At 44.2% G+C, this 144,179-nt stretch overlaps 2 protein-coding genes across 3 annotated transcripts in view; both read right to left on the bottom strand.

Moving 5' to 3' along the window:
- The window catches only part of lamb1a (laminin, beta 1a), a 59,830-nt gene extending 37,871 nt beyond the window's left edge, over positions 1-21,959 (bottom strand). Inside the window, exons 1-9 of one of the 2 annotated variants that reach the window (XM_056281218.1) lie at positions 21,879-21,959; positions 20,873-21,072; positions 15,267-15,405; positions 12,462-12,535; positions 10,541-10,729; positions 10,153-10,216; positions 9,248-9,453; positions 1,334-1,454; positions 466-654 (exon numbers count right to left, since the gene is read on the bottom strand). In XM_056281218.1, the coding sequence (XP_056137193.1) occupies positions 466-654; positions 1,334-1,454; positions 9,248-9,453; positions 10,153-10,216; positions 10,541-10,729; positions 12,462-12,535; positions 15,267-15,405; positions 20,873-21,072; positions 21,879-21,909 (1,213 nt within the window). In that variant the 5' untranslated portion in view covers positions 21,910-21,959. Of the gene's footprint in view, positions 1-465; positions 655-1,333; positions 1,455-6,922; positions 6,986-9,247; positions 9,454-10,152; positions 10,217-10,540; positions 10,730-12,461; positions 12,536-15,266; positions 15,406-20,872; positions 21,073-21,878 lie in introns of those variants that run through there. The other variant, XM_056281219.1, reaches the window with a different exon arrangement.
- Positions 21,960-26,575: 4,616 nt separating this feature from the next.
- On the bottom strand, positions 26,576-123,773 carry lamb4 (laminin, beta 4). The gene is made up of 35 exons (XM_056282362.1): positions 123,749-123,773; positions 121,685-121,842; positions 107,167-107,302; positions 106,896-106,969; positions 105,213-105,401; positions 104,519-104,582; positions 103,380-103,594; positions 73,948-74,068; positions 73,093-73,281; positions 72,050-72,205; positions 70,645-70,757; positions 69,616-69,695; positions 69,123-69,279; positions 68,899-68,907; positions 68,527-68,658; positions 67,622-67,810; positions 67,296-67,408; positions 52,958-53,078; positions 52,593-52,773; positions 49,195-49,338; positions 48,551-48,782; positions 47,039-47,196; positions 44,171-44,395; positions 43,286-43,503; positions 41,144-41,240; positions 35,602-35,971; positions 34,545-34,705; positions 33,411-33,613; positions 31,922-32,125; positions 31,274-31,418; positions 29,982-30,180; positions 29,416-29,551; positions 28,482-28,652; positions 27,957-28,110; positions 26,576-26,715 (listed from the first exon to the last, which is right to left on the bottom strand). Exons 1-35 carry the CDS (start codon positions 123,771-123,773, stop codon positions 26,576-26,578), a joined length of 5,379 nt encoding a protein of 1,792 aa, XP_056138337.1.
- Positions 123,774-144,179: the final 20,406 nt, after the last annotated feature.

The following is a 144,179-nucleotide window of genomic DNA, read 5'->3' as shown; positions in this document are numbered from 1 at the left end:
GTGCAGCGACCAGGACACATACCCACATCCGGCTTCCCACCTGCAGACATGGCCACTTGTGTCTGTAGGGACTCCCGACCGAGCTGGAGGTAACACGGGGATTCGAACCGGCAATCCCTGTGTTAGTAGGCAATGGAATAGACTGCTATGCTACCTGGATGCCCCGTCAATGCATTTTTTAATATACTTTCAAATAATGCTCATATTCAAAGTGGAATTCACTGACTTCGTGGGTCTTGAGAGGTTTAACAAAACACATGGATATTAATGGGCAGACACTGAGGACAGGGTCTGGGAACTCGTGAGGAATTATGGGGGATAGGTGACCACGTGACCCCCCGCCCTGGTTTCATGCCAAAATTGAACCAAGCACCACCCACTGCTTCACCTACGCTGCCTGCAAACCACAACCAAACAATTAAGGGCAAAGCATCAACACTGCACCAACCAAGGCACCCCACTCACGTTCGCAGATGTGGGGGTCTCTGATGTCTCTCTCAGAGTGCTGGTAAAAGAAAGGCTTGCACTGCTCGCAGTTTTGACCCATGGTGTTGTGCCGGCAGTCGTCGCACACACCGCCGCTGACGTTACCGCTGGATATGTACATCGCCATGTCGAAGTGGCAGGCATCCGCGTGGAGGTTACAGTTGCATTCTGGGGAGGGAGAGGGAAGTTGTGGAATAAAAAAATAGAGTGAGTGAGAGAGAGGGAGAGGGAGGACATTTATTCCGTGTTTACAGCAGACAGATGCTCTGTTGTAAACTCGGTGAGCAGATGGTGTGATTACTCCTGCCTGCAGACCAAATACGTCTACACTGATGCTGCACAGAGACACTGGACAGGATCATTTCTCCAACCAAAGAGACATACGTACAGTTTGAGCTACATGTCTGCTACTCTTTTGACAACCATTACAGGGTAACTTTAGAAATAGTATGGTAATTACTATGTTATGACTATTATATCTCACAGCATGGTCACTATTTTATCAAAGACAGTTAAATCAAGATATCACAATGGATATTCAGTATGCAGGATAAGAGTATAGTCATACATTGATATATATCACTTTCTACTTGCACCCCGTATTTAAGAAATACAAGAATACAAAGGTAATAACAATACAGGTAAGCCATGAGAGGTTTCTGGTAGCCTAGCATCATTTTTATGTAACTGGAGCGGCCAAAACCATGTGATTGTACTGGGCAGTTCCCTGGTGTGACCACATGTAAGTGTGTCGATGTGGGTCAGGTAGGTGTTAACAAAGCCCTCGCGTGCTGGCTCGTTTTTCCTCATGCAAATCAACAATGGCAGAGACGGCCATTCCTCTCACTTTTGCAGGCATTGGTGTTGCGGCCCTCGGCGGGCCTCCAGGGCAGGTCATGGTAGAAGTCCTGACATTTCTCGCAGTTCAGACCCATGGTGTTGTGGTTGCACATACAGTGACCGTGGACCTGGGTTAGGAGAACACGGTTACAACCGGGAAACAGGAGCCATCAGCAAACTTCCAGGAGCAAAGTCAGAACTGCAGACTGAAAGTCTGCTTGCACACAAAGAATTTGCCTCGGTGTGATGCTCACTGACAATGGGACATGAAAAAATTAGGAAGCTTTTAAGGAAATCTTACCTATATATTCTTAGCACAAAAAAAACTCAGCCACTGAGGATGCACAAGCCAGTGCATCCTTAGTGGCGGTCCCAAGCCCGGACAAATGGGGAGGGTTGCGTCAGGAAGGGCATCCGGCGTAAAATCTTTGCCAAATCAAATATGCGGACCATAAATAAGACTTACATACCGGATCGGTCGAGGCCCGGGTTACCAACGACCACCACCGGTACTGTTAACCAGCAGGGTGTCGGTGGAAACTATGCTACTGTTGGGCGAAGGAGAAGGAGAGGGGGAAAGCATGTCCAGAGGCAGCTAGAGAGGAGGAAGGGTAGGCATGTGGAGGTGAGAGTTGGAACTTTGAATGTTGGCACTATGACTGGTAAAGGGAGAGAGCTGGCTGACATGATGGAAAGAAGAAAGGTAGGCATACTGTGTGTGCAAGAGACCAGGTGGAAGGGGAGTAAGGCCAGGAGTATCGGAGGTGGGTTCAAACTCTTCTACCATGGTGTGAATGGGAGGAGTAATGGGGTAGGGGTAATTCTGAAGGAAGAGTATGTCAAGAGCGTGCTGGAGGTGAAGAGAGTGTTAGACAGAGTGATGAGTATGAAGCTGGAAATTGAAGGTTTATTGCTGAATGTTATCAGCGCATATGCCCCGCAAGTTGGGTGTGAGATGGATGAAAAAGAAGAATTCTGGAGTGAGTTGGACGACATGGTGGAGAGGGTACCCAAGGAGGAGAGAGTGGTGATTGGAGCGGACTTCAATGGACATGTTGGTGAAGGGAACAGAGGTGATGAGGAGGTGATGGGAAGGTATGGAGTCAAGAAGAGAAATGTGGAAGGACAGATGGTGGTCGATTTTGCGAAAAGGATGGAAATGGCTGTGGTGAATACATATTTCAAGAAGAGGGAGGAACACAGGGTGACGTACAAGAGTGGAGGAAAGTGCACACAGGTGGACTATATCTTATGTAGAAGGCGCCATCTAAAAGGGATTGGAGACTGCAAGGTGGTGACAGGGGAGAACGTAGCTAGGCAGCATCGGATGGTGGTCTGTAGGATGACTTTGGAGACCAAGAAGAGGAAGCGAGTGAAGACACAGCCGAAGATCAAATGGTGGAAGTTGAAGAAGGAAGACTGTTGTGTGGAGTTCAGGCAGGAGTTAAGACAGGCACTGGGTGGTAGTGAAGAGTTGCCAGATGGCTGGAAAACCACTGCAGAAATAGTGAGGGAGACAGCTAGGAAGGTACTTGGTGTGTCATCAGGACAGAGGAAGGAAGACAAGGAGACTTGGTGGTGGAATGAGGTAGTACAGCAAATTATACAGAGGAAAAGGTTGGCAAAGAAGAAGTGGGATAGTAAGAGAGATGAAGAAAGTAGACAGGAGTACAAGGAGATGCAGCGTAAAGCAAAGAGAGAGGTGGCAAAGGCAAAGGAAAAGGCGTATGGTGAGTTGTATGACAGATTAGACACTAAGGAAGGAGAAAAGGACTTGTACCGATTGGCTAGACAGAGGGACCAAGCTGCAAAGGATGTGCAGCAAGTTAGGGCGATCAAGGATAGAGATGGAAATGTGCTGACAAGCGAGGAGAGTGTGCTAAGAAGGTGGAAGGAATACTTTGAGGGGCTGATGAATGAAGAAAATGAGAGAGAGAGAAGGTTGGATGATGTAGGGATAGTGAATCAGGAAGTTCAGCGGATTAGCAAGGAGGAAGTGAGGGCAGCTATGAAGAGGATGAAGAGTGGAAAGGCAGTTGGTCCTGATGACATACCTGTGGAGGCATGGAGATGTTTAGGAGAGATGGCAGTGGAGTTTTTAACTAGATTGTTTAACACAATCCTGGAAAGTGAGAGGATTCCTGAGGAGTGGAGAAGAAGCATACTGGTACCGATTTTCAAGAACAAGGGCGATGTGCAGAACTGTAACAACTACAGAGGTATAAAGTTGATCAGCCACAGCATGAAGATTTGGGAAAGAGTAATAGAAGCTAGGTTAAGAGGAGAGATGACGATCAGCGAGCAGCAGTATGGTTTCATGCCACGAAAGAGCACCACAGATGCGATGTTTGCTTTGAGAATGTTGATTGAGAAGTATAGAGAAGGCCAGAAAGAGTTGCATTGTGTCTTTGTAGATTTAGAGAAAGCTTATGACAGAGTGCTGAGAGAGGAGGTGTGGTATTGTATGAGGAAGTCAGGAGTTGCAGAGAAGTATGTAGGAGTGGTGCAGGATACGTATGAGGGAAGTGTGACAATGGTGAGGTGTGTGGTTGGAATGACAGATGGGTTCAAGGTGGAGGTGGGATTACATCAAGGATCGGCTCTTAGCCCTTTCTTGTTTGCAATGGTGATGGACAGGTTGACGGACAAGATCAGGCAGGAGTCTCCATGGATGATGATGTTCGCGGATGACATTGTGATCTGTAGCGAGAGTAGGGTGTAGGTTGAGGAGAGCCTGGAGAGGTGGAGGTATGCACTGGAGAGAAGAGGAATGAAAGTCAGTAGGAGCAAGACGGAATACCTATGCGTGAATGAGAGAGAGGACAGTGGAATGGTCAGGATGCAAGGAGTGGAGGTGACAAAGGCATTTGAGTTTAAATACTTGGGGTCAACTGTCCAAAGTAACGGGGAGTGCAGTAGAGAGGTGAAAAAGAGAGTGCAGGCAGGTTGGAGTGGGTGGAGAAGTGTGTCAGGAGTGATTTGCAACAGAAGGGTATCAACAAGAGTTAAAGGGAAAGTTTACAAGATGGTTGTGAGACCAGCTATGTTATATGGTTTTGAGACAGTGGCACTGACGAAATGACAGGAGGCGGAGCTGGAGGTGGCAGAGTTGAAGATGCTAAGATTTTCACTGGGAGTAACGAAGAAGGACAGGATTAGGAACGATTATATTAGAGGGACCGCTCAGGTTGGACGGTTTGGAGACAAAGCAAGAGAGGCAAGATTGAGATGGCTTGGACATGTGTGGAGGAGAAATGCTGAGTATATTGGGAGAAGGATCCTGAATATGGAGCTGCCAGGGAAGAGGAGAAGAGGAAGGCCAAAGAGGAGGTTTATGGATGTGGCGAGGGAAGACATGCAGGTGGCTGGTGTGACAGAGGAAGACGCAGAAGACAGGGAGAAATGGAAACGGATGATCCGCTGTGGCGACCCCTAACGGGAGCAGCCGAAAGTAGTAGTAGATATTCTTAGCACAAAAAGTAAGGAATGTGTGTTTGGTAGATTATTTCTTTGTTGTAACAATGCTTCTTGGCAATAAATCTTATACCGTTGGAAAGCCTGTTTATTTCCCTTTTAAATGGTGCCACATTTGTAAGGAACATGCATTTGTGGGATGAGCTGCAGAGCTGAGTATGTGGGTTGCGCCCATGAAAAATTTGCCAAATCTCTGCCAATGCCAAACAGTTTATTTTGCTGTTGCTATATTGGCTCTTGTTTTGAGCCCCAGGTGCTGACCATCAGGTGCCTGATATAAGATTTATTGCCAAGAAGCATTGTTACGACAAAGAAATAATCTACGAAACACACATTTCCTTACTTTTTGTGCTAAGTTTAGATGACTTTAATGCCATTTGCTTATAGAATAAGTGATGTGGAATTTAAAGGGTATCATACTGCTGAATTCCTTGTAAGCTGCAATGCATAAGAGTTTCAGCTATGAATGTTTAGAAACCAGGTTCTGCTCATTTAATTCCTGCATCAGTGCTGCACAATATATCACGTTGGTAGTTTAACATTAAGCAGTCGAATGTAGTCCAAATTGCAATTGCCATATTTGTTGAAGATTTTCATCAGCAGAACTGTGCATGTACTCTTCTAGTTCATGTGACTTGTCCTCCTGGTACCCACAGTATGGCAGGTTTGCATCAGATTAATAATGAAACACCATCCAGTAGTCCTGCTGTCACGCTACACTGGAGACATCCCCATCAGAAGGACGAAGAAGAAGAAGGAGGAGGAGAAGGAGATTGTCATTGCAGTGGGCAGCTGCAGCACCCAGGGACCAACTCCAGTTCTTCTTTCCACTGCCTTGCTCAGGGGCACAGACAGGAGTATTAACCCCAACATGTATGTCAAACCTGGGCTCTAATTAAAACAACATGAAAAATTACAAAGATAAATCCCTGAAAAATAAAGCCTCAGCATATTGTGTCTCTGAAAAAGATGAGCTGATTGAAACAGGAGAAAAGCAACAGCAGCCACATGAGACACTTCTTCCTCCCTTCCGGCATTATTGGTGCCCTCTCCATCCAGATGGGACCAGGAAGTGTTTACATGGGGCTGCAGGTCTCATCTGGTGTGTGTCAGAAGTAGAGACTCACAGACACTGCACAAACAGACAGAAGTATTTATTTACCAAAACACAGAAGAACCTCACGTTGCTGCTCCTCGTGCTATTTGAGGAAAGCCTTGTTTGGAAAAAAGAGGAAAACTAGACTGGATTTTAAAAAGTGTACTTGTGAGAGGGCATGTTCATAGAAGGGTAGTGAATACACTACAGACCATTGTTCTTCAATTCATTATAATGAAGGTAATCACATGCAGTGGAAGTGTGATGTTTCGAGGTCACATGTCACTTCCCACAGTAAACTATTAAAAACACAGAGGTCTGGGGCATCCGGGTGGTGTGGCGGTCTATTCCGTTGCCTACCAACACAGGGATCGCCGGTTTGAATCCCCGTATTACCTCCGGCTTGGTCGGGCGTCCCTACAGACACAATTGGCTGAGTCTGCGGGTGAGAAGCCGGATGTGGGTATGTGTCCTGGTCACTGCACTAGCGCCTCCTCTGGTCGGCGGGGGAGCCTGTTCAGGAGGTAGGGGGAACTGGGGGGAATAGCGTGATCCTTCCATGCGCTACGTCCCCCCAGTGAAACTCCTCACTGTCAGGTGAAAAGAAGCGGCTGGTGACTCCACATGTATCGGAGGAAGCATGTGGTAGTCTGCAGCCCTCCCTGGATCGGCAGAGGGGGTGGAGCAGCGACTGGGATGGCTCGGAAGAGTGGGGTAGTACAATTGGGGAGAGAGGGGAGGGAAAAATCCACAAAAAAAAAAATCACTGAGGGCTGTTGATGCCAGACAACGCTACCATTAGACAATGATCGACACCCCCTGTAGTTTGAAATGACAAATGGTTCTGAGGTTGTGCCAAAGTGGAACATTAAAAATGTTATTTGGCCGCTCTGATGGCCGAGCGGAATAAACCGCCGTTCTTGCAGTCCGCTTGTCATGTGGCTGGGAGGTTCGTATCCCAGACTCGCCGTAACAGGTCACGGCCAGAGCGTACACGGGGTAAGGCATTCATTAGGCCACCCTTACCCGAGGGATAGTGGGTGTAGATCGGTGTAGTGTTCAGGGACTCGTCGTTCTCCAGGTGACTCCTCCGCCCCATCCAGGCACCTGCAGCAAAGCAACCGAAAGCATTCTCCCTACGCCTCCTTCGCGGCCTGAAGGTGATGCAATCCATGCGAGGCTTCAGAGTGTAAAACAGCGAGAGCAGCCGACACGCATTTGAAGGAAGCTGGTGTTACGACTATCTCCTTCCTGTGGAAACGTGAGCCAGGGGAGGAATTCGACAAGAGTTCTGGCCATATGCTATTGGGTTAATCGGGTGGGATAAGGGGAAAAACTAGAAATCATTTTTTTAAAAATTAAACGTTTTTGACGGCGAAATCGTCCTTATACTAGAGTTCATGACGGACAGAAAGTTTTACATGGAAACCTGTTTTGAAAGGGCCTTATATTATCCACCAACCAATGGCGGTACTTTAATCACTTTGTAAATTCAGTTTATAAAGTAGCGATTTAAATTGAATCCAAAGTGACTAACTGGACGGAAAGAGAAGACTGTAGTGATCTTTTTCCAAACTTTCTGTTTTTGTTTTGTTTTTCTGGGCAAAAAAAGAAAGACAATAAATAATCACTGCAAGCGCAGGCCCAGAGGCGACGTGTGAACAACGGAATGAAAGACTAAACAGGAAAAGCTTTGCCTTGGGGTTTTCTCTACTTGGTAGAACTCACACACAAATACACACAACACACACATGCAAACAGAGTAATGTGCACACAAACAAACACAATCCCAGCTGCCGCCAAACACACAGACACACTTAGGCCCGCTACAGAGCTGCTAGTACTAGCCAAACAGGATGAAGACGTGTGAGGACACACACACACAAACACACACAACAAACAGGGGAGCCTCGTGCTGTAGAAAGACCTTTGTACTAATTATCAAGACAACTATTGCACAGACAAGTAAATTCAGATGAGGACATGTTCTCTCCTTTGCTAAAACCATCTTCATGTAGTCTTTAGTCTTAACCAACACACAACAAGCAGTGATGTACTCAACATCACATCAAAAACCTAAAATGTGTCTGTACGTCTGACCCAGGATCAGAGTTTGGATGGGACCTCATCAACAATGAGGATAAGCCATTGAAGGTGTACAAATCCAATTATTTCCCATGAGAAATTAACTTAGCCTATTGACAAGGATCTCATCTCATCTCATCAGCTGCTTCTCCGGGATCGGGACGCAGTGGCAGGAAGCTAAGTAGGGCACTCCAGACGTCCCTACTCCAGATGTCCCTCCAGCTCCTCCTGGGGGATGCCAGGGCATTCCCAGGCCAGATTGGACATGTAGTCCCTCCAGCGAGTTCTGGGTCTACCCCGGGGTCTCCTCCCAGTTGGACGTGCCTGGAAAACCTCCAAAGGAAGGCGCCCAGGAGGCATCCTAATCAGATGCCCGAACCACTTCAACTGGCTCCTTTCGACGTGAAGGAGCAGTGGCTATACTTTGAGCTCCCTCTGGATGTCCGAGCTCCTCATCCTATCTCTAAGGCTGAGCCCAGACACCCTACGGAGGAAACTCATTTAAGCCACTTGTATCTGCGATCTCACCCTTTCAACATCAGAATCAGAATACTTGATTCATCCCGAGGGGAAATTACTTTCGGTCACTACCCAAAGCTCATGACCATAGGTGAGGGTTGGAATGAAGACTGAATGGTAAATTGAGAGCTTTGCCTTCCAGCTCAGCTCCCTCTTCACCACAATGGTTCAGTACAAAGTTCGCATTACTGCTGATGCTGCACCAATCTGTCTGTTTATCTCCCGCTCCATCCTACCCTCACTCGTGAACAAGACCCTGAGATACTTGAACTCCTTTACTTGAGGCAACAACTCATCCCCAACCCGGAGGGAGTAATCCACCATTTTCCGGTAGAGAACCATGGCCTCAGACTCGGAGGTGCTGACTCTCATCCCAGCCATTTCACACTCAGCTGCAAACCACCCCAGTGTGCGCTAGAGGTCATGTTCGGATGAAGCCAACAAAACCACATAATCTGCAAAGAGCAATTTTGAGGTTCCCAAAACAGACACTTTCCTCACCTTGGCTGCTTCTTGAGATCCTGTCCATGAATATCACAAACAGAATCGGAGACAAGGGGCAGCCTTGGCGGACAAGGATCGACAAGGATCAAAGATGTAATTAGTCTGATATTAGCATCCTATTTGGTGCTTCTATATCGACAAACCCCACCTTCTCCCTTCTTTTCCTTAGCAACATGGACCTTGGATTGCTCTGACTGCAATCTAAGCACGGACCACTGGAAACCAGAAGAAAAGCAAACTCACCATTCCCTCCACGACGTCGGCAACAGCGCCCTCTATGGGGGCGCACTCCGAGGCATGGCCGTAGCAGAAGCAGTTTCCTCGGACCACCATGTCATAGATGGCGTAGTAGTACTTCTCCTTGATCTCCATGCGGGAGTCCAGCAGGTTGTCACCCAGTGTGTGGAGCTTGGTGAACTTCACCCGCAGGTTGGTGATTTTCAACATGTCTGTTTAGACAGAGAATGATGCATTTATTAGCTGTTTGCATTTTTTTTTGGAACTCCCCCCCTTTCTCCCCAGTTGTATCCGGCTAATTACCCCACTCTTCCGAGCTGTCCCGGTCGCTGCTCCACCCCCTCTGTCAATCCAGGGAGGGCTGCAGACTACCACATGCCTCCTCCGATACATGTGGAGTCCCTAGCCGCTTCTTTTCACCTGACAGTGAGGAGTTTCGCCAGGGACGTAACGCGTGAGAGGATCACGCTATTCTCCCCAGTTCCCCCTATCCCCTGAGCAGGTGCCCCGACCGACCAGACGAGGCGCTAGTGCAGCGACCAGGACACATACCCACATCCGGCTTCCCACCTGCAGACACAGCCAATTGTGTCTGTAGGGACGCCCGACCAAGCCGGAGGTAACACGGGGATTCGAACCGGCAATCCCTGTGTTGGTAGGCTACAGAATAGCCTGCCACGCTACCCGGACACCCCCGTTTATTTTTTGTAACTGTTATGGTATCTGTAATACTATAATACATGGGCTGGTGAAATGTAATATCTCATATTGTTTGGTGGGTGCCTCCATCTTTAAGTGTCTGATATTACCCAGATAACATGTGCTTTTTAGCCTTGTTCAAGTATATCTCGCTGATCACACTGCACAAAAAGAGATGATATACGGATATCTAAAATATCACAATGTCTTACTTTGAATTCTGGGGCTGTAGGGGTCATCGATGTGGAAAGCAGGATCCAAAACTCTGAAAATCACCTGCAAAACATGGCAACAGTTTCACAGGTGGCTCATTGCTTATACATCTGACAGAAACTTCACCACACAACCATATCTACAATACAGATGTTCTAGTCTGCTATTAACCAGTAATTCAATGACTTAAGTATTTACTATCCTAGCAAAAAACTTTAAAAAAACATTTTTTTAGTGTTGGATTGTGTGAATTCAATTTGTGACAGTGGCTGTAAGGGGATACTGAATTTTCGAGCAAATCTACTGAGTCATACATCTTGCATGACTCTTAAAAACATTTTTGGCTTCAAACAACACCACAAGGAAAACATCACAGCGCAGTGGTACCTCTCCCTCTGTGGATGGCTCGATGTCGGAGTAACGCGAGTCGCAGATGATGTCATCCACCTTCTTCATGGGACCCAGGGATATGGTCCGGAACGAGGACTCGCAGTCGTAGGCGAAGTAACGGTAAACCTGCCAGGTTTTCCCAAAGTCGGCTGACCGCTCAATTATCATGGCAGCGGGCCGGAAGGTCTGTGGCGAGGAGGTATACGGTATGTGAACATACAAGGACACCCTCGATGAATCATGGTCATGGTCACTACAGACCTGCTTTCTGAAGTATGATGGAGACGTGATAACAGCTGATGTGTGTACCGGTGCAACTACAGACTATACATGTAGACATGATCTAGGTTTCATATTCTGTTCCCTGGTTCATCACTCTCACAGGAACACTGCCTCTGACCCCTGACCTTTCCGGTCTTCTTCCCCCCCTTTTCTCCCCAATTGTATCAATTACCCCACTCTTCTGACCCCCTCTGCCGATCCGGGGTGGGCTGCAGACTACCACACGCCTCCTCCGACACATGGGGAGTCACCAGCCGCTTCTTTCACCTGACAGTGAGGAGTTTCACCAGGGGGGCGTAGCACATGGGAGGATCCCGCTATCCCCCCCCCCCCAGACAGGCGCCCCGACCGACCAGAGGAGGTGCTAGTGCAGCAACCAGGACACCATACCCACATCCAGCCTCCCACCCGCAGACACGGCCAATTGTGTCTGTAGGGACATCCGATCAAGCTGGAGGTTAACACGGGGATTTGAACTAGCGATCCCCGTGTTGGTAGGCAACGGAATAGACCGCCATGCTACCCGGACACCCTGACCTTTACATTCTTGGTAAAGTGTAATGTTAGTGATAAGGTAATTGAAACTTACTCTGCTGTTACACTCACTGGAAGTCAAAGGACTAAAATGTTCGTACACAATGACGCTCTTAGAAGAAACCCTCTGAGTTTTCTCCAAATTGAGCTAAAGTGATGCACAAATGAGCCGAGGTTACAGGCCGCAACTAGTCGGCAAGCAAACCCAGAGAGTGACCCCCTCTTCTTCTCTGACATAACCGGGTGTAATCTGAGCTCCTAGTGTGTGTTTGAGGAGATACAGCTTTTCTGTGCCACTACCGCAATGTAGTGATTTACAGCCGCTGCTATGGGCATGAAAGATTTATGGTGTGCAACCGAATCCAACAGCAACATTCTCTGAAACACCATCTCCTCTTAAATATTACCATATCCTTTTATGCCTCCTTGTATTCTTTTCTCTTTTGTCCTATTCTATGCTAATAACACTTTATTATATCTACTATACCTCGCAGACCCGTTATTGCCCCTATGGGAACAACAACGTGTAACCTCCTCTGAATGAATTACAGTACTGTCTTTGCGGATGAGCCAGCTGTGGACATCCGGCAGTGTGGGAATCATGCTGCACAGGTGTTATTTTAATAACATAAGCTCGTGGGTGAATTTTCTTGTCAGTCGGTTTAGTGTCTGCAAATATTACCCAGGATTTGCTGTAGCAGCCAGTGAAGTGATATGACCCAGACCTGAGGCGAGCTCTACTCCCTAGATGGGTGGGCGGTTGTTTCGACATTCCATAGGCCTACACACAGCTGTATGCTAGTGTCTGTGTGTGTGTGTGTGTGTGTGTGTGTGAGAGAGAGAGAGAGAGAGAGAGAGAGAGAGAGAGAGAGAGAGAGAGAGAGAGAGAGAGAGAGAGAGAGAGAGAGAGAGAGAGAGAGAGAGAGAGAGAGAGAGAGAGAGAGAGAAGAGGGGGAGGGGATTTCAGGAATTGAGCGAAATGAGACAAGAATGACACAGAGACCCAGGTAGAACTTGGCTTGCCGCTAATCTGCAAGTGGCCCAAGCCTCCCCTACCACCAGCAACACACTGCTGCCCTGCAGCCCCCTCCCCATTAGTTACCTTGAAGGTCATGATGAGGTGGGTGAAGTGGAACTCCGCCTCCAAGTTCAACTGGATGGTCACATTCTCAAGACCTGGCAGGAAATGGAACGAAAAAGATAAGAACGATCGGTTGGTTCGGCCTGACCTCCCGCTGTCAGAAGATATTTTCCACTGAAGACAAATGAACCTTGTCGAAGTTCTCTCACTGCTGCTTTTGTCTTTCACCATGCAGACTCTCACCCCCCCCCGTCATGTCTCCGTCATGTCTCCGTCATACGTGACCCTTCTTCCAGGAACACTGGTGTATTAACATCTACCATCAAGACGCCGTGGCTCTGACCTTTCACCGTCTTTCTTTTAGTTGCGTATGATGTTGACGATAGCCACAGCGCATATGCTACAGATTAAAACACAGACTCGTGGTTTGTTTGCAAAGTGGTCCAACTTTGGAGAGCATGTTTTCATACTGCAGAATGGATTGGAGGGCATTATTCACACTTTTACCTCTGGCATTACATGATTTAGAGGAATTATTTGCCAAGCGGTAATGCCAAATGAATCGTTAAAACTGCTTCATTTGATGGTAGACATTATGTGTGGTTCAAACTTTGTATGATGAGTCACTGAGCCAGCCTCAACAGGAGACGAGGAGGAAGAGGGTGGAAGATAAAAAAAAACAACAACAACAAAGACAACCGATTGGAGTAAAGGTAGAGAAGGAGATTGAAGGAGGATGAGAAGGAGCAGGAGGGGGAGAGATTGAATTACAAACTCCCCCCCAAATACTCAGAGAGGGTCAAACAGAAGAGGCAAGAGGAAGAGATCAGAGAGAGAGGATGAGAGAGGGAGGGTGAGCTAGGCCAAGAAAAATAAGCAAGACCCAGCAATGATCCACTTCCTCCTTCGCTCCCTCTGAACAGCATTTCACTTTTCCAGCCCTGCTCCACACAGGTACACCGTTTAAATCTCATCCACATTCATGCTCCAAGTATTTTACTCTGCAATCTTATCCAGAGGGACTCAGATTGTGCGAGCAGAGGGACTCAGATTGTGCAAGCAGAGGGACTCAGATTGTGCGAGCAGAGGGACTCAGATTGTGCGAGCAGGTAAGGTTTGTTATACCAGGGATCTGAGTGATCTTCAGGTTACGGCACGGTCTCTTTTGAGCCTTGGCCATACTGCTGCCCTGGTGTGTCTCTGTCACTGCTGGTCACATGTGCAGGCCTTGAAACAGTCAGTCAGATGCTAGACTGTAAACAGTCCTGCAGTTGAAACAGGCCAACAGTCTTACAGTCACTTATAACATTAAAACATCACTGAAAACATTCTGACAGTTAAAACAATCGTTTTGGCGAGAGCGAATCATTGTGTCTAATTTCCGAAATGAAACGTCTTCCGATTCGTCAAAATGCAGTTGTGATCCTCATAAAAACCTCTTTGACAAGTTATGAAAGGCAGTTCTGTTTGAGTTGTTACTGTTTGGGTCACCACCGGAGCGGGTCTACATTAAGTCTGGATTCTGTATGTATGAATCAAACATTCCTTTCTCTGGTCGGTATTCTCAAGTCCGTCTGTTTGGCAGCCGGTCCACTGCTGACTGCTAGCTTCCGTTCATCTCTTCTGGATAAATATTCCCATAACTACTTCCCACAGCCTTGGTGCCAAAGCCTTCCCAAAGTCCTCTGCTAGAATTTACTGTAAGCCAAATGTTTATGGTGTATTTTTTTCACTAAATGGTTCTGGGTATGGGGAAAGCTCTTAGAGACCCTCTCGCATGTGACTTCTCTCCGTGTTTTGGGTGGCTGGTGTGTATTTAGGCACCTGTTCACCCACTACTACACACAGATCCGAAGGCTGATTTGCAATCCCACTATGCTAATTTGCATGTTAAGTCATATATAGTAATGAAAAATGAAAGCCACTTTATTTGACATTGTAGTTACAAGGAAATTAGTCTTTAACCCATCCTATTGTGTAGGAGCAGTGGGCAGCTGCAGCACCCGGGGACCAACTCCAGTTCTTATTTCCACTGCCTTGCTCAGGGGCACAGGCAGGAGTATTAACCCTAACATGCATGTCGTTTGGATGGTGGGACGAAACCGGAGCACCCGCAGGAAACCCACTCAGACACGGGGAGAAAATGCAAACTCCACACAGAAAGGACCTGGGACAGCCTGGGGTTCAAACCCAGGACCTTCTTGCTGTGAGGCAACAGCGTTAACCACTGGGCCACCATGCCGCCCTGCATGTAGGTTGTTTTGATCTTACAGAACCATGAGCCCATTTATTTTCAATACGGTTGGCACCGCTGGGAACGGAGAACATAATGGTGACAGTGTCGAAGTTGGTCCCACGCTCTACGTACTTGAGCTACACGGGCCCCCTAATAGGAGAAAAAAGTCTCACCTTGTTAACGCCTGCCTCTTAGCATTAATAACACGCTGCATGCTCTTTTACAAGCACAGCCACTTCCTGCTGCCATAAAGCTAATCATTCTCAAGGATCAGTCCTGTAATTCCAAAGTTTACAGACAGGTCATGGTGTGGAAGTGGTCAGCCATTGCCGGCCTGGTTCTTTGAAGCCCGCCTTCCTCCTCTACAGCTTGATAGGGGTGGGGGCATAACGCCCACAAAAAAAAAAAAAAAGCTAATTATAGTGTTTTTGATGGCAAACTAGGGGATGAGAAAGCAAGTAGGTATGGAGGGAAGAAAGAGAGAGAGAACCAGAAGGGAATGAAGACTGAGTCAACTTTAACTGACCCCAGCAGACCTACACATGGTTTGTTTTTGTTTTTCTTTTCTTCGGTTTCCCACGAGAACTCACCGTTCTCTGACTGCCACCAGGTCTTGAGGCGGTTGGGGGCAAACGTGGTGACGACGTTCTCGATGCGGTGGTTGCTCGTGTGGTCGGTGTGCTCGTCGTAAGCGTTGGCAGAGTCGCACACAAAACACTTCTTCTCCTCCTGGGGAGTGGTCGAAGGCCAGGAGAGAGAGAGAGAGAGAGAGAGAGAGAGAGAGAGAGAGAGAGAGAGAGAGAGAGAGAGAGAGAGAGAGTCAAGTCAAGTCAATTTTATTTGTATAGCCCAATATCACAAATTTGCCTCAGGGGGCTTTACAGCAACACGACATCTTGTCCTTAGACCCTCGTATCGGATAAGGAACAACTCCCTAAAAAAAAGCCTTAAACAGGGAGAAAAAGTAGGAAGAAACCTCAGGGAGAGCAACAGAGGAGGGATCTCTCTGCCAAGATGGACAACGTGCAATGGATGTTGTGTTTACACAATTTACACAATACAGCATTGAAACAGGATAACAGAATTATAATGGAATTATAAAATATATGAAGAATATGATGAGGAGGATGCCAAGCAGTGTCCTGACGCCACCGGAACAGCCCAGGACCCAGGAGAGAGAGCCAGCAAGAGAGAGAGACAGCAAGACAGAGAGCGAGAGAGTGAGAGAGAGCAAGAGAGTGAGAGAGAGAGAGCGAGACAGACGGCAAGAGAGAGAGAGAGAGAGAGAGCGAGCGCGTGAGAGAGAGAGACAGACAGCAAGACAGAGAGGGAGAGAGAGAGAGACAGCATTAGATAAAGATAAGGAGGATTGTCTGAAAGAAATTCCTCACATGCCGAGCTGATTTCTTCCAATAGAGTGAATAGATAAAGACAGCCTTTGAACAGCCCATTCATTCATTCAGTCATTCATTCAGTGAGTAGTCGTTGAAGTGCGGGTCTTTTCTTTTGTCACAAGTGTGTACTGTCTGCACCCGAATGACTGATCGAGGCAAAATAGGAGCTTAAGGACTTTTAAACAGGACGCCTTTCTCCCCCGCTTTCATCCAGGCAGACTAATCTCTAAAAGCACTGTGAAGAATTCATTTGGCCACCAGATGGGTGTCTGTTTGTGTGTGTGTGTGTGTGTGTGTGTGTGTGTGTGTGTGTGTGTGTGTGTGTGTGTGTGTGTGTGTGTGTGTGTGTGCGTGTGTATGTGTGTGTGTGTGTGTGCGTGTGTATGTGTGTGCGTGCATGTGAATGTGACTACACATTTCAGATGAGAAACATCTGGATAATCATGCCAGATTTCTGAACACTATTAAAAGAAAAAAAACGTTTGATTTTCATCCATTCATGTGTCCACTTCGGGAAAACAAGCAATTGTGTCACTTATACAGCATTTGTTTTCCTTCGCAGAAAATGAAACCCCTTTTAAAAGTGAACGAATGTCACAGCTCTCACATTAGGCCTCTTTCTTTTGGCGACTTTATGGGATATGAAAAGTTTAACAGCCTCGCCACACCGAGTCCACATTAAAGTTAATTTAATACGGACAGAAACCACAACATTAAGTTAACTAGCGACAGGACTGTGAGATTAAAGATAGGTCAGTGATTGTGTAAATTTTTGCCTGTTTGGGACATTTTTGTGATAAAAGTGTCTGCAGTTCAGCCCCTAAAGCCCTTTTTTAAAGCGTTTGCACCCCCCCCCCCGAAAGGGACTGTTTCAACACATCACCGTGCACCGCGTCTGTCTGCATCAGAACAATAAGCCCTCATACACACAGGCCTGCGAGCTGCAGGCGGCTTACTGCCGCCATTCATCTCCAGACCTCCCAAAGCTGCAAGACGACGACGTTGGCCTAAAAAAACCTCAACAATTCTTAACCGGGAGGGAGGTGTCTTGAAACAGAGGAAGCGATCCAGACAACCCAGGAGGCCCGGTGACTCTGCAGCCATCTCTCCCACTGTAGTCTTCCGGCCCTGTCCCACACTCCTACGCTCCACCAGCGAGGGTTTGAGAAAACACATCTCAAAGGATCGCCTTCTGCTGAGGAGTAAGGGGTTAAGGGAAAGGTTGGAATATGTCCCAGTCTGAATCCCACCCCCAACAGACAAGAAATTACCCGCAAACCTGTTGCTGCCAGCAATTAAAAAGTGAATGCCAAAATGCCCACATCAACAGCCAGATTAAACAAGTGGAAGATTGCAAAGGCGGATATTAAAGCTGTTATCACAAGATGCTTACAGATAAGTGATGTTTATTTGGGAGTCAGCTTAATTGGCATTCCTAAACTTATTAAATTTGATCAGGGCAATCTTACAGTACCAGTTGATTTTCTTTAATGCAAGAAGTAGGCAGTGGCTGTTAAAGGACTTCCTCTATTATTTGATACAGAGCAGCTGTTTGGATTCAGTAGACGACTACTGCAAACCTGACAGGGCTACTTTAACCTCAGGGCAGTGCTGCAATTGAAATAAACCATCTTTTATCAGCTCCCATTGTTCTAACATTTCACCCTACATACTGAGTGGTCTGACCAAGGGGTACTGCACATGTTCAGTACACTCCAGTCTGCAACTTAAGGTCTGGTCCACAAAGTCCTTTAGGTGGTTAGGCACTTGCAAAGAGAAGCAAGGGAACTTTCATCCAGGCGCTACTGGCACTGTTGAGCATGTGCAAGGCAGAATGACCAGGGGCCTCATGTATCAATCGTTACTATGGGCGAATTTGTGCATACACACCCATGGGATTTTTGAGCCCTGAAGTTTGTCTCAGAGACCAATGTAGAATCTGGATAACCCCTGAATTTAGACACCGATTGGCTAACACTGATGTCTTTGCAGGTCTGGGTGATTGCTCGTTGCAAGAAGTAGACAATAGATGTTAGGAGGAAGGAATTACAAATAACCATCATGCTTTCCTGTTGACTGTCAGACAATCTTGAGGGTTAAAAAATTCCATGGGTGTGTACGCACAAATTTGCCCATAGTAATGATTGATACATGAGGCCCCTGGACTCTATTGAGAGTAACCCCCTTCTTATTATCATCCACACATTTGTGAATTAATATTATAGATTATTTAAAGTTGCAGCACCACTCAGAGGCAGACATCCCTCCTAAATTGTGCAAAAAAACCCAAAAACTGCCATTTCGATGTTTTCGCTGATTAATATTCATGAATTTGAGGGCATCAACATATGGAGTCACGTAATGTATTGTCATGTGATGCATTGTCTGTTCACACAAGGCAGTTACTGATCAAGCTGATGAAAAAACTAGTATTGGCTAGCAGCTAGTATATGATCTGATAAATAAACTGAAATTTGTGTAGTAATATTTTACTTCTTTGTAATAAACAATCTTAGCATTTCAGTCCTATAGACACCCAATCATTTGACTGAATCTGCACTCCAAGACTCCCCGACACCTGTTGAGCATACAGCTAATATACTGCAGACTCAATGTAAACCTATGGGAGATACCTGGCTAGCTCCTAGAGAGGCTGTGGTTTTAAGTTATGCAGATCTGCTGTGTCAATCAATCACATGAGTATCTATGCAATTCTGCAGACACGGGTGCCTTCTTTTTATTCCACTGAGAAACAAACTTCTTGCGACAAAACCACAGCAGTTACCAAAATGAGGAACTTCTTACAACAAGCAAGCATGAACAAGGAGCATTTGGGACCAAGAGTTAATCGCAGAGTTTGAGAAAGCTTGTGAAGTTTATGCCACTTCCACAGTGTGAGACTGCCTAGCCATTGAATGACAAGATTAGTTTTACGTGCGTCTTTTTTTCTAGTGGCAGCTTTCAGACTTGATCAAAGCTGTCTGGAATCTCCCTCATTCACTTTCACTCATTCGCTAATCCTTAGCAATGAAACAGTCACTAGGGGACTCTATAGGCAGTAATTGGAGGAATTTTTGGAAACTACTAAAACATTATTATCTTGTCCTGTCACATGGTAAAAAGAATGCACGAGCAGAGTGGAGAGGAGGATAAGCATTGCATTGTGATATTTTTAGTGGTTACATGTTAGACACTGTATTTTGAATGAATGAATGAATGAATGAATTATTTCGGTCATACATTTGTGCTCACATGCGACAGACAGAAAAAAAAATCATCGTCCATATCAGTGCATTTTACACAACAAAACTCAATCAATCAATGACCGAAAAAGGAATAGGCTGAAGCCCAAGGCTTACTGTTGCCTATCCTAATATCAAAGTTACAAAAAGAAAAAAAAAGAACAATTTTCAGTTGCATTGTGGAAATTGTTGAGGGCATTATATAGAGGCTATGTCCAAAATCGCATACCAGCATACTGTAGTAAATTAGGGGGGGGGGCAGCCCGGGAACCGCCACAGCCAGGACGCGAACCCGTATATCCAGCACCACGGGCGACAACGTTAACTAGTCGACTAAAGGGTCAGACGCGTTAACCAAGGGCCAACGTATCTACTTATCCATGCACGTTACAATACTATTTAGCACATTATTTAGCAAAAAATAGTAGGTGTTTTAGTATGTCCAAAACTAGCATACAAAATAGTATGCTAGTGTTTTTAATATGTCTGAAACCATAGTATGCATCAAATAGTATAGTAAAGTATCGTAGTATGTAAACACGGGATACTACCCTGGCATGAGTATCCTACAATGCATTGCGATACTACATGCCAACGATCACCAGTGGTGACGGGCGTTATAAAACCCAACCGGCAGAACGGTGGAATGGTTATAATATTGCCATGGAAATATGTACGGTTCTCGTCAATGCGGAGTATTATTTACAGTGATGACGCAGTTTTCATTTGGGCAGGGCTAGGCGTGTCGTCATGCTGATTTGATCACGTTCGACCTCTATTAACCAATCAGATTGCTCGATCGGATCTACTTGTATATAGCTTATTATACTGTAACGATCACGGATGAATAGGCTCGGTAGCCCTTGGCTGACGGATCCGACACTTAAGTCGAGCGGTTAGCGAGGTCTCCCGCGACGCGGGAGATACGGGTTCGCGTCCCGGGCGCGGCAGTTCTGGTGGTTGCCCCCCGAATTCGCTACATTGGTGTCAGAAGTGGGATGGTGAGATCGGAAGCGTGAAGGAGTTGATATGCTGATGCGCGGGGACGCACTTCCCGAAGGAGAGGGGTAGTGCAACGTGCATGGATGACTAAACCCGTTGGTGTTTAACTAACCGGTAGGACCCTTTATTCGACTGGTTAACGTTGTCGCTTGCGGAGTGGGAGATACGGGTTCGCGTCCCGGCTGTGGCGACGGCTCCCGGGCTATCCCCCTAATTCGCTACAATACTTCTTACACTTATGTTACGCTTGAAGATAGTACACATGTGGAGCACGTAGTATGTGATATCAGATTTCACAGTTAGAATTCGGGCACCCAAACAAAATGGAGGAAAGGGGATATAGTGCACTATAACGCCAAAAAAAAAAAAAAATCCGAGTGATTTCGGTCCCGAATCGAGCGCTCCTAAACGTCGCGCCAGATCAACGGTGTGGTTGGTCGTTTTGAATGTCAGTCAAAGTAGGCGGCACTGGAACTCCCGAAACAGTCTGGACCGGCCCGAATATGTCATATTAAAAAAGTAATAATAATAATTAAAAAAACAACTGTCCGCTGTTACCTGTAGATGGCTGACAATACAGAAGGGTTCTGGTCGGTGTATTCCGCAGGTGGAGGTGCTGTGGAGTTGGTGGGCTCTGCCGATGAGGAGGTCTCCGGTGGCAGGGTAGCAGCTGCCCTCCGTGCACATGTCGCCATACTCCGGCAGACCCACCTCCACCTGGCCTTGCTCCTGCTGGCCGAGGACACATGCCCACGCAGCTAGACAAAAGAAGTAAGGCTGTAGTCAAACTAACAACAGTTTCTTCTTCTTCTTTTTTTAGAAAAAATAACATTTTCACCCGAGCACAGCTGGATACTTTATGCAAGCCACCTCTAATTAATTTGGTACATGGAGAAATAGTGGATGTTTCAGCCTTAAAACTAACATATGGTTACGACCTTGAGCTTATTGTGTTCCTTAAGGCAAGCTGGTTTCAGTGAATTCACTCTATTTGGATTTTCATTTTCTTTCTTTCTTTTTGTTTTGCATCTCTTGTTTTTTAAGGTGGGGTGAAGGAACCATCCGACCCCTAGAGGAGGTAACGCCTCAGCAGCTGTAACGCAGCGTCGTGCCCCTGTAATAAATACGGACCGTTTGGAGAAGCATCGCTCCTTCTGTCAGGGGAAGTAGTCACTAAATCAACACAGATGGCGGCGGTCAAACTTATTTTCCAGCCGATTCGGTGTTGTAGTTAAAATAAACTGCTATTAAAAAAACCCAAACAAAACGTATAAAGTCACATGTTGGAGCTGAACAAGTTGTCACGGCGCTGGGCTTTGGGGTCCGACGGGTGTCCCATGCGGACGTCTCCTGGTGATCGCAAATCGGAACAAACTGTTGCGTTGCAGACATAGAGACTGCAGCGGCAACCCACCGGGGTCTCCAATAAGCTCAGCAGAAATACTTTTCACGCAGTGAAAAGACAAAAAAAAATCATAACTTTCCTTTAATATGTCGTACTGTGTGTACTCCACCCAGGCTAAGATACAATAAGAGAGGAAATGCAACCGGACCGTTTACTCACCCAGCAGCGCTGTTAACCGCGATATCACCATGTTTGCTGAGCCGCGTCCCGTCCAGCTGTGCGTCCCGTTACCTCTGTGCGCTCCCAACACAGGACTGACACCCCCCTCCTCCTCCTCCTCTTCCCTCCTCCTCTGTTTTAAGCATGCGTACACGCTCCCCTCCCCCCAACGCCTAACTTTTAATTCCTGAGCTGACCACTGCGTCTATCTCTCTGCATTTGACCGTCATGTTGGCAGGAAGGACACGGATCGCCAAGCTGATCAGTCCCCACTCACATAACGTCCCCACTCACGTAACGTGGTCTCCACGTATTTGAGAGAAGGCTCCACACTGCTGATGGGATTTCAAAAGGTAGCTCTGTGTGTAAACCCCCCCCCCCATATACACACACACCCACCTCCCCTGGAGACAAAGAAAATTCCTCTATAGAATCAGCAGGGAGAACCCCACCCCCACCACGCCGTGTCCCACAGCTCAGGTAGTAGTGGCTCTGTATATTACAGCCTATTAGCTTTACTCTGCCTGGGCTTGGGCTACAAGACCGTGCCAGTGGATGTTGCACAGCGAATTTTCCCTTCACTGGCAGGGATTTCAACGGCTGTGTGTGACTCCACATTTTGCTGCCCTGTTATTGAAGGCAAGTCAAGTCTCAAATTGCAGTGCTGCGTCCATGTGTTGGTAATGAGAGATCAGCGTCACACACTCCACTTACACCTATAAAACACAATTCTCTCTCTCTCTCTGTGCGTGTGTGTCTGTATGTACAATAAGGGCGGAGGTCCACCCTCATTCAGTGTGTGCGAGGGGAGAGAGGTGGTCTCCGGGAAAAGATCCAGTGGGCTTTTGTGTTCCAAGAATCCAGACAGCGTTACGTGTACCACGAGGAGTAAACACTCCTGTTTTGCTTGTCCTGGATAGGGTCTGTACCCAGTCTCACGTGACCTCTACTGTCCTGACACTGTGGGTTTGACCTCTGCACTCAGTTTCCTGTAATAACGGTGATCTAGATAATGGGGTTTATTATCGAATCAGCTGAGAGGAGCAGTAGCTAAAGTGAAATTATGCCACCTGCATGTCTTTCGGCATGCTCAGTAATGCAGGTAGGAAAATCAAGGAAAGTGGAATCAGTTCATCTGGATACAATGACACAGGCGTGTCGTTGTATCCAGATGAACTGATTCCATCTTCTTTGATGTTTCAGCGATGTAAAATCACACTTTATTAAACAACCTTTTCATTCAGTAAAAGACAGACTGTTACGATCCACACTGACACCAAATTCAGCGTTACAAGGTACAGCAGACCTACCAGAGTTTAGACGTAGCATTTCTTAATAAAACCTTAGCACACGTCTACAGGTCTCTTACAGAAGCCGCTTGCTCGCCGTGCAGAAGAGGGATTCATTTCCCGTTTCCCTTATTTGAGTTTTACAGCTGAGATACACTACATTATAATAATTATTACCTTTCATCTGAATGAGCAAGCCCCCGTGGCAAAATGTTTGGCGTGTGCAGTCACACCTGGCTGATGAAAGCGGTTGTGATGCTGATGTGGAAGACTTTTGGGGCCAATGGGTTCTTGAACGTACGTAGCTTTTTGAGCTCTAGACGACTAAACCTGCAGACGCAGAAAATATAAAGACGGTCCGGGGCCGTACATGACAGGATTCCTCTCTTTGTGTGTGTTACCTCCCCCACAGGTGAGGCTTTAACTCCCCCAGCTGAAGTCACATTCTCAGGGGCTTTAGTTGCCTAAATGTGCCCTCAGGTCACACTGATTGAAATCACCGCTAGGGCTGCTTTGCAGACGGAGCCCCTCTGGATCTAACCCGAAAGATGGTGTTTAAAAATGAGTCATGAGAGTAAATGCTGTGGGGTGGCACATGGCACCGGCACTGTCGGGGTCAGCGGTTACGGTTTCCGTGGAGACCGTAACCACTCCGAGCCCTGTCTGCGCTCGTGACTCCTGCGGCCGTGTTGGAATAAAAGTGCCCAACAAATGGCACATAAAAGCACGGGTCAATAAACCACCACACCGGGATGCCGTGCATGGATGAGTAAGATCTACTGACCGTCTTTACTCTGTGGGAGGACTCGACTATATGCAAGGGCCTGTTGCACACAAAATAAAAATCACCACAAAACAATCTAAAAAAAAAAACCAAAAACAAAAACAAAGGGCCCCAAGTACAAGCAGAACACAGGTAACATGTATGTTAGCTATCCATTAACAACTTAATGGAAAATCCATTAAGCCGTGGGTGTTTGCACAGCCTGCCGAGGTCAGTGGACTGGAAAAGCATATTAATATATATATACTTAGCACAAAAAGTAAGGAAATGTGTGTTTGGTAGATTATTTCTTGGTTGTAACAATGCTTCTTGGCAATAAATCTTATATCAGGCACCTGATTGTCAGCACCTGGGGTACCAGAAGCTCAAAACAAGAGTCAATAGCAATGGCAAAATAAGCTGTTTGGCATTGGCAGAGAAGATTTGGCAAATTTTTCATGGCCGCAACCCACATACTCAGCTCTGCTGCTCATCCCACAAATGCATGTTCCTTACAAATGTGGCACCATTTAAAAGGGAAATAAACAGGCTTTCCAACGGTATATGATTTATTGCCAAGAAGCATTGTTACAACAAAGAAATAATCTACCAAGTATATATAGTATACATATATATACACATATATACACACACACATATATATATATACACACACACACACACACACACACACACACATACATATATATATATATATATATATATATGATGGATGCAGCTGTGAGATTAGATAGGCTGTTTTACTGAAAAGCAAAATAGTTTGGAGATGGATTTTGAACATACATTTGAAACAGCTCATGCAGTTTGCTTTTACTATGCAAGCACTCAGTGACATTCAGTCCCAAAGAATTTCACAGGCTGCCTGCCTTATGGTGTCATGCAACTTGTTTACTACAGAGTTTTTGTGTGTATTATGGATTAAGATAGTTACACATCTGGGTTGTTAGTCAACACGTCACACTGTGGCAGCGCATCTGCTGTTTTAAATGGCTGCAAAGCAAATGAACAAATGGACACATTCCACACACAGCAGGAAGACAAAGTGACAGTCACCGTTTAATCTTCTTACATCCATTCTGCTGGGCTGGCTGAGGCTTCCTGTGCTTAAATGTGAAAATGTAGCGTAGCTTTGTTACAAGTTATACAGGAGGCAGGAGAGGAAGTGTCATGTTACAAACAGAAGGACAGTGAGGCAGCAACTTGGAAAACGACTCTCAACCCACCTGGATGTTACAGTGGATAGCGGGGGGGGGGTGGAACGGAAAGAGAAACGGAAGGAGATAGAGACAGAGAGGGAGAGAGACAAAGGGAATGAGACAGCGAGACAGAGCGAGAGAGAGAGGTGGGAGAGGGAAGTGGAAAGAGAAACGGAAGGCGAAGGCGATAGAGACAGAGAGGGACAGAGAAAAAAGGAATGAGAGAGAGACAGAGAGTGAGAGAGAGAGACAGAGACAGATAGAGAGACGGAAAGAGGAAGAGAGAACTGGAAAGAAAGAGAGAAACAAGGAGAAGGAGATAGAGACACACAGAGAGAGAGATAGACAAAGGGAATGAGAGAGAAAGAGAGAGGGGGGAGAAAGAGGGAAATGGAAAGAGAGAAATGGGAGGAGATAAGAGACAGACAGAGAGGGAGAGAGACAAAGGGAATGAGAGAGAGAGCGAGAGAGACAGAGAGGGCGAGATGGAAAAAGGGAGAGAGAGAAACGGAAAGAAAGAAACCGAAGGAGGAGACAGCAACAGAGAGGGTGAGAGACACAAAGGGAATGAGAGAGAGAGAGAGAGAGAGAGAGAGAGAGAGAGAGAGAGAGAGAGAGAGAGAGAGAGATGGAAAGGAGGAGAGAGAAACAGAAAGAAAGAGAAATAGAAGGAGGAGATTGAGACAGACAGAGAGGGGGAGAGAGAGAGGGGGAGAGAGAGAGAGAGCGCCTTGTTACAGCTGAAGGTGTATGGTCACAGAGCGCTCTCTAGTGGGAAAATGAGAATTACATTTTGGATGTTAAGTCTCCCTAAGTTGTGACTTAAAGATGAAAATAAACATTTCACTCCAAAACCAAATGAAGACTTCCAGCTGGTGTAGATGCAAGTTTAGAAGACATTCACCAGAACCTGCTTCTATATGCATATCCAACTGAGCACAATTACAATAGATATTTGATGAATGTAAAATGTTTGTTTTTGATTTCAAAGATTGAAAAAAAGAGTCCTCCGGAAATCATTGGACAAGGGAAATGTGTCTTAGGATCCATCTAATTCTTCTACGCCTTGTGTTTGGTCTGGGGACATTCAGCACTATCTGATCATACTGACGGAGGCTACTCCAGAGTCGATGTTATAAGGCCACAGGGGGTTTACTGCTTAAGGAAGCTGTCCTGTAGAGCCATGTTAAAGCATCTTTACACAAAACTCCAAGACCTGCCTACCATTAAACTGTCTCTCTGTGTAAGAGCATCAGATTACTGCCAAAAATCTAATCAGGTTTTCTTATGACATTTTCAGCTGTTCACGTTATGAACTTTCCCCTCCCGTACTACAGCTCAAGTCAGCAGAACTGGGGTAAGAACGAAGGGTCACTCATCCTGCATTCTGTCTTCTCACTCATCTTATCTACAGGTGTTTACTGAGGGTTACAGCGTGCAGCTAATGTAGTCCTCAGCACGCTGGGCGATCTCCTTCCGCAGGACCTCCACCGCCTGCAGCAGCTCAGCCACCTTTCTGGCCTTGTCCTCTTTGTTCTGGATCAAGTCCTGGGTCCTTTTCTCCAAGTCTGACCACCAAGGCAAGGAGAGAAATTCAGAGGCTTTCCATAAGAAATAACTACAGCTACTGCTTCTGCTTATATATACTTCTCCTACCGCTGTTACTGTTACTGTAACTGTTACTGTAACTATTGTTGTTACTGTAACTTTTACTGTAACCATTGCTGTTACTGTAACTATTGCTGTTACTGTTATAGTTATTGTAATTGTTACTGTAACTATTGTTGTTACTGTAACTGTTATAGTTATTGTAATTGTTACTGTAACTATTGCTGTTACTGTAACTGTTACTGTTAGTTACTGTAATTATTAAATTTACTTCTACCACCTCTACCACTACAAGGACTGGGAATCAGCAGGTACCTCCCAATTCAAGATTACAGTGTTTCAGTGCTGATTTGATACACAGCGATTTTCCAAATATCACAATACTGTAAATATTGTGATTCAATATTATGACTTTGTAGAGGCTCCATCCCCTTATCTATGGCAAAATGCAAAAACTGCAATAATCTAGAGAAAATGCGCAACAAAACACATCTACTTTTAAACCCCATGTGATGATAAAAAAGCTTAAAACATGAGTATGCTTCCCTGACTAAACATTCAAACAATTCAAATTTAAACATTTAGAAAGCTAGAACTCATGACATCAAACCTCTCTTCATCAAATCTGCTTCAACACTGTGATTCAGGGGAAATGCTGTGATCTTAAAATCACCATGGCTTAGTATCATGATATTGCACTGAACTGGGTTTCTCCCCTCCGTAATGACTACTACTACCAATAAACTAACATTAAATCAATAATAACAATAATAATAATAGTAATAATAATAATGATAATAATAACAATAACTATTATTATCATAGTAGTGGTAGTAATAGTAGTAGCAATACTATTACACATACTAGTAATGAGAATAGTAACGATAACAATATGCCAATACTACTAATATTACTACTACTATTACTACTACCACTACTGCTACTACTAATATTACCGCTACTACCACTACAAACATCACTACTATTACTACTACTACTACTAATGAAAATGACATAATGAGTATAGTAATAGTCGTGATACTGCATGGTATTTGAACATCAATAAATGGTTTAAACTTAGTACAAAAGTACTCACAGACAATACCATAATCAAAGGGACAATAAATTGAAGGGAAAATAAGATATTTCAAGAGAACGCAACAAGCCCAATGAATGAAGGTTTCTGATCTGAGATGTTTACCTTCAATTTCTTTCAGCTTGTCCTCAAAAGCTTTCTTTATTTTCTCCGCCTCCGTGATTATATTCTTAAGCTGTTCTCTGGCCTCATCCTGCAGGGTCTGGTTTGAGTTTCTCTCCTTTAAAAGGTCAACCAGGTTCTTGACGTCCTCAAGCTCCTGTTGGACCGACAGTTCAGAGAAAAGAGAGACTCAAGTCGTCCTCAGCGATGACTACAGGTACTCTGAAAGTTGTTCAACTCATGAATGTAATTTCATATGCTTAGCAGCTTGCTAACCTTACTCAACTTTACCATCCTGAAATTCAAATTTGAATGTTGTCAACTTGTGAATGTGCTGCGTGTCAGCCATGTTTTGAATGATGCACACTGATTCCTACGCCAGCCTTGGAAAATAGATTTCCCACAGACAATAAATGGTCATGTATCTTGCAACTCCAACATCCCAACAACCAACATTTAGCATTATTTGATAAAGACTCATTGGTGTCTACGCCTGGATGACAACGGAGCCATGTAGATGTTCCTTACAGTTTGGGCATCTGTGGCATCTTCTAAGGCTGCATCTGCTGTCTCCTTGGCCTGCTTGGCTTGATCTCGATTCATCTCTGTTTTGTTCTTCAGGGCCTTGATCTCATCCAGCATGTCATCAGGACGACTGCTGCCCACATTCTTGTCAATTTTGTCTAGCTTCTCTGTAATCTGTGGACCAAATGGACGGACAGAATTCAAGTCCAACATCAGAGCATTCGGATGGATGGATAGGTAAATGGGCTGATTTTTTTATTTTATTTTGAGATACTTTATTGATCCCCATGGAGAAATTATGCTCTGCATTTAACCCATCCTAGCTGTGTAGCTAGGAGCAGTGGGCAGCCACCGTGCAGCACCCGGGGACCAACTCCAGTTCTTCTTTCCATTGCCTTGGTCAGGGGCATAGAGAGGAGTATTAACCCTAACATGCATGTCTTTTTGATGGTGGGGGAAGCAGGAGCACCCGGAGAAAACCCACCGCAGACAACGGGAGAACATGCAAACTCCACACAGAGGATGACCTGGGATGACCCCCAAGGTTAGACTACCCTGGGGTTCGAACCCAGGACCTTCTTGCTGTGAGGCGACAGCGTTAGCCACTGCGTCACCGTGCCGCCCAATAGTAACTATGATAATAATAATGATAATAATAATAATAATGATAATACATAAATAATAAAATAATGATAATTTTGATAAGTGATAGTTTTATGAATGGCTGGACAGATGTATGTATGTATGAATGTGTGGCTGCATGAATGGTTGTATGACTGTATGATTGTATGACTATATGGATGGATGAACAGACGTGACACAAATGAAAAGTGAGGGATTGGCCTTGAAAGAAACAAGCATATAAACACAAACCAAAACACTTGTGTCTGGCTGTATATGGACAACGAGAGAGAAAATGACACATTTCTATATTTACATTTTTGATTTGTTCCTTAGCCATGTCCTTGTTTCTGTTGGCGTCCTCCAGGTCATCATTGGCCTTGTCTTGAGCTTTCTCTGCATCATAAACATCTTTGGAAATGCTGCTCACATCAATGTCCTTGGTCCTTTCCCTAAAAATATAGCAGAAATATAGGAAATCCTTTAAGAAATGTTTTTTCCCCCCATCAAGGGGAAAATACCACCTCAGCTGTGTTTAAACCTGTCATTCTGTAAAAGTAGACATTTTCATGAACCTTCATAAATCTTGAGTGATAGGATGTTAAAATCAAGTTCAATAAAAATCACAATTATCTCAATTAAATCAAAATATCGTAAGTAGGTAAAATCAGATGCATTTTGCACCTGGATAACCAGACAAAAAAAATCTGGGATCTTGAGGGATAACTAAAAATCACTTGGCCCCGCCAGGTAATTTGTCAGTAACACTGGTCAAGAGGGCTTAACAGTCAATTTCAGTGGAATTATACTTAAAAAAAAAAAACAAAAAAAAACAAAAAACAGCCTTGAGGCTTTGAGAGCGGGCATGTATCATATGCTAACTTGAGATCCGTGGCTTTCTTCAGCAACTCCTTGGCTTGCTCCTTGAGCTTGGCCAGATCCTCATTGAAGGTGGTGGTGTTGGACAGCAGGTCTTTAATGTTTTTGATAAAAGTGCGGATCTCGTCTGGGGAGCCCGGCAGTTGGATGGCCAAGACATATCGGGCCACCTTCTCGATGTCCTCCGGTGGAACCATCTCATCTGTTGGGAAAGGTAACATGCTCATTCATCACTGGATTGCGTAATGTTTCTTTTTCTATTTCTTTTGGATTTCCCCCCTTTATCTCCCCAACTGTATCCGGCCAATTATCCCACTCTTCCAAGCCGTCCCGGTCACTGCTCCACCCCCTCTGCCGATCTGGGGAGGGCTGCAGACTACCAGATGCTTCCTCCAATACATGTGGAGTTGCCAGCCGCTTCTTTTCACCTGACAGTGAGGAGTTTCACCAGGGGGGACGTAGTGCATGGGAAGATCACGTCACTCCCCCCAGTTCCCCCTTCCCACATGAACAGGTGCCCCGATCGACCAGAGGAGGCACTAGTGCAGTGACCAGGACACATACCCACATCCGGCTTCCCACCCGCAGACACGGCCAATTGTGTCTGTAGGGACGCCTGGCCAAGCCGGAGGTAACACGGGGGATTTGAACTGGCGATCCCCGTGTTGGTAGGCAATGGAATAGACTGCTACACTACCTGGACACCCTAACGTTTCTTTTTCATTGCAAGAATCCAGTACTGCACCCATATGAGGCTTGCTATGGTGACAGTATGGCATCGGTACTGTGCTGTAACCTGTTATGTCAGCAGTACAGTATCAGCGTCCACAGATTTTCTGTTGAAACACAAAGTAATGGATAGGAGCACTGATATTGTTTGTCATGGTTAAGATTAAGACTGATGCACTGATGCCAGCACAAAGTAAGCTGTCCTCCAACACTATGTCCTGACAAGGTGTGTATACTTTTGCATACTTGCATACTTTGTGGACAAATCAATATGATAATGACATAATTTCCAGTGCCCCTCTATTCCTAGCACCCCTTTGATTGACAAAGCCCTTTCATTAAACATTTGACTTTGCAGTTTCCCAGAGAGTAAAGACCTCGCTGCAATAAGAGGATACACACAACATCACTTGTGTGGTTGCACAAAATACTAACAGCACCACTATAAATACTTTATTGGTCTTGCTGAAACTTTCTTTTCTCCCATATAGGAAAGTCAATATCCTCCGTAAACTACTGCCACCCCCCCTAGATTTGCAGCATGTATTTCAGAATGTCATACGAACCCATCAGGTAGTCCTTGACACGTCTGATGAGCTCCTTTGTTTCATTCTTCTCTTTCTCAAACTTCTCCTTGCTGTCATTGAGCTTGTCCTGAAGTTCTGCAGTGATGTCTTTGGTGTCCAGGGCCACCAGTTTGGCATCACCGATCTGACAGAGGGGGCAGTAGAGTGAGATTGTGAAACAGTAATTGTTGAGGCTGCCAAGTGTCTGACTGGCTCCAGAAAAAGGGGAATCCGTGACCTTATTTCTGGCTGTCAGTGTGCTGTAGAATTGCGTTTAAGATTTAAAGCCTTAAACGGTCTGGTCCCTGACTACATTTCAGAGTTCCTCCCCCTCCAGCTGGCTTCACGACCCGTAGCAGGCTCACGTTCTCTGACCATGGACTCTTGGTTGTCCCCTGTTCCAGTCTAAACATCTCTGGAACAGTCTTTCTGAACCACTCTGCTCATTTAGACTGACATGTCCATTGACATACTGCTGTGGTTTTGATCCCTTCACACCTTACCACTGATAGCTTGTGAGGCTGCTGATCACAGACTTTCTGGCATGGATGGTAAGTCACTCTAGAATACCAGAGCTGAAAAAAAACCTGAAGTCGATATAAAAAAACAACGCAGCAGTGCATCTCCCAGCTCTGTAAAGCCCATTACCTTGTTCTCCGAGTCCCGTAGTTTGCTCAGGAGGTCGATGATGTCATCTTCCACTTGGTTTGCTGTTTCTGTGGCGTTGAAGCTCATGGGGACGCTTCCTTTGCAGGTGGGACCGCCGCATATTCTCTTTCCCAGGAAGTCTTGACAAAGGCCCCCCCCACACTTTGATTTGGAACATTCCTCGTGGCCTGGTGCCCCGCAGATCTGTGTATGAACCCCACATTAAAAACTGAGTTTCTACACTGTATAAAAAAAATTTCAGGAATATACACATTCATACATAAGTATTATGGCAGGCTGTTTTACCATTAACTCATTTTAAGGTACGAAAAATCATACACTAGTACTTACTATTTTTTTGGGGGGGGGGGTTTGCCCCCTTTTCTCCCCAATTGTATCCGGCCAATTACCCCACTCTTCTGAGAGATTCCCGGTCGCTGCTCCACCCCCTCTGCCAATCCGGGGAGGGCTGCAGACTACCACGTGCCTCCTCCAATACATGTGGAGTCACCAGCTGCTCCTTTTCACCTGACAGTGAGGAGTTTAGCCAGGGGGACGTAGCACGTGGGAGGATCATGCTATTCCCCCCGACCAGGCACCCTGACCGACCAGAGGAGGCGCTAGTGTAGCGACCGGGACACATACCCACATCCGGATTCTCACCCACAGACACGACCAATTGTGTCTGTAGGGATGCCTGACCAAGCTGGAGGTAACACGGGGATTCGAACTGGCAAACTCCTGTGTTGGTAGGCAACGGAATAGACCGCTACGCTACCCGGACGCCCTCTAGTGCTTACTATTTGAACACTAGTTACTGTTGTGAAGTTATTAGTTGCTAAAAAGGATACTATTAGAAGAGTGGCAAGTGCTTTTTTAAGTTAGTTACTACTTACTAAAATAAAAGCTAGTGTTCGTTACATTGTAACTCGTAAAAGAGTGAAAAGTGACTGGTTGTAATCAAATTAGTGACTAGTGCTCATTCTACTATACCCAGTATCTAATTTTTAGCAGCTCGTGGCAGTCAGAATAGTGACTAGTGTCTCAAACATAAGGACTAAGTAACTTATGTGACCACCGCATTACAATGAACAAGTCATAAAGCAGCCTGCCATCGATGTTTGTCCCTGTCTGATCCCAGTAAAGCTTCTTCTTTCCTCAGAATAAAAACCACATCAAAACCACTTTTCCCATCAAGCTAAAGCGTTAAGTTTTTATGGAAATTTGAAAAATGTCCACAAGAAAGGCTGAACAGAAAATGTCAAGTTATTTATCAAAAGAAGCGTTGACACAACAAGAGATTTTACACTTTTACACTTCTTCTTCTAAGTATTCATCATTTTGCTTCATCCTTGCTTTAACATTCAGATGGAAGATGGCTCTTTTCATACCTAAGTTTCTCACTGCAGTATCGAACACTGATCAGGGCAACACAAAACAACCGACTCCAGCAGGACTCGACTGTTGGCGAGCACAGATTCCTGCTCACCTTTTCATTGAGGTTCAACGCGGTGAGCGCTTTGACCTTCTTCTCCAGCGAATCCATGTCTCCCTTGCTGCTGCAGCACGCCAGCTTTTTTTTGACCTCCTGACGCATGTCCATCGAATCCTCCAGGGCCTTGTTGGCCTTCCTCACCCTTTTGTCGTCTGCCATGAACTCCTTATGGAGCTTCTTAATCTCATCCGCCAGTTCTGAAGAAGGGACAATAAATCGGTGGGTCAAGGGTCATGGGCTGTGATGCGTTAGACTAGCTGTACTTACATCTAGTCATGGAATGACTGTAGTTTGGAAGTACTATTAGGGCTTTATACAGAGAAAAATGCAAAACAAGCAATCCCCCCCCCCCACCTTTTTCTCCCCAATCGAATTTTGGCCAATTACCCCACTCTTCCGAGCCATCCTGGTTGCTGCTCCACCTCCTCTGCTGATCCGGGGAGGGCTGCAGACTACCACATGTCTCCTCTGATATGTGGAGTCGCCAGCCGCTTCTTTTCACCTGACAGTGAGGAGTTTCACCAGGGGGACGTAGCGCATGGGAGGATCACGCTGTTCCCCCTCCCCCCTGAACAGGTGCCGCAACTGACCAGAGGAAGCGCTAGTGCAGCTACCAGGACACATATCCACATCCGGCTTCCCACCCTCAGACACCGCCAACTGTGTCTGTAGGGACGCCCGACCAAGCCGGTGGTAACACGGGGATTCGAAACGGCGATCCTCGTGTTGGTAGGAAATGGAATAGACTGCTATGCTACCCAGACGCCCAATAAACAACTAATTTTTACAAAGTGGACATAGTCGGTCCCTACAATACTCTAGAAGGCATAAACTATCATTTAAATTCAAAATCCAGATTTAATTTAAAATTCAATTTAAATTTACATTTTGCTCATTTAGTTAACACCATTAAATGCAATGATGTAAATGAAGATTTACATCATTGGCTATAACAATACTTATATTAGACTGGATCTGTTAACAAATATTTAATAAAGGAATACTTAAAAAATGATTGATGACAGTGAATTTGATATAGCAAAAAAAAATACACTGATATAATGAGCTGAAATAGGGTTTCTCTCATAGCCCTAGCATGTAAACACACTACACATAAAAACAGTTTACCTTCTATGTCTTCCTGATCAACAACCGGCTCATCAACAAGTTTGTTTTTCAGATTGTTCAACAGGTTCTTGAAATCACGGCGAACGTTGTCGATGTCAGTGTTGAGCAGCGAGGATGGGTCAATCAGGATTAAATTGGGGTCGATGCTGTCTTTGAGTTTCCTGTGTGGGCCGAAAAAATAGAGAAATTTATACAAATGTGTATCATCATAATTAATATAGTAAGAGCGTTGATAAATACAATACTGAGACGTATAATAGAGGGATTCCCAGCGGTGATTCTGATTATGATGTGGTTTTTTTAGGGTAAGGAGTTCCATTCTCTGTATTATGCAATAGATGGAGCAAGCCACTAACAGTGCCGAGGTTTTGTGTTTCATGGGATACAACTGTGCTAAAAATGTATGGACATATGTTAATCTGCAGTTCTCATTTGCGTTCCTGAGAACCACCTCAGTACTGCCGGTTTCCCCCCAATTTTATCCGGCCAATTACCCCACTCTTCCGAGCTGTCCCGGTCACTGCTCCACCCCCTCAGCCGATCCGGGGAGGGCTGCAGACTACCACATGCCTCCACCAATTTTCACCTGACAGTGAGGAGTTTCACCAGGGGGACGTAGTGCGTGGCAGGATCATGCTATTCCCCCCTGGCGCCCCAACCGACCAGAGGAAGCGCTAGTGCAGTGACCAGGACACATACCCACATCCAGCTTCCCACCCACAAACACGCCCGACCAAGCTGGAGGTAACACGGGGATTTGAACCGGCAATCCCCCCTGTTGGTAGGCAACGGAACAGACCACCACGCTATTGCTGGTTTTCTATTCTGCCAGGTAGTTTATTACGTTCATCTGGTGTTCCAGGTCTAAAGTCTTGATTAGCTGACTGCATACCTGACAGGATAGAGAACCAGCAACACTGGGGAGGAACTTGAGAACTGGGATCAGGAAACGTTGTTTTAATGGAGGGTGCTTTGGGTAACAGTGCCAAGCAAATAGCCATGGGTTATTCATATCTCAGCTTGATAAATTACATACACAAGCTGCATAGCAACATACCCAAGCTTCTGAAAGAGTTTCTCCACCTTCTCCACCTTTGGAACCGACTGCCCCGTCAGGTTGACTAACCAATCCAGCTTGGAGTGCATCTCCAGCATCCGTTGCCACCGGTAACTGTAACCAGGCTGCAACTGGTCACCATGGCGAGGGATGAAAGTACGCATCCTCTGGGCGGCGTGCTGGACATCGGTGACATTTTCAACCCAGAGGGTTGCGCATGAGTGGCAAGGCGTGCAGGCGGGGAAGGTCGAGTCGTACCCCGGGGCACACTCGTCGCAGAAGATGCCCGTCACGCCCAGCCGACACAGGCACTCGCCGGTGTCTGTGTTGCACGCCGGCCGCTCAGTCCCTTCCATGTTACAGTCACATGCTAAAAATGAGATCAGATGAGATGAAACAGAGGTTGAGTCATTGCAATATCCCAGAATTGGGTCTAGTAGCTAAACACAGAACTGATAAAAAGCATTTGAAATAATAGCAAATTACAACAAATGTGCATTGTTGGATATACACATAATGTAATGTACCATATAGATAAGCAAGTATCGGTATCAGAATCATCCATTCATCCATTATCCGAACCGCTTATCCTGCTCTTGGGGTTGTGGGGATGCTGGAGCCTATCCCAGCAGTCATTGGGCGGCAGGTGGGGAGACACTGGACAGGCCAGACCATCACACAGGGCCGACATACACACATTCACACCTAGGGACAATTTAGTATGGCCGATTCACCTGACCTACATGTCTTTGCACTGTGGGAGGAAACCGGAGGCCACGGAGGAAACCCACGCAGACATGGAGAGAACATGCGAACTCCACACAAGACGACGACCCGGGACGACCCACCAAGGTTGGACTACCCTGGGGCTCGAAGCCAGGACCTTCTTGCTGTGAGGCGACTGCGCTAACCACTGCACCACCATGCCACCCGTATCAGAATCAGAAATTATTTTATGTATAGCTAACTATATACATTATCAGATTTACAGATATAGTTATTTAATGCATGACATAATAATATTACCTAAGTACACAACTGTATCAAAACGCACTAATGCACTTTGGAGGAACACTAGATCCACAAACAAATGGACCCTTCCCAAAATCAGCTGTGAACAAACTGCATGTCACATTGTTTAACTGCACAAAAAAAAATCAGTATAGTGTGTAGAGTGGTTTATAAAGTCTACTGGTTATTGAATATTTTGATCTCTCATTTTGTAGTGTACCATTTGTGTCAGTGAGTCAAGTGGAACTCTCTTAGATATGCGTATGTAGTATGTCCCTGCATCAATGTACACCTTCCCATAAAAAAAAAAGTATGTACACACACACATACATATACACACACACACACACACACACACATATATATATATATATATATATACACATATACATATACACTACCGTTCAAAAGTTTGGGATCACATTGAAATGTCCATATTTTTGAAGGAAAAGCACTGTACTGTTCAATGAAGATAACTTTAAACTAGTCTTAACTTTAAAGAAATACACTCTATACATTGCTAATGTGGTAAATGACTATTCTAGCTGCAAATGTCTGGTTTTTGGTGCAATATCTACATAGGTGTATAGAGGCCCATTTCAAGCAACTATCACTCCAGTGTTCTAATGGTACAATGTGTTTGCTCATTGGCTCAGAAGGCTAATTGAGGATTAGAAAACCCTTGTGCAATCATGTTCACACATCTGAAAACAGTTTAGCTCGTTACAGAAGCTACAAAACTGACCTTCCTTTGAGCAGATTGAGTTTCTGGAGCATCACATTTGTGGGGTCAATTAAACGCTCAAAATGGCCAGAAAAAGAGAACTTTCATCTGAAACTCGACAGTCTATTCTTGTTCTTAGAAATGAAGGCTATTCCATGCGAGAAATTGCTAAGAAATTGAAGATTTCCTACACCGGTGTGTACTACTCCCTTCAGAGGACAGCACAAACAGGCTCTAACCAGAGTAGAAAAAGAAGTGGGAGGCCGCGTTGCACAACTGAGCAAGAAGATAAGTACATTAGAGTCTCTAGTTTGAGAAACAGACGCCTCACAGGTCCCCAACTGGCATCTTCATTAAATAGTACCCGCAAAACACCAGTGTCAACATCTACAGTGAAGAGGCGGCTGCGGGATTCTGGGCTTCAGGGCAGAGTGGCAAAGAAAAAGCCATATCTGAGACTGACCAATAAAAGAAAAAGATTAAGATGGGCAAAAGAACACAGACATTGGACAGAGGAAGACTGGAAAAAAGTGTTGTGGACGGATGAATCCAAGTTTGAGGTGTTTGGATCACAAAGAAGAACGTTTGTGAGACGCAGAACAAATGAAAGATGCTGGAAGAATGCCTGACGCCATCTGTTAAGCATGGTGGAGGTAATGTGATGGTCTGGGGTTGCTTTGGTGCTGGTAAGGTGGGAGATTTGTACAGGGTAAAAGGGATTCTGAATAAGGAAGGCTATCACTCCATTTTGCAACGCCATGCCATACCCAGTGGACAGCGCTTGATTGGAGCCAATTTCATCCTACAACAGGACAATGACCCTAAACACACCTCCAAATTGTGCAAGAACTATTTAGAGCAGAAGCAGGCAGCTGGTATTCTATCGGTAATGGAGTGGCCAGCGCAGTCACCAGATCTGAACCCCATTGAGCTGTTGTGGGAGCAGCTTGACCGTATGGTACACAAGAAGTGCCCATCCAACCAATCCAACTTGTGGGAGCTGCTTCTGGAAGCGTGGGGTGCAATTTCTCCAGATTACCTCAACAAATTAACAGCTAGAATGCCAAAGGTCTGCAATGCTGTAATTGCTGCAAATGGAGGATTCTTTGACGAAAGCAAAGTTTGATGTAAAAACAATCTTATTTCAAATACAAATCATTATTTCTAACCTTGTCAATGTCTTGACTCTATTTTCTATTCATTTCACAACATATGGTGGTGAATAAGTGTGACTTTTCATGGAAAACACAAAATTGTTTGGGTGATCCCAAACTTTTGAACGGTAGTGTACATACAGTGCATCCGGAAAGTATTCACACCCCTTCACTTTCCCCACATTTTGTTATGTTACAGCCTTATTCCAAAATGGATTAAATTCCTTTTTTTTCCCTCATCAATCTACACAAAATACCCCATAATGACAAAGTGGAAAAGGTTTTGTAGAAACTTTTGCAAATTTATTAAAAATAAAAAACTGAAATATTGCATGTACAGAAGTATTCACACCCTTTGCTATGACACTCAAAATTGAGCTCAGGTTCATCCTGTTTCCACTGATCATCCTTGAGATGTTTCTACATCTTGATTGGAGTTCACCCGTAGTAAATTCAATTGATTGGACATGATTTGGAAAGGCACACACATGTCTACTATATATAAGGTCCCACTGTTGACAGCGCATGTCAGAGCAGAAACCAAGCCATGAAGTCAAAGGAATTGTCTGTGGACCTCCGAGACAGGATTGTATCGAGGCACAGATCTGGGGAAGGATACAAAAAAATGTCTACAGCTTTGAAGAGCACAGTGGTCCCCATCATTCATAAATGGAAGAAGTTTGGATCCACCAGGACTCTTCCTAGAGCTGGCCGCCCAGCCAAACTGAGCAATCGGGGGAGAAGGGCCTTGGTCAGGGAGGTGACCAAGAACCTGATGGTCACTCTGACAGAGCTCCAGCGTTCCTCTGTGGAGATGGGAGAACCTTCCAGAAGGACAACCATCTCTGCAGCACTTCACCAATCAGGCCTTTATGGTAGAGTGGCCAGACGGAAGCCTCTGCTCAGTAAAAGGCACATGACAGCCTGCTTGGAGTTTGCCAGAAAGCACCTAGAGGACTCTCAGACCATGAGAAACAATAGCTCTGATAATGACTCCAAAGAGGATAAATATCTGAGTTTCATCACCAGCCAGTCAGACTAGCTTGGTCTAGTCAGAAAGGCAAGAACTGAGGAAGCCTCTTGGATGAGAGGCGAAACGTCTTCACGGATATATACCAAGTCCAGTTGCACTCGATTCAATTCCTTTGGATAACCATGACCTGGATGAATGAGAACATTCACAGACATGAGAAACAAGATTCTCTGGTCTGATGAAACCAAGATTAAACTCTTTGGCCTGAATGCCAAACGTCACGTCTGGAGGAAACCAGGCACCTCTCATCACCTTGCTAATACCATCCCTACAGTGAAGCATGGTGGTGGCAGCATCATGCTGTGGGGATGTTCTTCAGCGGCAGGAACTGGGAGACTAGTCAGGATCGAGGGAAAGATGAATGGAGCAAAGTACAGAGAGATCCTTTATAAAAACCTGCTCCAGAGTGCTCAGGACCTCAGACTGGGGCGAAGGTTTACCTTTCAACACGACAACGACCCTAGTACACAGCCAAGACAATGAAGGAGTGGCTTCGGGACAAGTCTGTGAATGTCCTTGAGTGGCCCAGCCAGAGCCAAGACTTGAACCCCATTGAACATCTGTGAAAAGACCTGAAAATAGCTGTGCAGCGACGCTCCCCATCTAACCTTACAGAGTTCGAGAGGATCTGCAGAGAAGAATGGGAGAAATACCCCAAATATAGGTGTGCCAAGCTTGTAGCTTCATACCCAAGAAGACTTGAGCTGTAATCGCTGCCAAGAGTGCCTCAACCAAGTACTGAGTAAAGGGTGTGAATACTTATGTACGTGCAATATTTCAGTTTTTTATTTTTAATAAATTTGCAAACATTTCTACAAAACCTTTTTCGCTTGACATTATGGGGTATTGTGTGTAGATTGATGAGAAAAAAAAGGAATTTAATCCATTTTGGAATAAGGCTGTAACATAACAAAATGTGGGGAAAGTGAAGGGGTGTGAATACTTTCCGGATGCACTGTATATACGTATATATTGATATATTGTAACGACCACGGATAAGTAGACTCGCTAGCCCTTGGCTAACGGGTCGGACCCTTTAGTCGACTGGTTAACATTGTCGCCCGTGGTGCGGGAGATCCGGGTTCGCGTCCTGGCTGCGGCAGTTCTCAGACTGTGAAGCGTGTCCCCGCGCTTCAGCATATCAGCTCCCTCATGCCTCTGGGCGCACGCCCTTCCGATGGCCTCATGGTCTCGCCATCCCACTTCTGACATCAATGCAGCGAATTTGGGGGGGCAGCCCGGGACCGCCATAGCCGGGACGCGAATCAGGATCTCCCGCATCGCGGGCAACAACGTTAACCAGTCGACTAAAGGGTCTGACCCGTTAGCCAAGGGTCAATGTGTCTACTTATTCGTGTATGTTACACTGCCCCCTTCTTTCGGGAAGGGCGTCCCCAGTCCGAGAACTGCCGCAGCCAGGATGCGACCCCGGATCTCCCACACCACAGGCGATAACGTTAACCAGTCGACTAAAGCCAAACCCGTTAGCCAAGGGCTAGCGAGTCTACTTATCTGTGGTCACACACTGGGGTTCTTTTTCTTCATTTAAGTAATTTAGACCCCGTGAAATAAACAGACTAGTGTACCTTCTGAGCAAATGAATGAATGGGCTGAGCTTACAGATACACCGGAGGTCAGGATTTCCAAAGTGGTTTTCTCCACATTCATCACACTGCCTTCCCCCAAACTGCAGACGACACCGGCACTGTCCAGTCACCTGGAGGAAACATACAGGGATCAGTTAGTTCCATGATGAAAATATCAAAAGTAAGCTCAGATAATGAGTCAATCATAACAGTGTTTTTCTCAGTCATCTACCTTCCCATACCCACCTTAAGACCCTACCTGTTAAAATGCACAATCCTTTGTATTAATTATGTCGCAGATAGCAGATATCAGGAGTGGAAAAAAAACCCCAGTACATTGCAGTCCTTTACAAAACAATTTCCTTCTTTTGAAAACAGAATCAGTCACACCTACACACTTGTTTTTTCCATAGAAATTAAACTGGGAGAACAACATGATTCCCTCATGTTTGCATTGCTCTTGGAACCGTATGGGATTAAAATCACAGCAAAACTGTGTAAGGTTAAAACTAAGACATAAAAGGTTAAAACCAAGAGGTGAAATGTTAAAACTAAGATCAAATATCTGTAATAACGGATTAATACTCAGAATATTTGCAGTGTAGTATACACAGTGTTACAAAACTTCCACTTCAGAGTTTCTGAAATTGCTTTGCATAATTTCAACATACTCCTCGCAGTGACTTAACACATGCCTTACAGAATATGAGATCTGGCCTTTGCAGCTTTGCATGCTGGGGTTCCTGACAACATGCTAACAGCAAATGAACAGCTCAAAACAACCTGAACCAGCCTGGGCAGAAACTATTGGAGGGTCAACTAATCGTGTGCACTACAATGAAATGTTGCCAATCAACCTCCTTACCGATGGAAACATTTTACTTTGGAAATGTGTTTGTTGACTGGTTACATTTTGTTGAAGTACACACAATTGATTGTACTTCAAATATACAATGTCCCTGTTTTGAGTTTGTGATTATTTGGCTAAAGATTTCTCTATCTGCCTTTTATATGGCTTAAGGTTATCTCTCCCTCGCGGCAACCAAAAACAACTTTATGCAAATGAATTTGTGATGACATCATCAATATGCAAATGGAACATGACATCATATGGTGAGCTTTGGAGCTAGTGCTAACTACTTTCATTGTAAAAGAGTTGGCAACACTGATTGCAAGTAAAAGAAATTCAAAACTTAGTTTTAAACTTTCAAATCTTCATTGTAAACTTCCAGATCAACCTTCCACATCATATTCAACTCCTCCCTTCCCTGGTTTTAACCTTACCAAGTCTGTCTGCCATTTTAACACACAGACCTACCAAGGAATGAACCAATCAGCTGGGAAGACAGCTTTTTCCCCCCTTTTTCTCCCCAACTGTACTTGGCCAATGACCCCACTCTTCCAAGCCATCCCGGTTGCTGCTCCAGTCCCTCTGCCGATCCGGGGAGGGCTGCAAACTACCACACGCCTCCTGATACACCAGCTGCTTCTTTTCATCTGACAGTGAGGAGTTTCGTCAGGGAGACGTAGCGCGTGGGAGGATCACGCTATTCTCCCCAGCCCCCCCCCCCCAAACAGGCACCCCAACTGACCAGAGGTGGCACTAGTGCAGCGACCAGGAAACATACCCACATCCGGCTTCCCACCTGCAGTAACGGCCAATTGTGTCTGTAGGGACGCCCATCCAAGCTGGAGGTAACGCGGGGATTCGAATCGGCGATCCTCGTGTTGGTAGGCAACGGAATAGACCACTATGCTACCCGGACGCCCCAGTAACTTCATTTTGGTAACTTCATTCTGGATTGTTATAGATCTCTGAAATTGGGACCACATTAATGTGTTTTTGTTCTGACCTAAATATGTCACCGATATATTTGATTATAACATAATAACTATTTCTGCAATGCCTAGTAAGTCACAACAGTAATAGATCCAATCCATCCATCCATCATCCAAACAGTTTATCCTGCTCACAGGGTCATGGGGATGCTGGAGCCTATCCCAGCAGTCATTGGTCATCCGTTTGAATTTCATTGGAATAGCCTATGATACTGCATCATTTAAATATGGCCGCCATCTGGAGTACCAGCCAAACTGACAGCATTGAACAGAAATACCCATCTTACCCATTCACACTCTGCAAACTATTCTACCCAGCAGAGTCTGGAGCTCTTGCCTTATCACATATATTGTTGAGAGAGTTGGTGGGATCACAGTTGCAAGGCTGGCACCCTGACGCCCCACCGATGTTCCAGTATCCATCATCGCACTTGTTGCAGAGTACGCCCACGGCGCCGGTCCTGCACGGGCACTGCCCCGTCCTGGGATCACAGAAACACGGACTCCCCAGGGGACACTGAACAACCTCGGTACCTCGGCGGTCACAAGAGCATTCTGAGAAACAGATCCAGTCTTTTGTCAGCCTAATGTCAGGTGACTCTGTGGTATTTCTGATTTCTGGTTTTAGTAAGTAGAAAAAAAGCACTGGTTGACAGAGTGGACATCTGGGAAGTGAGATGTAGGAATGCAATTGCAGTTTTCTATGCACACGCATGCATGCACACACACAGGTTTCTAAAATTTTATGTCAAGAGAACATTTAACATATGGTCATGCAGCATGAAAACTAACAAAAACTAGCAAAAGTTTTAAAAAAATCACTGACTCACTGATTCAAGTAAACAAATGTTTACTCAAATTTTAATTAATTTCATTAACTGAATTGGAAATAACTTTTACAAATAATTTTCCCCCTTTACTTTCCTGGAAATTATTTCTGAGCAAACATACTCTTGTCCAGAAATAGTGCTCTCGAACACAGTCACACTTGGGAGCTACTCACTAAATCCAGTTTTCTATTCATGGCTACCGGGAGCTGCCCAGTATAACCATAGTTTGCTAGTTGAGGGGGACTAGTTCAAGTTCAAGTGCCCATTCGCAGCCTATGTGAGTGGGAAAGAGGTACCTAGATATCTGAGCCCACCAAAGGTCACCAATCAGTGACCTTTCAGTTCTAAGCCCACTTCTCCAACCTCCTGGCTGCTAATGTCATCATTTTCACCTTTGCAGGCCTGACCCAGGGCATCTCCGTAGTGGCCTGGCTTGCAGGTTTGGCAGTTGGGTCCTTGTGTGTTGTGGAGGCAGCGTAGACACTCTCCCGTCACGCTGTTGCACGATGCACGGTCATCCGGGTCGATGTTGTTGCTACAGGGACACTCCTCACAGCGGGCTCCTGGTACCGTCAGGTTGCCGTAATAACCAGGGGCGCAGCTGTCACACTGAGGACCTGAGATAATCGCAGCCCCAGTTAATGTATTTTCCACGTAAGGGATTTGTTTTTGTGAAATCTGTGGAGAAACTTGTTGATGACTGACATGATACGAGGACAACAGGAGCTAGCACTAAAAAGCAGTGCATGAACTACTACGACTGGGTGGGATGCTGGGTATATTGGGAGAAGGATGCTGAGAATGGAGCTGCTAGGGAAGAGGAAAAGAAGAAGGCCAAAGAGCAGGTATATGGGTGTGGTGAGGGAGGACATGCAGGTGGCTGGCATGACAGAGGAAGACGCAGAGGACAGGAAGAGATGGAAATGGATGATCTGCCGTGGCAACCCCTAACAGGAGCAGCTGAAAATAGTAGTAGTAGTGCATGAACATTGAGTCATTATCGATTATATGTTTACCCCATATTTATGGTCATGAGGGCTCGAGTTGTCCCAAGCATTGGACCAAAGGCAGCTGGAGACACCCTGAGTAGATTGCTGGCCTATCGCAGGTTATAGTTTCAAAAGACTAGACAGACTACTAGCACTTACTGGACATGCGGATTATTAGTGGCAAATAAGTTTCAGCTTTGCAACCATACTGCCCCTGGAACCCAATGACTTTGGTTTCCCGGACACTGCCCGGCAGGTCATGGGTATAACACCGCCGGATTGCCGCCGTCGGCATTGTTTATAGTCAGAACTATGACAGTATTTGCCACAAATCATCTGAATTTCCCCTAAGTGCTCGTGGTCTGTCTAGTGTTTTGAAACTATAACCGCTTCAATGCAAATGATTCTGACAGCGAAATTGACACTGGTGTCAGAAGTAAGACAGGCTGCTATAGCGGGCTACAGCGTGGCAGACAGCATTGAAAAGTCTTGCGTACGCTACAGAGATGTCAACCTTAAGATTAATAAATGGACCTGAGGTTGAACATCGGTGAACTTTCCCTTATATCTGCATAAACAAACATTTAGCCTTATTGACTGTTATTGTGCATGACCTCTGTGTTAGTGTCTTTCTTCTTCTGTTGAAACCAAGGATCAGACCCATGTGTTGTGTTGTGTTACTCATGTTTTCAGTTCCCCACACCAATGTGTTTGCAACACTAAAACTTGCTAGTTAGTGCTAACAGTGGTAATAATTATTGTAATATAAACGTTTTCTGTGGACTTGCATTGTGGACATTTGCGAAACAATTTTGGGTGCAATAACCTTCCAACTGTCGGTATGGTATGTTGCTGTTAACTTCTGTTGTTTGACATCTTTTTGTCTTCGGTCAGTGAATTAAAGAATCTTTTGCTTTCCAACCAAAATGGCACTGAGGTGATGCAGAAATTTTGAATTTATTTGATTAAACTTGACATCCTTTGAAAAAGTTCTTTTATATGCATGCGTTATGTAGTAAAAGAGTGCTCTGACTGAAAGCAACAGAGGGAGCAGGGAGGTTTTCAGTGTCTTGACGGGACACTGACAGCAAATGGGAGCGCTATTCATTGACTAATGTGCTGATCAATCACAGGATTTTTCAGTTAGGAGCAGATCTGTCTTACCTCGTCTAATGGACCAGCTTTTTGCTAAATCTGTTCTGTTCAGGAACATAGAAGGTAAACAAAACAATGGAAAAACCATGTGAGAAGGGACTTCAACTTTTTTTTTGGCCCCCCCCTCCCACCTTCCCCCTCTTTTTCTCTCTAATTGTACTTGGCCAATTACCCCACTCTTCCAAGCTGTCCCAGTCACTGCTACACCCCCTCTGCTGACCCGGGGAGGGCTGCAGACTACCACATGCCTCCTCCAATACATGTGGAGTTGCCAGCCGCTTTTTTTCACCTGACAGTGAGGAGTTTCACCAGGGGGACGTAGAGTGTGGGAGGATCACGCTACCCCCCCCCCCCCCGAACAGGTGCCCCCGAATGACCAGAGGAGCAGAGGAGGTGCTAGTGCAGCGACCAGGACACATACCCACATCCGGCTTCCCACCCACAGACACGGCCAGTTGTGTCTGTAGGGATGCCCGACCAAGCCGGAGATAACACGGGGATTCGAACTGGCGAGCCCTGTGTTGATAGGCAATGGAATAGACTGCCATGCCACCCGGATGCCCCAGCCAGTCACCAGATCTAAACATCACTCAACCTTTATGGGTTTTTTCCATAGTGCAGAGTGCAAAGTAAATATCCATCTCTTGAATCCCTCAAAAGAAACAGACCATCCTTCGTCAAGAAGGTCCAGTCTCCCACATGGTTCCTGACTTGTTTGACATGTCATGTCATCCATGACCGATGCTGATCTGGTGGTAAAGCTTGGCCCTAATCTTTATAACTGATATTCATGCAACAGATATTGTTGCATACCCTCTGTTCTTCAAAATTTTTTAAAATTTTTAAAATGTTGTGTTTATGCCTCTGTGTCTTTATAGCCAACATCCATCCATCCATCCATCTACTATCCAAACCACTTATCCTGCTCTCAGGGTCGCGGGGATGCTGGAGCCTATCCCAGCAGTCATTGGACGGCATCCACCATCGTACCGAGCTAAATTCCTGGTGTTTGAAAACCTTCTTCATAGTGCATAAACTAAAACTTTATATTATTGGTTGTTTCTGATATTTGATTCCCGTCCTGTAAATCAGTCGGGGACTGAGGAGGCTGCATACCTGTGTGTCCATTCAAGCAGATGCAGGTCGGACTGTTGGATTCATGGTCCTTGCTGCAGAGACTCGCGAAGAATCGTCCGCTGCTCTGGGTGTCTGGACAGAGGCAGGGCCCACAAGGCTCTCTGGAGACAGGATCGCCGAAATAACCCTCCAAACACCTGGAGAATCAAACAACGCAGCCTTTTGTCACAACCGTCCTCACTATCTTCTTCAAAGAACTATAGTTTTAAATTATAGCTTGTGCAGCTGGTTAGTTTGCAAGAGGAGGCGTCACTACCGTCTGTAGACATGTAGGCTATGGCTGTGTGTTGATGTGTAGGCTGTAGTTGTGTGTTGAATATCATACAGCAGTTGTCCACACAGATGAATTTATCCAGACCGACAACAACATACTGGTCAGATGGCCACTCAAAAGGATGAAATAAGTATTTAGAATGTAAATTAATCACCTCTGCTGTTGAGATTATAGCTCTGACCTCAATTTTCTCTCTTTTTTCTCCTTTTTCTCCCCAATTGTATCTGGCCAATTACTCCACTCTCCTTAGCAGTCCTGGTTGCTGCTCCACCCCCCTCTGTTGATCCGGGGAGGGCTGCAGACTACCACATGCCTCCTCCGATACATGTGGAGTCGCCAGCTGCTTCTTTTCATCTGACAGTGAGGAGTTTCACCAGGGGGACATAGCATGTGGGAGGATCACACTATCCCCCCAGTTCCCCCTCCCCTCGAACAGGCGCCCCGACCGATCGACCGACCAGAGGAGGCGCTAGCGCAGTGACCAGGACACATACCCACATCTGGCTTCCCACCCGCAGACACAGACAATTGTGTCTGTAGAGATGCCCAACCAAGCCGGAGGTAACACCGGGATTCGAATCAGCGATGCCCGTGTTGATAGGCAGCGGAATAGACCACCTCGCTACCCAGACACCCTAGACCTCAATTTTCTGTTTCTCTGTCAGGAAGATATGTCAAAAAACACGTTTTGTGAGTAGGTCAACTTTGGGCAGAAGTGCAATTGATAAGAGTTTGGTGATGAAATTCTGTTTACTTTTTTAACTTATTTTGTGTGAAAAATTCTGCTACAGAAATTGATGGAAGGATGTTTGTAATCTTCTACAGTGGATAATGTCACCATTAAATTCATAATAACATAAAAAAATACTGTAAGTTGATTTAATGGTATTGTCGATATACTGACAACTTCATTGTTATTTTGATTTTTTTTACTCAGAGGGGCTCAGAAAGAGTGCAATAATTATTATTGGAACAATATTGAACTTTGAATTTTTGTCAATGTGAACGATGCTCAGATTCCTACATCATCGTGTTAACAAGCCAACCACCACTGAGGAGTACAAGAAACAGTTCCATTTAACAGAGACAACCTGTTAATAGTGGTCAACGTAATGATCTGAGAATAGGGAAGCACAGAGAAGAGAAACAAGTGAAATCATGGAGGAGTGAAGAGGGTAAAGAGGGCCTCTTTTCAACATCCAAAAGACGTTCCTGACCTCTCACAGTTCGCTCCAGTGGAGTGCTCTCTGCAATTCAGACAGGCTCCAGTCTGCTGATCGCACAGCTCGGCCAGACCGTTGCACTCACAGGGCCGACACAGAGGGAACCCCCAGTATCCTGGCTGGCAGCGGTCACAGCTGCGGCCCCCCACCTCCCTACGACACGGACACTGACCCCTGACCTGGTCGCAGAGCTCTGACACTGAACCGCGGGGGTCACAGTCACACGCTGGACGGAGACAGCAGAGAAGAGAAAGCCTGCACTTATGATCCATGTTTTTTGTTGTTGTTCCACTGTCTCTTACCTGGCTGAGTTTGGTGGTCATTTAGTTTTTATTTTGTACCCAATTCCACTTGTTCACGTCTCTTTAGATGTCTTCTCTGAACTGCCCAGACTGTATTTCTGTGTTTTCTCTCTTCTGAGCTGAGCTGAATTAAACAAAACCGAGCTTAGCTATGTCAGGCTAGAGTAAATGAAGAAAAGCGAAAATAAGATTAGTTAAACTAAGTAAAGCATAGCTTGCTTAACACCTGGGAGTGTACCAGCGAGACCTTTAAATAGCATGGGCTGGCTCATTTAGAGAACATTAATTCTTATTATGTTGATATATATATATATGATGCCGGTAATAGCTACATACGTTTGCACCCATCCAGTCCAAAGCCAAACGTAAGAGGAGCGCAGGTATCGCAGCATCGGCCCATCACGTTGGGCTTGCACTCGCACAGCCCCCCGAGTTTGCTGCAGGAAGGTCCCAGAGAGCCTTGGACGTTACACCTGCACGCTGCAAAAACAGAATACGCTCTAATTCAGCCTTTGGCAATTTATGAAATTCAACCTTTATCAATAAAATACAGCAACATGATACAGGGAAAAGATGGTAATTCATGCAAGAGAGACATTCTGAACAACTCACTGGATTTACTGGAAACATTAATGGCCAGATCTACCTACGTTTTACCCCAGTGCAAACCTTGCTTTTGGCACTGAAAAGTGACTGCTAAGATTACTATAAGGACGAGGATGAAACGAGCATTTTGCACAAATGAGAGGGGGGATTGGGCAGGTAAAACTTTTTTTGTACATCAGTTTCCTTGAATATGCATTTACAGGAATTACCCTTTCACTGCAAAAAATATTAGGGGGAGATAACAGAAATAAGAAGCAAATGCAATTTATCAGTGCTGTTAGAAAATAAGATCTTGCAATTAGTAAGTAAAGCCTTGATTGTGAGTATAATTAAACACATGTTGTCACTCATTGTGCCTCTGACATGGCTGTCATTGTTGTAGCCTGAAGAGGGCATTATAGGATACAGAGAGAAACAGAGTTTTTTTTCCCAACATGTGAGTTATTTACATATTTAAAAAGGGGGACCGGAGGATATACTCCAATTATCGGGGCATCACATTGCTCAGCCTCCCTGGAAATTCTACTCTAGGGTGCTCGAAAGGAGGCTCCGACCGATTGCTGAATCTCAGATCTAGGAGGAACAATGCGGATTCCATCCTGGCTGTGGAACAACGGACCAACTCTTTACCCTTGTGGAAGTGCTGAGGGTGGCATGGGAGTTTGACCAGCCAGTCTACGACTGTGTACCCTGGGGCACTCTGTGGGGGGTACTGCGGGAGTATGGGGCACTGGGGCAGTTGCTACAAGCCATCTGGTCCTTGTATAACCAAAGTGAGAGCTGTGTCCGCATTCTTGGCATAAAGTCAAACACGTTTTTGGTGGTTGTCGAACTCCACCAAGGTTGTCCCTTGTCTCCGATTCTGTTTGTGATATTCATGAACAGGATCCCAAGGCACAGCCAAGGTGAGGAGTGTCTATTTTGGGAACCTCAGAATTGCATCTCTGCACTTCGTAGATGATGTGGTTTTGTTGGCTTCATCAGAACACGACCTCCAGTTTGCAGCTGAGTGTGAAATGGCTGGGATGAGAGTCAGCACCTCCAAGTCTTGAGGCCATGGTTCTTTACCAGAAAATGGTGGATTGCTCCCTCCGGGTTGGGGATGAGTTGTTGCCTCAAGTGAAGGAGTTCAAGTATCTTGGGGTCTTGTTCACGAGTGAGGGTAGGATGGAGCGGGACATTGACAGGCAGATTGGTGCAGCATCAGGAGTAATGCGGACATTGTACCGGACTGTTGTGGCGAAGAGGGAGCTGAGCTGGAAGGCAGAGCTCTCAATTTACCAGTCAATCTTCATTACAACCCTCACCTATGGTCATGAGCTTTGGGTAGTGACCGAAAGGGTGAGATTGCGGATACAAGTGGCTGAAATGAGTTTCCTCTGTAGGGTGTCTGGGCTCAGCCTTAGAGATAGGGTGAGGAGCTCGGACATCTGGAGGGAGCTTGGAGTAGAGCCGCTGCTCCTTTGCATTGAAAGGAGCCAGTTGAGGTGGTTCAGGCATTTGATTAGGATGCCTCCTGGGCGCCTTCCTTTGGAGGTTTACCGGGCACGGCCAACTGGGAGGAGACCCCGAGGTAGACCCAGAACTCACTGGAGGGACTACATGTCCAATATGGCCTGGGAACACCTTGGGATCCCCCAGGAGGAGCTGGAGGGCATTGCTGGGGAGAGGGACGTCTGGAGTGCCCTACTTAGCTTGCTGCCACCGCGACCCGACCCTGGAAAAGCGGCTGATGATGAGATGAGAAGATGAGTTATTTACAAAGCCAGATGAAAACGTTGTTATTTTATAGCCTACCAAGTCACATTATACTCGATTCGCTGGAGGAAACTGAAGCATATCTGGAACCACAGACCAGAAGGAACCATGTATTTTCAGTAAAAAATGAAACTGCTTCGCTTAATTTGTTTGCCTCTGGTATACCAGAGGTGGGAACTAGGTTTTTCCATTTATCAAGCTATTTAACAAATAGCAGAAAACTGAAAAAAAAAATGAGGCCCTAAATCCCAACTTTTCTTTTTTTTTTTTTGAGGATCAAGTGATTTTGAAATATTGAATCCATTATTCTAATTTCCTATTATCAATTTGAAATAAGAATATTGAACTGATAAGCATTACATGGACCATTATTACCCACACTGGCACAAGTCCTTATTGCACCAATGTGAAGAGAGCAGAATCACGTTAAGTTCTCATATACAACACAACCATGATGCCCTCAATCCAACCAGAGGTTTTACAGCAGAGTAGGCTAAAATAGTTGGAGTTGAAGGGACACGTGCAAAATGTATTTATATTAACAAGACTATGCCTTTTTTTTTCCATCAGCAGTAATGCGGACATTGTACCAGACCGTTGTGGTGAAGAGGGAGCTGAGCCTTAAGGCCAAGTTCTCATTTTACCAGTCAATCTTCATTCCAACCCTCACCTATGGTCATGAGCTTTGGGTAGTGACCAAAAGGGTGAGATCGCAGGTAAAAGCGGCTGAAATTAGTTTCCTCCGTAGGGTGTCTGGGCTCAGCCTTAGAGATAGGGTGAGGAGCTAGGTCATCCGGAGGAGCTCGGAATAGAACTGCTGCTCCCTCGTGTTGAAAGGAGCCAGTTGAGGTGGTTCGGGCATCTAATTAGGATGCCTCCTGGGCGCCTTCCTTTGGAGATTTACTGGGCACGGCCAACTGGGAGGAGACCCCGGGGTAGACCTGGAACTCGCTGGAGGGACTACATGTCCAATCTGGCCTGGGAATGCCTTGGGATCCCCAAGGAGGAGCTGGAGGGTGTTGCTGGGGAGAAGGACGTCTGGAGTGCCCTACTTAGCTTGCTGCCACCGTGACCCGACCCTGGAGAAGCGGCTGATGATGAATGAATGAAGACTGTGCCTATGTTAATTATCCTGCCCAGTTTTCATAGACGCTGTGCTAAATTGGTCACTTCCATCTTCACTAATTGCTGGTAAACTTGCACTAATTTGTGCTTCTCTTAGTAGATCTGGGCCTAAATCGCAAATTTGTGTGCTTGTGCAAAACCTTTGGATGAAAGCATCCACCAAATGGCTTGTATCATGCTGCGATTTGTGTTGTGTTGTGTGTCATGCTGTGCTGCACTGCATTTTGTTGCGTTGCATTACTTACGCACAGCTCCATTGTTGATCCTGGCAGACATGCTGCCTATGAGGCCCTCACACACCTCAGGCATGCTTCCTCCCTGGCCCAGCTCAGCGGTGAGTCCCACACAGCGGAACTGGCGGAACAAATTCAGATCTCTCTGGGAACAAAAGTCCTGGATTGATTCTAACCTGGGAACAAGACCCATCTGGGGAAAAAAAGACAGCAATGGCAGTAAAGTCAATGTTTAAATCATTTTAACTGCCATGGCAAAAGTAGCTAAGCACAGAAGACATTTGTCACCGACACCCTGCTCAAGACTTGAATGGTTACATCCATTCGCACCTGGGAGTTGCCCAAGTACAACCCCATTTATCTAAAGGTATTCTTACAGAGTCAACCAGGAGGTGTGAGCTGGACTTGGAGTCGGAGCTGGGCTGTTTTCTAAAGGTGATGTCCACGAAGTACCGTCCCCCTGTATTCAGGCACACTGGAGCATCCAAAACAGCACCCCTAGAAACAAACATATTTCAGTAGTAATCAAGCGGAACTATGTATGTCGAAACGTCGACACATAACAACAGTCATGTACACGTTGGATGTAGCATGTGACAATTTGGGGGTTTTTTTGTTTGTTTTTTTAAGCAAAGTTCTGATGTCAGCATAACTCTATGAGCCTAAGAGTCCTTGTCAGTGAAATCACGACCAAGAGAGGCATATGACAATCCTTAGTCGGATGAAATCCAGAGATTAGTGCCTAGTCTGATGATTTTACTACAATTAACCGATTTCCTTATAGGAACTTTAGCTCGATAAAATATTTAGAATTGTTGCATGTGATCTCTATATAATTTTGTTCAGTGTAGTTTAGTCAGCAGTAATATGATATAAATGGTATACATATTCTAGCTACGCTCAGTCAGATATGTCTATATAAATAGGTATACTGAGGTTAACACCTTGCCCTTACTGCTGTTGTCTATAGTCTGCTCACCGTCTGTTACCCCCAGTTATACAACATTTTGTCAAATCATGTATATGGTAGGTTTTTCACAGAATAGTCGACTATCAAAACCACTAGACACTGTGCATAGTTGTAGACTAATCGTTCATCTGTGGTTTTAGCACTGTGCAGTGGCAATGCTTCTACAGCAGATATGCAGCTGGGGGGCGCTGTGGGTAAACTTTATTCAACCTGTGGCTATAAGTGTTTGTTGGCGAGCTTGCTAAGTAGTTTCATGCGTCATAGCCAAAGTTGACCTTGTATTTCCATCATAGTGCATCATAGCAGGCTTTTGAGATGGCCTTCTGACGACTGAAGGTGGACATAACTTTGGTTGCAGTTGAACATGGATTTGTTTGAACAATCGTTTTCTATGTTATGCCATGTGAAATAAACAGAATTTAAGGTATTTAGAGAAGGAAAGACTCCCGCTATCCCTGTTTTTTGGTTTAGCGACCATCAATGATACCGACGGCGGCGATCCCAGCAAGTCATGGGTATAACGCTGTCAGATTGCCGCCACCGTTTATGGTCAGAACTACGAGTGCTAGTGGTCTGTCTAGTCTTTTGAAACTATAACCACTTCAATTCAATTCAAATCTTTTTTTTTTATAAATTTATTTCTGATTTTTCCCCTTTTCTCCCAATTTAGTGGCCAATCGATCCCTATTTTAATTCAAACACCCACCCTCGTACTGCATGCGTTCGCCAACTGCATCTCTCCGGCCGGCAGTCTCAAAGGAGACGCCTCCCCACTTTCGTGACAAGGCGACTCCAGGCCGAGCCACTGTTTTTTCCGACACACACAGAGACGCATTCACGTGACGAACACAAGCCGACTCCGCCCCCCTCCCGAAGACAGCGTTGCCAATGATTGCTGCTTCATCGAGTCCGGCCATAGTCGGATCTGACGAGACCGGGACACGAACCCCGGTCCCCAGTGGGCAACTGCATCAACCCAAAGCCGATGCTTAGATCGCTACTTAAAATCTTATTTTTTGGGATATACTTCAATGATCCCTGTAGGGAAATTAAGCTCTGCATTTAACCCATCCTAGCTGTGTAGCACCCAGGGACCAACTCCAGTTCTTCTTGCCATGCCTCGGTCAGGAGCACAGACAGGAAAGAGTATACACCCTAACATGCATGTCTTATTGATGATGAAGGAAACCAGAGCACCCACAGAAAACCCACCGCAGACACCGAGAGAACATGCAAACTCCAAACAGAGAACGACCTGGGGTGACTGCCCCAAGGTTGGACAACCCCGGGGTTCGAACCCAGGACCTTCTTGTTGTGAGACGACAGGGCTAACCACTGTGCCGCCAGAGAAAACGACATTATCTGCTGACGTCACTGGTGTCAGAAGTAAGCCAGGTTGCTATAGCGGGCTACGATGAAGCAGACAGCATTGACAAGTATTGCGTACGTTAACGTCAACCCTCAGATTAATACGTGGACTTGAGGTTGAAAATCGGTGAAATTTCCCTTTAACTGGTGACTTTAGTGACAGTTGAAAACACGAACAGAACACATAGTGCCTTCCTAAATGCCTTTAATCTCACTCTAATCAATTTTAGATACACACTACGCTAACCATTTACGCAAAGTTAGATTGTGCTCTGCAAGACCCATTCACATTTCTTGTAATGTGGGAAACAGACTGCAACTAGCAGTGCAGCTTTATTTTATACCCTTATCTTCAATCAGAAAGTGACCCATATTCAGTCATTTAACAGCCCAGACAGGCAAGAAAATACTTTACTGTCACTGTACATAGATACAATGACATTTATTCTCTGCATTTAACCATCTCTATATACACACTAGTGGTCCATGGGCCAGAGCCCAAAATTTCCTATTTCGGTACACTCAAGGTGGCAAAACTTACTTATAATTTTGGAAAGGATCCATGTCTGTAGATGATATTTTGGTATGATAACCATTCCTGAGTGGCAGTTGTATCACAGTTATCAGCTCATGAAGTTAACCACCCCCTAAAGTAAATTGCATTTTAGACGCTGGTGCATATCCTGGTTTAGCCTCATGGTCAGGACATTTTTCAATGTTCTATAATATTGTCTTTGGTATCATTTTAAAGGGGACCTTCTTAGCTTTCATTCAAGCCCTGTTGTGGATATTTCTCACAAATATAGAGGTCACTTGAGCTCTTCAACCCGTCAATAACACACATCTTTCTGCAATGTTCGCCTAAACTATATACTTTCTTTTAGCCCTGTGGCATCTAGGAATATCAGGGACACAAAACACAAAAACTGGAATACTCACAGGACTGTAAAGATTCAGGAAATGTATAATATACCCATACTATTTCATTGTGTGAGGTGATTGTGAACCTTAAATTAGAAGGGCATTATTACTAAGAAACTAACTAGACCAAAGCCAGTTAGTCCATGGGTCAGACCAGATATCGATATCACCCAAGGTGACACAACTTTACTGGTGCCATTTTATTTGGTACACTAACAGAAGTAAAATAATACATGATAACCTTTCCAAATGAGCAGCTATTTCATTTTTCTTTCAGGAAACCTCTTTCTGTGCCTCTCACGATTGTGTATTTGCCCAGATTTTTACAAATATAGCATTTCAACACCCCTGGTACTGATTAGCCTAGCTTAAACTCTGGGACAGTTCTTAGTTGGCCAACAACCAAGGATAACCAGTACTGTGTACTTCCATTCATTGTGCTAAGCTAGGCTAACGTGCAGCCAGATAGCTTTCTACTAAACACATATAGAGGAAACTGGTATCTATCTTCTTGTCTCACTCTGGAGAAGACTGTAAGCTAATTTCCCATAATGTTAGCATGTTCTTTTAATGTATATGTTAATATGATTAGTTAAAGTGGCTACGAGGAACTTTCATCTTGTGTTGATTTTAGCGGCCTCATGTGGACAAAATACAGCTGTTGCATAGCAACTAGGTAATGTATCTATTTGTGGCTATGTAAGGTAAATAATGGTAATATGACGCTGGTGAAGCAAAGTAAACTTTGTTTTAGTAGTGTTCATACACCTAAGTTACATGTATTTGTTTGTATGTGGCAGGTGAAAACTGACTGAATATGGCCACTGGTGAACAAGCAAGTTTTTACCCAATACCAAAGCGCCCACGGGTGGAGTGCATTATCCACTGTTCTGATGATACAGATAAGCTGGTTTCACTACAAAGTGTCGACTCATGGAGAACTCTGCTCAGGGCAGCTCAGATACGAAATCATGCACCAGTTTTGAAACTGGCAAAAGACATTCCTGAGGGACAGATTCCAGCAATCTACTACCACAGAAAGTGTCGCAGTATCTTCACTATGAAGCAAATTCTTGATGGCCTCCTTGCAAAAGAAAAGAAAAGTTGTGTCTCTGCTGAAGAGAAACAATCTAAGAGAGTAGCTCGACATGCTCCAAGTACATCTAGGACTTATGATGCAGAGTGCGTATTTTGTCAGAAAAACAGCAAATATTCCAAGAGACAGAATACGAGAGAAGTACTGGTGCAGTGTCGAGAACTGCGAGCTGATGCAAAGATCAGGAGTGCAGCCACAAAGAAAAGGGACAGCAGAATCCTTGCCATTGTGAGTAGAGACCTTGTAGCAGCTGAAGGGCACTACCACAGGTCATGCTATAGACTTTATACCAAAGAAGAGGTTTCCAAAGGAGAGGTTGCCAGCAATGAAGATGATGATGCTGCAGCCCAGTATGAAGCTGCTGTGAATAAGGCATACAATGAGCTGTTCCTCTTCATCAGGATGGAGCTTTTTGGCATCCTCAAGTGATGACAATGACTGATCTCTCTTCTAGACTGGTAGCTTCAATGAACTCCCAAGGCATTGCCCAAGTCAAGGAATCAACCAAGAAGCACATAAGGCGAAACCTGGAGAGTGAGTTTGCTGGAGCCTTGCAGATATTCCCTGATGAGAAAGGAAAATCCCTCCTCTATCCCGATAACTTGTCCATGAGGGAACTCTCCAAAGAAAATCAGTCTCTCAAAAGGGAGCTGCAGACCCTGAAAAGTGTCAGTGCACAAGATGTTATAGCCAAAGCAGCCATCAAATTGAGAGCAGACATTAAAAGTCAAGATGTTCCTCAAACCTGGCCGCCTGAAGTCAAACCAGAAGCAGAATGTCCTACCATTCCAGAGTCGCTCATTATCTTCCTGTACTCTCTACTCACAGGCTCAAATGATCCTGATCATGCATCCCAGAGAGTGCAGTGCCTTCTGCAGTCATTTGGCCATGACATAGTATATGCAGTGACATGTGGAAATACAGAGCCTTCCAAGCACATTGTTCTGCCATTCAGTGTCAAATCGTTGACAGGAAATGTAGAGTTGATAAACATCCTCAACCGACTTGGTCACAGTGTGTCCTATTCACAGATGGAAGAGATCAACACTGCCCTGTGTCTCCAGAAACTCTCATCATCAGGGAGTGGCATTGCCCTTCCAGCTAACATCCATCCTGGCATATTCACAACTTTAGCCTGGGACAATATCGACCGTCTTGAAGAAACTGTCAGTGGTGAGGGAACATCTCACAGAGTCAATGGGATTGCTGTGCAAGCAAAGCCAGTCAACCCACTTCCTGTCCAACCCATGCCCACTGTTCCCAAAACAAAGAAGAGAAGCATTGATGGACCCCCACCAATGTTACCAACTTACAATGCTGGACAACGGGTAGGGCCACCACAAAGCAAAAAGTCAGATGCCGATACTGCAGCCAATACTAAGCTTGCCAGAGAGAAAAACCTTATTTGGGTCCTAGCACGCATGTCACAACAAGAAGAACAGTCAGTCAGCAGCTGGACAGGCTTCAACATCCTGACTCGAGGAGAGATGACGGTCATCCCCGACAATATAGGCTATCTGCCTACCATCAATGCTCCAGCGACACAAATGTCTACTGTCAACGAGGTGCTTAACCAGTCACTGAGCATCATGCAGTGCTTAGGCCTGAGGAAGATTGTCTGTGTCTTTGACCAAGCCCTGTATGCGAAGGCTGTCGAGATCACATGGAAACACCATGACAAGTTCCATGATATCATCGTTAGGCTTGGGGTATTCCACACCATCTGCACACTGCTGGCAATAATAGGAAAGCGTTTCCAAGATGCTGGACTCAAAGACCTCTGCATTGAGTCTGGCATGATTGCAGAAGGCTCAATTGCTGGTGTTATGGATGGCCGCAAGTACAACAGGGCAGTGCGACTACACAAGCTCCTGTATGAGGCTCTCATGCGACTGACCTTGAATAGTGTCCTGTCCTGGTTGGAAGAAACTCACAGGAATGACATGGTTCACCTGAATGAGACACTGAAGACCATTGACAGCCTTGGGAAAGAAGTCTCACAACATGCTTTGAAGGAGGTCCTCGAGAACAGCTCTTGTACACGCATCATGGATCTATTTGAAGTCTACCGTGAGTTCCTTAGAGGTGGAAACGGCAGCCTCTCGAACTTCTGGATGTCCTATTTGGACATGGTTGAAATCTTGTTGGGGCTCATCCGAGCATCCAGAGAGGGAGACTGGATGCTACACTTGGCTAGCATTCGAGCAATGATCCCATGGTGCTTTGCTTATGACAGGATGAATTATGCACGCTACCTCCCCTACTACTACGCCCAGATGTCTGAGCTGCCCATCACACACCCAGATGTGTACACAGAATTCATGGAAAGAGGCTTCTCAGTCCAACTGGGCTCCACCAATCCCTTTGGCCGAATCCCTGTTGACCAAGCTATAGAAGAAACGGTGAACAAAGACACCCAAACAGCTGGAGGGACAAAGGGATTCAGCTTGAAGCCAGGAGCTGTGACTAAATATTATCTCACAGCTGAGTATAGAAGCATGTACCTCAGACAGCTGAGAGACCTGACAGGTCAAGGCAGGTGCAAATGGTCTCATCCAGATCTACAGAGTCCAAGGATCAAGAGAGATGAAGCAGATGTCCAGTCTCTCATGGACCTTATGGAGAATAACTGGCTCAATCCTATGTCCCCTGATGAGATTGATTTGGTTAGCCTCTCCACTGGCAACATGGCTCCACCTGATGTGACCATAGATCTCTTGAGAGCTCTTGAGAAAGGAGAAGAGGCCTACCAAGCATTCCAGCAAACAAGGTTAGATGCAGACCCACCACCTGTGAAATTCCACGACAAGATGACCAAGCAAAGTCTGAAAACATTCTCCAATGTCAGCACAAAACAAGCTCATGGAAAGAAAGCACAGGATGTGGTTCTGAAGGCAGATAGAAACCTTTTCAGTCACATGATCCTGGTGGCTGAAAGCAGGAAGGTGAATCTGAAGGATGTCCTTGCCTACCCATTGGGCCCACTACCATGGGCACTGGCAAATGCTGATGGGTCCTTACGAAAAACAAACAAGGCTGCACTTGCCAGAGAGCTTGAAAAGAATGTATCTCCTGCAGAAGACATCCCAATCCCATCTACTTCCATCATTGATGGGATGAGCCTGGTCCAAAAAATGAATGGCAACAACAAAACCTTTGCACAGGTGGCAGAGTCAGCCTTGACCCAGGTCCTCCATGAGGGAGCACAGAGTGGGAGGATTGATGTTGTTTTTGATGTCTATCACCAGACTTCGATCAAAGATGCTGAACGACTGAACCGGGGTGGAGACATCACTCTCCAGTACAAGAATCTTGGAGGGGGACACCACGTCCAGCAGTGGAGAAAATTTCTGTGCAGTTCCTCCAACAAGACCAGTCTCATCAAGTTTCTGGTGGAAGAGTGGAAACTCCCACGATACAGAGCTATGCTGCATGGCAAGGTGTTGTACATGACCTGTGAGGAAACCTGCTACAAGTTGACAGAAGATGGGTGTGAGGAAGCAGCAGAACTGCACTCCACACATGAAGAAGCTGACACCCGTCTGCTCCTGCATGCATTGCATGCAGCAAATGCGGGCTCAAAGTCAGTTATCATCACAGCTGAGGACACTGATGTCATGGTGCTTTGTCTTGGCTTCCAGAAGGACATCACCTGTCCCATCTACCAGAAGTGTGGGACTCAGAACTGCACACGGTTTGTCGACATCACCAAACTGGCAAGTTCACTTGGAGACAGCATCTGTGACAGCCTAATTGGCTTACATGCCTTCACAGGCTGCGACACTGTCAGTGCATTCGCTGGTCGAGGGAAGCTGAATGCCCTGAAGATAGTGAGAAAGCACACTTCCTGCCAAAAGACTTTTAGTCAACTGGGACAGACATGGAATGTGAGTGATGAGCCGTTCCAGAAAATTGAGCAGTTCACCTGTTGGATGTATATTGCTAATAGCAGCACTGCTGAGGTGAACAGACTGCGTTACCAGCTCTTCTGCACCAAAAGGGGAGAGGTTGAGTCCAGCCAGCTGCCACCATGTAGAGACTGTCTCTTTATCCATGTTCAACGAGCCAACTATCAGGCAGCAATATGGAAGTGCTGTCTGCAGGCTAACCCTGTGGTGCCAAGCCCTACTGAGTATGGATGGACAGACGATGAAGGCAAGCTGGCCATTTACTGGATGCGCTCCCCACCTGCACCAGATGTGGTCTTGGAAATGCTAACATGCAAGTGTGTGCATTCATGCAAAATGCCAAGCTGCATGTGCCTGTCAAATGGACTTCCATGCACAGACATGTGCAGGTTACAGACCTGCAGTAACCAAAAACAGCAGGATGGTCCAGAACTGGACTTTGAACTTGGGGAGTCAGATGATGAGAGAAACGAGCAGTTTGATGAATGACAGTGTGATGATTCTGATGGTATTACTGTGGTAGTAGTCTATTGATGCACAGGATGTTGATTCTGGACTTGGTTACCCAGAGCTTGATAACAATAATGTAACCATATTCACATATACCCATTACCCTACCCATTACCATTACATATACCCACTAATGATATGGGATTACATGTATCATTGACTAAGTATATGTAAATATCAATGTTGTTTAAAATATTAAAATAGTTCATTACCTCACTATGGTATTCCTTTTTATCATGTATTTTGATTGTGTATTTAAACAAATGTATAGAGACCAGTTTGTGACCTAACTGGCTTTGGTCTAGTTCTCATTTAAGGCTCACAATCACCTCACACAATGAAATAGTATGGGTATTAGAGCTGTGAACGAATGCCAAAAATAGGCCTCGAACGAATAACGAATATTACACACTGAGGTTCGAATGGCATTCAAATACCTTGAATTTGCATATCACCCCCAAAAATCAATACAGAGAGAGTAAGTCTATTGTAGCCCGTGTTTTTATTAACAGCATATTTATGACAACATACAACTCCAGCACATTGTCCGCACATATTAGTCCAAAAACTGTTGTTGAGCACCCCTAAACATAAAATAAATCTGACAAGGAAAAGGCCAGATGATGTTAACTAGGGCCTACTCTAAGTAACATACAAGTAAAATAAATCTGACTAGGAAAAGGCCAGATGGTGTTAACGAATTTACCGTAAGTAACATAGGCATAGTAAATTATCCATGACCCATGGGGCTTAAAAAAATAAAATCAAGAGTCCTACTCACTGTAGTAGTATAAGAAGTTGTGCTAATAGTGGTTTGCGAGAAAAACCAAAGCGTCCACGTGTTCAGACTCGAGAGCGCTCCTTTTTTTGGTGACTATGTTTCCCGCATCAGAAAAGACACGCTCAACCCCAGAAGTCGTTGTTTCTCTTCGAGAAGGCACTTGTCGGTCGGGGATTTGTGGAAATGTGTGGCTGCTGCTTTCAGTCGGCTTATGGCCGTTTCGATGGCTCTGACAGCGAGGCCTTTACGCACAGCCAAGTTGGCAGTGTGCGCAACGCATGGCACGTTCACAGTCTCCAGATGCGTCTCGACTGCATTTACATAGTTCGCCGCGTTATCGGTAGTGACAGCAATCAGGTGCTCCTTTGTGATACCGTATTCATCCAAGACGGATTGAATGCACGCGCCTACATTCTCTGCTGTGTGGCTCTCCTTGAGCTCTTTCGTTTTGAGAATGGATTCATGTAGTTCCCAGTCCTCGTCTATCCAATGGGCCGTCACTGTTACAAATGACTTGGTTGCGGTAGAGGTCCATCCGTCTGTGGTTATTGCGATATAAGTGTCTTTCAGTGTTTCTTTCATTTTGGCCACTGCGTACTTGTGGGTTTTTTCGATGCGAGTTGTGACAGTGGCACGACAGGGTACCTTGTACCTTGGTTCAAGTTCCTCACTATATGCCCTGAATCCTACCCCTTCAACGGTGCTGATGGGCCTCATGTCTTTGCATATGTGATACACCAGTTTCTGGGTGCACGCTTCTTGTTTCGCAGCAGATAAGGTGGGCGTTCTTGTAAAGTTGTCCAGGCGTTGTTGCTTGGCCTGGGCAGGAGTTGACGTACCGGTAAACGTTACGGAATCGTCTGCTAGCTTTTCGGGATGTTTAGCATCGAGATGATTGCTCAGGTTGGTAGTGGTGGTGCGGTAGGACAGTTCTGTCTTGCATATTTTGCAAACAACTTTGTCACGGGTTCTCTCTTCGATTTTCCCATTAACAGCCCAAAACCCAAAGAATTTCCATACGTAACTTCTCAGATGTTGTGGAGTATGAATGACTCTCGCAGGAGATGTGCTAGTGCTAGTGCTAGCGCTTGGGTCACAGCCAACGTTCTTCTCGGATTCCGCCATTTCCTGTGTTCTATGAGCCCGCCCGCTCGGCGTGGGAACTGACAAGAGCTTTTTAATTTCCGGTTTTACTACGGATGTAGGCTATGCTTATTTTCATAAAATACGTTTCACGAAACCATCATTTATTTCCATTTAAACGTGTGTGCATTAAGAATAATAATATTAATAAGGGGGAAAAATATATTAAAAAAATATATTACAAAAAATCGAATTTCATATTTTCATATTCAAATTCGAATATTATTACCATAATTCGAATGTACATTCGAATTTCAAATACTATCTGACAGGCCTAATGGGTATATTATACATTTTCTGAATCTTTACAGTCCTGTGAGTATTCCAGTTTTTGTGTTTTGTGTCCCTGATATTCCTAGATGCCACAGGGCTAAAAGAAAGTATATAGTTTAGGCGAACATTGCAGAAAGATGTGTTATTGACGGGTTGAAGAGCTCAAGTGACCTCTATATTTGTGAGAAATATCCACAACAGGGCTTGAATGAAAGCTAAGAAGGTCCCCTTTAAAATGATACCAAAGACAATATTATAGAACATTGAAAAATGTCCTGACCATGAGGCTAAACCAGGATATGCACCAGCGTCTAAAATGCAATTTAGTTTAGCGGGTGGTTAAGTTCATGAGCTGATAACTGTGATACAGCTGCCACTCAGGAATGGTTATCATACCAAAATATCATCTACAGACGTGGATCCTTTCAAAAATTATAAGTAAGTTTTGCCACCTTGAGTGTACCGAAATATCGTCTGGCCCATGGACTATAGGAGCAGTGGGCAGCGCCCGGAGACCAACTCCCTCTTTGTCATGGACTTGGTCAGGGGCGCGGGGGTTTAGTCCAATCGGATTGCAGCTCATTTGTAAACAGCCTCTCAGAGCCAATCGATCTGCTATTTCATCTACCCCCAGGTCGGACCCGCCTACATTAGTTAACCCTTTACTGGTTATTTTTGAAATCTTTTTGACGAGAATTGGTTGATGTTACTGTAAAGTTTTAAAATAATAACTCAAATACCATGAAGCTGCATTTTGGAATCTTTAGTGAAACGTGAATAACGACAACGGTATATCTGCTGGTGTAACCGCTAGCCATGGCACATACTAACACCTCCCTTACTCTCCTACTTCCGGGCTTAACACTTAACTTAGAGCGCCCCCTTGTGACCACCAGAATAAACATCAAAAACCAACACCAGAAACATTACTAAACATGTTACATTACAACCCTCATGGCCATTACAACCCTTCTTTCCTTAATTTTTTTTAACAATAACTATTAACCAGTCCAACTCAAACTTTCTCTTGCATTATACCTTTTAGTCAGTTCACTTTAAAGTCAGTGAGGTATGATGGGGGTCTTCTGTTTATCCTGACTGGGTATCTCTGAGCAGGTGACTGTGGCCCAGGGGGGTTAGGTGCTAAGGGCTCTGGGATTATTTCAGGGTGGATTTCGGTCCAGGCCATGCCTTTCAAACCACATTGCTGAGAGTGGTGATTTTCAGCCACCGGGAGATCTTGAAGTGGGATGAGTTTCTGGTGATGACATGGTCATTGTGTTTGGCTGTCACCATGGAGCCTTTGATGGCGATGACCCTGTATGGGTGGGGATTGTAAGCAGGGCATAGCTTCCCTTCCTTCTTTTGACAACACAGGACCCTGTCGCCTACTTTCACAGCCAAAGGAGCAGCATGACGCATCCTGTCAGCATTGTGTTTCATCCTGTTCTTTGCCACTGCATCTGCTTGTCGTAGCTTTGCATCAGCCTGAGACTGGAAGGGAAGAGGAGATTCAGGCAGCTTGATTCTGAGGGGCCTACCAAACAGCACATCTGCAAGCGCAATACCAGTTGTGCAGTGAGGCATGGCACGGTAGTTGCGGAGGAACGCGTACAGAGTCTGTTTCCATGGGCGACCTTCAACGTGGGCAGCACGTATGGTCTTTTCAAGAGTACGCATGAAGTGTTCAGCCTCAGCATAGGCCTGAGGGCACATCGGAGTTATCTTCCTATGCCTGAAACCCAAGTATGTAGCAAAGTCTGCATATTCCGAGCTTTGGAAGGGTGGGCTATTGTCAGTTTTTTACCTCTAGTGGATTTCCCAGTGTACAGAATATTTTGTCAAGTTTAGGGATCGTGGCTCTGGCTGATGTGGACTGCAGAATCTCTACCTCAGGATGGAGTATTCATCTATGACCACCAAAAGGTAATCACCAGAAGGAAATGGACCACAGAAGTCCACACCAACTTTTTCCCATGGTGACGATGGTAGCTCAGACATGCGGAGAGATTCTTGCATGTGATTAAGCACAACAGCCTGGCATGGGATGCAGCCAGCTATCATGGTTTTGATTAGTCCCAACTGACTGGCAGTGTCATAACCCAGTACACTGCCATTACTTCCTTGTAGCACATGGAATGCTGCATTTGTGAAGCGTAATGTGGATTCGACCCATGAGGTGAATTTTCCTAGGGCAGGCAGTGGTGTGCGTGAACCATAAGGAAATATGGGAACCGTGCATTCGGTGAGTGAGGGCTTCTGTCTCAGTCTCTGGTAAGTTGTTTCATCGATGACATTCACCTTTGCCCCTGTATCAAGCATCACTTTTATATTGCAGTCACTAACCTTTATCTTTGCATGTGGGAGATTTGCTTTTGATTGGGGAAACCGTGTACAGATACTCCTCAGAAGATTCTGTGCCTGCGTTGCTTGTTTCTTGAGATGTGACGCCACTATTTACACTGGTGTGTATATAATGCACTTCATGTCGACCTCTAATGCCCCCTTGTGGCCGCTTAGAGCGACAGCATTTTGCGAAATGTCCTTGTTTTCCACACGCGCTGCATGTTTTCCCCCGTGCCGGGCACGGCATTTCGTCACGGTGGGGAAAGATACCAGAGCAGTTGTAGCATCTTTTCTTTACCGCTCCTCTCCCCACATCTACTGCCAGAACATCTTCCCTTAGATTACTTTGAGCTGCACGGTGCTGTGTTTGTTCCATTCCCGATGATTGAATCTCCGCAAGTGCCATGGTTCTACCGAGTGAGAGGAGTTCGGTCAACGCCATCTCTGATTTCTGTAGCGCGTGACGCCGCAGTTTATGACATGTGCACGTTTGAATGATCATAGTTTTGATCTCTTTCAACACCAAGAAAGTCGCAAGTTGAGGCTAATTGCCGCAGCCTGGTGTGATAGGAGTCGAGTGTTTCCCCTGCTAATTGTCAGGCTTGTCTGAATTTGTAGGTCTCGTAGACTACGTCGTTGATTTTAGGGGAGAAGTACTCACTCAGTTTGTCTTTTGCTCGTTTGTAGTCCTTTGCTTCCCCGGTGTCAGTGAGGGTATCAAACATGTCCTGTACGCCTTCCCCTGCGTCATGTAGAAGCATCGCACGCTTTCTTGTGTCATCCTTTACATCCAGAGCAACTACGAAGTTTTCAAAGCGTTGTAGCAACTTCTTCCAACGGACAGCTGAGTTCTGTTCGTCACTTATATCAAAGGCAGGGAACGACGGCAATGTGGCAGCCATGTTAGTGGGGGGAAAATCCCATCCTCGTCGCCAGTGTAACGTTTTAAATAATAACTCAAATACCATAAAGCAGCGTTTTGGAATTTTTAGTGAAACGTGTATAACGACAACGGTACATCTGCTGGTGTATTCGCTAGCCATGGCATACAAACACTCCTCCCTTACTCTCCTACTTCCGGGATAACAGTTAACTTAGAGCGCCCCCTCGAGCGCCCCCCTGTGACCAGAATAAACATCAAAAACCAACACCAGAAAAATTACTAAACATGTTACATTACAACCCTCATGGGCATTACAGTTACTGGGTGACAAATATATCTCCTGCGATTAATCGAATTGTCGACTACTTTTTGGAAGAACTTGATGACTACTAAAAAGCAGCAGTTTTCAGGAATGGTGAGAATCCAGATATGAAGAACTAAGTTAAGGATATTAGCTACTGGCTGGAGCATGACGCAGGTAAACAGACACACCAATGTTCAATGAAGATGTCTGACCTGGTGTTCCCCGGTAGGGTCATGGTTCTGGTTCCTGTTGGGTCACTGGTACAGCCACTGTCACCGGATGAAAGGGGGACGATGCTGATGGAGGCGAACCAGTCATCAGGGGACTGCAAATTATCATTTTAATATGAAGGGACCCAAATAGGCGTCACTAAAACACACTCTGTCATACATGCCACAGCTGCTGTTAACCATTTGTTTCTAAACTTAACAATGGTCAAGCATTACATTTATATCTCACATTTCTATAGAAAACTCCATAATTTGTGCCAAATGACATACTAGTCATTCTGTTACAGAGCTGTTGGTCTTCGCTGTACCTCAGGCTCATAGCGGATGACTAGCTGGTAATCCATGGAGGTGGGAAGGTTGTCAACGGTGAACCTTAGCCCTGCCCCATCCAGGACCCTGACGAATCCTGGGCCAGTCCAGGTGATTGGCGTGTCTGCCGTCCTCTGACGGGGCACGATCTGCAGCGCCGAGCCAGGGTCCAGCGGAATGGTCCTCCACTGCACGCAGGCATGGTTAAGAGGGTTACTTTTAAAGTGTACTCCAGATTACTGATTACTTACTGATAATTATATTGTATCGTTATATTGCGCATCTTGACTAACAAAGTTTGTTAATTAGGCTACGTGCAATTAAAACAACATTTACCACTTTACTTAAATGTTGTTTCCCTTCTTACACATTGGAATAGAAAAATCTGGTCACTGAGTTTTCCCGGACTATCTTTAATGTGATTTTATAGCATTTTCCAGTAACAGTAATGGATTACAATCACCATTCTCTCATATTATGAATTACCCCGATTGTGCATGTAGACAAGAAAAAAGTACACAATTATTATCACAGAACACCAATAGATCATTTGACAACAAAGCATAAAAGAGCCAATAACACTTATAGTATAAGAACTTGACAGCCACCAGTTTGTGTAGGTGTGAATCGGACATCCTGCTGTACCTGTAATATGTACTACAGTACAATGTGAGCTGTAAATGTGTTCCCGCGTTAGTCACACCAAGGCAAATTTCAGCACATTTATGGTACTTGGTGAATAAATTCCGATTTATAAATCCCATCATGCACTCAATGCTGAGATGAAATGTTTTGGAAGAACCGGTACAAATGAGCAACACAATTACATACAGCAACGAATTCATGGACAACATTTTGCAAAGTGTTTCCTCAGAAGGTCATTTACATCAGCAGAAAATCCTACCTCTCCCTGTCTTCTCCTTCGAGCCTGTCTCTTCGTCTTCCTGACTAAGACAAGGCGTCCGTTGCTGAACTTGAAGTCGTAGCCCTGCTCCCTGAAGTACTGCTCACACTTTGGCAGAACTGAAGGATTCAGCTGAGAGAGGAGTGTGTCCAAACAGTTACCGCCAATGAGTTAAACAATGGATGATGATATTACAGTGTACGACCACGGATGTGTATACTTGCTAGCCCGTTGGCCAATGGGTCTGACCCTTTAGTTGACTGTTTAGCGCAGTCACCTGTGGTGCGGGGAAGCCAGGTTCGATTCCCGCCTGCCCCCAAATGTAGTGGGAATTCAGGGGGCAGGCGGGAATCAAACCTGGGTTCCCCACACCACGGGTGACTGCGCTAACCAGTCAACTAAAGGGTCCGACCCATTAGCCAATGGGCTAGCGAGTCTACACATCCATGGTCGTACACTGTTACACTGCCCATCATGTGGAATATCCTACTAGGGATTATCATAAAGCAGCTGAACTTGTAAATAAATGAAATTATTCCAAACATTGCTCACACGCTAACATGCTAAAGGTCAGAGGTCATGGGTGTCGCACACACCAGAGAAGAACTCCCACTCTGCTCCAGTGGATGAGCGAACTCGGCCTCATACAGGAAGTAGTCCAGGGTGGGCAAAAAATGTCCCGGGGCAGGGTCGGTACATCTCCGGCCCACCATGTTGGGCAAACAGTGGCACTGGCCGTCCTCTGTAGAGCACCTGTTGAAAGAAACAAACAAACAAATTAGAGGACTAATTTCAAAATAACAGGCATACATGTGCAATTGCAGGAAAGTCTAAAACCAAATTTACAGCACTAGAATCACATACATTTCACTGTGTGGGGGGGGGGGGGGGGCGGTCCCGGTAGGAGGGCAATCTCTAACCCCCTGGCAATGTTAGTACCCTGTTCTACCTGTTTAGGCGTTGGGGACCACCAGGGATTTAACATGCATTTTCTGTGCTTAGTAAGGATATTCCTCCCATTTCCCGGCCACTGATGTTGGGTCTAAGCCCAGGGAGACAAGAGGAAATACAGTACATAGGTTTACATACATGGTGCCGCGTGCTCCTCCAATATCACAGTCACAAGGTGCACATCTGTACACTGTGTTCCCCAGACCCCAGTACCCCGGCTGGGGAGAAACAAGAAGAAAGGCAGAAAGAGTTGTAATTAAAATAATTATGGGAGTAACTTTATCATGTTCTTGATCACAGATCTCTCGATACAGAGATGTTGACATTCAGTAGGTGACTGTAGGATAAACCGAGAAGCAGACACGGCTCTGCCCGGTCTGTGACTGTGACTCTGCCGAGTCTGTGACTGTCTTACGATGCCACGAACTCCATGTACCCAGTCAGTAATAGGGTGGAGGATATTTTTCCACTTTTAAAGGTACTTCTTGACCTTCTCATATAAGGACTGACACTATGTGATAGCTAAATGAGAATATATGAATTTGGAAGGTGAGGTGGGGGGGGGGTTCCTTTCAATAGTAGTGCTCATGAACACTGTATTTAGGGTTACGGTCGGATCTGAAATTATGTTAAAGAAAGTATTTTTGTTTTAAAAATTTAACAGTTAAGAATAGTTGTACAGTCTTTTTTGGGGGGGGGGTTCCCCCTTTTCTCCCAATTGTATTTGGCCAATTACCCCACTTTTCTGAGCCATCCCAGTCGCTGTGCCATCCCCTCTGCTGAGCCGGGGAGGGCTGCAGACTACCACATGTCTCCTCCAATACATGTGGAGTCACCAGCTGCTTCTTTTCACCTGACAGTGAGGAGTTTTGCCAGGGGGACGTAGCACGTGGGAGGATCACGCTATTCCCCCCAGTTCCCCCCTCCCCTCCCCGAACCAACCAGAGGAGGCGCTAGTGCAGCAACCAGGACACATACCCACATCCAGCTTCCCACCCGCAGACACGGCCAATTATGTCTGTAGGGACGCCGACCAAGCCGGAGGTAAAACAGGGATTCGAACCGATGATCCCCGTGTTGGTAGGCAACGGAATAGACCGCTACGCCACCCAGACGCCACAATCTATTCAACTATCATTTTGTATCTCTAATGTCGATGAGACCTACCAGACATTGGTCACACGTTGGCCCCGTCGCCAGACGATCACACGTACACTGTCCTGTGTCCTGGTTACACGCGTGGTGGGACTGGACGCTGCCCAGCAGGTTACACCTACACACTACAGAGACACACATGGCCAACCTCAGAGTCTGATCCTAATCAACATATCTGAAACTGTAGGACAGGGAGGATTCTGGCCCTGTAAGCGACACAATAAATCACAGTCAGATGGGAGTTTGTTTTATCCTTTTGTTAGTATCAGACGGGTGGGGTCAACCTCATCACTCGTCACAGCAACCTATTTTAAGGTAGTTTTAGTTTCCTTCTCTGTAATGGACAACGGAAAGAAATGACATGATCTGAACCAATTAAACACACACCTCCCAGTTGTTGCTCTGAGTGGGTAAAAGCACAAAATATGAAATATTTCATAGTATTTTGAAATTTTTTCAAAGCATTTTGAAGTAAGTGTATTTTTGTGGGCTTTGTTACTAATAATGTGAGTTTAATCCAGGAAAAGAAAGAAAGCCACTTTATTTTGTCATTGTAGGTTACAATGAAGTTGTTCTCTGCATTTAACCCATCCTATTGTGTAGGAGCAGTGGGTAGCTGCAGCACCCGGGGACCAACTCCAGTTCTTCTTTCCATTGCCTTGCTCAGGGGCACACACAGGAGTATTAACCCTAACATGCATGTCTTTTTGATGGTGGGAGGAAACCGGAGCACCCATAGGAAACCCACTGCAGACACAGGGAGAACATGCAAACTCCACACAGAAAGGACCTGGGATGGCCTGGGGTTCGAACCCAAGACCTTATTGCTGTGAGGCAACAGTGCTAACCACTGGGCCACCATGCTGCCCAACCCGGTAGTTTTTATTTGTACCAACATTGCAAGGCTCCTAAAAATACCCTCTGTGAAAATCTGTACTATGCACAAGGCTCAGCGTTCTCGGTTTTTACCGATTTTCACCGAAAAATACCCAGATTTTTTTTAAAAGGAGCAGATCGGTTTAAACTGATTTTGTTCCCACGGATTCAAAAGCTGTTCCTGTTCGTGTGAGGTTATGTAAAAGTGCCCTCTTGTGGCGAAATTCGGCATGCTGTTCTGTCTTTAAAAACATCACACCGACATCACACACGGTTCATAGAACTCATGAACTAATTAAATGTTGACTAAATAGCTCGTACTGTACTTTCCATGGCTTGTGATACACATGAGATCTCGAGTTCTCACATACTGTGAATATCGGTTTGTATTACTTTACCAATCTCTGTTGTCCATATTGATCTGCCCTGCACCAATGTCACCGGGCAAAACTCGTGCTCATTTTCTGTGTGCGCCCAGGGACTGAAGTGCTTCAGATTCTGATCATGTTGTGGTAATGTGAAAAACAGACTCCATCCTTACTCTGGCAGCCGGAGGGGTCTTCTCGCCTGAGGCCGAAGAAGCCATATTTACAGCGGTCACAACGTTCCCCCTCCACATTGTCCTTACAGACACAACGGCCCGACACGGGATCACACGAACCATTGGCCTGAGATCCCGCGGGGTCACAGTCGCAAGCTGGGGAAAACAAGTGGGGAAGGTTGCAGAGGTGTTTACATGGGAGTGCAAAGCAAACATCCAATTCAACAGGGTGAAAGTTACACAGCAATTAGTATCAGGTGCTTGTCAAATGCTAGATCTTGTTTGTGATGCTATTTCTTCATGCAAAATGCCAGCCTGCCCGGTCCCGAGTACTCTGACATGTTTGAACAGGCGGTCATCATCAGTCCTGCCGTTGTCTTGGGCACAAGCACAGATAAATCATTTCATCAACTTGTGTTTCATGATATCTCCTGTGTTGGCACGTTAGACCCACACACAGGCTTCTCCAACAGTTTAGAATTTGTTGATATGAGAAAAGCAGATGATTTTTTTGGGGGGGGGATTTTTTCCCCTTTTTTCTCCCCAGTTGTACGCGGACAATTACCCCCACTCTTCCGAGCCACCCCAGTCGCTGCTCCACCCCCTCTGCCAATCCAGGGAGGGTTGCAGACTACCACATGCCTCCTCCAACACATGTGGAGTCGCCAGCCGCTTCTTTTCACCTGACAGTGAGGAGTTTCACCAGGGGGACGTAGCGCATGGGAGGGTCACGCTATTCTCCCCACTTCCCCCTCACCCCCGAACAGGCGCCCTGACAGAGGAGGCGCTAGTGCAGCAACCAGGACACACACCCACATCCGGCTTCCCACCCACAGACATGGCCAATTGTGTCTGTAGGGGCACCCGACCAAGTCGAAGGTAACACGAGGATTCGAACCGGCGATCATTTTCCAAACCACAGCCTTCAGTTACCTGCCAATTGTTGAAAACAACACAAATCTTAATTTTTCAGCTAACAGGAAATTTAAACCACACATTTCCTTTTCAGATGGAGAACGTCTCATTTTCTCACTGAAACTTACAGATGCATCCCTCTGGATCTTCCAGGGACCTCTGGGCGTCCTGGTAGAGGTAGGGCCTGCACTGCTCACACTGGGGACCCACACGGTTGTGTTGACAGTTGTCACACACTCCCCCACTCAGCCCGCCGGTGGCCTCATAGCGGGTGATGTCAAAGTGGCACGACTCAGAATGACCATGACAGTTACACCCTAGGAGACAGTCAGTGTCGTTATTCTGTTTTGGGTGTTTGCAAAGGTTTATTTTGACTCAATACTAATACGGATACTAGTAATGATGATGATAATAATAATACTACTAATAATGTCAGTTTTTGTTGTACAATTTGAAATGAATATTAAAAATTGTTTCCAATACAGAGAAATGCAAAGCACTCCCAAATTGTCCATTAAAAGCCTTTATTCAAATTGGCTTGACACATCTCGGACTTTTACAAGAGCCTGACTCATTACGGCCCCGTGGCATTCATCACAAGTGAACTCTTGTCTGCTCATCGTAGGCTCTTTTACTCCCCCAGTGACGCTCACGGGGCCGAAACCTGCTGGCCCTCCTTTAACAGTCTGAGATACTATGTCAAGCCAATTACAATAAAAGCTTTCAAAGATTATTCTGGAGTACTTTGTATAGTTAGAAGTGTGCTTAAACAGCTCTTCTTCATCCACAGGAACAGTGTTTCTGTGTGCTGTCAGACTGCTGTGATTCCGACCCTTGACCTGCTCACTTTTACCGCCTTTTCCTGTTGCCAAGCCAGGAAATAAAGCGTATTGTGGTCTGGTGTAACTTTGGAAAAGACCAGCCGTTAAAGCGTTAATAATCCGTTAATGCCTGAACATGTAAATTAAAAGGAGGCCTCATACTCCTGCAGATGTTTGCTCCATTTTCTCCCCCTGGCCTCCAGAGGGCGTCATTGTGAAAGTCCTGGCATCTCTCACAGTTATCACCAACTGTGTTGTGTTGGCAAACACAGCGACCATGTACCTGTTAGGGAACAAAGTGTGGGACAACAATCACCTGCAGTATTTTTCAGTACAATTCACGAGGATCTCAAAAAAAGTATACTACTGCTACTATTACTGCTATTACTACTACTGCTACCACTACTACTACTACTACTACCACTATTACTCCTATGACTACCGGTACTACTACTGCTACTACTACTACTACTACCACCATCATCACTACTACTATTACTACTACTACAACAACAACTACTGCTACTAGTACTACAACTACAACTAGTACCATTACTACTCCTATTACTCCTATTACTACTACTGCTACCACTACTACTACTGCTACTACTACTACTACTACCACTATTACTCCTACGACTACTGGTACTACTACCACCACCACTACTATTACTACTACAACTGCTACTAGTGCTACCACTACAACTAGTACCATTACTACTACTACTACTACTATTACCACTATTACCCCTACAGCTACTGGTACTACCACTACTACTACTACTACTACTACTACTACTACTACCACTACTATTACTACTACTATCACTACTACTACTGTTACTCCTACTACCACTACTATTACTACTACTAACACTATTACTACTACAACTACTACTACTACTACTGCTAATAACAATAAATAATAATAGTGATAATAATATTGGAAAAACCTCAAAGACTAACAAAATGTTTAATTAAAAGCAAGTATCTCCAAATAGAAAGAATGAAATAAAGAACCCGAGGTGGCGAGCTAGTGCTGGGTGCTATGGGAAATATCACCATCATCACAGTAATCATGGGGAATTTTACACAAGTACTGACATACAGCAGATCGTCAAGGTGGCCCAGCATATCACCGGTACCCAGCTCCCAGCCATAAAAGACATTTATCACAAACGCTGCCTTCGAGGGGTCTGAGCATCAGCAGAGATCCCACCCAACCCAACCATGGACTGTTCTCCCCCCTGCGCTCTGGGAGGCGCTACAGGAGCCTCAGAGCCCGCACTACCAGGCTCAAAAACAGCTCTTTCCGCAAGCTGTTGCCCACCTGAACCTGGCTACCCACTGAATGCCTGTAGATATTTTTAAATATTTTGTACTCCAGCTATTTTTTAACTTATTTTTAGCTTTTGGTCTTCATGTGTGTATATCTTATATTGTGTTTGCTGGGTTTGTCTGTGTCTGTCTTGCCCTGTTTGGTGAAGCCACAGCCCTCATTTCATTTTAACATGTGCCTGCACATTGTTGTTAATGACAATAAATTGAATTGAATTGAACTGAATTGATATACATCACATATCTGCTTACATATACAAAAATGCCATATTTAAGAATCCAACTGAGCGTCATATCTTGAAGTGTTTCATAATGTAAAGTATGATATCAAACCACAATACCACTGAAAGACAGTTAACAATAATACTGAATGCTCAGCCCTACGGTGAGCTGACTCCTCACACACAAAAAATGTTTTTCTGTAAATTACATCTTAGGTTTTGTTTATACCGCCTTGTATAAATGACCGAATTCCAATTTTTTCTGCTCACATGTGGCACAGATCGAATGACAAACGTATTTGGAATCGGACACCTTCAGATCTGATGGGAATCTGACTCTCAAGTAACAACACAGATGTTTTGTTTTTTTTTGCATCATTGCAAATCGCACATCACTCAAAAGACGACCTTCTCACATTCTCGTCATACTTTGAAGCGTGGCGTAACATGCGGTTGCTTCCCTCCCAATTACTTCATCGGTGACCAAACTCAGGTGTGCGCATGCAGGTTGTTTCAAGTGCAAACCAAAGAGTTGTTGTGCAAGCACACAAATCAGATATGGGTCCCTTTTAAAAGCATGTGTAAACATGTGGTCAAAAATATCAGATATAGTGGATAGACCTGCAGTGTAAACGTAGCCTTGGGTACTGCTGGTGGTGTAGGCTGTTCACTTCACAAGCAGGAAGCAATGGTTCACCGCACATTGCACAGCCTGGTTCCAGGGGTTCAGAGGAGCAGGCCCTTCCTTAACCTTCAGCGATTTGCTGGGGTAATAAAAATTCTTGGAGGTAGGGCGGGCAATTTCTGTGGATACTCACGAGGTTGAATTCAACCCTGGAGGTGGCAGGAAGCCAGTGTACTGAAGTCATGACTGCTGTGATGTGTCATTGTTTAGACACTCATAAGAAACCTATATATATATATATATATATATATATTTGTTACCTTGGTGATATTATAATATTATGGAGGAGATATCTGCTGACATTTTGTAGGATGACAAGATGAGATAAACAGTCTCATACAGAGCATACATGCCAAGCTATGCTATAGTGTGGGCAGAAATGAACAACCTGGGTACTTCCACTTCCAATGTGGGAAGACGGCGGCGCGAATTCACGTTTGCTGCGACCTCACCCAGTGTCTTTGTCCGCGTCTTGCATCTCAGTTTGTTTTGTCTTCGTTTCATAGCTGGGAGAGCTGGTGCTGGGTGGGCTGGGAGAACTTGGTCTGCTGCATCCTGTGGGCCCAGGGACCACAGCCCTGATCGGAGCTGCACCCAACCAGGTAACACCAAGGGCGGTCTGACAAGACGCGGAAGTGAGGCAGGATAAGCTAACTGCTTGCACATGCAGACCGGCAGTTCCCACAACTAGGGTGACCAGATTTTCGAAATCCCAAACCGGGACCCTAAAGAGTGTACCGCACATGTGTACACGCATAGGCACGCGCTAACAAGCTTGTCTGTCTCGTCAGACATGATGGGGGATGGATGTTGAAAACCGGAACATTTTACTATTTTACAGACATTTGTTGGAACTCGGGACACCCAGCTTGAAACCGGGACAATCCCGGACAAACCGAACTGAAATTAAAACTAACTGTCCCAACATTTGAGCTTGACAAACTGAAGTAGATTTTAACACTGTGTCTCTCGGAAGAGAGAAAACCCCCAATCTCTAAACAAAAGCAGACTGGAAGTTAGGGATCTTGTCTTCCTGAAAACAAAGAACTTCCCTCTGAATGGTGCGACCAAAGAGAACGACCATTCTTCTCTCAATAACTTCTTAGATGTCACCAGATTGAATCAAAACAGATTAAATGTTGGTTTTGCTTTACACAGGAACATATTAGAGGGATTCATGGGCTGTGCTACTGGGAGGCTAAGCTTCCCTGAAATTATCACGGAAAAACTTTACATCAGGCAAAAATGCAGGACGGATGTACAGAAGCAGGGACATTATTATTATTTATCATTATCATTACTATTATTATTTCAAAATTCATAAATATTGTTTTTTTAAATGTTCTTTTTATGAATTTTATTTCTGCTCATTCTCGCAGCCACCGCCCAGCAGGCAGAGTTCCTGTGCGGCATTGGAGTGCCACTACTGCAAGTGGCAAGAGGAACGGGGCCACAAAAAAAAATGCTCACAGTTGAATAAGGTTCATTGAGTCGTATTTAATAATAATAATAATAATAATAATAATAATCATTACATTTATATAGCACTTTTCTAGACACCCAAAGAGCTTCACAATGAAGGGGGTAACTCCCTTCAAACACCACCAATTTTAAGCAACTTATTTAATTTAATTTACTCAAGCAAAATGAGGACTTTATTATTTGTAAGTTCCAGCCTAGCTGTTGGGTTAAGCTTATTTTGTTTTACGAAAATCCTAGGAAATTTAGTTTCTGATGCCACAGGTGGCGCTGTAGGGCATCACTGGATGCAGTCCCATTGTTATTTAATTTTGTAAAATATAAAGTTATTTTGAAAATACTACTGTGTAATTTTTTTAGTTTTTGTATTTTTTAACGCTAGTTTAAGTTTTTATGTTTGAGTTGAGAAATGTGTATTTCAAAATGATCAGTAATCTGTAATCTTTTCTTGATAACCAAGCAAGTAGATTAATGTTATATCACAAACCACAATATTGTCCACAATAATCGCCATATGACTTTTTCACCAAATTGTGCAGCCCTACTGAAAATGGACACTTGTAACTGTACAATCATTTGGAGAAGTGTGCGTTTGTGTGTGTCCTTGGCCTCTGTGACCATCAAGTGGTTGCTCTTATTCATCATTACTCATATTTTGTCTCATTGTTTGTATGACACCAATTGTTGTTTAGTATACTGTATACTGATGAGTATACTCATCTCAAGGGTGTAGCCTTATAAATTTTTTTTTCTGAGAGAGAGCGAGAGAGAGAGAGATTAAATTGACAATTTTAGTTGGATTTTAGTCGGAACTTCTTCTGAAGCAGAGGTGGGAACGTGTGCTAAGGTGTGCTTGATTTTGGACTCAAATGCCGACAGACACAGAGGTTGTAGGGAAAAGAGGGTTTATTGCAGGTTAAGGGGAGAATGGTGATGGTGGTGGAGATGAGAGGCGGGGTGAGGCAGAGGCAAGCAGGGCTCCAGACTAACTTTTTACATTGGTTGCACTGGTGCACCTAAATTTTTCATTTAGGTGTACCGAAAACTTTTCACCGCGCCTTTTGTTGCCGCAATAATACATTTTAAGCGTTACCTTTTTTGTCAGTTCCCATGGTAATTTCTTAACACATTATGTAAACAGGAATTAAGGTGCAGAGAAATGTTTTTCTTTATCAAAATCATGCCATACTCAACAAGACATAGCCATAACCTCAATCATGTAAAAAATAAATGTAAAAAATGCTGATGTTTAAAGGGGAGACAGGTGGAACGGTTACCGATGCCAATGATATCAGGTCTAGGCTGGGCCTTTCAGGGCCGGGGACAGGTGTTAACGGGCACCGCAGCATTTTTCTTGATGAAAAATAATCAATACTTCTCTTCATTTGGAATTACTGGTATGTTTTAAGGTTGTGATGTCACTCGAGGAGGATACAGGACATGGTCTCACACATACACCCATGCCTTATTTTCCCCACCCGCGTTCCACGAAGACCCGCCCTACTCTGCCTCTGATTGGCTAGTACTCATTGCGTTTGTTGGTTAGATCGGTTAGGTTTAGGCATGAGGGGTGAGATGGTGGGGGTAAGAATATCAGGGTGAGAGCCAATCAGAGGCAGAGTAGGAAGTCTTCTCGCAGAATACGGGTGGGAAAATAATGCTACACACACACACACACACACAAACCTGCTAAATTTCAGGCACACTGATGCAACTAATGAAAATGTTTAGTCGCACTTGACAGATTTTTGGTCGCATGCTGGGGAAGAGGATGCAGGGAATTCTGGACACAGGAGAACACAGTTAGTCAATAAATAAACATGTTGTCATGGAGCCATGACAACATGTTTATTTATTTTCACAGGATTGACTGGTACTGGAATGTCTTGGCTACACTATAGTTGTACTTTTTTGCATCAGATACTTTACAGGTGAAGACATTGCCAAGAATGCCAAGGTTTTTCTGACATGAAATATTGAGAAGATGGAGGAAACACTGAGGAGGAGGTGATAGAGGTCACTGATGGAGGTCATCAACTGAAGAATCAGCATTACTGGCAACAAAACCAAGAAAAATAGTGCCTCTCATGGAAACACCTGGCACAAGCAAAAGCAAGAGCAGCTTGACGAGTCTGTACGACAACATTCTGGAGGAGCACGACAAACCTGGATCAGGGCGTGCCAAGACAGGTGCTGTTGTCCAAATGCAAACATATTTGAAAGAACCAGTGGCTCTTCGTCCCTTTCCAGTACTGGGGAAACAACCATGCTTGCTGTAATATTTAAAAGGGTTGTCTCCTAATGGTCACTCTACAGTGTCTCGAATGAAGCAATGTCCACACATTAAATAACGTTTGGTGTTCCGTGTTTATTGTGGTCTGCATACACAATCCCTTCCGTCTGTCTGGTGCATTTCCTGAATCTCTAGGATAGGTCAGTGATGTCATCACCTAGCGTTGGGCTGGACTAGACCATTACTGGATCATACCATTATATCCTGACCTATGGATATTACATCCCCCTTCTTTTAAAGAAAAAATACTTGGTGGTATGCAATTGCAGTAAGCTATAATGTCAACATAAATCTATCAATACCAAAATAGACATTTTCAATTATTGCACCAATGAAATAAATCTGCAAATGAATCTTCAATGGCCCTGAGGAGCTCAATTAACATTCCGGAACATCATGAACAATAATACACATATTTCAGTGCAATATCAATTCACGTTTTCAACAACTTTTTTTTTAAAACACAATATCAACCTTTCTGCTTTTTTTTTTTTAGGTTGATTTCAAATAGTCACAGGTCAAAGATAACCTTTGGCTTAACCACACGTCCTGACCTGGTAGTGACGTGTTGTGGTGACACTGTTGGGGAACCTGACACACTTTGCTGTACAGTCTTAGACTCAGTGGTCTGGGGCTCCACCTGTTGGTCGTGTGTGTTAACTTCCTGACCTGCATCACATTCGCTGGTCTGTAGAAGGTGTTGTCGATTGCGTCGAAGCGCTTGACCTTCATCTGTGATGATGTTGTAAGATCTTTGGGTCTCAGCTGGTCCGACAACTGTAGTGGGTTTCCACATTCCAGTTGGCTGTTGGACTCGGAATGTGGCTCCTGTCGGCAGTGCAGGTAGCATTTTGGTATTTCTGTCATAATACTGTTTTTGTCGTTTTTGGCACAGTTCTCTCCTGCCATGGACTGCGCTGCGACAAGCGAGTTTTGGTTGTAGCTGTTTTGCAGTGGTTGGAAGGACTGCGCGTAAGGCTCTGCTCATTAACAGCTGTGCTGGGGAGTTGAGTCCATCCACTGGTGTGTTCCTGTATTCCAATAAGCTGTGGTACGGGTCTGACCTCTGTGTGTGTGTGCTTTGTCCATGAGGGTTTTGGCTGTTTGCACTGTCTTCTCAGCCAACCCGTTGCTCTGTGGGTACAGGGGGCTGCTTGTGATATGCTCAAAGTCCCATGCATGTGCAAAACTCTTGAAATCCTGTGAGCTGTGGCAAGGACCATTATCACTCACTACAGACTGGGGTATTCCAAATCTTGCAAACATGGCCTTCAGCTTCCGGATGACAGTTGGGGGAAGTGAGGTTTGCGATTTTCTCTACCTCAAAGTACCTGCTATAATAGTCAACTACAACTATATAGTCAGTGTTGTTCCATTTGAACAGGTTGGTGGCTATGACCTGCCAAGGTCGTTCAGGAATGGGGTGTGGCAGCATTGGCTCTTTGGGGACGGAGTGGCGTTGCTCTAGGCAAATGCTACAAGATCCAGCTAGTGTCTCTATTTGTTTACCCATCCCTGGCCAGAACAGAATCTCTCTCGCTTACACTTCTCCATGCCAAGATGGCCTGTGTGTATGCACGCAAGCATGTCTGCTCTGAGTGATTTTGGCAAAATGATTTTTTTCTCCTTTTAACAGAATGCCATCTGTCTCGGATATTTCATCCCTGTGATTCCAATATTCAGCGATAGCAGAACATTGTTTGACTGTCTCAGGCCACCCTGATTGAATAACCTGTCTCAAGGCTGAGAGTTGCTCATCCTTGGCTGTGGCAGACCTGATTTCTGCCATTTTCTGGTCACTCACCGGAGCACTGCTGATCACTGTGTGTATTTGGGAATCCACGCCTTCACTCAGGGAGTTGTCGCTGTACTCAATCAGCTTCCTAGACAGCATGTCCGCGACTGGTATTTGCTTTCCGGGCTTGTGAACAATGTTGGCGCTGTATCTTTGCAACTGTAGTATCACTGGCTAGAGACACAGCGGTGCAAATGCCAAGGGCTTTCGCATGATGGACTCAAGTGGATTGTGATCTGACTCCATGGTCACTTGACGTCCATACAGGTATTGGTGGAATCGTTTGCATCCAAAGAGTACGGCGTACAGCTCCTTTTTGATCTGAGCATAGTTGACTTCCGTCACATTCAGTGCCTTTAATGCATATGCAATTGGTTTCTCATCCTGCAGCAGGACTGCTCCTAAACCACGTTTGGAGGCATCCACCTGCAGCTTCACATCCTTAGTGGGGTCAAAGTAGGCTAGTACGGGACCGGGCTCTTGTGTTAAGAGGCTTTTCACTTGCTGGAATGCAGCATCCTGGTTTGAGTCCCATACAAACTCACTGCTCTCTTTCAACAGTTCTTGGAGTGGGGCTGTTGCCTCCGAGAGTCTGGGGGCAAACTTAGACAGGTAAGTGATCATGCCAAATATTGTGTCTAGCTCCGCCTTGCTCTGCAGTGGGGGCATGTCTTTGATTGGTCTGACTTTGTTGGGGTCAGGCCAGACGCCCTCTCGTGTCAGTATGTGTCCAAAATAGCTCACCTTGGGCACACAGATGATGCTCTTGTCTTTGTTCAATTTTATTCCTTTCTCTTTGGTTCTCTGCAGCATGGCACGCAGACTGGCATCATGCTCCTCTTTGGTGCGGCCATATGTCATCGATAATGGAGGCGACGTTGTGGAGTCCTTCATAGGCCTCGTCCACCTGTCTCTGGAACTCATCTTGTGCAGATATGATTCCGAACGGAAGTCTCTTGAACCTGTATCTGCCATAGACAGTGTTAAATGTGGTTAGCATGGATGACTCTTCGCTGAGTTTTTTGTTCCAGTAACCAGACCTGGCATCTAATATGCTAAAGTACTGTGCCCCTGCCTGTCTTGCCGTAATGTCATCTAGAGTAGGGAGTGGATAGTGGGGTCTCTGGACGGCTTTGTTTAGGGGGCGGGGATCTAAACAAATCCTGAGCTTTCCTGTTCTGGGCTTTTCCACTACCATCAGTGCGTTAACCCATTCTGTTGATTCAGTGACCTTTTGGATTATGCCCATTTTCTCCATTTCATCTAACTCGTCTTTGAGTCGGCTGCGCAAAGCGTATGGAATGCGGCGAGGCGGGCACACCACTGGTGTTACTTCAGGTTTCAGGCGAAGACTACACTCTCCAGGAAACAGTCCAATGCCCTGAAACACATCCGCATACTTATCCATCGGGCTCATGTGTGGCTCTGGCTGCACATTGACCATATGCACTATTTTGACAATGTTCAGGTCTAGACATGCCTAGGACGGGGGGAGCGTTTTCTGTACAGACAATGTCAAAATCTAGCATTACTGTTTTCTTTTTGTACCTGCAGGTTAACTTACAGGCACCTTTCACACTGAGTGTGTTCCCACCATATCCTGAAAGCCTGGACGGTGGGCCTAGCATTACATTTCCAAACAGCTGGTGGAATGTGTTTGCTGGTATTATGTTGGCCTGGGCACCTGTGTCTATTTTAAACTTTAATTTGTGCCTCTGTTTGCCTATTTCCAATTCTGCAAAGGCCTGTTCCTTATTTGTGTTTTCATGCTGTTTAGTTATAGTGTCAATGTACAGTTCATCTTCTGATTGCTGTTCAGCACTCTCTGAATAGCATGCACTTTCTTTGCTTTATATTGTGCTTGACAGTGCTGTGGTGGTGTCCTACACACCCTAGCATAGTGATTGAATTTTTTGAATTTGTTACACTGGCGTCCCTTCGCTGGAAATTCCTCAGTGCGGCTGTGCTCTCCTCCACACGCACCACATCCTTTGTTTTGCGAGGCACTGTTAGCATCAGTTATGTTTACAGTTTTGCGGTCGTGACATGCCTGTCCTCTTCTGAACAGCTTCTTGCTAACTGCATCTACAGACTGGTTGATTACGCCTGCTGTGGGGGAATCCATTGTTTTTAATTGCTGCTGTGATAGTTCGTGTGATCGTGCTATGTCAATAGCCCTTTCCAGTGTTAGCTCTGGACCTACACAGAGAAGCTTTTCTCTCACTCTTTTTGAGTTTGTTGCGAACACAATTCTGTCCCTGACCATCTCGTCACTGTTAGGATAATCCCAGTCTTTCACTAGCAGTCCTAATTCAGTCACAAACTGGTCGAAATTTTCACCTTCGCCTTGCATCTTTTCGTAGAACTTATAACGCGCAAAGATGGGGTTAGCTTTGGGCATTACGTAGGCTTCAAAGCCGTCATAATAGGGTTTCAATACCTTTTTCTGGTCTGCAGTGAGAGTCCATGTATTGAAGACGTTTCTGCCCTTCTCTCCAATCCATAACAGCAAGTAGCTGCATTTTTCCTCCTCCTTTTTTTGCACTTAGTGGTCCGGCAAACATAAGCTCCACATGCTGGCGAAACTTTCTCCACGCATCAGGAAGGTTGGACGAGTCCCAATCTATCTGTGGCATCGGAACACCGCTAGCCTCCATCTCTCGTCGTCAGGTCGATGTGAGCACTAGCGAGTTGATTCTGACACCATCTAATATTTAAAAGGGTTGTCTCCTAACGGTCACTCTACAGTGTCTCGAATGAAGCAATGTCCACACATTAAATGATGTTTGGTGTTCCGTGTTTACTGTGGTCTGCCATGCATACACAATCCGTCTGGTGCATGTCCTGAATCTCTAGGATAGGTCAGTGACGCCATCACCTAGCATCGTGCTGGACTAGACCATTACTATATCATACCATTATATCCTGACCTATGGATATTACACTTGCTTATCTGTCCTTGCTGCCATTGTGGTAAAGTTCCTCAGTGGTTCTTCCACTAGTGTCAAAAGTGAAAGATTTTTTAACACTGCATCCAACATTGAGAGGATGCCTGGGGAGTGGAGAAGCGTATTGGTACTAATTTTCAAAAATAAGGGTAATGTGCAGGGCTGTAATAACTTCAGAGATATAAAGGTGATCAGCCACAGCATGAAGATATGGGAAAGAGTAATAGAAGCTAGGATAAGAGGAGAGGTAATGATTAGCGAGTAGCAGTATAGTTTCATGCCAGGGAAGAGCACCACCGATGTGATGTTTGCTTTGAGAATGTTGATGGAGAAGAATAGAGAAGGCCAGAAGGAGTTACACTGTGTCTTTGTGGATTTAGAGAAAGCATATGGCAGGGTGCCGAGACAGGAGACGTGGTATTGAATGAGGACATCGGGAGTGGCAGAGAAGTATGTAGGAGTGGTGCAGGATATGTATGAGGGCAGTGAGACAGTGGTGAGGTGTGCAATAAGAGTGACGGATGGGTTCAAGGTGGAGGTGGGATTACATCAAGGATTGGCTCTGAGCCCTTTCTTGTTTGCAATGGTGATGGACAGGTTGACGGACAAGATCAGGCAGGTGTCTCCATGGACTATGATGTTCGCGGATGACATTGTGATTGTAGTGAGAGTAGGGAGCAGGTCGAGGAGAGCCTGGAGAGGTGGAGGTATGCACTGGACAGAAGAGGAATGAAAGTCAGAAGGGAGCAAGATGGAATGCATATAAGTGAATTGGAGGGAGGGCAGTGGAATGGTGATGCAAGTAGTAGAGGTGGCAAAGACGTATGAGTTTAAATACTTCAACTGCTCAAAGTAATGGAAAGTGCGGAAGAGACGTGAAGAAGAATGTGCAGGCAGGGTGGAGTGGATGGAGAGGAATGTCAGGATTGATTTGCAGCAAGGGTAATAGCAAGAGTGAAAGGGACAAGTTATGTTGTATGGTTTGGAGATGGTGGCACTGACGAAAAGACAGGAGGCAGAGCTGGAGGTGGCAGAGTTGAAGATGCAAAGGGACAGCTCAGGTTGGATGGTTTGGAGACAAAGCAAGGGAGGCAAGATTGAGGTGGTTTGGACATGTGCAGAGGACAGATGCTGGGTATATTTTATACTAATATATATATATACACTACCGTTCAAAAGTTTGGGATCACCCAAACAATTTTGTGTTTTCCATGAAAAGTCACACTTATTCACCACCATATGTTGTGAAATGAATAGAAAATAGAGTCAAGACATTGACAAGGTTAGAAATAATGATTTGTATTTGAAATAAGATTTTTTTTACATCAAACTTTGCTTTCGTCAAAGAATCCTCCATTTGCAGCAATTACAGCATTGCAGACCTTTGGCATTCTAGCTGTTAATTTGTTGAGGTAATCTGGAGAAATTGCACCCCACGCTTCCAGAAGCAGCTCCCACAAGTTGGATTGGTTGGATGGGCACTTCTTTGAGCAGATTGAGTTTCTGGAGCATCACATTTGTGGGGTCAATTAAACGCTCAAAATGGCCAGAAAAAGAGAACTTTCATCTGAAACTCGACAGTCTATTCTTGTTCTTAGAAATGAAGGCTATTCCATGCGAGAAATTGCTAAGAAATTGAAGATTTCCTACACCGGTGTGTACTACTCCCTTCAGAGGACAGCACAAACAGGCTCTAACCAGAGTAGAAAAAGAAGTGGGAGGCCGCGTTGCACAACTGAGCAAGAAGATAAGTACATTAGAGTCTCTAGTTTGAGAAACAGACGCCTCACAGGTCCCCAACTGGCATCTTCATTAAATAGTACCTGTTAGAGCCTGTTTGTGCTGTCCTCTGAAGGGAGTAGTACACACCGGTGTAGGAAATCTTCAATTTCTTAGCAATTTCTCGCATGGAATAGCCTTCATTTCTAAGAACAAGAATAGACTGTCGAGTTTCAGATGAAAGTTCTCTTTTTCTGGCCATTTTGAGCGTTTAATTGACCCCACAAATGTGATGCTCCAGAAACTCAATCTGCTCAAAGAAGTGCCCATCCAACCAATCCAACTTGTGGGAGCTGCTTCTGGAAGCGTGGGGTGCAATTTCTCCAGATTACCTCAACAAATTAACAGCTAGAATGCCAAAGGTCTGCAATGCTGTAATTGCTGCAAATGGAGGATTCTTTGACGAAAGCAAAGTTTGATGTAAAAAAAATCTTATTTCAAATAAAAATCATTATTTCTAACCTTGTCAATGTCTTGACTCTATTTTCTATTCATTTCACAACATATGGTGGTGAATAAGTGTGACTTTTCATGGAAAACACGAAATTGTTTGGGTGATCCCAAACTTTTGAACGGTAGTGTATATATATACACACACACATCTGCGGTGAACCATCAGGGCCTTCTCGGCCTTCGGTGAAGGCCTAAAACGCCACAGAAAAAGGAAAACTCTTTCATAAGTATAATACAATCTTCTAATCAATTTGTTAATATCGCATTACATTTCGATTTCAACTACACATACGAATTTGGGAGGCTCTGCTGGCAGTCTCTCGGCCAAAACCCCCCCCCCAAAACCCATCTAATCATCCAATCAGCTTTTACCCTCTGTTGTAACCATGTCAGAAGACTCCTCCTGCCAGCGCCTTCGGCATCTCGAGTGACGGTCTCTGCTATCTAAATAAGTTAGGTTTAATACTGGATTGATAGATTACTCAACCAATCAGATTTTGATGTGTAGCGGATGGGCGTATTCTTTTATACTTGCCCAGCGTCATAGGGCCTTGGCTGCATACAGCCTACGTGACCGATTGTTCAGCCAATAGGCAGCGCCCCAAGGTCTGTTGTTGAAACCGTTGTGGTTGCATTCCGCAGCACATCGAGGTAGTTGGTGGCTAATGTTAGCTAGCATTCGTGTTTTTGATTTAGTTAGCCGTGAATGAGAATAACGTCTCAAGGAGAACTCGTGAATGATGTGGTGGCAGATTTATTGTAACACCATTTTCAAGACGTATGTGCGGCATTTCACTTATTTAGCTGAGACAATCCCGGTTTCCACGGCATCTGTGCAAAGGACATTTTCAGCACTTAAAAGAATAAAAACGTATTCTGGGAATACAACGGGACAGACACGACTCACAACATTGGCCTCCATTGCCAAAGGACATTCTGATGGATTTAAAAGCCAAAGGAGTGCTCTATGACCGTGTGAGCCACCGTTTCATCCAGAAAGAAAGGAGAATGGATTTTGTCTTCAAATAGACAGCACAGGTGAGTCAAATGTTTTTTTTTTTTTGTATAGTTAGTTGATTTGCTTAATGTTTGATTGTTTGTATGCTCAGCGGTCCAGCTGGGATGTGTTTGTTGAGTTTCTTGATAGCACAATATGCTCAGTGGGATTACTTCCAGTACAGCTGTACGTTACACCATGTCGCCACACGATGTCGCTGTTGTGAAAGTGAAAAGTGTCAAATAACTTGATGGTGGTGATGATAACCACTTTTGCGACTAAAACATTCTAGCATGGCGATATGACGGCTGTCTTTGGGTAAATTATGAGGAGATGACGCCTCACCGAAGGCCTAGGTCTGAAATGCACGGTCCGCTACTGATATATATGTAGCGTTTTTTTTCTGAAACCATTTATGGTGTTGTGAGTGCTCAACTAATCAGGAGCAGAATATGAACACGGATACAGGAAAAAAGATTTTAATACATCGCAGTAGAGGCCTGTTCCGTGCGTCTCGCAGCTGATGAGTGTGAGACGCATGGAACAGGCCTCTACTGCGATGTATTAAAATCTTTTTTTCCTGTATCCGTGTTGATATATATATATATCTCAACACGGCTATCAATGTGCCCTATATATAGGGCGTTTTTATATATATATTTATTTATTTATAAGGCACAGTGGCGCAGTGGTTAGCGTGGTTGCCTCACAGCAAGAAGGTCCTGGGTTCCAGCCCCGGGTTAGTCCAACCTTGGGGGTCATCCCGGTTCGACCTCTGTGTGGAGTTTGCATGTTCTCCCTGTGTCTGCATGGGTTTCCTCCGGGTGCTCCGGTTTCCTCCCACAGTCCAAAGACATGTAGGTCAGGTGAATTGGCCACACTAAATTGTTCCTGGGTGTGAATGTGGGTGTCTATCACCATGGACTCCTGCAAAAGCACCCTTGGCTACAAAATCCGGAAACATCAAGACTGGTACGATAAGAATGACAACAAAATCCAGCAGTTCATTGACATCAAGCAGCAAACCTTCATTGCCTGGCAAAATGACATCAACTGCAAGGCTAAAAGAGTAGCCCATGCCAAAGCAAAGGCAACTGAAGAACCAGTGGTGGACAAGGAAGGCTCTGGAGATTCAGCAGCTTGCTGACTGTGGGGATACCAGAGGTTTCTTTGATGCCATAAGAGCGGTATATGGCCCCAGCCACCGTTGCCTAGCCCCCCTTCGCTAAAAAGATGGGCTAATGCTGCTGAAAGATAAAAACTCAATGACCAACAGATGGAAAGAGCATATGAGGAGCTACTGAACAGGGACACAACTCTTGAGATGGAGGCCCTTGACCAACTCCCTCAAAAACCCATCAACGAGAACATGGGAGCCACACCCAGTCGGAATGAGGTGCAGGATGCCATAAGGAAGATGAAGAACAACAAGGCTGCTGGACCTGACTGCATCTCAGCAGAAATCCTGAAGGATGGTGGACCAGTTCTCCTTAGTCACATCCACGCCCTGCTCCTCAAAATATGGGAAAAGCAGGAAATCCCTGCACAACTTAGGGATGCCCTCATTGTCTCCATCTTTAAGAAGGGAGACAAGGCAGACTGCGGAAATTACCGTGGCATTTCCCTCCTATCGACCACTGGAAAACTCTTGCCCGGGTTTTGGCTAATAGACTCCTCCCCCTGTCAGAAATCATTCTCCCTGAGTCTCAGAGCGGATTTCGCCCAAATAGAGGTACCATGGACATGATTTTCATTGCTCGCCAATGACAAGAAAAATACCAGGAACAAAATCAACCACTATACATGGGCTTCATAGACCTCACCAAAGCCTTTGACTCTGTGAACCATCAGGCTCTCTGGCTGGTTCTGGCAAAAATTGGCTGTCCGGACAAATACATCCGGATACTGAGACTATTGCATGACAATATGTCAGCCACAGTACTCAGTGGCAGTGGAGATGAAACGGAACCATTCAGTGTTCACACTGGAGCAAGCAGGGCTGTGTCATTGCTCCTACCCTGTTCTCCGTTTTCATTTCTGCTATCTTCCATCTTACGGGTAAACACCTGCCACAAGGAATCAGAATCATGTACATAACCAACGGACAACTCCTGAACATCAACAGATTCAGGGCTAAAAGCAGAACCACCACCATATCCATCATGGAGCTGCAGTATGCTGACGACAATGCCCTCGTGGCCCATTCAGAAGAGGGCCTACAGTGCATTCTGGATGCTTTTGCCAAGGCATACAAGCAGCATGGTCTGGCCCTTAACATAAAAAAGACCCAGATCCTCTACCAGCCACCACCCAACACATATAACCCTGCTCCACCCCCAACTATCGCTGTTGACAAAACCAGACTGGAAAATGTGGACCACTTTACATATCTTGGAAGCCTCCTATCCTCCAAAGGTAACATTGATGAGGAAATACGCCACCGCCTCAGTTGTGCCAGTGGAGTTTTCTCAAGACTGAGAAAAAGGGTCTTTAAAATCCGTGACCTCCAGGCCAGGACAAAAATTCTGGTCTACAGAGCAGTAGTGTTGCCCACCCTACTGTATGGATCAGAATCCTGGACTACATACAGCAGGCACCTGAAGGCACTAGAGGCACATCATCAGAGGTGCCTCCGAAAAATCCTCAAGATCACCTGGGAAGATAGGCGCACTAGCACCAGCGTCCTGGAGGAGGCTAACATTCCCGCTATCACTGCCACCATCACCCAACACCAGCTCAGATGGACTGGCCATGTCATCCGTATGCCTGACTCTCGCCTTCCAAAACAAGTCCTATACTCCCAGCTTCTCACAGGACAACGTGCCCCAGGAGGTCAAAAGAAAAGGTATAAGGATAACATCCAAGTGAACATCAAAAAATGCCACATGGATCCTAAGACCTGGGAGGACACAGCAACCAACAGGGCGACCTGGAGAAAACTTGTCCGGGAAGGAACTGCACTACATAATAATGATCTCCGCCATGCTGCAGAAGACAAGTGCAGACTCAGAAAGGAGGGAATTTCCACCAAAAAGGCTCAAACCAATCCCACGACTACCACCACCCACCCCTGCATACACTGCATCAAAATATGTAGCTCCAGCATCGGCCTCTTCGCCCACCTGAAGACCCACAAGGACCAAGAAGGACAGTCATACTCAACCCCGAGTGACCGCCAATGATGATGATGATGATGATGATAATGATGATGATGATGATGGTGTGTTGGCCCTGTGATGGCCTGGTGGCCTCTATAGGTTGTCTCCCCGCCTGTTGCCCAATGACGGATAGGCTCCAGCATCCCCGCAAACCTGAGAGCAGGATAAGCGGTTTGGATAATGGATGGATGGATGGGAAAAGGATGCTGAAGATAAAGATTCCTCTTGCTAAGGGCAACAGGAAAAGAGGAAGGCCAAGGACATGGTGAGGGAGGACATGTACGTGGTTGGTGTGAGAGAGGAAGATGCAGAGGACAGGAAGAGATAGAGATGGATGGGTTATTTCTCTACACAGTTCTTGCACTTTTATTTCAAATGTTCACTTTGAAAACCTTTGAAATTCTCGTTACTTTTGAACTCATGTATAGAAATCTATTTACTAGTAGTTGATAATGCATTGATGTGCACTTGATTCGTTCAAGGTTTTTAAAACATTAAAGGAGTTGCCATAGTATTTTGCACTCCTACACATGTTTGTATGTAAAGCCTACAGCTCAAATAAATTGATTTGGAATAAATTTTAACTTAATGCATTTTTGTATATTTTTTTGCTCAGAATGACCAAGGCCGTCACTTTGACGGTTTTGGATTTTCAAGAAAAAAAAAAGAGATACAGATCTGTCGCTCCGCAAATGCTCCTAAAATTGCATATATTTGCATTAAAATGAGTTTTAGATCAATTGCAAAAAAAAAGAAGTTATGATAAGATCTACCTAAAACGACCATGAGCCATCAAAAAGAGCGCTCGTAATTTGCACGTGATTATGCAGGTTACTATTTACGATGTGTGTTGGTCGCATCATTTCCTTCGCGAAGTTCATTGCTCTGTCCTAGAAACACAGTAGCATTCTCCAGTGCACAGAAATAGTCTGAACTGGATTTTTTATTATTGCCAACACGTCTGGTTACAGACGCCATTACAGATGCACCATGACTACCACCGAGGCATTGCAGTATTTACAGGCGTTGGACAGTGGCCATTTTGAATTGTTTGAAAAAAAGTATTAAAGTTGTTATAATGTTAATTTTGGTGTCAGTTAGTTTCATAACAGACATACTAACACATGCAGTGCATTAATGTCTCAAATGGCTATTTATCTTGACAACCATCATCTTGACAAACCGTGTGCAGTCATTTTGACCACCCATGGTTGTTCTAGTAGTTTTTTAAGTTCTGGTCGTTGTTTGGGACCATTTCAATATTTATTTTCAGTTCTTTTTTTTTACATTTCACGTTTTATAGGCCTTGTTACGTTTGTTAGAGTAGCAATATGTGTTTTTTGGTTTGTTTTTCAGGTAATATTTTCACTTTTTTAATTTTGCTATTCAAGTTTGACCGTGTCTCTCTGAAGTTCAAATTGTTTAAAAATAGTATTATAGTTGTTAAAATTTTAATTTTGGTGTCAGTCGTTTCCCATCAGACATACTAACATATGTAATGCATTAACATCTCAACTGGGTATTTATCTTGACAGAATATAGAGTTTAAAAACCGGCCGTCATTTTGACCGCCCATGGTCGTTTTAGGTAGGAGTGAAATCCCGGTCGTTCTAGTGTTAATAAGTGCTATGTGGTTTACTACAGCCTCATGTAACCTTACACATAATACCAACAACCACAATAATAAACCTGATGATAATAATAATCAAGAAAAAAGAGCTTTGCTATCGGTATCGGCAGATATCCAAATTCAGGTATCAAAATCGCATCACAATTGAAAAAAAGTGGATCGGTGCATCTCTAATTTAGTCTTTGGGAATAATCCATCCTTTCATTGAGCTTGCTTTTACATGTCATTGGGTGTACTTTTCATTATTTGACAATATAGATCCAGTTTTATTTAAAATCACTTACTGTGGGACTTTGTCTGTCTTTAATGCATATTCTGTTCATTTTCATATATAAGATATTCTAGCTCTAGTGCTTTTTTTTCATTGGCACTAAGAGTCTATACTTAGTTTTCCTGGGAGGTCATTGGGCGGCAGGCTGGGAGACACCTAAAGGGGGGGTAATTGCTCCAGGGTTCAATTAAGACAGACCAAACAGGTCAGGTGTGAAAGCACCCCTAGACTATTCTTACATGTATGCAAGATGGCAGTCACACGTAGCCTTTGGTTGTTCAGACTGACTGCACATTCAAAAATTCATGCTACTGTAAAGTGCATAGATAAGTAGACACGCTGGCCGCTGGCTGGCGGGTCTGACCCTTTAGTCGAGCGGTTAGCGATGTCTCCTGCGGTGCGGGGGATACGGGTTCGCTTCCCGGCCGCGGCAGTTTCTGTGGTTGCGTGGCCCCCTCAAATTCGCTACACTACGCATCTGCAAAGTGCAATATTAACATAAACTATGGGGGCAGTATACAGCCAGTATCCACCAGTTAATGTGCAGTAATACGACTGTAACAGATGGCAGAAACATAAGAAGAGTAGCTGTCAGAGCTTGTCCCTGATCTGCCCCTTTGTGAATATACTCCTTAAACCTCTAGTCAAACAAAAAGTATAGACACACGAGTATGTGAACAATGACGCTCGCATGGCGACAGCATAGGCAGAAATTACAGTGTGTGTGGGCACAGAGAAAACCAGGTGGGCCTAGACTGTCCAAGACCAATCATACTTAACATGTTCTGCAACACATATGTTAACCAAAATAAGCCATTACAACTATACTTGCCTGAATGCACCACAGTTAAATCATACAAGCTTTATACATCATCAAAAGTAATCTTATAGGCACCAAGACGAACATTAACAGCCTGGCACAGTGACCATATATTCACAGGGGTTGTAGGTCACACCACCGTCGGGCAGAACTCCATTCCATAAAATTCCAGGTCTCTTGCGGCTGCATCTCCTGTTCAGCCAAAACTTGATTTTACTGTTCCCTCCCTATCCCAGCAGGCCTGTCACACTTTGTTGGCTGGATTGTCTCCATGCCCTCTTAATTCATCCATTAGTTGACTCTGAGATGTTTCCTGCGTAAACACAGTAACATTTCTCCTGCCTCGACTTGTAAGGCACCCAGAGGTGACGTTCTTGCTGCTCCGAGGCACAATCTGAGGGCCTGAGCCAACAGCGTAGGCAGAAATCACAGTGTGGGTGGGCACAGAGAAAAATTAGGTGGGCCTAGCCCGTCCAAGACCAACTATACTTAATAGGTTCTTAAACACATACGTTAACCAAAATAGGCCACTATAACTATACTTAACTGAATGCACAAGTTTGATCATACAAGCCTTATATGTACATCATCAGAGGTAATATTACAGGCACCAAGACAAACATTAACAGCTTTGCATAGCCTGGCACAGCAGCCACACACACACACACACAGCTGACAGACGCAACAGCATCATTAATCAAGCGTATGGATAGAGGTACAGTGGTGCCAACATGCTCAGTAACTTTAAAGGTAACGCTTGAACATAGCCTGGCACAGCGGCCACATAAACCACACATCCAGCACGCACACAAACACACGTGCGTGCGTGCGTACGTGCACACACACACACACACACACACACACACACACACACACACACACACACACAGCAACATCAGTATAAAATTCAGTTGTACACCCAACAAAAACTAAATCCAAAAAAAAAAAAAATTGAAATAGGCAATAGGCGACTACAGTCCAAAACTAAATTAGCTTACTTTAGATGAATACAGCAGGCAACAATGTTGAATAGGGTTGGGCATCGTTTGGATTTTAACGATTCCGATTCCGCTTTTCGATTCCGATTCTTAACGACTCTCTATTCCGGTTCTTTGAGAGGTGGGGTCAAAACAGGTCACATGCTTATTTCTCAGAAGAAAAAAAATCATTAAAAAAAACTATACAAGTCATTCTGTTTTAAGAACGGATCATTCACATGAATGTCTCATTCTTATATTTACATTTACAACAACTGTTTTCATACGTGAAGATGAAGAAATAAAGACACAGTCAGACCCTGGTCCGGACTACCAGGTATTAAACTCCTTGAATTAGAAACACTTGTTTAGAAAAATGAGCATATCTGCCTTCTCAGGCTGTATACGCGAGCGTTCAGCACAGAAAAAACACATTTCAGTACTGGCATACAGTTTATATCAGTTCGCTCGTGTATACGTTGTTTGCTGTCTCGCTGTCGTGAATAAGACAAACGTTATTCATTTTCACTTACCCAACTGCGACGAGGAGCTGCTTGCTGTTTGCTCAGGGTTGGCTGAAGAGGACGCCGAGGCACGAGACAGAGACCGGCGCAACGTGCCAAACACGTAAGGCTCAGCATTTTCGTTTTTTTTTTCCAAAAAACAAAAACATCCGGGAATTTATCGGTGTTTATTTTGAATATAAAAAAAACGGGTGAGAATCGGTTGAAAAAATAAAAAATACAAAAATCCGGGTGAAAATCTGACTATAAAAATAACAATTCAAAGATCAGGGTAAAAATTACATTTTAATTCCAAACAGCCGTGTAGCCACGGGTGGGCATGGGTGGGCGGCCGCCACCCACTTGGAACCACCGCCCACCCAATCAGTTTGGTCAGTTTCAATCAGTTTCGTTTTTAATGTAATAAACTTTTTTTTTTTAAAAACCCAACTTTATATTAATATTATTCACCAGCCTCCATCTATTTCATAAATAAATCAATATTTAATTAGGTATTTTATGACCCCACTCCCACCCAATCATCTTATCACGTTGCAAGGCACGTGCTTGTGTCTACGTAGCTGCGAGATCCCGAGGTGCTGCTGAAGTCCTGTGTGTGCGTGAGTATCGCTTGCTTGCTAGCTAGCTAGCTTAAGTAGAATAGCCCATGTTAAAATGGCCAAACAAAGCTCTCTATTCAATTTTTTCAAAAGACCACGACGTACTTTAGAAGAGGAGGACACGCCTCAAGTCATCAAGCATGCTTCTGCCACCGAATCCAGAACAACCGCGCCTTCTCCCTCTCCACTACCAGCAGTCATGGCCCCAGCCTACGCAACGGAACTTACCGACACAGGTGCCACTGCTCCACTCGCCCCCACAGACCTATCAGCGGTAGATGAGCCAGCTTCTCAGCCTAGGCTGCGAACATTCCCTGCTACAAGAACGGACAACTGGGACAGAAGTTTTTCCTGTCGATGGTATGAAAGATTTAAATGGATGGAGTATAGCATATCGAGAAATGCTGTGTTTTGCCAACCATGCCGCCATTTCCCCGACGCGGGCATGGAGGATCGGTTCATTAAGACTGGTTTCAATGACTGGAGACACATGAGCCAGTTATGTTCTAAACATGAAGCTAGCAAAGCACATTCTTCTGCAGTGGTCAAAGCCAAGGCCTTCAGAGAAAGCCACCAGCCAGGACGAGGAAATATCCTTAATCAGCTCAATAGGGCCGCACATGCAAGCCAATGTGTCCTTTATTGAAAGGAATCGAGCACACATCAAAGTAATAATGGACATTGTGCTTTTGTGTGCCAAGCAGGACATACCATTTACGTGGCCACCGCGAGAACGAGGAAACTCTTAATTAGGGCAACTTTCTTGAAATTTACAAATTCATATGCAGTTATGATCCCGAGATTAAAAAGCGACTAGACGAGCTCCCAAAAAAAATACGACTCTCATGAGGCCTGATATCCAGAATGAACTGCTGGAAACGGCTGTGTTGCTCTTTCTCAGAAAGATTAAAGCAGAGCTACATGAACAACCGGACACATATTTTGACATTTTGGCGGACGAATGTAAAGATTTGTCTAAACGAGAACTAGTTGCTGTTTGCGTAAGATATCTTTACAAGGGCACATTGAACGAGAGAGCAGTCGGGTTTGTTGCAACCGGGGACATGACGGCGAATGGGATCTCTGAAAAGATTTTGGAGGTGTTGACAGCACTAGAACTAGACCCTGCCTTGTGTGTTGGACTCAGTTTTGATGGGGCCGCAGTTATCTCTGGTAGTCGAGGTGGGGTTCAGACAATTTTGAAGGAAACGTTCCCCAAAGCAATCTATGTACATTGTAACTCACACCGCTTAAACCTTGTGCTTTGTACGGCGTCGAAGGCATCTCCTAGTGTGGCCACTGTTTTTGAAACTTTGAACAGTCTGTATCATTTCATGACTGGAACGAACCGGCACGCCAGATTTTTAGAAATTCAAAAGCAGCTGCACCCACACAGACCGTGTCTCGAACTGGAGAGGTCCACTGACACCAGATGGAGCTCAAAGTCTGGCTCAGTGCATAACGTTTTAACTCTGTTTGATGCAATATTGGAAACTCTCGCTGAATTCACTGATAGCACAGGTCAGACTAAAGTTGACGCAGAGTCTCTCCTACAGCAGATGCAAAACAAAAAAACTTGTGTTATTATTAGTCACGTTTTCCAAGTTATTTGACGCCAGTGATTTTCCTACCAAAGGATTACAGTCCCCCTCTCTATCAATCACAGATTGCATTGATCTTATCGAAGGCCTTAAAGACAGTTTCAGTGCTTTCAGAGACAATTCTACCGGTGATTTTGATAAAGTCATCAAGCTTACTGAGGAGTAATTGGTCAAACATGAAATCTACAACTGGGATGTCACCATTTCCCGAAACAGAAAACTGCCAGCCAGGTCTGGGGACGCGCACATCACATCTACACTGGGGGAAAGCAGCATCTATTAGGAGCGACTCTGATCTATGGGCATTGTGGAACGAGATATTGGACCGACAACATCAAGACCTCAACAGCCGTTTTCAGAACGACTCATATGGGATAATGAAGGCCTCCGCTGCCTGTCTGCCCCGATCGGACTCATTTGGTCAAATGACAGCGATACAGCCACCCTGCACACATTATGGTATTTCTGTGGAGGATGCAGAACTGACTGTTTTTTTTACACCAGCTTAACCGAAAAGTAAGCAAGGGTCGTTCCTATCCATCCCTCATCGAGGTTCTTGACAGCTGTCCGAAAGACATATTTCCCAACATGAACAGTCTCCTTCGAGCCATCATCACTCTGCCCATTACGAGCTGCACAGTAAAACGTCTTTTCTCGACTGTCAATCAGATCAAAACGAGCAACAGGGTGTCAATGCTCACAGGCCGCCTGAACAATTTGTCACTGCTCTCATTCGAAAGAGAACTGACCATCATTGGATTATGATGAAATTATTTTAATGTTCAACACCAAGCCACGTTGTCTTGTGCTGTGATTTTGACAACAATGTTCTTGTTCTTATGTAGGCTACTTGTAAGTGTCTAATACCTGTGTATAAACATAGTAACGCTATTGTAACTATACAAGTATATACATATATAATTCATATTGCACTAAACATTGGCTTGTGTAATTACAAAACTGGCGATCACAAAATATATGTGGTAATATCATGTAACTATTGTTATGTTTTTGTCCTACACTACTTGCTGTAGGTGTGTGAGCAATGCATGCGGGGAACCAGGATGTTTGTTTTTAAAAAGTTCATTGAAGGCTCCGAGTAAAGACTGATGTTGATTGTAGCTCTGTGTCTGAGTGATTTATTGGTTTATCAGCAGTCATAAAAGTGTCCCCTGGATATAACAACTATGTATTTGCACAAAGGCTACATTGTAGTTATTATGTATATATACACACAGGACTATTAGAGAAACTTAATTTGCCCATCTAGTTTCATGTACACCCACCCACCAGCAAATTCCTGGCTACGCTACTGATTCCAAACATTGATAATGTACTGCTTTTCAGTTACACTTGTTTGTTAAATTAACACTGCTGGAAAAAAACATGTTTCTGCTATACCAGCATAGTAGGCGCATGGGTCCGTATGCCTAGTTTATTTAAAATAAATAAATGATCAAAATGGAAAACAAGGAGTGATATGTAGGCTCCGCCCACAAGGCATGTCCAGTGGCTGAATGAGGCCCAATGGATGGCCCAACACAGAAGGCCAAACTCCTCAGGTCAAGACTCAGCAGTTTATCTACACCTAAAGGAGAAGACACACTCCTTCGAGGACAGCAACGTACACATTTTGGACAGAGAAGATACTACTACTACTACTTTCGGCTGCTCCCGTTAGGGGTCGCCACAGCGGATCATCCGTTTCCATTTCTTCCTGTCTTCTGCGTCTTCCTCTGTCACACCAGCCACCTGCATGTCTTCCCTCACCACATCCATAAACCTCCTCTTTGGCCTTCCTCTTCTCCTCTTCCCTGGCAGCTCCATATTCAGCATCCTTCTCCCAATATACTCAGCATCTCTCCTCCACACATGTCCAAGCCATCTCAATCTTGCCTCTCTTGCTTTGTCTCCAAACCGTCCAACCTGAGCGGTCCCTCTAATATAATCGTTCCTAATCCTGTCCTTCTTCGTTACTCCCAGTGAAAATCTTAGCATCTTCAACTCTGCCACCTCCAGCTCCGCCTCCTGTCTTTTCGTCAGTGCCAATGTCTCCAAACCATATAACATAGCTGGTCTCACAACCATCTTGTAAACTTTCCCTTTAACTCTTGCTGGTACCCTTCTGTCGCAAATCACTCCTGACACTCTTCTCCACCCACTCCAACCTGCCTGCACTCTCTTTTTCACCTCTCTACTGCACTCCCCGTTACTTTGGACAGTTGACCCCAAGTATTTAAACTCAGATGTCTTTGTCACCTCCACTCCTTGCATCCTGACCATTCCACTGTCCTCTCTCTCATTCACGCATAGGTATTCCGTCTTGCTCCTACTGACTTTCATTCCTCTTCTCTCCAGTGCATACCTCCACCTCTCCAGGCTCTCCTCAACCTGCACCCTACTCTCACTACAGATCACAATGTCATCCGCGAACATCATCGTCCATGGAGACTCCTGCCTGATCTTGTCCGTCAACCTGTCCATCACCATTGCAAACAAGAAAGGGCTAAGAGCCGATCCTTGATGTAATCCCACCTCCACCTTGAACCCATCCGTCATTCCAACCGCACACCTCACCATTGTCACACTTCCCTCATACGTATCCTGCACCACTCCTACATACTTCTCTGCAACTCCTGACTTCCTCATACAATACCACACCTCCTCTCTCGGTACTCTGTCATAAGCTTTCTCTAAATCTACAAAGACACAGTGCAACTCTTTCTGGCCTTCTCTATACTTCTCAATCAACATTCTCAAAGCAAACATCGCATCTGTGGTGCTCTTTCATGGCATGAAACCATACTGCTGCTCGCTGATCGTCACCTCTCCTCTTAACCTAGCTTCTATTACTCTTTCCCAAATCTTCATGCTGTGGCTGATCAACTTTATACCTCTGTAGTTGTTACAGTTCTGCACATCGCCCTTGTTCTTGAAAATCGGTACCAGTATGCTTCTTCTCCACTCCTCAGGCATCCTCTCACTTTCCAGGATTGTGTTAAACAATCTAGTTAGAAACTCCACTGCCATCTCTCCTAAACATCTCCATGCCTCCACAGGTATGTCATCAGGACCAACTGCCTTTCCATTCTTCATCCTCTTCATAGCTGCCTCACTTCCTCCTTGCTAATCCGCTGAACTTCCTGATTCACTATCCCTACATCATCCAACCTTCTCTCTCTCTCATTTTCTTCATTCATCAGCCCCTCAAAGTATTCCTTCCACCTTCTTAGCACACTCTCCTCGCTTGTCAGCACATTTCCATCTCTATCCTTGATCGCCCTAACTTGCTGCACATCCTTTGCAGCTTGGTCCCTCTGTCTAGCCAATCGGTACAAGTCCTTTTCTCCTTCCTTAGTGTCTAATCTGTCATACAACTCACCATACGCCTTTTCCTTTGCCTTTGCCACCTCTCTCTTTGCTTTACGCTGCATCTCCTTGTACTCCTGTCTACTTTCTTCATCTCTCTGACTATCCCACTTCTTCTTTGCCAACCTTTTCCTCTGTATAATTTGCTGTACTTCCTCATTCCACCACCAAGTCTCCTTGTCTTCCTTCCTCTGTCCTGATGACACACCAAGTACCTTCCTAGCTGTCTCCCTCACTATTTCTGCAGTGGTTTTCCAGCCATCTGGCAACTCTTCACTACCACCCAGTGCCTGTCTTAACTCCTGCCTGAACTCCACACAACAGTCTTCCTTCTTCAACTTCCACCATTTGATCTTCGGCTGTGTCTTCACTCGCTTCCTCTTCTTGGTCTCCAAAGTCATCCTACAGACCACCATCCGATGCTGCCTGGCTACGCTCTCCCCTGTCACCACCTTGCAGTCTCCAATCCCTTTTAGATGGTGCCTTCTACATAAGATATAGTCCACCTGTGTGCACTTTCCTCCACTCTTGTACGTCACCCTGTGTTCCTCCCTCTTCTTGAAATATGTATTCACCACAGCCATTTCCATCCTTTTCGCAAAATCGACCACCATCTGTCCTTCCACATTTCTCTTCTTGACTCCATACTTTCCCATCACCTCCTCATCACCTCTGTTCCCTTCACCAACATGTCCATTGAAGTCCGCTCCAATCACCACTCTCTCCTCCTTGGGTACCCTCTCCACCATGTCGTCCAACTCATTCCAGAATTCTTCCTTTTCATCCATCTCACAGAGGACAGAGAAGATAGATGGTTTGAAAGAGGGTGAAGGAAGCCATCTATGCGAAACTGGAAACACCATCCCTCAACAAAGGAGGAGGAGGGCGACACCACCTATCTCCCACTTACAATGCCGTCCTTTCATCTCTACCCAGGAGACTAAAGAAGCTTAGCCTCCAAGAACAACAGTCGGTCACTAACGGCTCCAACGACTCATGACCACTGAATGGAGCACTAACGAAGTCGAAACTGACACCCCCAATGACCGTCGCTGCTTAACATCGGATCACAAAGAGTCACACATATCAATAGCTCTGATAACGACGGGCGTTGCTAAACATCGGAACACAAAGAGCCATGGACATCAATAGCTCTGATAACGACTCCAAAGAGGATAAATATCTGCGTTTCATCACCAACCAGTCATACTAGCTTGGTCTAGTCAGAAAGGCACGAACTGGTGAAGCCTCTTGGATGAGAGGCGAAACGTCTTCACGGATATATACCAAGTCCAGTTGCACTCGATTCAATTCCTTTGGATAACCATGACCTGGATGAATGAGAACATTCACAGACATAAAATCCGGGTGAAAATCAGTTTAAACGATCTGCTCCTTTTAAAAACTCGGTGAAAATTGGTAAAAACCGAAAACGTTGAGCCTTACAAACACAGTACACTGGTTAATTTGTACACCGTGTAGGTGAAGGTGTTTGGCCATATTTGTTGTTCATCCTCCCTATCACGAAATAATTTTGCCACAGGCGTTGCACTGTGCCAACCACAGCTTGCTCTGGTCCATAATGGTGCACATTTAACTTGCAGAGGCGGAAACTACAGAAGCTGCATGCTGCCGCCACGGAAACTGAAACTGATTTTAGTGCGAGTGAAAGTTATTTAGGAACAGATAGGCAGAATCGAACTTTGAATTTCTTAACGATTCCTTTGGAATCGAAATATTCTCGATGCCCAACCCTAGCGTTGAACACTGAAATTATTTCATTATAGTCCAATGATTCAGTCATTTTTCTTGCATAGGAGAGCAGGGACAAGAATTTAGTCTGTATGTCATCACTGATGCCAGTTTATATCTGACTGACAGTTGAAAAGAGTCTTTCAACATCACAGCTGCTTACGGGGAAACAGCTGAGTTAGCAGCCATGTACATGTCGTTACTACTTGGCACTTGAGGGGAAACTGGAGCAGGAGTAGGTGTCTGGGTTGAGTTTGATGATCTGAGCGTGTGCTGAATTCTCCTCCTCCTCCTTGTCACAATGTCTTTTTGTGACAAACATAAACAAACTGTTCTGTTTTGCCATGGTTTTTACCTTAACCTAAATTATAAGCAGTTAGCTAGTGGAAAGTAGGCATCTGTTCCTTTGTGCAGTGCGCAGGCTGTACACTGAGTGAAAAAGGGGCTGCTAGCAATCTGACAAGAATTGGTTCAATTGTAGCGGTCGCGTCATTTTTTTCCAATTAATTTCAATAATGTAAGAAATAGATCATTTAAGATTTGTCTTAATTTGCAGGTAAGTCTTACATGTTATGTGCTTATGCTGGGTGTGCCAGTTTGAGATTTAGATGGTACAAGCACACCTGTGGCAATGCGGTTGTCACATGGCAGCCATTTAGCATACATGTAAAGTTAGTATGTTTAAGCTATAACAACGTCCATCTGTTGATAATAAGGGAAATCTGCTTAAAAACAGACTTTTGCAGATGGATTTCTTAGTTGTATGAGGTTTTTATTTTGAGTCATTCACATGAATAGTTAATTATATCATAACCTGGCTTTCTAACTATATGTTTACCATGTGATTTGTGTCCTTTAAGTAGGTTGAGGTTAAAAACCACATCTTTCAGTCAGAGCTGGCTTACCATGCCTGGTTCATTGAAGGCATCCCCCCTGCTGCTGTCCACAGGCATACACTGGCTGGCATGGCCGTTGCAAAAGCAGCTGCCACGAACAACCATGTCATAGAGGGCGTAGTAGTACTTCTCCTCAGGGTTTCTGCGCTTCCGACTCAGCAAAGTGTCACCCAGAGTGAAGAGGCGTGTGAAGTTGATACGTAAGTTGGTCAGAGTGATCAGCTCTGAGGATGATGGAAATGTAGTTAAAGAAAACCCAGAGTGTGCTACCTTTTCACCACTGCTCCTGATTCTAAACTGAACATTTGTTTGCAAATCGCAGACACTCCAGCAGAAGAACCTTCATCTTCTTACTAGTGTTACTTGGTGACTTAAGGATTTGAGCTTATTCTGTCAAAAAAAAACAGCAGATAAAAATTTGAAAATATTTTTAGTACAGGTTGTTAATTTATAACATATGTTTGACTAGATTCAGGACCTGTCCAAATGGACAGATATCTCTAATGATTGATTTACAAACATCTATGTCATACACTGGGATCCCCCAGGAGGACCTGAAGGGCGTTGCTGGGGAGAGGGATGTCTGGAGTGCCCTACTTAGCTTGCTGCCACCGCAACCCTACCCCAGAGAAGTGGCTGATGATGAGATGCACGTCTCAGGTAAATTTGTCGGTAGAGACAAACTTTCCTGTTACTGCCCATAAAAAAATGGGACAGGGGAGCACAAAAGGTATGATTGTAGGCCTGACCTGGATCAAATAGTTTGTGCAGATAAATTCTATCATTTATAAAAACCTGCATGTAGTGCTGATGAGTGCTGTTTAACAACATCAGGACATTTCAGGTAGTGGCTCTCAGGTGAGTGGTCAGCCTCAGAAAAGTATGATATTAAATCCAAATTTAAACAATATCCTGTCAAATCAAATGTATGAACCCTGAACCAAGAGATTGTATTTTCCAGCAAAAAAAAACAACAACAAAAAAACAAAAACCTTAATTTTGCTTTTGTTTTGTGTGCTTTTGTTCTTAATGTTGCAGTCAAATTCCTTGATGTGAACATTTTATTTCTCTAAGTAGTCTTAATTTTAAACTATAACTGAACCAAAGTGTTATGTAGCCTAAGAGGAGTGTGAGAAACAAAGCCAAACCTTGAATATGGGGTGCATATGGGTTTTCTATTTCAAAGATTGGATCCAGAGCTTTCAGCACCACCTGATAGGAAACACATGAAAGAGGAGATATGTAAAGAGCTGTACGGTGACCTGTTTTGTAGAGTACTCATGTTATACAAGTACTCTTTTTTCATAAAGCAAAGTTAAAACAACCATCACGGACCTACATATGTGCTGTAAAATTGAGATAACAGACAACAGTATAATTGGCAATAAGATAAATGGATTTACAAAGTATGAATAAAAGACTGTGAGAGAGGAGAACGAGATGCTAGAAGAAAGCCATTTTGCTTTGACTATAGGACATTTAGTACAATTTTTTGCACAAAAGATTGTGTTGGGGTATAAGATCAGTGTTTGCTTGTTTGTGTATTTACATACAAATGTGTAGGTGTGATGGAGCATCAGTTGTCCCCACAACTTCAAGGGGCTATTTTAGGGTTAGGACTTGGATCTAAGGCTAAATAAGAAATAGGATTAGGTTAAATTTAGGTCAAATGCTAGCATTAGGCATGTATTACTGATGGTTAAGGTTGGGATTAGGGAATGAATGTAGTCAATGAGGGGTCCCCACAAGTATATGAAGACAAAGCTTTGTGTGTGTGTGTGTGTGTGTGTGTGCGCGTGTGTGTGTGTGTGTGTGTGTGGGTGTGTGTGTTTGAATACCCACCTCTCCATCAGTGGAAGGATCAGACCCGGAGTATCTGCTGTCACAGACGACATCGTCCACGCTGTCGGCATGCTGAGTGGACACCCAGGGGAAATGGGCCATGCAGTCCTCTGCAAAGTACCGAAACACCTTCCAAGTCTGTCCAAAATCTTTAGACCTCTCCACCAGCATGGCAGCCGGACGGAAACTCTGTGAGGAAAAAAAACACAGGAAGTGACATCACAGGATCCATTCCATAGCCATTCAAAACATTGCTACTGCTGGACACGTTGGCTGTGGGACAAAAGGTCATGTGTATGCAGGTTTTTAATACAAAACACACACGTCATCCACCAATGTCACAAATTCTCCACCTCCCTTCTCTGTCTTAATTATCAAAATCAGTTGGTGTTAAGATAGTTTGAATGAAAACCAGCATACTTGTGCTACTCAATGAGAATACTGCTCTAATCCTGCCTACTGGAAAGATGCTCTTACTGTATGGTAATCAGTGCAAGTAAAAGTTAGAGACCGCCACTGGTGAAATTATCTCAAATTGTTATACTTAAAAAAAAATAGTATGTGTGAGGGCAATTCATATATGTTTGCTCCCTTTTAATCTTTGACCATGTATCAGCTGTACTATGTTCACATTGCTTGGATGGATGCTTGGGGCTTATGTATGTAGCAAGTCACAGGTGGTGCTATAAAAGTGCCTTCTCCTGTATGAACAGGTGAAGGCCTCTGATTGATTGTTGGTGTATGAACAGGTGAAGGCCTGTGATTGACTGTTGGTTGATAGCAGAGGAATATTTGGGAAAATTATTTGAGGGTCACAAAGTCTGAAGGAATGGTTCTGGGGATTATGAGCTGGACAAGGGGAAACCTGACCTATGAACTCTCTGAGCGACATCTTTTACCCATTAGGATGACAGTTCAGCAATTAAAATGAGCTACCCCTGACCAGGATTAGTCTATAATAAGCATGACACAGCTGTTTGTGCAGCAAGGTATAAAAGGAGTGGGGTCTGAGATCAGGGCATGCACTTAAGCATCTAAGTTTGTGCGTCATGTTCACGAACATATTTAAGTGTGACAATACTGTAAGAGATTTTCATCTCGCTCCTCATTCAATGTCAGGGTGGAATTGAATAATTGCCAATAATTGCCACAACAATGTGGGGGCTTGTCCGGGATGCCTAACTCATATTCTTATTTGACCCACTCTCTGCACGGATCAGATCTGGCTGGCCAGTCTGGTGAAGGGATTGAAAAATCACCTAAGACCCTCAAAGTCTACCTCCCCTGAGGACAGCTCATAGCTGACTCCTGGGGTGAGAAAAGACTGTTTGTGAGATTGTGGGGAAAGGAATTGCATGATATGGCTTTTTAGTTAAATGAGAATACAGTATTGAAGACCACAGGAAGACGTGTTGTCTCACTCCTCATTTAATGTCAGAGTGGAATTGAATAATTGCCAATAATTGCCACAACAGTATGTCACAAAAACTGGCATGTGTTATCTCCACCAATCACCATTCTCTTTAACAGTGAGATTTTAGGTGACTCTGATGTAAGGAAGGAGAATAAGGGGACCTTGGTCAAAGAAAGTTTCTTCTACATCCTACTGCTTATAGTGTTTAGAGAGATGGTATTCGTATCTATGCTGAGTCTGTAAACAGTCTTCTGGCTGGGTAGTTTTACCTTGAAGGTGAGGACTAAATGGCTGAACTGGAACAGCGTCTCCAGGTTCAGCTGGATGCTGACCTTATGAACACCTGCAGAGAAAAGAGGTAGGTAGGTAGATAGATGGATAGATAGATAGACAGATAGACAGATAGACAGATAGACAGATAGATAGATAGATAGATAGATAGATAGATAGATAGATAGATAGATAGATAGATAGATAGATAGATAGATAGATAGATAGATATCTCACACATTTACTATTCTATGGAATCAATCTACTCACCATTCTCAGACTGCCACCACTTCATCTTACGCTCTGGGTCAAAGGCTGTGATGACATTCTCGATCTGATGGCTGTCCGGGTTGCTGTAGCGGTTGTACGGCAACCGGGAGTCACAGATGAAACACTTCTGCTCCTCCTGGGACAAAACAACATTGATATTTTGACATATCCTTTCTTACCTTAGTCACGATTAACATGTCCTGTGACAGTGATTCAATTTGGCTCTCCATAGACTTCAATTAGTCGTACCATCAAGGACATAACACAAGGAACTTCCGGTTATGGCGAGGGACTAGGAGGTCGCACATCTCAAGCTCTGCAGCTACCGTGTAAATTAATCCTACAATACTAATCCGAATCTTGTCCAAAGTCACGCAATACGTGTATAAGAGTACCCAGAACTAAAATGTCAGGGAAAAACCTGAAAGAAAAGGCAAAGAGAGAAAAAGAGAAGGAGAAAAGGAAATCGCGACACGAGGAAGAGGCTGAGAAGGCTAGCGACGCCATGCAGGTTGAAAATATGGCTAACGAAGAAGACGACCACGAGGAAGAAGATGACGAAATGTTAGACACAGATAAGAATAGCAACCAAGATATCATGAAAGCCATACAGTCTTTGAAAAGTTGACTTTACAAGAAAATTGATGGAGTGCAAGCGACAATTGCGGATGTAAAGAAACAGATACAGGAATGCATGGGTCGCATGGAACAGGCCGAACAACGGATTTGTGACGTGGAGGACGACGTTAAGAAGCTAACACCCCGAGTTAGCACGCTGGAAAGCACCGTCAAAAGCCTTACTGACAAAGTGGAGGACTTGGAATGCAGGAGTCGGCGACATAACGTAAGGTTGGAGGGCCTACCGGAGAAAGAAGAGGGCCAGGATGCACCTGCATTTCTGGAGAAGTGGTTGCCGGAGGCTCTGAACATGGATCCGCGGGAGGGCTTGGTAGTGGAGCGAGCTCATAGAATCGGCGCTCCGGTAGACTCTCGCACGGGTCGTCCAAGGACAATGATAATGAGGTTCATGAACTTTAAGGACAGGGAGCGAGTACTAAAGGCAGCCAAAACCAAGGGACAAGTCCTTTACAAGAACAAGCCGGTCCGTTTTCACATCGACCTCTCTGCTGGGGTGCACAAGATGCAGCGCGACTACGATCAGGTCCGGAAGAAGTTGAGAGACCGGGGGATCCACAAGCACAGCATCCTCTTTCCAGCCCGGCTCCTGGTAACACACGACGAGAGACCCCACACCTTTCAAACCCCAGCAGAAGTGGAGAGGTTTATTCAATCCCTCGGATAAGGACTGACGCAGTAGCCTATTAAGCCCACTTTATTTTATTTTATTTCCATTTACACGAAAGATCTGTAGCTACGTGTTCGGGCTGTCGCCATTTTGTTTTTGTTTAGGCTTTATTTTTCTACCTGGACAGGACGGAGTCTCGTTTATAGCTAGACTATTCAGCTTTTGTGGAATGCCCTTAACCCTGAATGAGAGACAATGTCCAAGCACCAGCCGAAATGACACGGGCACATCCCAGGTAGGCCTAGACCTAAGGGACAGAGAGAGTCATCATCGGTTTATGCGCCTGTCGGAGGAAGGAAGGCCCAATGCATCGCGGACTCTTGTGACCAGGCTACAGACTTTTCCCTCTCCTCGTCTTCCAGTCTACATGCACGGGTTCCAGGTTGGTGTATGTGTTCGGGTGGTTAATATTATATATGCCTACATGTTGTAAGCGTTGCACAGTTCATCACTGATGTTATGTGTGATTAGTATTTAGAAAAAGTAAGATAGCGAGCTGGAGCGAGAAGAAAAGAAAAGGTAGAGAAACTCGTTTTAGCGGTAGTTAAACGTGGGATGGGAGGGGATGTCCAGAGTTCCTGGACTTTAGGTTCGTATGGGGTTGAGGGTGGGTTTTTGTGGTTTCATTTTATTATTTATTCTTTCATCAGTGGGTGTGGTTTGTCAAAGTACTTTTTCACTACGGTTCCTAATATAACATACCGGAATCAATGTCAGAGAGTTGCAAGGTAAAATTTACTTGGTGGAATTGTAGGGGTTTGATCAAACTCACAAAGGTGAAGCAGGTAATGAGCAGGATAAAATCCTTGAAATCAAAAATCGTTTTTTTTACAAGAAACACACATGGTGGATGAGGATGTTCCCAAAATAGCAAGACGATGGCAGGGTCAAGTGTTGTCTGCTCCTTACACCACTCATGCTAGAGGGGTTATGATACTAATTCATAAATCGGTTCCATTACGGGTACAGCATGTAGTTAAGGACCCTGCAGGGAGGTATATTATAGTCCAGGGTAGGTTATTATCTGAAACCTTAACTTTGATAAATGTTTACGGCCCCAATGAAGATGACTCTAAATTCTATAATAGTCTGTTTTTGACTGCTTCAAATCATCATGGGAAATACATAATAGCTGGTGACTTTAACTGTACATTAGATCCTTCAAAAGACAGGTCAACTGGTTTAGATGATACCCACAGTAAGTCCAGAAAGACGATATACCATTTTATGAAGGAATTGAATCTGTTTGATGTTTGGAGGCATGGTAAACTGAACGCAGTAGAATATTCCTGCTATTCCGGTACTCATAGAACTCACTCACGCATAGACTACTTTTTGGTTTCAGCACTACTTGTCTCCAAAATAGATGAATGTCATAGCAGTATAGTTCTGTCTGACCATGCTGCAGTATCCTTGACCTATGAAGATAATAACTTAGTGTACGACCCCCCGAGATGGCGTTTTCAACCCGGGTGGCTTGCGGATCCTACATTCATAGATTTCTTAAATAAGCAGATTGACCCGTATTTTGAATGTAACAAGTCCCAGACTTCTGCTAGCACAAGGTGAGAGGCTTTCAAAGCCTTTATTAGGGGCCAAATCATTTCCTTCACTAGTTCCAAGAAAAAGGCTACACGACTTGAAATGAAAACATTAGATGAGGAAATTAAAAAACTGGAAACAGAAATATATAATAATAGAAATATACCCACAGATGTTCATACAAGACTGCTACCGCTTAGAGCACAGTACAATGAACTGGCAGCTAATAAAGCGGCTGCTGATTTAATGAGACTCAAACAGTCCTACTATGATCAGGGGGAAAAGCCCGGAAAACTTCTAGCATGGCGCATTAAACAACAACAAACAGAAAGGTCTATTAATTGTATTGAAGTCCCAAGTGGTAGAACTATAGTGGACCCGACAGAGATTAATGAAGCCTTTAGAGACTTCTACGGGAAATTATACAGCTCTAAGTGCTCTCCTAATCTGGACACGCAAACACAATTCCTAGACAATCTTAATATTCCTAAAATTTCGGAAGAGGAATGTAGAGTATTAGATCAAGATGTAACTGCATTGGAAATTGCAGAAGCAATTGGGTGTATGCAGGCTGGAAAATCAGCGGGTCCAGATGGCATCCCTATAGACATTTATAAAAAATGTCAAACCAAATTAATACCACCCCTCTTGGAGATGTTTCAGGAATCCTTTGAGAATGGTCTTCTCCCTACATCTATGAGGGGCGCCCTAATCACTTTACTCCCAAAACCGGGGAAACCAAATACAAAATGTGAAAATATGCGTCCAATTAGTCTCCTAAATTCTGATACAAAAATACTCTGTAAAATTCTTGCAAGAAGATTGGAGGATCTTCTACCTAGAGTAGTGGGGGAAGACCAGAACGGATTCATTCAAGGGAGACAGGGTTTTCATAACGTTAGACGAGTGCTCAATATTTTATACAGTCAGAGGGAGGCGCCTGACACGGCCTTACGTTCACTTGATGCAGAGAAGGCCTTCGACCGTGTTGAATGGCCTTATTTGTTTGAGGTGTTAACACAATTTGGCCTTGGGGATACATTTATCAAATGGGTAAGATTGCTTTGTACAGGGCTTACTGCAGAAGTTTTGACGAATAGTAAGGTTTCTAAACCTTTTAACATTTGTAGAAGTTGCCCTCAAGGGAGCCCTTTATCGCCTTTACTTTTTATCCTAGCGATAGAACCATTTGCTATAGCGGTGAGGACACACAGCCATATTTATGGAATTCGAGAGGGACATCTGGAGCACAGGGTAGCACTCTTCGCCGATGATGTGATATTAATGCTTAAAAATCTGCATAAATCTATCCCAGCGCTCCTAAGCCTTATTGAAACATTTGGGAAAATATCCGGTTATAAAGTTAATTACTCCAAATCATATATAATGTTACTGAATGAAACAGAGAGGAAGAATGGTCTTGTTTATGCTTCTACCTTCAACCCAACAGACACATTTACATATTTGGGAATAAAAATTGTCCCTGAGGTGAATAAGATTGCTCAGTCAAATTATGAGCCCATCCTGGACGCTAGTATTGCTTCGATAGAGCGTTGGACATCCTTACCTATTTCAATGATCGGCAGGATTAATATCCTAAAGATGAATATACTTCCCAAATGTCTTTATTTGTTCCAGAATATCCCCCTACCCCCTCCTTCATCTTTGTTCACGAAAATCAAGAAACTGCTTACCAACTTTATTTGGCAAAATAAACGTCCTAGATTACGTCTATCTTTACTTTATCTACCATATGATCGAGGAGGCCTGAAATGTCCAAATATCCAATGGTATTACTGGGCAGCACAATTAAGGTCGATTATGTTTTACTTCTCATCTGGAAGTCCCCCAGCTTGGATTGATCTGGAAGCCTGCTCTGTTAAACCGGGCTTACCATTGCACCTGTATTTGTATTCAGCAGACCGTGAATATCTGAAGAAAAATACAGACAACCCTATAATATTGAATATGATTGATGTTTGGTTCGATGCTTGTAAGTATTTGAATATAAATATGTCCCGGTCACGCTTCAGTCCTATTTGGGATAATGCCAATTTCAAACCAGGGCAAAATGATAGGGGATTTAAATTATGGGCTGAAAAGGGGTTAAGGAAAGTGCAAGACATGTACAGGGAGGAGGATGAAGTATTCATGTCCTTTGAGGAAATATCTACCAAGTATGACATTCCAAGGAATCATTTTTTCAAATATCTTCAGCTAAGGAGTTTTATATCCTGTTAAAGCCATTCATTAGACATTCCTACCATTTCTATATTAGAAGTTGCAGTCACAAAACACTGTTATGGTAAAGGTTTAATTTCAACTATGTATGACTTATTTGTATCTGGATCTGATGAATCATCAGAGACAAAACTGAGATTATGGGAGGGAGATATAGAGGAGGAAATATCTTTAGAAGAATGGAGTGAGGCATGTAAAGAGGCCCAGAGACAGACAGTTAGCAGCAACCTAAAGCTTCTACAGTATAAATGGCTGATGCGTACATATATAACTCCTGTTAAATTGCACAAGTTTAATGACAATATTCCTGATACCTGTATTAAGTGTAGTGAGGCAAGGGGGACGCTGTTTCACTATATATGGGAATGTGTGGAAGTGAAAACCTTATGGCAAGATGTTGTTGATATGATTGATCAAATTTTGTCAAAGAAATTATTATTGAGTCCAAAGCTTTTTATTCTTGGTTTATATCCTACCACCCCACATTTACATAGCAATGAGTTCAGATTTATAGATATGTGTATATTACAAGCAAAACGTGTAATTGCTCTTAATTGGAAAAGTGTTGATGGACCAAGAATTGGTATGTGGGTTAAAGAAATGGCTTCAAACATGTCAATGGAAAAGATAATGTATATTGTTAGACGTAAACAAAGTGTTTTTGATAAAATCTGGGGATTGTTTCTGTACTTCTTAAGATGTAATACTAATGTTGGTAACTTGCTTCAGCAAGAACAAGCTCTGGGGAAGTAGAACAACTCTATCTGATTGTTTATATGCGTAAAGGCAACTGGAAAAAAAAACCACACCCTCTAATCAGTCTGTGAAAGAAATTATTGTTATTATTATTTTATTTTATTATTTTTATTAATTTAATTTTTATCTTTATTATCTTCTTTAACCCTGCTTTGAATTGTATTACTTGTTATAGGGACGGGGTTATGGGGGGGGGGGGTGAAAATGTTTGCTGTACTGTGCTATTACTTGTTTTGATGTAATTTGCAAACAAAATTCAATAAATACATTGCTTAAAAAAAAGGACATAACACAACACACCACTAGAGTTACTGTAGGCTGGGATAAGGCCAGTCTTGTAGTCATAAACAGCATAAATCAGAGAAATGTACGTACAAAGTTTTGGTACCATGGTAAGGTGTTAAATGTATCCTGGACAGCTGCCATGAAGTGTTGCTCCTACCTGTTTTGTTTGATTTTAATAGTTAGCATCTCTACTGATTAAAATTTGGAACACTTTTTTAAAGTTACCCTCCAGACATGTTTTAAAGTTTAAAAATACTCTGAAATGGGACGTCCGGGTAACATAGTAGTCTATTCCGTTGCCTACCAACAAGGGGATTGATGGTTTGAATCCCCGTGTTACCTCTGGCTTGGTCGGACGTCCCTACAGACATAATTGGCACTGTCTGCGGATGGAAAGCCGGATGTGGGTATGTGTCCTGGTCGCTGCACTAGCGCCTCCTGTGATCAGTCAGGGTGCCTGTTCGGGGGGGGGGGGGGCTGGGGGGAATAGCGTGATCCCCCCCACACGCTACGTTCCCCTGGCAAAACTCCTCACTGTCAGGTGAAAAGAAGTGGCTGGTGACTCCACATGTATCGGAGGAGGCATGTGGTAGTCTGCAGCTGTCCCCGGATCAGCAGAGGGGGTGGAGCAGCGACCGGGAAGGCATAGAAGAGTGGAGTAATTGGCCAGATACAACTGGGAAGGGGGGGGGGGATTACAATTTTTTTTTATATGTTTAAATAATTAATATATTGTTTAACATGGTTTTTCCCACATCAAAAGTACTAAAAAAAAGGGGCTGTAAGCACATTTACTCTTCCTCCCTCATTGAGAAATCCAGGATCTATGAATATGCATATATCACAGGTCTCACGCCCACCACCACTGCTTGCTCTAGAGCAGGGACGGGCAACATGATCCAGAAAGGGCCGGTGTGGGTGCAGGTCTTTGTTCCAACCAAGCAGTTATACACCTGATTATATTCGTCAACCAATACTCTTTGCTAAGGACCTTGATTTGTAGACTCAAGTGTGTAACTGCTTGGCAAAGAATAATTGGTTACAAAGAAATCTTTCAATATTTGGCAGTTTTACTCACAAAAGCTGAAGGCCTTTCTCGATTTGTGTGCCCATCGCTCCCACTATTTGTCGATGACATGACTTGTAATAAAGTGACTAAGATATTCTTCAACTATATTTGGAAAAACAAGACCCAGAAAATTAAAAAGTATGTTCTTTCTAATAAGAGGAATGAATGGGGGTCTTGAAATGTTAGACTTTAATGATGTCATCAGCACTTTCAAAGTAAATTGGCTAAAGAAATTCATAGGTTGTCTCAACTCAATTTGAGATTTTATCCCCACCCACATATTCAACAATCTTTGTGGTCTCAATCTCCTATTAATGTGTTATTATTCTCCAACAAAACCACCCATGAAATTATCAGTGTTCCATCAACAAACTTTATTATCTTGGAAGCTATGTTACAACCACAACTTCTCTCCTCACAAAGCTTGCCTCTGGAATAATGTTGACATAACAATCACAGGCACATCACTTTTTCTCCCTATGTGGCATCAAAGCGGTACTAACAATTTGACTAATGTGTTTGATGAATCTGGTAAATTACTTTCCTATGAACAGTTTATGTACACTAATGATTTTCCTATCAAACAAAGAGTTCTTCTCTGTAACTTAAGCTATTCCATTTGGTCTGTTGCAATTAATGAAAAACCATTTGACACATGGGGAGAAAATTAATAATTGTTCCCAAAGTCACTTTAGGTGGCATTGAATTAACAGATTAAAAAAATGCTACAACAAACACATACATGAAATCGTCCACAACAGAAACAAAATTATTCCCAGTGGCAAATTTTATTGGAGGTCCATCATAGAAAATATTGATTGGAAGAAAGTATGGTTACTACCCTTCAGATTCGGTGTGACAAAATTAAAAGTTAATTTCAAAATTTTACATTTAATATATCCAGTAAATTTGACTGTTTCAAATTTATGAATGTGGATAATATGTTATTTCTGTAAACAACAAAACGAAACTGTTGCTCATGTTTTTTTATAATTGCTCTAAGCTAAGGCATCATCCTTTTGAAAGACATAGCAACCCATTTATTTAGTTATGTGAACATGAACTACACCTTTTCTCTCTTACCCCCCACCCCAGCCCTTTTTCTCCCCAGTTGTACCTGGCCAATCACCCTGCTCTCTGAACCGTCCCGGTCGCTGCTCCACCCCCTCTGCCGATCCGGGGAGGGCTGCAGACTACCACATGCCTCCTCCGATACATGTGGAGACGCCAGCCGCTTCTTTTTCACCTGATGGTGAGGATTTTCGCCAGGGGGACGTAGCACGTGGGAGGATCACGCTATTCCCCCCAGTTCCCCCTCCCCCTGAACAGGCGCCCCGATCGACCAGATGAGGCGCCAGTGCAGTGACCAGGACACATACCCACATCTAGCTTACCACCCGCAGACACAGCCAAGTGTGTTTGTAGGGACGCCTGACCAGGGATTCGATCTGGCGATTCCCACCTTTTCTCTCGAAGATGTAATAATCTGTTATCAGAATGACGGCTGCAGGAACACTGAATTTACACTAATTTTGTGATACAACCGGCAAACTTTTATGTTTCTCTTTATGAATTGATAGTCTTCTGAATTCTATCAGTAATGGTCGTCATTGGCATCTCTCGTGTCCGAGGATCCATTCCAAGAGATTAAGGTGTGTTCTTGAAACAAACATGGCTTGACAGTCCAAGGTGAGAATAGAAGAGACAGGAACAGCGTGGACAGGGGATAGTAGGGGGTGGACCCGTTCCTGCGGCTCTATGTTCTTGTCAGATTTTTTTGGCGATGGCGCTTTTCTTCCGCATGCATTTGTTTGTCAGTTTCAGCCTTGATAGAACCAACCAGGCAGGCAGCTCTTCAGTATTTCCAATTTTCCACTACTTTTTCCCAGTTCTTAGGGTCGATGTTGAATGTGATCATCATTCCCTTGATACAGTCCTTGTAGCATTTTTTGGGCGCTCCTCTTTTTCTTTGACCTTTCTTTGACCTTTCTTTGACCTTTCTTTGACCTTGTTTATCTGCCAATCTGTGAACAGTCTGCCGTCTGGCATCCTGCGGATGTGGCCAAGCCACCACAGCTGGTGATGTTCAATTGTCGTCTCGACGGAAAGGAGATCGGCCCTTTCGAGAGCTTGATTGTTGGTGACCCGTTCTTGCCAGGAAATTCCCAGAATACTTCTCAGTTTTTGCTGGTGGAAGCATTCTAGTTTATGGATTTCGTAGAGGCTTCAGGCTTCACAACCGTACAGGAGGGTTGAAAGAACCACTGCATGGTAAACCATGATTTCGGCTGATGTCTTGAGATCACATTCAAAGAAAACATAGTGAGAAAGTCGGCCAAAGGCAGTGTGGGCAGCTTTCAGTCTGTTGGTGATATCCAGTTCTAGACTGCACGTTTCTTCGAGGATACTTCCAAGGTAGTGAAAGGATTGAACTTGTTCTATAGATTGGCCATGGATGGTGATTTGAAGCGGAACTCCTGGAGTATCCTGAGGCACAACAGCAAGCGTTTTGGTTTTCTTGATGTTCACAGAAAAGCCAAATGTTTCGTAGACCTGAACAAAGGAGTTGGTGATTGACTGAAGACCTTCTGGAGTCATGGCAGGAGCAGCATTATCATTGGCATATTGAAGCTCGATGATGACGTTGGTGGATGTCTTGTTCTTAGACTTCAAGTAATGGAGATTAAACAGACTGCTATTGAAGTGGTAACAAATGTTGACTTTACTGTCGAGAGACCAATCTGTCTTCTGCAAGAGAGTGGCAAGGTACTACATGGAAAACAATGTAGGCGCTAGAACACATCCTTGCTTTACTCCACAATCTATTGGGAAAGGCTCGGAAAGGGTTCCACAGAAACAGACACAGCCTTTCATGACATCATGGAGGGCGCGAATCATCTGGATGAAGTGGTCAGGGCATCCAAATTTGGATAGCATGTCCCACACAATGGCTCTCGGAAGAGAATCAAATGCTTTCTCAAGGTCAAAAAAGATGAAAAAAACTGTCTTCTGTTGTTCTCTTGCCTTCTCCATGAACTGTCATGCCACAAAGATCATATCGGTGGTTCCTCTGTGGGATCGAAAACCACTTTTGGATTCAGGGAGAACTTCTTCGGCCAGGGTGGTGAGACTATTCAGAAGGATCCCAGACAGAATTTTCCCAGCTGTTGAGAGGAGGGAAATTCCTCTGTAATTGCCGCACATTCCTCGGTCCCCTTTTTTGAAAATGGTAACGATGTTTGCGTCAACTGGGGCAGTCCGGGTATCCCTAGAGCTGCAGGCTGCAGGATGGTTTCATACAGTTGCTTCCGAAGAGGTAGTCCTCCATACTTGTACAGTTCTGCAGGGATTCCGTCGGAGCCAGACACTTTGTTGTTGCGCATCTGAGCAATTGCTGTTTGAAGCTCCTTGGCAGAAGGAGGTACAGACATCCACGGTTTTTGCGGCAGAGTAGGTAGACTATCAAGGCAGTCCGAAGACACTCGTGATGGTTTGCAGAGGAGCTGGTGGAAGTGCTGTTTCCATTGTTGGCTGATGGCTACGTCGTCCCTCAGAATTGTTACATTGTCCTCTGCTTTCATGGGTGTTGGTGCGGTCTTGAAGGGCCCGTAGATGGCACGGGTAGCAGAGAAGAAGTCGTGGAGGTGGTTCTGGTCTGCATAGCCCTGAATATCAAGGGCTTTACTTTGCCACCGAGTATCCTTCATGGAGCGGAGTTGAGCTTGGGTGTTTGACTTGAAAATATGAAAAACAAAAAATGTTAAGTGATACTTGATCGCCTGGGTGAACTTATGAATAGAAACCCCTGATTGTATTTTTTTCCTTTTTTTGTATTATTAGTTATTATATTTTTTTCTTTTGTTTGTTTATGTACTGAGCTGGATTTGTTGGATTGGACTTTTGGTCTGCTGTATGCACAAATTTCCCTGTATGTTGTATTTGTATTTCAATGTCTTTGTAATTTTCAATGCACTACAAACTAGCATGAAGCTGGAATCTTCGCTAGACTAAATATATTAATGGAAAAGAATATGTTGTCTGATCTAGGGCTAAATGGATCAAAGAGGATGAAAGAAATACTAGTTATTTTTTGCACTTGAGAAAAAGAATGCTATAAAAAAAAGTTTGAATCTCCGATTTTAGGGGAGTGCCCAGACAGCTCCTCCAGTAGAGGAAAGTGAAAACACTGCCATGGTGACAAACTGCACAGATACAAGTCAGTATAGTGAAGGCCAGACATTTTAGGGGACACAAACATAAGAAAAACACATTTTGAGATTAGGGGTACTTTAAGGGGTACTTACAAAAAAAAGGGTTTTTTTGTTCTGCGTCAGTTTGTGTTGTTGGCAATCATTTAAAGGAAAAATTACAGAATGCTAATTCACGTTAATTGACCTTGAAAGGAATTTGACTCTGGGTAGCTCCTTAGCTTGGCGATGTGTTAGCTAATGGGACGGGAGCGTCTTGTTAGCTGCTATTCAGTACCATGTTCCCTCTAATTCGAATGAGTTGACCTTAAAAGTTTCACATATAACCTCGAATTATTACTTTATATTTATTTACCTATTCTGACTGGCCTGTAAAGAAGTTAAGTGGCGAGTGTTTTTTCAACCTAAAGCTAGATTAGTTCTATGTTTTTAGCCTAATACATTTAAAATGGCGACTGCCTTCAAACCTCAGGTCGACTTGGCCAAAGCTTTTAAATATTGGCAATTAATGCAGACAGTAATTGCATGAGCTTTATAGAGCTCCAGTGTCGACACAGATTTTGACAATGTCGTCACCTTCTTAAAATAATGGCCTAAGTCATATTTAGCAGTTTTTCAAAAAACAGAATAAACTGAAGCAAATGTAGAATATATTATATTTCTTAATCATTTCGCACAAAAAGGTTATGACAATACATGACTATTGACATACAAACAACACTGTCTGTCAATCAAATATTCTATATTTGTTTCAGTTTGTTTTTTGAAAAACTTGAAAATATGACTTAGGCCATTATTTTAAGAAGGTGACGATGTGATATTTGAGTTTCAGACATGGATTCGCCAGGCCCTGTGACGGCCTGTCCAGGGTGTCCCCCCACCTGCTGCCCAGTGACTGCTGGGATATAGGCTCCAGCTTCCTGCGACCCTACGTAGGATAAACGGTTTGGATAATGGATGGATGGATGGATGGGTACTTTAAGGTAACAATCCCTAAGTGATAACTTTTACATCTAACTCTATAGATGAGCGCTATTTCCAATATCTCAAGTCAAGTCAAGTCAATTTTATTTGTATAGCCCAATATCACAAATTACAAATTTGCCTCAGTGGGCTTTACAGCAACACAACATCCTGTCCTTAGACCCTCTCATCGGATAAGGAACAACTCCCTAAAAAAGACCTTTAACAGGGAGAAAAAATAGGAAGAAACCTCAGGGGGAGCAACAGAGGAGGGCTCTCTCCCCTACTAGAACACCATATATTCTCAATGATATAATTTCTTTCAGTCTACTTCTGAATGTAAATACTGCATAATGTACATACTGTATAGCAGAGACAGTAGAGACCACTTTTGTTGCATTTTCAATTTCATTTTTTTACATGTTATGATGCTTCTTATGAACATAGACGGCCATTACCTAATATTTGCAATGATTTTGTCCACATGAAATTCCAGACATATATGTATTTTATAATTTTTTGTGTACTTTCCATATGTCAGCCAACTAAGTCAAACCTCTCCTATGTAAAATGCAACATTTCAGATCCAGATTCAGATTTGGCAAAAGCGGAAGGACGTGTTTGCAAACCGTATGAGTTCTGCAGCATTCCCATTAGCATCAAGGGACGCACCAGCCCAGTTATAACTGTTGTTGTTCCACACAAGGAAACCTTTAAATGAATTATGGGAGAAAGCATGAACAAGAGACACACCCACATACCAAACAGCAGAATCACCTGGAGCAAGGACAGGGGCAGTGTGTGTGAGAGAGATGGAGGAGGTGGGAGAGAGAGTATACATGAAGGGGGAGGAAAAGAGGGAGAGAGAGAAGAGAAGGGTGAGGGTAATCACAAGAACTGGAAAAAAATAAACTAGTCCCTGGAGCAAGGTGGGAGAACGCCAAGGTAATGACCTATAAATGTGGCAGATCAAGACATGTCTTCCAATATGAAGTGTGTTCTGGGCGAGCCAGCGAGATGTCAGTCAAAGTCTGTACAAGGGCAACGTACCAAAAGACTCTTTTATATTCAGCACCACCTCATCACCCATAGAGAAGCACAGCATTTTTGTCCCGAAGATGGTATAATGCTGCAATACCGTCATAAAGTAATACTGTTTGTATTAATGTTGCCTAGCAACAGCAACTCTTGGTAAAGATGCACCATTTACTGACGGTTGTGGTCAGTTTGAGTGTACCTTTGGAAGCACAGGTCACCTTAAGTGAAAGTCAGAAATGACGAGTGACACAGATGAGACAGTACTGAACTTGTAGAAATAAGGAAAAGAAAATTAGATCCAGAATCCATAACGCAACTTTGAAGTGTATCGTTCGTCTACACAACCAGGACATGCAATAACAGCACCTTTATCAATGTACATTTTATATAAAAAATACTGTGAGTAAATGAGTAAGAGGTTATGTCACATTGCACATTTGTGGTACTGTGGTTAGAGAAGAAGGCTTGTATCTGGATGGCTGTAGTTTTACCAGAAGACTCCCAGATGTAAATAGGAGTAACTGTGCATGTGAAGCTGAACGCTGCTAAATGAGCATGTGTGTGCTGGTTTGTCACCCGGGTTTTAGACATAACTTTGACTTATGGAAGAATGTGTTTGATATATATACACTTCCTCTGAGTAAATGGAAATGCATTATAAAAATGGACTTGCTGTCAATCTGTGAACAATAAGGGTCAATAAACTTTAACTCTCTCCAGGTTTGAATGCTAATGGAAGCATCTTCCTTTGCTTCTTTTTCCTTCATCTTTGCTCCAAGCAAAGGAACTTACTGGCCTGTTCCCCACGAGTGACAATGTGGGTTTGCTTGCCGTTGCCCTATCGTTTTGGAAAAGTTGATGTTTGCTGGTAATGCAGTGATTTTGAGTAAATTTTCAGAGAGTGGAGAGGTTCATTTCCAAATCTGTCTACCTCCGTTCCTGCAAATTTTACTCAGCAATCAATAAAACCTGACCCTGAATTTGAACATTTTTTTCCTTTACCTATTGTTGCCGACCCAAACACTACAAATGTGGGGTCTATCCCTCGAGCAGGATACAAAAACAGTGATAGGAACCCCCATGAATTTTCCCCACCTTCCAAGGTCTTACCTCCAAGTATCCGATGATGCAGTAGTTCTGGGGTCCATTCACGCCGCAGGTAGAGGAGGCTGAGAGCTGCGCGGCACGGCCCACCATCAAGTCACCGAGCCTGGGGTTACAGGCGCTCCCCTCACACTCGTCCTGGAGCTGAGCACCAGGTACCAGCACTACACACACACACACACACACACACACACACACACACACACACACACACACACACACACACACACACACACACACACGGGAAAGCAGGTTTATACGTAATGGGTGATACATCATCATTATATTGTTGTCCTGGAGTTACAATTCGAGCCATGAAACTATGTACACCTCGTATCATGAGCGACAGCATAGCTATCGTACATTACTGTGTTGATGTGGCTTACATCAATATCTCCAAGACCTATTCCGGTACATGAACTACATTTATACATGGCTATGAAAGTGGATTTGATTCTAGTGTGTGAGCAAACTGTCTGCTGGGGCATCCGGGTAGCGTAGCAGTCTATTCCATTGCCTACCAACAAGGGGATCGCCGGTTCAAATCCCCGTGTTACCTCTGGCTTTGTCGGGAGTCCCTACAGACACAATTGGCCGTGTCTGCAGGTGGGAAGCCAGGTGTGGGTATGTGTCCTGGTCGCTGCACTAGCGTCTCCTTGGTCGGTCGGTCGGGGCGCTTGTTTGGGGGGACTGGGGGGAATAGCATGATCCTCCCAGAAATCCCAAAAATCATTGGCATGGAACTACCACAACTTCGTAACATTTACACCAATCACTGTAAAAGGAAAGCCCAAAACATCAATAAGAACACCAGCCACCTGGGGCGTCCAGGTAGCATAGTGGTCTATTCCACTGCCTACCAGTATGGGGATCCCGGTTCGAATCCCCGTGTTACCTCTGGCTTGGCCGGACGTCCCTACAGACACAATTGGCCATGTCTGCGGGTGGGAAGCCGGACGTGGGTATGTGTCCTGGTTGCTGCACTAGTGCCTCCTCTGGTCGGTCGGGGCGCCTGTTCAGGGGGCAGGGGGAACAGGGGGAAATAGCGTGATCCTCCCACGTGCTACATCCCCCTGGCGAAACTCCTCACTGTCAGGTGAAAAGAAGCGGCTGGCAACTCCACATGTATCGGAGGAGGCATGTGGTAGTCTGCAGCCCTCTCCGGATCGGCAGAGGGGGTGGCACAGCGACTGGGATGGCACGGAAGAGTGGGGTATTTGGCCAAGTACAACTGGGGAGAAAAAGTGGGAAAAAAATCCCCCCACCCAAAAAAAGAAAAGAAAACAGTCAGCTGTCCTTACTCTTTCTTTTCTACAAGGGGTCTCTGTACTTAGTTAACGCACAAAATACTACGCTTAATGGTCTTTGACATAAAGGCCATAATTATGCATACATCACAGGTCAACACTTAACTCTTTCTTGCTTTTGATTATGATCAGACACTATAATTTAAATGCTCAAGATGTGTTTAAGCTAAACTACTCACCTTTTTTCTGGGTTTTTTCCCCCCTCATCTTAAAGTCCCGCTGCATGCTTTGCTGTGATTTTGACACTTACAGCTAACTCTGACAAACTGAAGCGCTATTACGGGTTTTATGGAGGCTGTTAGTTGTGAAGAGGTAGCACTTTCATCAGCTCATCACGCTACACCTCTCCGTGTCTTAATACTACAACGTCTGCAAAGGAGACGTGCCATGAAAAGAAGCCAAACAGCTACACAGAGAGAAAGCAAATTAAGGATATTTTGGAGAAAAGTATGCAAATATAACAGGACTCTGGAAAAAAAAGAAGCAAGTGCCAGCACGTGGAAACATTCTCCATCTCTCTACCCTCCATCAGCTCTCAGCAAGTGATCACACGCCTGCAGAGAGGAGGGCTCATCAAGCGGGATGGCATGGAGCAACAGCCTCCTGCTACAAAGATCCACAATCTAATCCTACCAATGTTAGAACAAATAGCTGGTGGGAATCTATGTTTTCCTTTACTACGTGTTGTGTGTGTGTGTGCTGTTTGGCTGTCAGCGACCCGAGCTGTGCCAGCGGGAGGAGAGGGAGAGGGAGCTGAACTTACCCATCAGCAGGACGAGAGGGATCATCTTCTGGATCACTCACTGGAAGACGTGGAGGGCTGCAGGGACACAACAGGGAGAAAATAAGAAAAAACAGGTACAGGGACAGGAGAAAGAGAGAGAGGTGATGTTGATGATGAGGATAAAGATAAACTAAGAACAACATTACACATCGCCACGGCTCAGTGACGCACAACAGAGCTCAACGATATCTCTTTTAGGCTGATCACATACATTGTATGGTAACCAGTCAAGAAGAAACGGAGTGATTATGACAAGGGATGGGATGTTGGGGGGGGTTACAGAACATATGTACTCCTGTATTGGACCTAGGTAAAGGTCAGCAGAGTAAAGAGTTGGTTGAGGAGTTGAAAGGTTTGTGGTTTATTCATTTGTGGCAAAATATCAAAACAGGGTACGCCCTGATGGCTTTGGACCTTATTCACACCTGGCATCTTGGTAGGTTGGATAGTAATGTCACTTTGTCATAGAAAAATCCAGATTTGGATCCAGATACCATCTGGGTACAAGAACAATAAAATGCCGGGTGTAAATGAAGCCTTGTGTCTATGTGGCATGAAGCTAGCTTGTTCCCCCGCTGGCATGGGTTCAGATCACAGTGAAAAACATCTCCTCAGCTCTCTTTCCCCACCAGTCTTCCTGCTGTCTGTCAGCCAGGGAGAAAAAACAACTTATCTTTATGCTTTGAAAATACATGAGCTAAATTCCTTTACACTACAACACGTGCCAAGGTTACAGGTGGGGTTGGTAGGGGCATGAATCAAACAGTTTCAGTGAAAGTGGAGAATTCCGGTGAATTCCCTCCTGGCAGTTTTGCAAAGCCACCCAGTGTTACTGTGCTGAGCCACCTCAGATGTTCACACTGCCCCCTTCTGACACCAATGTAGCGAATTCAGGGGGCAGCCGGAACGCGAACCCGGGTCGCCCGCACCACAGGCGACTACGTTAACCAGTTGACTAAAGGGTCCTACCCGTTAGCCAATGGGCTAGCGAGTCTGGTCATTTGTGATCGTTACACTACCCCCCCCCCCTTTGGGAAGCGCGTCCCCGTGCTTCAGTATATCAGCTCCCTCACGCCTCTGGGCGCACGCACTTCCAATGGCCTCGCCATCCCACTTCTGACACCAATGTAGCGAATTCGGGGGGGGGGGGGGGGCGGGAACCACCGCAGCCAGGATGCGAACCCAGGTCTCCCGCACCATGGGCGACTATGTTAACCAGTCGACTAAACCCGTTAGCCAAGGGCTATCGAGTCTAGTCATCCGTGGTCATTACAATATATGGTCCGCGTCCAGTGTGTGTATAATATATATATATATATTTCACGCTGCCATCTTCCCACACTGAAAGCAGACATATATATGTCTGCTTGGACCTAGGTAAAGGTCAGCTGATGAGTGCGAGACGCACAAAACAGGCCTGTACTGCTATGCATTAAAATCTTTTTTCCGGTAACCGTGTTGATATTCTGCTCCTCATTAGTCGAGCACTCGACACCATTGACGGTTTTGGAAAAAAACACTATCTCTGCTCCTTACCCTGTTGAGCACTTATGAGACCACCATGGACCCAGTGAATTTCGTAGGGTGCATTACTGACTTGGTGGATTTAAGACGCGCTGTAACTTGAAAATGGACAACCTCTCATGTATTGTCTTTCCTCTCCTCCGCCGTGGCTGTAGGAGTCAACGTGTGGTGCAGCAGGGGAAAAGATATGCCCACAGGAGTAAACTGGAAAGTGATGGGTGCTTTATACTTCTCCAGGTACGTGTTAACCCTGCAGCCATTGATGAACTTCAGTGGGAATGCCTGGGCCCTGTTAGTAATTACACAGGGACTTGCAGTGTGTGTTGCCACACAGACGGCAGCATACCTTCCCATTTAAACCTTATCTGAGGCTCTACAGAAGAACGACCAAACACATCTGTAGTCCTGTCAATGAGCAATTGTAGAGTTTTGTTCCAAAGTTGTTTGTATTTTAGAAATTCATCCATAAAATGATCATGTCATTTTCTCCCTGGCTTACTAATTCTACAACAAGTAGACAAAGAAAATGCAAGAATAACTCAATGTTGTTATTTTTTTTGCTTGCAAAAATTTAAATAGCATTTTAAGAAATAGTCGCGCACTTGCGAAAAACAAACATTCCATTGATATTTGTCACCATGAAGCATTTTCATTTTATTTTGTACACCTTTTAGTTTTTGTTATTGGGGCTCAGTCTGGTTGCAGTGCTTGTACCATTCCGTGCTCAATACTATTGCTTGGAAAAACACAAAAGGAAAGCATCTCTTATTAAGACTCTAATATAATTTGTTCCAGCATCTGAAACCTAATAAAATTATTTGTGACCCCTATGAATAAATAAATAAAAAAGTGAATATGTGTGGCTGCAGGGAAGTGTAGAATCAAGCCAGCTGTCAAGCCCTGCATACTCATTACTTGTATTTGCTGTTATCATTTATCCAACCTGTAACCTGCATTCAAACCTGTGTGTTTACATGGACAATGACACTGTGCAGCCCATAAGGCACATATATGACATAACCCATTTCATTTCATGATGTCATCGTTCACATTATTGCCACGGTCTTTTCTTAACAACCCCTATCAGTGGCACAATATTCCTCTGTGAAGGAGGAACGGTCCCTCTAACATCTCAGCATCTGCTGTACGAGGACTTCTGCCGGGTCTCACGTACCTCTCTGTGGCATCAAATGTGCTCCAGTGGGGCCAGGCGTCTTGGTACCAGTCTCCGTGTGTGTGACGGGCAGCCTGGTGCAGGTGTGATTACCGAGCCCTCAGCAGTCACCAGAGTCCCACCACAAAGGCCGGGGAGCACGATGGCTTATCTCCGCTTACTTATCGCCGATGAACCTTTCATTGAGCCTCTTCATCAGACGAAGCACTGCTCCTGGCTCCGGAGGTGTCCTTGTAAAAACCCACGGAGTGATGTTCAGCCGTAACGTACAGCTAGGGGTGGAGATAGAGCACATTTACTCAGGGCTGTACTTAAGTGCATATCTGAGGAGCGTGTGCCTGACGATTCCCATTTACCTCCACCTTATTTACCTACATGTGGAAGCATTGCCCCCATGGTTGAATATTTGTTTGACAGCTACGCTTATTTGCTGTGCTGATGAGAATGTTCTGCATGCAAAAAATTTTAAGATATGTGAAAATTGATGAGCATTTTTTATGTTATCATTTATATGTGACCCCCCGCCAAAATCAAACTGTTAAAGCCAAATAGTTTACTGTAGTTGTGAATGACTTGAACTAATAATGGTATCTGATTTATTCAGCAATCAGAATTATTTAAAAGTGATGCTGACAAATATCTATATAAAGAGTTTTTCCACTTAAAACCAGATGTCCACTATGAAAGAAGTTCTTGCACAGGTCGTCAATAACACAAAATAAATAATCATACTTTGGTCATTTGACATTCAAGTGTAATAAAAATATTGTCACACAGCAGATTATTTGCATTTCAGGAATGCTGAGTGTTGAAATTCAGGTAAAACACAAGTTCTTCTCTTCCAGAATGGAAACCTAGCATCGTAAAGCAAAACATGAAAACATGAAATACAACCATCACCATACGAACGCTCAGCTCTACTCCATTTATTGGTTCACTTCCCTAAACTCAACAAGTCCAGATAAGAACCAACTAGGATCCTTACACTGACTTATTTGTCATCCAACAGAGTTGCTAAACCATAACTTCCTTTCAAACCAGAATCCTTCCCTACCTGTGTCTGCAGCCTCATCACACTTCAGCAGGATAATGACTCAAAATGCCTCAGCATGTAACAGCACACCTAAGCAGCACGGAAACGCTGCCTTTGGCTATATTTCTATCTGTGTGTGTGTGTGTGTGTGTGTGTGTGTGTGTGTGTGTGTGTGTGTGTGTGTGTGTGTGTGTGGATGCGTACAAAGAGAATGAAAAAAAAGTGAATTGAAAGGGATTAGATGTCATTCGTAGTTGACACATCCCTCTCGCTGCCTTGCTGGCATATTACAGAGGAACAGAAGAGGGATTTATCTCCACAAAGAAGAGGGTCATATAGAAATGTGAGCGGCCATGAAGGTGAATGGGGGGGGGGGGGTTCACCACAACAACACCTAAAGATTTCTTCCCCAAAGAAAAAAACTATTCATGCAAACTGGGAAAGATGATCGAATCCCGTTCTTCATTCAACATGTCTAAAATAAGCAACCGTTTTCTGTCTTTTTGCTGGAGTACCTCAGCTTCCATCAGTTGTTCAGCAGTAAGTGGTGTGTTACCATATCACTTTTCAAAACACAGCTTTTAGCCTTATGTACTGGAGTGTAAGTCCACAAGTCCACATGGTTCCTACATTCAAGCAAGCTAAAGTTCAAGGTGCTGACAGCCTCTTTTTCTAACTCCATCGGACCACAAAAAGCTTTGGTTTAAACTGGGAAGACATGGGTGGACCAGTAAATACTGAAGTGTCCTCAGAGCTGTGAACGAGTGTCTTGGCTCCTCGGGGCCACCAGTGTTGCACCGTGTCATAAATCAATTAGGGCCTCATGCCTTTCAAGATGATGGGAACCGGTTTTAAAAGAGGCTAATCTAACATGTCCTAGGACGTCAGGAACTCGTCTCTCTGACATCCGATTACCTTCTCCATCCAAATCTCATAGAAGACTGCTGGAGACAGTCTCAGACTCCCAGACAAGACATTTAAAAAAAAAAAAAAATCTGGAAGATGTTTTGGTTCCCTGACATGTCAGTGCATTTTGCATTTTGATCAGCTGGCCCTCTGGTGTGCCCATAACAACCTGGAGCTGAACACACTCAAAACAGTGGAGATGACAGTGGACTTCAGGAGGAGCCCCCCAACACTGCCTCCCTCACCATATTCAACAGCACAATGTCTACGGTGAAATCCTAGATTTCCGGGTTCTACAATCTCCCAGGACCTAAGGTGGGCATCCAACATAGATACAATCATCAAAAAGGCCCAGCAGAGGATGAACTTTCTCCACCAGCTCAAGAAGTCCAACCTGCCTCAGTAACTGCTGATTCAGTTGCTGATTCAGTTCTACACTGCAATAATCCAGTCTGTCCTCTGCACATCCATCACTGTCTGGTTTGGATCAATCACCAAATAGGACAGGGACAGACCAGGGGCGTTTCCAGAATTTGAGGACATTCGGGGCTTAGCCTGGACTTCTGTAAAGGGGTCCAAGGGGATCCTCCCCTGGAAAAATATTTTGATAAACAAGCTCTAGTTTGATGCTTTTTGATGTAAAACCCCAATTGCAATGAAGTTGGGACGTTGTGTAAAATGTAAATAAAAACAGAATACAATGATTGGCAAATCCTTTTCAACCTCTATTCAATTGAATACACTACAACGACAAGATATTTAAGGTTAAAACTGATAAACTTCATTGTTTTTTTTGCAAATTTTCACTCATTTTGAATTTGATGCCTGCAACACGTTCCAAAGCATGTTTACCACTGTGTTACATCACCTTTCCTTTTAACAACACTCAATAAGCGTTTGGGAACTGAGGACACTAATTGTTGAAGCGTTGTAGGTGGAATTCTTTCCCTTTCTTGCTTGATGTACGACTTCAGTTGCTCAGCAGTCCGGGGTCTCCGTTGTCGTATTTTGCGCTTCATAATGCGCCACACATTTTCAATGGGAGACAGGTCCGGACTGCAGGCAGGCCAGTCTAGTACCCGCACTCTTTTACTACGAAGCCATGCTGTTGTAACACGTGCAGGATGTGGCTTGGCATTGTCTTGCTGAAATAAGCAGGGACGTCCCTGAAAAAGACGTCGCTTGGATGGCAGCATATGTTGCTCCAAAACCTGTATGTACCTTTCAGCATTAATGGTGCCTTCACAGATGTGCAAGCTACCCATGATGCCATGGGCACTAAAACACCTCCATACCATCACAGATGCTGGCTTTTGAACTTTGCGCTGATAACAATCTGGATGGTCCTTTTCCTCTTTAGCCCGGAGGACACGACGTCCATGATTTCCAAAATCAATTTGAAATGTGGACTCGTCAGACCACAGCACACTTTTCCACTTTGCGTCAGTCCATCTCAGATGAGCTCGGGCCCAGAGAAGCCGGTGGCGTTTCTGGGTGTGGTTGATATATGGCTTTCGCTTTGCATGGTAGAGTTTTAACTTGCACTTGTAGATGCAGCGACGAACTGTGTTAACTGACGATGGTTTTCCCAAGTGTTCCTGAGCCCACGTGGTAATATCCTTTACAGAATGATGTCGGTTTTTAATGCAGTGCCGCCTGAGGAATCGAAGGTCACGGGCATTCAGTGTTGGTTTTCGGCCTTGGCTTACGTGCAGAGATTTCTCTGGATTCTCTGAATCTTTTGATGATATTATGGACTGTAGATGACGAAATCCCTAAATTCCTTGCAATTGTACGTTGAGAAATGTTGTTCTTAAACTGTTGGACTATTTGCTCACGCAGTTGTTCACAAAGTGGTGAACCTCGCCCCATCCTTGCTTGTGAACGACTGAGCCTTTCGGGGATGCTCCTTTTATACCCAATCATGACACTCACCTGTTTCCAATTAACCTGTTCACCTGTGGAATGTTCCAAACAGGTGTTTTTTGAGCATTCCTCAACTTTCCCAGTCTTTTGTTGCCCCTGTCCCAGCTTCTTTGGAACATGTTGCAGGCATCAAATTCAAAATGAGTTAATATTTGTAAAGAACAATAAAGTTTATCAGTTTGAACATTAAATATCTTGTCTTTGTAGTGTATTCAATTGAATATAGGTCGAAAAGGATTTGCCAATCATTGTATTCTGTTTTTATTCACGTTTTACACAACGTCCCAACTTCATTGGAATTGGGGTTTGTACTTTGGCACCTTATTTACATTCAAAGTACGTCTTAATCATTGAAAAATTAAAATGTGTACCTCAAAAACTGTTGATTAGCTACTATCTAGATTAACTATGAATTGTGATGTTAAAAATATTAGTAGTTATTAGTAATTAGTATGAACGAGTCGTTACCGTTTTATGGAAATTTGATTTATTTACAAAAAAACCCTGCTAAATGACAACAACAGTATGATGTGGGATCAGACGAGGATGGTCCGCTAGCTAAATGACACAGGATGAAGAGAATTTCTCTTCACCATGATTGTAGGTGCGGAATCTCATTCATATCATAAATCAACAGGCAATTTCAACCATTTAGTGCGTTACTTCATTAGTGTGAAAAGTTACTACATTAGTGCGGTTCACTATGTCCATACATAAAAGTTCGTTGGATTTTTTTTGGGATTTGGAAAATAATACATTTTTGAAAACTTCATAGAAAAACAAATCAGAAAATGCATGATTCCATTTTCACAGAAGCCAATATGGTGGCCATCTTGGATTTTCAAAAATGGCGACCTTCAAACACTCTTTTCTCAATATCTTGCCTCCTAGATTTCCTAGGATCATGATTCCAGTGGCTAAACCTACATTTTTGAGGGTAGGACATCCAATGATGCTAACTAGAAATTGGTACAGCTGATCAATGGCACAGGTTTAGGTCACCATCTTGGGATTTTTAATGTGCATAACTGAAGTTTATACGCTTATCTCCTTATCCTGACATCTAAGTGACATAGGAACCTGAGCCAAGTTGATATCTTAACTCAATGTGAATATATTTACAATAGTAAGGTATATTACTTCACATAACCATGCATGCCACACATCTTCAATTTTATGATAATGGTTAAAACCTAGAAATCTGGCTTCTTGAGTTGAGAATAAAACCCTAAAAACAAGTTGACTTAAATAGCTTGTAGAAGCAGAAAAATCAGAGAATCAGATTGCCAAAAGTTTGAGGAAAAACAGACAAATGTGATGACACTCATACTGCACATGCTCAGTCAGACCCCCCCCCCCTACACACACACACACACACACACACACACACACACACACACACACACACACACACACACACACCAGGAAGACAGAAGACACATTTGACATGTGCTGCTGCATTTATGGAGAAAAACTTGTTTTGGAGGTATGAAAGTAAATTTTCATGAGCTGTATTTTTGTCACACTGTCCTTAACTTTTGTATGAATTAATCAAAACTCACTTAATATAAATCATTGTTTAGCTAACTTGTAAGTGACATTGTGGTTAGCATTTGTCAAGCTAGAACACAATGTTTCACGGCTAATAGTTTGGGGACAGTTGCAACTGTTACAACAACTTGTTGCAACTGTCCACATTGAAATGCAAAAGTAGCTCAAAGACATAAAAAAAGAAACACGATGCAAAGAGTATGCATTTTGGCATCGAAGCTGTTACCTTGGGGCGATTAACAAGGACCACATTCAGCGAGCAGGAGACCGCTATGAACATGCATTATCCACTGGGTAACATCATGCCAAAAGACATGGACAGAAGATGGGAAGCAGTGAGATGGGTCAACCAGGCCCATCTGGTCAGTCTTCCCCATTCACACAATCGTGCAAGGTGCCGCTGGTCAAGGACCTGTGTTTCTTCTGTCAAGAAGACACCGATGAACAGTTGTTAAAAGTCTGCACAGAGAATGCTGGAGAAACTCTCAAATCAGCTGTAGATAAGTCCCAAAACCCAGCATTCAAAACGAGACTGAACACATGTAGCTCACCAACAGATGGCGATGCAATAGATGTGAGATATCACAAATGTTGTTGGAGAAAACATGTATTCCATGCCACACGAGATCAAGGTGATACAAAGAGTTCATCAAGAGTCCATCTGCTACAAAATGCATATCTGATTGAGCTGATTAACCTTGTTGATGTGCAGACTCAAAACCAAGCATACCCTCTCAATTTATGACATTGAAACCGCATACAAAAGTATGCTTGGAGCAGACGGCATGGAAAACCATTTCCCTTAATTAAACAGAAAGTGGCTGAAGGAGAAGATCCTCACTGAACTGCCCAGTGTGAAGTCTGTCCTGCAGAAGAACAGAAGAAAGCCAGCAATCTTGTACTCTCCTGGTGATTGTGAGCAAGACATGGTACATTCTGTTATTACAAGTGATTACAATGATATGGATAAAATGAAGACCATCTTTAAAGCAGAACAGATAATACGCAAGAGCATTGCTGATTTCAAGAAGAACAAACCATGAAATGTCATCTCAGTTTGTAGCAACACCAATGATGTTCCCAGTGAACTGTATACTATGATCCGCTGGATCATAGCAGGTCCTGTGGATGACCTGAAAACTGAAACAAGGACCAGTGTCATTGACAGAATGGCACTCACAGTGAGTCAGAACATCCTCTATGGATTCAAGTCCAATAGACAGGTACAGTACAAGCCAAGCAGAGATTCAGCAACCTTCACGCATCAACATGCAAGAGAAAACCCTCAAGTCCTGGGGCTGGCCTTGACTGCGCATCATGACACATGAAACAAAAGGTAGATGGGTCTTCTCAATACACAGGGCTATTGTGTCTCACATGGCCGCACCCTGCTTTTGGAAACTGCTCTTGCCAATGCTGTGGTAGAAAACACCAAACAGTTTCGAGGTCTGTATGTACCACATTTACTGAAGAAGGGAACATTTGTCTTCTTTGCTGCAGACAACACAGATTTCGCTGAAGACACTGCTGACAGCAAAGGCACTACTCATGGAACAATTGTGGCAGTATACCAGAAAAACGATACTCCTGGAGAACCAGTTGCCCCACCTCTGACCATTAGTGACGCAAAAAGTCTGTCAGTCACGGCATGTTCAGATGATGCATTGTGACAAGCCCAAACCACAACCAATCAAAAGGAGAAAACCGTTTACAATCAACAAGGATATTTCTGGAAACTATCAGCTGACTCACCTTGGATGGGTAGTGGCTTATGCAGTATCCAGGCTGAAGACAGGAGAACAACTCCAGCAAGATTCCATGTTGGGCAGGCTACAACTCACTGCTGTCCGCAAGTCAGCCTGTCACTCAGATTGAATCTCTACCACTGCTTCCCGAGGTGGCACATGAATGGTCAACCTTCTCGCTATGATTATGCAGACAAGTGAGCTGAGGTGCCTGGCAGTTGGTGATGAACACCCTACTGTCATCTCATTTGATATGGCCCTATATGAGAAGGTTGTGCAGTTCTTGGATGGAGATGTGTAGACTGGTCTACAAGCGTTGCTAGCTTGTGTTTGTGTTAATAAATGACACGCGTTTGTGTCGTCAAAGAGAGAAGTCGTCTGTCTCCACATTCCTGCTGATTCCAAAGGTGTCAAACTCTGAAATATTTTTTTCTATTTTGGAAGATCGTCCCCTCAATATTATTGTCTAAGAGATCATGTTTACCACGAAATAAATTCTGCTATGCGTATTAAAAATGTAAGATAGCCACCCAAAAAACTGATCATTGACCGTCTATATACAGTGCATCTGGAAAGTATTCACACCCCTTCACTTTCCCCACATTTTGTTATGTTACAGCCTTATTCCAAAATGGATTAAATTCCTTTTTTTCTCATCAATCTACACACAATATCCCATAATGACAAAGTGAAAAAGGTTTTGCAGAAATTTTTGCAAATTTATTACAAATAAAAAACTGAAATATTGCATGTACATACACTACCGTTCAAAAGTTTGGGATCACCCAAACAATTTCGTGTTTTCCATGAAAAGTCACACTTATTCACCACCATATGTTGTGAAATGAATAGAAAATAGAGTCAAGACATTGACAAGGTTAGAAATAATGATTTTTATTTGAAATAAGATTTTTTTTACATCAAACTTTGCTTTCGTTAAAGAATCCTCCATTTGCAGCAATTACAGCATTGCAGACCTTTGGCATTCTAGCTGTTAATTTGTTGAGGTAATCTGGAGAAATTGCACCCCACGCTTCCAGAAGCAGCTCCCACAAGTTGGATTGGTTGGATGGGCACTTCTTTGAGCAGATTGAGTTTCTGGAGCATCACATTTGTGGGGTCAATTAAACGCTCAAAATGGCCAGAAAAAGAGAACTTTCATCTGAAACTCGACAGTCTATTCTTGTTCTTAGAAATGAAGGCTATTCCATGCGAGAAATTGCTAAGAAATTGAAGATTTCCTACACCGGTGTGTACTACTCCCTTCAGAGGACAGCACAAACAGGCTCTAACAGGTACTATTTAATGAAGATGCCAGTTGGGGACCTGTGAGGCGTCTGTTTCTCAAACTAGAGACTCTAATGTACTTATCTTCTTGCTCAGTTGTGCAACGCGGCCTCCCACTTCTTTTTCTACTCTGGTTAGAGCCTGTTTGTGCTGTCCTCTGAAGGGAGTAATACACACCGGTGTAGGAAATCTTCAATTTCTTAGCAATTTCTCGCATGGAATAGCCTTCATTTCTAAGAACAAGAATAGACTGTCGAGTTTCAGATGAAAGTTCTCTTTTTCTGGCCATTTTGAGCGTTTAATTGACCCCACAAATGTGATGCTCCAGAAACTCAATCTGCTCAAAGAAGTGCCCATCCAACCAATCCAACTTGTGGGAGCTGCTTCTGGAAGCGTGGGGTGCAATTTCTCCAGATTACCTCAACAAATTAACAGCTAGAATGCCAAAGGTCTGCAATGCTGTAATTGCTGCAAATGGAGGATTCTTTGACGAAAGCAAAGTTTGATGTAAAAAAAATCTTATTTCAAATACAAATAATTATTTCTAACCTTGTCAATGTCTTGACTCTATTTTCTATTCATTTCACAACATATGGTGGTGAATAAGTGTGACTTTTCATGGAAAACACAAAATTGTTTGGGTGATCCCAAACTTTTGAACGGTAGTGTAAGTATTCACACACTTTATTCAGTACTTGGTTGAGGCACGCGCCCCCGCCCACACACACACACACACACACACACACACACACACACACACGGAGTTAATTTAGAGACCTCCATTTATTTTGACAGGCTGTTATGTGTGGCGTATTGCAATACATGTAGTGTGAATTGTGACAGTCCGCCAGTAGATGGCACTGGAGGCTCAGTTACAGAGCCGTGGTTAATAGGCGTACTGAAGAAGCGCACCTTTTCCACGGGCAGTTGAAGAAGAGCTTCACGAGAGTTGTATCCGTCTTTCAAATAAAGCAGCCGTTAATGCGATACCTACTGCCGTGGTGAATCTGTGTTAATATAAAACACAACATGATGTCAGAAGTGGCGCGGCTGTACGGGTGAGTGAGATCAGAAAAAGAAAAAAAAGGAGGAAGAGAGGCAGGCGAAGTGTGTTAGCTTTAGCTAGCGTTAGCAGCAGCAGGGCAACAACTTGATGACGACGCAGGCGCATCGGCATTACAGCCGCCTCAGCCAGCTCCAAGGGCCCCATCAGTGGCGGCTGATGCTAAAAATGGGGGGGGGGCGCAATTTAACCTGTCACAGAATTATTAAGAAGGCCAATGTAGCCTATAGATTTTATCAGGGTTCGTAGACGGAGGATGATTGACAGTCGAGACGAGGTGTCGTGGTGGGTGTGAACATGATTGACAGCCATGAGAATTGTCCTATCACAGTAGATCAAAAAACATTAAAACAATATCAATTCGCTGCCAATAAAAGTGGGAGTGCATGGAAAATCTGAACCAATTAGACAGCAGCCTCAGGTCACCTGCTCGCCAAAAGTTTTGCGGGCTTACATAAAGTATCGTTTGGCCGGCGCCCCTCACCCAGGAAGTATATGTATTCAGACAGAAATCAACCAAATACCATTTGGAACCAACATGTAATGGCTTCCGACAGGCGCTCACAGACTGAAAAACACGTTTATTTCATAATTATTTGCATTATACAACTAAATTGTATTTAACATGTTTAAGTAGATTTTCATCTCTTGATATTTGAAGGGGGCAGCACCCCAACACCCTGTACTGGCCAGCTGTCACTGTGCTCCATCAGACGCCACCTTCAATATCCAACCACCTAAGACATTCAACTTTTCAAGACCCCAGGAGTGGGAAAAATTGAGTAGGAGGTTTGAAAGATTTCGACTGGCTAGCAACCTACATATCAGCTCACAGGCTAACCAGGTAAACACATTGGTCTACTCCTCCATGGGCGATGAAGCCGATGACATATTACGTTGGCAAGCTCTGTCGAACACAGACTGTATAATACAGTAAAAGATGCTTTTGACAGATATTTCGTACCCAGGAAAAATGTAATATACGAAAGGGCCAGATTTAATCAAAGAGTGCAACAAGCAAATGAGACTGTGGATACGTTCATTACTGCACTATATGCCCTTGCGGAAAACTGGAACTATGGAATACTCCAAGATGAACTGATAAGAAATCGCCTTGTAGTAGGGTTGAGAGATATACTGCTCTATCAGAAAGGATGCAGTTGGACAAAGACTTGACACTTGAGAAGGCTGTTAACATGGCACGGCAGTCGCAAGTTGTGAAGAAGCAGCAACTAGACCTTAGATGGGAGACGAAAAAGTGATGTTGACGCTATTACTGCAAAAGCAAGAAAACCAAAAATGGTTAAACAAAACCCTCACAGTCAGTTTAAACATGCGTCTACAGTGGTGTAGCAGTCTCAGTCTTTACCATCTGGACACAAGCCATGTCAGCGATGTGGAAAGTTTCCCAGCCATGGAACGTGGCAGTGCCCTGCCAGAGGAGTCACATGTCATACTATGTGTGGGAAAAAGGGTCCCTTCAGTAAAGTGTGCTTGGCAGTCAAGACATTACATACTGTGGAAGCAGGACATGATGATAATAGCCCACTGTGAGATTGCAGGAATGAGGAGACGGAGAGATCGAGTCGAGTCAATTCCGTTTACTCGCCACACAAAACAACAACACAATACAGCACAATCCCTCGTGACAACCAGCTAACTGCTAGGCTGCTCTAAACATGGCTCCCCAGAAACCCCAAGCAGTGCTTACGTCAGCACTCTAAAATGTCTGCCTTAAAGGAGCAGCAGCCCCTGGTGAATCTACCCTCAAATGTGTATCACCCACGGGCGTAAATATAGGTGGTGCAGCCGGTGCAGTGGCACCAGGGCCCGTCGCTAGGGGGGGCCCGTCAATATTTCTGCATGCATTGTCCTAGTCCAATGTTACGTGTCTGTTTTGAGCATGTGATGATAGCTTATTTAGCACGCGCAATATCATTTACCTATCTAGCCTACCTAAGTAACGTTAGAAAAATAAAATCAAGCAAGCAAGCATGAGTTACACACATAAAAGTGGATGTAAAAAGAGGAAGGAGAGCAAGGAAAAAAGGAAAGAACAGCAAAACTCCAGAAATTGGATGGATTTTTCTTAAAGAGCAGTATAGCTTGATGGCAATGGGCGAGAAGAAAATTCGGCACAGACTGGAGTGTTACCGCCGGCTGCGGAGAAACGTCGGAGGTAGGGTAGCAAGCTAACTCTAGTAGCCTAGGATTTCTGTGTTACCATAATCTAATGTGGTTACTATAATGTTTGAAATCGAGGAACGAAACTACTATTAGCTGAAATTGTAGTTAGCTGTCAGCACTTCAAGCAATGTTCAATTGTGAGCAGCATGTTGAAAGCGTTAGCTAGCAAGCTAGCAACGTTGGCTGTATGTAGCTTCATAAAATGTAGCTTCATAAATTACTTGATTTTTAAAATTATTTTTAAAACTTAAAAAATGTCTATTGTCTTCGTTGCAGACCTAACCAGCCCGAGATAGACAGCAATGATGACAGCTCAGAAGCTGCTGAATTGAGCACCCCCACCACTAGCAGCCAGACAGAAATGACAAGGGAAATAAATGACAGGGACCATCACCATGTCAGTTCAGAACAGCCTCGGCAGGACCAGGCAGAACAGCTACAGCAGGACCAGGCAGAGATTGAGGAGGATGAGGCACCGCAGCAGCCTAGACAACCATTCTTGACGGATAGGGGCAATTTTGAAGAGAATGTGCAGGATGCCAATGTTAAACGTTACATTATAAACACAGGTTCTTGTAAACCCCGCAGCCCTTTCCCAAAAAATCAAAACAATCGGTGTTTCTCCGAGGTGTTTTATAACAAGACTACCAAAGCCGGTATTAAACTTCCCTGTAGCTGGCTTTGCTACTCTCCACAATCAGACAGGGTATACTGTGAGCCATGCTGGCTATTTGTAGACCGTAGTTCGCCATTTAAAACAATGCTTGGGTTAAGGGAATCAATGATTGGGCGCATTTGTCAGCAAAGATCGAAACTCACGAGTCCTCTCATATCCACGTTGGCACCTGTGTGGTGTATGAGCAGTGGAAGCTCAATGGCACAATTGACCTTTCACTAAGCCCCACCCTAGAACAGCCACTGTCCAATCCTACGTTAGTAACCGTTACTAAGCAGGGGAGGCCTGGCAAGCTATCAAGGAAATGCCGAAGCGGTGCGCTTACGGTACCTGCAAATCAGACAGCAGATATCCTAAAAGTTTGGAGGGTGGGGTCGTATTTTGGGCTTTTCCTAAGCCTAAAACACAAGAGGAAAAATGTCGAATGTGGATCAAACAGTGTGGAAGACCTCACTCACAGCTGAATCCATCGAGGATAAACAAAAACACATTTGTTTGCTCCAAGGTAAGCTTGCTAACGTTAGCTAGCCTAGCTAGTTAGGTTAGCTATCTAGTACTAACAATGGCTTGTTACATTTTAGTCCGGTTCCGCCAAACCTTATACCCAGCTTTGTATATTATGAGTTATGTTATCATCTCAGTGCCCCAAACTCTTCCATCATCTCAATCAGCAACATCTTTACAAATGTAGAGAAATTGCTAACTAACGTTACATCTGACAACCCTAGTCTCTTATACAGATGCCGATGGTGCTGCTAGCTAGCTAGTTCAGAGAAAGGGGAAGTATCATAGCAAATTTAGCACATAAAAGAAACTAGCTGGTAACATTGGTTGCGAAGGTATGCATGCTCTTAACTATCAACTGTTATCTTTTAGCATTTTGTGAATGGACAGCCTACACCTGAATATCCGAATCCCATAGCTACTATCCCTGCAATGTCCAAAGGAAGGAACATTATGGAGGTTGCCGAAAGCCTCCAACAAAAAGGTGACGAGCAATCAAAGTAACATTAACAATTTTATTGAGTTTGAAAGGACATGACATTTCTTTCTACCACGCAGTTTACACACAAGTTTTAATTTCTTAGATTGATCAAGGAATATGTACATGAATGCATTTGGATTGCTAGGCTACACTGAATGAATGCATTTAATTTTGTATCAAAACCCACCCCAGGATTCCCGCTTTCTGTCTGTTTAAAATGATATAGTATTTATTAATTAATTTGTGTTTTTGTTTCTAACCAAGTGATTGTCAAACTGAACTTTTTTACAGAACCAGAAGTGAGGAACAGGATGCTCCACAAGCCTGCAGCTCAAACCCTACTGAGGACACTGCTTCTCAAGCCTGTGACAGTGATACAGGTAAGTGTTCAAGTGCATCTATGTAGTTATGTGTCTATTTATTTCTGTTCTACTGATGGCATCTGCTGAGAAAGTAGTCAAAGAAAAACAAATCTAATTTGTTTTTCATGTTACCCCACTTTACTGCATCAAAACGTATACGCTGTAGGTGATAATCTTCAGTGCACATTACAAAGAAGTCACTTAGTCACACCATGGCATGCCCGTAAGTCCCAGCTGCCCCGTTATTTGGTAGTGATAGGAGTGGCTCTCCTTTAGCTTGTAATTACCATCTGCCTGCCTCACGAGATAGGTACAGTCTTTGAAACTGTCTTTTGATGGGCACTTGATCTCCAAAAGTCCATAGCTTGTACTATCCCCCCTCTCTATCACCTTCCTGTCTGGTGAAGTGCCAAGGTGTGGCGCATGAGGATTAACCACAAAGCCACATGGGAACACTAGATTGCCTGTGACCTCAGAGTACTGCATTGCAGCTATAGGTTCTAGATCTACCCCTCTTTTCATTGCCTTGGTCTGTCTTGGGGCCTTGGTTTTGATACTAGCGGCAAGTTAAAAAGAAGTCAGCTGGTGGCAGGGCCTTTTCCTATCGGGCTCCATTTTTGTGGAATAAACTGCCTGCTGCCATCAGACAATCGGAGTCTGTTGAGTCCTTTAAATCCAAACTTAAAACTCATCTTTTTGCCTTAGTTTACAATTAATTGCCTTTAAGTTGAGTGCTTCACAACCTGTACTGGATGGTGGGTTGGTTTTCTGTCTCAATGAATTTACCAACCACTCTTCTGCCGACGAGATTATCGAGTATAGATTATGACGAATTGATGACTTAATTGATTATGGCTAATGACTATTGCAAACTGTTCTCTTCTCTAACATGTCTTTTCTCTCTCTCTGAATGATGTCTTCTCCTTTCTCTTTTTCTGTGTTTGAATGGTGTCATGCGAGTCTCTCTTGCATGCATGTGCAGTCGGTTCTCCTCCCAGGTCTCCGTGGTGATGGTGGCCGCCATTTGGATGCTGCCTGCCCTTCTACTCCTCACCTAAGTTTTTCTTATTACATGATGATGCTGGTCGCGTGGCTTGGGTCCTGGACTGCTCCATTGGCACGTGGACACTGCTTGGCATCCTGTGCATCATGTTCTTCATAAATTTTATGTCCATTATAATTCTGTTATCCTCTTTCAATGTTGTATTATGTAAATTGCGTGAACACAACATCCATTGCACGCTGTCCGTCTTGGGAGAGAGATCCCTCCTCTGTTGCTCTCCCTGAGGTTTCTTCTTATTTTTTCTTCCTGTTAAAGGGGTTTTTTAGGGAGTTTTTCCTTATCCGATGAGAGGGTCTAAGGACAGGCTGTTGTGTTGCTGTTAAGCCCACTGAGGCAAATTTGTAATTTGTGATATTGGGCTATACAAATAAAATTGATTTGATTTGATTTGATATCATGGTTGGCTCTCCTTATGCATATTCTATGAAAGGAGCTTGATGTGAGTCGGGGGGACCTTTCAAGATGCCAAATGTTACTTGTGTCCTGTTGTATGGTCTCACGTTCTAGAGCTACAGATTCTGCCAAAGTGACTGTCATTTTACTGTAGCTACACATTTCATTTCGATTGAGCACCGTACAGACATGTGTTGGTTGTGGCAGCAATGGGAAATCAGGGAAATCGCCAGGCTGGTTTGTAGGTGGTGTTGGTCTTGCTGGCCTGACAAGAGGAAGCTGTAAAAGGGAAGAAATGTGTACAAATTATTAACTAATGTTTTATCATTTTGTCATTTACAGAGACACATCATGACCCAGACAACCATGGAGAGGCATTGGAGACTCTAAACGAGACACTAGCAGAACAGAAGCAGGAGATGTTGAACCTGAAGATGGAACTTCAAGCCAAAGACAGCCAAATCCAGTTGCTTGGGAATGAACTTCATGCATACACTACAAATGCATTAACCCCAGAGTGTCTAAACAACAGTCATGTACCTGAGTACTTCCACTACTGCACTGGATTCACCTATGATCAGTTCAACAGCTTATGTGAATTTTTCAAAGTACCAAATGATCCCATCACTCCACAAACAAACATTCCTCTCTCTTACAAAATGCCAGACATCGAGATCCAAAAACTTCCCGTGCGTAGTCAATTTTTACTCACACTAATTAAACTAAGACAACATTTTGACCACAAAGATTTAGCATTTAGATTTCAGATTTGTGTACAGAGTGTCAGCACACTGATAAACTCCTGGGTAGACTACATGTATGACAGACTTGGCCAACTTTCCATTTGGCCGCATAGAGATATGATTTCACAGAACATGCCTGTTAACTTTAAAGAGGAATTCCCAAATACATTTGCAATTCTGGACTGCACAGAACTGAAGACACAGAAGCCCAGCTCATTACTGTTGCAGAGTCAAACCTATTCAACCTACAAGTCCTCCAACACACTGAAGTCACTAGTTGCTTGTGACCCACGAGGTGCAGTTATGTACAAGTATGTGTGTGCTCTATTCACTGGATCTATTTCAGACAAAGAGATCTTTAATCAGTGTAATATCATAGAGCTACTGCAGGGTTGTATTCAGTGTGGCTACCTTAAAGTTGGAGATGGATTAATGACCGTTTTCTGATTGAAAAAGAAGTGGAAGAGATTGGTCTCAGACTGAACATTCCACCTTTTGCTAGATCTAACCGTCAGATGCCACATGCAGATGTCGAGATGACCAAAAAAATCGACAAACACAGAGTTCATTTGGAAAGGACAATTGCCAAAATTAAAAAGTTTAAGATTCTTTCTGGTAGAACACCAATGTCCCGACTTTCCAACATAAATCAGATATGGTACGTGGTTAGCATGCTGTCCAACTTCCAACCACACATCATCAAAGACCAGTGATCAGGAGGCGCCTTGGTGGCTAAGGGTCCCCTCCTCTCGTACCTTTCTGTCTACAAGGTATTACTGTCCTATAATACAGGTACATGTCCATTACATCCTTTTTCATGTTTCTTTAGTCATATTAGTCCTATGTAATATAGTATGATACTAACCTACTTGAAATTACTTGTACACTATTGCCTATGTAACAAGTGACTTGGATACAAAATAAATACTTGTGTTGACTCAGTCAAATCCTTTTTCATTTACCGGTTGGCTCAAACCACTTCCAAGGGGGTACTTGTTTTCCCCTATAGTTATATCGATAAGCGGTCTGTTAGCCAAGTAGCTGATGGGTGCTCCCGTCTGCCGTCCCAGTAGTGCCAAGTCCTCGTCCTTTATTGAGGGGGTCCTTGGAAAATATCAAAACATTATTAATATCAATATGGACTACTGCTGAATATGTAAAGTATGTCATTTTGGGGGGAATATGACAGGTCATTCCAGGTAGTCAGTGACAATTCAGTTAACTTACCTGCTCCCGGTGTAGTGACAGTCAACTGGTCTCCGCTTTCCATCCTGTCTAGCCTTTGTGACCACCACCGATGATACGGGCACAGCCTTTATTTTACCACCTCTTGGTTTGTGCCATTGTTGTGGCAAACTTGTGCAGGACTTAGCTGACTCTTCTGTTCTTGCCTTTATAAGATCCAGTGTATGGATCAAGCCCATGATGTGTGAGCAATATCCTGGTGCACTTTAAACAAACGGAAAAGTGCATGTGAGCTCCCCTGATTCAGCTGGCTAGCCTGGCTAGCTAATACATAGCTTAATGTTAGCTAGATCTGAAAGCTAGCTAGTAGGCTATATGGACTCATAATTAAATGTCAGCTTAAAATACAACTATCTGTATTGTCTTACCCTGCTGTACACGAGCATTGTTGTTCATTTATCTCCTTGTCTTTAACGTGAATAGTTAAGACGTGGGGTGCCTGGGTCTTATATTGGGACCTGTAGGCTTTAGCCTCGATTTTAATTTCCGCTTCATTCACACGCTGACAAATTATATCACGGATGTAGCTTTCAAATGCCTATTGCAA

This window comes from Lampris incognitus, chromosome 6, assembly GCF_029633865.1.
Source record: "Lampris incognitus isolate fLamInc1 chromosome 6, fLamInc1.hap2, whole genome shotgun sequence".
Taxonomy (NCBI): Eukaryota; Metazoa; Chordata; class Actinopteri; order Lampriformes; family Lampridae; genus Lampris; species Lampris incognitus.
This window is presented reverse-complemented; position numbering and strand designations above follow the sequence as displayed.

Bases quoted from the DNA above. Each gene is read 5' to 3' on its own strand.
- lamb4 (XM_056282362.1), bottom strand. From the start codon at position 123,773: ATGATCCCTCTCGTCCTGCTGATGG. The intron at 33,614-34,544 runs GTAAACTGTTTT...TCCCTTCTTCAG, and splicing joins TGATCAGGAAGACATAGAAG to AACTGGCGGATGAGATTAAG. The intron at 28,653-29,415 runs GTAAATATAGAA...TTTGGTCCACAG, and splicing joins CTAAGGAACAAATCAAAAAT to ATTACAGAGAAGCTAGACAA.